Raw genomic sequence first — 110,359 nt, 5'->3', positions numbered from 1 at the left:
CGTTTCCAGTCTGATGCTGGTTTGAAATTCAGCACATTATTTTGATAAATATCCGCAAGGTTTATTGTTTGTTTTGTTTTGTTTTTTGTAGGCACACCATTTACTGCTGTGATCGTTAGACAGATGCTTGCACTAGTTGGACAATGGTGCAGTAACGAAAATGTTTGCAAATGTAAAAGTTTGCAATACTGTCTAAACATTGCTAATGCACATAGCAGGTTATTCATCACCTGCTCTAGTGGGAGAAATAACACATATGGTGCCAGGAGATGACCTTGAAATATGGTACAAACAGGAGTGCTGGCATATATATACCTAGGGGTGAGATAGACAACCGGAAAAGTCAGGAAATAAAAATGCTTGTAAGATATTTTAGAAACTATTGATATTAAAACCAACGAGGCTTTAATAAATTGAAGCACTTGCAGAACATTTGAATAATTTTAAATCTAAAATATCCAAAAAATCTACTTTGTATGACTTTGAGAAGAATATAAATGTGCATAAATGTTGGTGCCACCCCAGGTAATCCAGACACCTGCCATGGAGATTTAGCACATTACGGTCTATGCCTTCTGTTTGCTTCCCAACACATAACAACAGCTTTGCCTTGGGGGCTCTCATCAGCCTTTTTGATGGAAAATACAGATTGTAATACTGCAGACTACTGATAAGGACAGGATAAGAGATTGAGTTTTCAATTCTGGATGGAAAGGTGCGTGTCACCAACAAAGCTCAGCCTAGGCAGGTAGGCATCCACCCACAGCAGCTTAACTGTCTGGAATCCCCTGTTGACACACTGGTCTGGCAAGGCTTAACTGGTGACTCAATATAGCAAGTAAAAAACAGGAACATGTCCAGCAGGCTTTACCCACCATGCCCTCCACATTACGCTCACACACATCATACAGTGCATATACAAGTGTGAGTGCTAACGCCCACATACACTGAAGTGGAAATTCGCCAAACTAAAAGAAAAATCAGTCTGAAACAGAAAAACAGGAAACAGGGGTTTTACAAAAAAAGGAATAATAGAGAAGGAGACAATGATAAAGAGAAGAGTAGGAGACAGAGAGAGACAACATGTTATTAATATTGAAAAAAATTGTATAGCATACCCTTTAAATTGATCCATCCATCCATCCGCTTCCGCTTCTCCTTTTCAGGGTCGCGGGGGGTGCTGGAGCCTATCCCAGCTGTCATAGGGCGAGAGGCGGGGTACACCCTGGACAGGTCGCCAGTCCCTCGCAGGGCCAACACACAGGGACAGACAACCATTCGCACTCACATTCACTCGCACATTCACACCTAGTGGCAATTTGGATTATCCAATTAACCTATCCCCACAAGCTACATGTCTTTGGACGGTGGGAGGAAGCCGGAGTACCCGGAGGGAACCCACACAAACACGGGGAGAACATGCAAACTCCACACAGAAAGACCTGATGGTGGAATTGAACTCAGGACCTTCTTGCTGTGCGGCAACAGTGCTAACCACCGTGCCACCGTGCTGCCCTTTAAATTGATGGTTCACCAAAATGTAATATATATGGCAGTGTAGTTCTATAAACACGAACAATAAGCACATATCCCACTGTGGCTCTCGCTGATCCTGCCAGCAGTTAAGAAAACTGAGTCTGCCCGAGTCAATGCATAAATGGATCATTCCTATGTTAAAACACTGAAGGGGATGTCGTGAGGCTTCAATTCGTAAGCAAGCTCTCACGGTACTTTACCATGGGACTGCAGAGGTTTGGCACATCAAGCTCCAAAAAGGTGGACCTTCATCTGAAACTGCTGTGGGTCCTGCAATGAGCTTCACATCTGTTTCACCAGATAACATGCAGGCAAACAGTTTTGTACACATATATAATAAATCAAAACAGTATTGTGCTGTAAGAATGCAACAACAGCTACATTCATCCATTGACAGAATATCATTATTTATGTTAGTTTTTGCCTCACGCAGGCGCTTCCCCCTTCTATTCAAGGAACAGGACTGGGTAACAGTGAAATACAGATGTCATACATATTCTGGGCATGACCATGGCTCTACTATCTTGGACTGCTTGAGCAAGACTAGACAGTGGATCCATGGATGTGATGCTGAAAATCATGTTTGCTACTGGATTGGAGCTAAAGATAGTTTAAGAAGGTTGTTGTGGAGACAGATACTGCTGGTTCCTCACATTGAGGTCAGCAGAATGCCTGTTACCCTCCTATATTACTTCTTGATTGTGGATCGATAATCTGAATAAAAAACCTGTTATTGTTCTCTGCCTTTCATATTTGAAAGGACAGACAGACTTGAGATTCTGAATATGAAGTGAGCATAGTCTCGCTTTTACCCCTCTGAGGTCTAAGCTATAATCAGTTATGACCCTAACTATAACCCCAACTCTATGCTATCTTAATTTGTTCTTTTAGTTTTTTAAAAAGGTTTTCTCAAATCTTGGCATTCATGGAAAAAAAATCTAACTGACAGGCATTAAAATCTATGTTGATTCTGTCCAATAAAGTATTTTTTGTTTGTCTCCAAAATCTAGGGTGGAGTAGATGACAATTTATGCTTCAAAAGATTAAGTAGCTCGCAAAGGTCTTGTTTCACTGCTACATTGACAAAATTGCCATCTGCACCTGCTATTTTTTTTTTTTACAATTAATTTTAATAATGTCCTATGTCACAACCTCACAGGAATTGATATGCAGTCCCCAGTTTGAACATAAGCATCAGTCATATTGTTCCTTTTTTTTTTCTTAAGTATGTCTGAGAGTTACAAAAAATTGCTCTCAGAATTGTCTAACGTTAGCTGATTTGTGGTTCTATGTGCCAGGGTTTATAAATAAATCTCTTCTCCTATTTTTGTGAGACTCCTCTGCTTGTAACAAAGATTCCTTGAGCAAGAAACCTGCATAATTTCTCCTCTTTGATTGTCTGAAAGGCATGCTATTTCTGCTCTCAGTCTTTACTGTATGGAGGTAAAATTTCAGATCCTTCTATTTGCGAGTGATTGTCACAACATTGGACCATCACATCAAATCCCCCCGCAGTTATCAACGACATCAATCAGGAGCCTGGTGAGACTGATGAGGGCAATCTCGTACTGTAGCAATGGTAGACTTGTGATGGTCTCTTCACCTAATGGTTCCTATTTTAAGTGATGGTGTTGCTCCATAAGGATGCTAAATGCAGTGTAAGAGCTACAGAAAGACTCCAACACAAGATACTGCCATACTTTTTAGGATACATTATTAAAACAATATGCCTTTTCCCTTGCACAGACATTTAATACAAAATCAGATGAAATACTGCCTTAGTTGCACAGTTTAAACACGTCATCCTGTATAAATAACTTTCTCACTCATTATTCCTCCCTTGAAGATCTGTCCCTTTTGCTGACCATTAATTATCACCGAACACCTCTAGTGGGATCCCTTTTATTTGGATTACATTGTTCCTAAGGAAACACAGGCTTTTTGGGCTGTTCCTTAAATAAATACTATCTTCACTTTTGAATAATTTGGTAAACATAAATGTAGCGTTGTAGTAATGATCTGAACATTAAGCTATGTTCAAAGGAATGTTTGTCTGCAAACAGCAAAAAGAGAAGCAGCACGACTCAAAGGAAACATACTAGTTGCTACTTTCATTTACTAAACATCCTATGAGTATTTTATAAAATCAGATTTCAGTTTTTCTATGAGAAGATCACAGAGATGTTTATCCAATCCCCACAGAACTGATAATTCATTCGGGGAAAACAAGATGCAACTTTTGGTGCTGTGCTTTGAACTGTATTTCAAGAATCTGTCTTCATACACATGGATTCTTGTCTTGCTGACTCCACTGGGACTTAACATTTACAATATTTTATACCACACCTATGGACAGAGCTGCTTTCTTGTACAGAAGAGAAAAAACAAGTCTTGCCTTGTTTGCCCGAGTTATACATGGACACACTGTGGGGAATATTTTAGAGCCATGGCTAACCATCCAAGACGGGACCAAACGCTGATACACTGATAGAACACAATTTGGAAATTAGAACAACTATATTGGTAAACTAATCTCGATAAGACCATTTGTGGTCAAATCAAATAATATTGCTGTGATTTTCAATGTGGTGGCACTTAGATGATTCCTATAACATGAGAACAGATCAGAAAATATATCAGCCATCGCTGCCTGCCAAGGTGATGTACGGGCAACAAAAAACACAATCAAGCTGATTGAACCAAACTTTATTTGTGCTCTAAAATTCAAAGATCTTCTGCTTTCTCCATATTAGATTTTGTTTGCATTAAGAAAACACTAATGTTTCAAACCATTCCACTTGACTTTCAGGACACAAGTCAAGCAATATAACTCAGTTTGCACACCCAGACTTTATAGCACTTAACCTACATTGTTAGATCCTGAACCTTTCAAATTTATGATAAGAAAAAAAATGAGACAGCATATTTCATTTAGTCTCTAAATGTCACTTTTATTTGTCATACAAAAAAGTTTCCTCTCGCATCCATTTGTTCCTAAACATTGTGCTATGTTTATGTCATAGGAGGGATGAAAGATGGTTGGAAGCAGATTTCAGGATCATTCGTTCAAGTCATTTGGTAACCTAACCTTGAGCAGACTTTTGTGTAGTCTAATTTGAGTAAAATGATGAAACAATGTTGTTTTTGGATACCTTTATTATAATGTTTCAGGTACAGGTCGTATTTAAAATTTGGATGCTGACATGAACGCTACTTTAAGATCATCAGCTGCTATCTATGGCAGCACAATTAAAAATATGTATCGCTGTGATAGCGCTAACAATGGACTGGCATCTTCAGCATCTTTCTTAATCCAGGACTAATATCTAAAAGCAAGTGGAACAGTGGGCTTAAATCAAGCCCAAACAGTAACACAGTCATGACTTCAAACTTCACTCATACAACAGTTTCCAGGCAAAAACATCCACCATTTTGTTCAGGGCTCTCACTTTAGTGATGTATATGATATACTTCTATTTTGGCATCTTATAACTTGGTGTCTTACATGATTTATATAGCAAATTTATATTATCACCATCTAAAGAAAAACAAATAAAACATGCATTTATTTTTTTCAGCACTGCAGAAATAATGTCACAAAGTCTGAATCTGAGCATGCTTGCTCTTTAAAATATATTGCTATGACAGCAACGGCTAGAGTGTAACTAGTACAATATTTAATGTGGCTGGAAATCCAGGTAGCCATCTCCAGTCAGCACACTAGACTGCGGTTCCTTATGGGATCAAATCATTTTGGTCATTTAGCATCCATCATATTCCATGTAGTCTAACTCTTGTCCATATAGTTACAAGAATAATCAACATTTCTTTCATGTTCTTTTCAGGATTCTTCATGACGAATGTTTGGGTGGTTTATCTGTTTGTTTAAATTAATGGTTTGATTACATGCTCAACTGACGGTTTGCTTCTCCTCCCCCTCCTCATTATTGTTATTGATGATAATATTATTGTTATTAAAATTTTATTAATTCAAATTCTTATTAACATTATAAACATTATAACCTTAGAACTAATAATAATTATTATTATTACTTTTTTTTTTTTAACCTGAAGCATATAGAACTAATGCAGGCTGGAGACACATGGCAATATCGTGTTCTAAACAGTGTTCAGGTCATTAGTCAAAAAAGTAATTACAGTACATTACTTAATTATTCACTGCAGAAAGTAATTTGTATAAAAGTTACAAACGTGCACATGTGGAAATGGAAGCTACAATGCCATACAATCCTGACTGCTCATCACTGCTTTTTGTTACCTGTGGAAGATCAGGCTCTGGCTGCTGTGTTGGGGGTTGGCATGCAATCATTCTGGGCTCTTGGCTGGGTTTATGTGAGCGTGCAGTCTGTGCAGATGTTTACAAAGAGACTGTGGTGGTATTTTGAATGCAGTTGTTTCTGCTCTTGGCACAATTGCACTTCACCCTTATTTTCACAATTTTCTTATTCTAGAAAAATAGATATTTTAACGATAAAAAATAACAAATAAGAATATAAATATAAAAATAAATGCAAAGTCCAGATGATTGTAGTGCAAGTGCAGAGAATGAAAAAGACACATTTGATTTTATTTTTTTTTTGTCTGTCTGGCATGCAAATAACTGATGAACCTTTGTAACAATGTAACAACATAATTGCAGCTGTAATGTGATTACTGAGTTTAATACAGTAATGTGTTCCATTACTGAAAAACCTAATGTGATAACAGTAATGACTTATTTTGGAATGCATCACATCCAACAATGGTAACAAACAATAAAAAAGACATCACACTGTAGACCTGCCATATTGCTTAAACATGTAATATATTATTGGATTTGGAAATATGTGAAGATTTAAGTGTGCATTTCGGGGAACATTTTGCCGTCCACATTGTGCTATATTCCCCGTCTTCCTGTCTATTTTCTGTACACTGTTCAAAATTAAGGTGAAGGTGAAGGTTCATACCCTACCAATGAGTCAATCAAGATCAGTCATGCCACCACTACAATTAGATTAACACCCTGTTTAGCAGCTGTGTAAAGTATTGTAACGTTCACAAGAACCAGACGTTTGGATCTCAGTTTGTCCGTTTATTCGGTAACACAGGCAAACGGGCCGTTAACTCCGGGGAGAGTGCCCTCGTACCGCACCTCACTTCAGCCCCGCACAGTCACGCAACAACAAGGACCCCCCTCCCCTTCCTGCACACATTAACTCCCTTTTTCCTGCAGCACAACCAAACATGTATCTTAAAGAAATAACAACAGTGTGCAGAGATAACCAACATGTCACTGTAAAATAACATTTAACCATCGTTACACTGCCCCCCCAGCAATAAGTTCCTCGTCCCCGAGGGAACAACACAGTCTCTGAGGCGGGGTGGTAACCTGCGTTCCCTCCTTGACCTCCTGAGCCCCTGGGGTGTACACGGAGTTTCGGGGCTTTGAGGTGAAGGGTCTAAGGGAGGGGAACGCAGCTCTGGCCGGGGGTCCCTCTGTGCAGGGTCATGGGAGCTCTGTACACGTCCCTCAGGGAAGGAGGGGAGGGACTGCCCTCTATAGGGGGCCATCCGGTCTCTGTGCAGCGCCACTTTCCTCCCTCTAGGAGGCAACTGCACCCTGTAAACAACTTCCCCCACTCGCTCCAGGACGCTGCAGGGCCCCACCCAGCTGCAATCCAGTTTAGGACACCGTCCTTTCTTTCTCTTTGGGCTGTAGACCCACACCAGCTCCCCAGCACGGAAGTGCCTCCCCTTAGTGGTGATGTCATAATTCCTCTTTTGGCGCAGGCCTGCCTTCGCCAGCTGCTCCCGGGCGTAGGAATGTGCAGAATCCAGCCGGTCCTGCAGCTTCCTTGCGTAGTCCCGGCCTGGTGGTGCCTCTGGCGCGTCCGGGGGCTTCCCAAAAGCCAACTCTGCAGGAGTTCTCAGCTGTCTCCCTAACATGAGCAGGGCAGGCGTACATTGGGTGGAGTCTTGCACTGCCGACCTGTAGGCCATGAGGATAAGGGGAAGATGGTAGTCCCAGTCCCGTTGGTGTTCTGAGGTAAGGATGGCTAGCTGCTGGGCCAGCGTCCTGTTAAACCTTTCCACCAGTCCATCGCTTTGGGGGTGAAGTGGGGTGGTGCGGGTCTTCTTAATCCCAAGGCGTTCACACATGGCAGCAAATACCTTGGACTCAAAGTTACGCCCCTGGTCACTGTGGAGGGTCTCTGCTGTTCCAAAGCGGCTGAACATCCCCTCCACTAATACATCAGCGACAGTCTCAGCCTCCTGATCTGGGATGGCATATGCTTCCGGCCACTTGGTAAAATAGTCCATGGCCACAAGGACAAAGCGGTTTCCTCTGTCTGTACGAGGAAATGGGCCCATGATGTCCACAGCTACTCGCTCCATTGGAGCTCCTGCTGGTTGCTGCTGAAGCTGAGCCCGGGACTGGTCCTGTGGCCCTTTGTGCGAGGAACATGCATCACAGCTGCGGCAAAAGTCCTCCACATCCCTCCGCTGCTGACCCCAGTAGTAGCCCTGGCGGAGGCGGCGGAGGGTCTTGGAGATCCCAAAGTGGCCGGAGCCAGTGCTCCCATGGCAGGCTTCCAGCACAGCTGACCTCAGCGACCTTGGCACCACAACCTGCCACCTCTCCTCCCCTGTGGCAGGATCCTTCCAGGCACGCTCCAACACCCCCTCCTTCAGCCTGAGAGCTGCAAACTTGGCCCACAGCCCCCTGGTACAGACGGAAAACCCAGTGACCTCATCCCAAAGGGGTTGCTCCTCCCTCTCCAGCCACTGCAGGACTGGCAGCAGGTCAGTGTCTTGTTCCTGCCGTGCCCTCCACTACGCTGCATCCACCACCAGAAGAGCCCTACAGGCGAGCTGTGTTGCTCCGTCTATTGTTGTGAGTTCCCGCTCTATCTCCTCTCGCTTCTCACAGTAACGGCAGCCAGCTGCAGCACATGGGCGGCGAGAGAGGGCGTCTGCGTTAGAATGGTGCATCCCTGCTCTGTGCTCCACAGTGAAATTGAAGGCTTGGAGCTCCTCCAGCCAGCGAGCCACCTGTCCTTCTGGCTCCCTGAAAGACATCAGCCACTGGAGGGCGGCATGATCGGTTCTGATAACAAATGATGTGCCACACAGGTAGTACTTAAAGTGTCTCACCCCTGCCACCACGGCCAGCAGCTCTCGTCGTGTGACACAGTAGCGCCGCTCACTGTTCAGGACCCGGCTGAAGTACGCCACCACCTTCTCACCTTCCTGCCCAACCTGCGACAACACAGCTCCCAGCCCCACATTACTTGCGTCAGTGTCCAGGACAAAAGGCAGGGTGGGGTCAGGGGGGGCGAGGACTGGGGACTCTGTCAGCGATCTGCGGAGGGTGTTGAATGCCTGCTGACAGTCCTGGGTCCAGATGAAGTCACGGTCCTTCTGCAGCAGGCGGAAGAGTGGTGCGGCTATAGAGGAAAAGCCCTTCACAAACCTCCTGTAATAAGACGCCAGTCCTAGGAAGCTTTTGAGCTGTTTCTGGTCTGCTGGTGTGGGCCACTCAGTAATGGTGTGAATTTTTTCCTCCAAAGTGCTGATGCCCTCATGAACCAGCTTGTGGCCCAGAAACTCTACCTCTCTCCTCATGAAGTGGCACTTGTCGGGGTGCAGCTTCAGGCCTGCAGCCGACACCCTCCCCAACACTTGTCTCAGGGCATCCAGGGCAGCATCAAAGGAGCTCCCGTGTACTAGAAGATCATCCAGGTAGACCAGACACCGTTGCCGTGGGACGCCAGCCAGCACACTGTCCATAAGCCTCTCGAAGGTAGCAGGAGCGTTGCAAAGACCAAAGCTCAGGACTTTGAACTGCCATAGTCCCCTGTTAGTGCAGAAGGCTGTCTTCGGTCTGAATTCAGGGGACAGTGGCACCTGCCAGTAGCCACTCCGCAGGTCCAGGGTGGAGAACCAGGAGGATCCGGCTACTAAATCGAGAGACTCATCAATCCTGGGAAGGGGGTAAGAGTCCTTTTTTGTCACTTTGTTGAGTGGTCTGTAGTCCACACAGAAACGCATCCTTGGGCTTTTTTTCTTAGGCACCATCACCACAGCGGAGGCCCACGGGCTATCAGATGGCTCTATGATGCCCGCCTTCATCATTTCACACAACTCTCTGTCAGCAGCCTCCTGATGAGCCAGGGGCAGGCGGCGGGGGCGCACTTTAATAGGCTGGGCATCCCCGGTCTCAATGACGTGCTCTACCAAATGTGTCAAGCCAACATCACTTTCTTTCAGGGCAAAAATGTCACTAAACTCTCTTAGTACCTGCCATAGACTCTCTTGCTGCTGTGGAGTCAGCCCCTCACAGTTCTTTGACCAGATGCTCCTCACTCCTCTTCTCCCGCTTGCTGTTCTGCTGGCGGGTCTGCAGGGGTCTCCGAGGTGGAGGTGGACGCCACGGCAGATGCTGGGCAGACCGGGGGAGGAATAAGCTGCACCTTCTTCCCATCAGGGAGTACGAGGAAGCCTTTGCCTAAGTCCAGTACACCACCAATGGCTCGCAAAAAATCGAGCCCAAGGATGCAGGCGTCCTGCACGTCAGCCACCCAGGCAGCATAAGGCACACCGAGGTCCCCCACCTTAAACTGGAACACTCCCCTCCCTCTAATTGGGGCCAGATCACCGGTCACAGTCTTAAGTCGCACATTAGTTGGTTGCACAGCAGCTCCGGCTGGGACAACATCGGGTCGGACCAGTGTTGCATTGGACCCCGTGTCCAGAAGGGCCGTACAGGACACCCCCGCAATCATCACTAGAACATGGCAAAAGTCGCCAACCTGGGTCCAGCCCACAGCGATGACCGCACCGGGCGGAAATGGCGGTGGTGTGGGGATGTTGTTCTCCCTGGCCCGTGTACTCCCACCTACACGGGCCCGTGGGTGTTTCCCTGAACCGCTGCAAGCTTGGGGCACTGCCTGATGAGGTGTCCGACTTGTCCACATCCCCAGCAGCTCTGTGGTCGGCGGCGTGGGCCAGCCCGAGGGGAAGGTGACTGCAGAGAAGCCGTCTGAACGAAACTGCACAGGCCCGCTGGCATCTCCATCTGCTCCACAGGTGCTGACATAGCCCTCACCACATGTGTGTCATCAGCGCCCCCAGAGGATCCTGCAAGCATCTCCCTCTCCAAGGCTAGCTCCAGGGATGCACTGAGTGTGGCCGGTCGAGCAAGCTGAGTTTGCATACGGAGCTCTTTAGGGCTCAGGGCCTGCAGGAACTGGTCCCGAGCTAACTCCGCCTGCACTGTTGGTGGCATGCTGTCATACGCCCTCCGGCAAAGACACTCAACTTCATGGGCCAAAATGCGAAGGGGCTCTCCTGGCAATCTGCGTCTGTTGTGGAACTCCGACCTCAGCAGCACCGGTTGGTTATACTGCCCGAAGCGTCTCTGAAGTGCCCCAACCAGAGCATTATAATCTCCCCTTTGCTCCTCGGTCAGCAGCAGCAGGCATGCAGCTGCATCCTCACACAGGCACAAAGCCAATTGAAGAGCTTTATGTTCCTCAGACCAGCCAGCTGCAACAGCTAACAGCTCAAACTGTGCAATAAACACTTCCCATGGCGTCTTGCCGCTGAACTTAGGCGTTTTTATATTCGCTGCAGCTTGCTGGGCGCCGTCATGTTTGTTTACATCACGTGACGGCGCGCCAAGCGAGGTCGACTCCTTCCCGCCGGAATCGCGGCCGCTGTGCGAAAAGTTCCCGAGCCTAGTCAAACCTGGAGAAAATCCAGCTTCAGCAGACAGCCGCAGCGCCGTTTCCCTCACTCTATGGGCAGGCGAGCGCGGACGAACCTCCCTCTCCTCCGTCTCCTTCTTAATCTTGCCCGGCAACATCTTCGTGTCTCGTGACGGTCAGCGTCGCCAGCAACAGGGAGTTGGACGTTTTTTTTTTTGGTTTTTTTTTGGGGTTTTTTCTTCACTTCTGACACCAGTTCACAAGAACCAGACGTTTGGATCTCAGTTTGTCCGTTTATTCGGTAACACAGGCAAACGGGCCGTTAACTCCGGGGAGAGTGCCCTCGTACCGCACCTCACTTCAGCCCCGCACAGTCACGCAACAACAAGGACCCCCCTCCCCTTCCTGCTAACATTAACTCCCTTTTTCCTGCAGCACAACCAAACATGTATCTTAAAGAAATAACAACAGTGTGCAGAGATAACCAACATGTCACTGTAAAATAACATTTAACCATCGTTACAGTATACAGGTCTGTAAAATACAAACGTGTCAGTGTTAGGGTTGTGATAGATGAAAGATAATCACAAACGTTCATGGATGAGGAAGCATAGGATCCATGACTGACTATTTCATTTCCTATTACGAAGGTCTTGGTGTGGTATTATTTAGAGTATGTGATTCCTGGTTAAAACCAGTCCTTCTGAGACCACAGGTGCAGATTAATTTGGAGGCAGCCATATCTCCGGTGTGTTGCTGGGAGGACAGAGTGTAGTCTATGGTGTATGAAAGCTGTGGCTTGTATAATGAAAATCAGGCATGTGATTAAGCTCTCTGCTGTTAGGAAATAACACACGTAACACATTTTACAAAATCATATTTTTATTCCTTTTTTCAGTCATAATCTGAGTTTGAGGCTCTGAAAGGAAAACATGTCACTATCTATGTTGCTTTACGCAAGAGATTTTGTCACAGAAGCTCTAAATAAGGTGTGAGTCACAATGTTGCTATTGTAGAAGGAAACTAGTTGAGAACAGCTGTTGTGTGTCTCAGAGCAGAGGCTTCTTTATTAGATGCAGTGCAAGATGTGTAGATCTTCAGCATTTTGACAATTTTTAATTTTTTAAAAGAAAGAAAGAAACCAAAGAAAACTATTAGCTTCTGCTCTTAAAGCTTTTCTCTGGATGTTTAATTAACAGTGAAAAAAATGCTCTCTGTTATTAAATGAATCGAGCCCAAACAGTAACCCAGTAAGATGCCTGACTTCAAACTTCACTCATACAACAGTTTCCAAGCAAAAACATCCAACATCTTATTCAGGGCTCTCACTATAGTGATATATATGATATACTTCTATTTTGGCATCTTATATCTTGGTGTCTTACATGATTTATAAATCAAATTTATTCTTCATCTAAAGAAAAGCAAAGCAAACATGCATTTATTTTTTTCTGCACTGCAGAAATAATGAGATGGAAATCTGAATCTGAGCGCGCTCTCTTTTTAGTTTAGACACTATACGTACATCATCACTCAGTGGCTGATGTCTGCACAGATGGCTTTAGAAGCAGATGCTATCAGTCAGGATTCAGCTCCATTTGGGTCTAATCACTGATGCTCTATGTGGCCTGTGTACTTGTGTACATGTGTAATTGTATCCACACACACGTGCGTGAGTGAGACAGTGCATGATAGTTTTCTATTAAGACAACTAAGAACTACACTGGCAATGTGAGTCATGTGCATTGCATATACATATTTGTGTGTATATGTGTGTGTGTGTGTTGTTTTGAGGATTAGCTGGTTCTAAAAGTAGCCATCCCAAAGCCGATAGCTAAACAGATGAAAATACTTTTTACCCCATTACCCATTAACTTGTAAATCTTCTGTCCATCCCATCTGTGTGACCTGTGACCTTTTAAGTGAGTGGGATGTAGTGTGCCCAGTCACTCATCTTGCTGCTTAGCCGTGGCACTAATCACAAAATTAACTGCAGCTAGACTTCACTGTCAAAGTATCTCATTGACTAAAGCACCTTGGTGGTCAGATGGGTACAGCTTGTTCCACATAACCCCAGTGTTCACTCTTAGAGTCTGAATTGGGAACTGTGTCTCATAGCGTGCGTCATCTCTGGATAGAGCTTTTGTATCCAGGCTTTGAAGAATTTGAAGACTTTCAAACAAACTTTTGTAAGGACATCAACATCACTGAGTAAAGCAGAAAGGATTCACAGTGGTAATTGTGTGATGCACTGAAGGTCTCAACTTCCGGATGTATCTGTGTTTAGCTGAAATGCATACAGTATTACTAGTCCAGTCTTGCACTTTGTTTGTTGGCTCCTTTCTTTTGCATCTCCTTCATATCACAGTAGCTTTGACATATAAAGATATCCTTTCAGTACGATGTTGGTATGGTCCACAGCCTCTTATCCTATTTTGATGAACAAGAAGTGGCAAAAATGAGAAAGAATCATAAATGGAAATGAAGTGTTTGTTTGACCCATCTTCAAGGTGCATCTCTAAGAACCTCTTATTGCACATTAGAGCTTTAGACAAGCTCTTTGAAGTGCTACCATGGTGATGATGATGGGGATGAGAAATGGTTTCCAGACTGTGCTCTCTCTGCTCTGTGTGTGTGTGTGTGTGTGTGTGTGTGTGTGTGTGTGTGTGTGTGTGTGTGTGTGTAGGTGTGTGTGTGTGCGTGTGTGTGTGTGTGTGTGTGTGTAGGTGTGTGTGTGTGCGTGTGTGTGTGTGTGTGTGAGTGCAGGTGTGTATGACATGTTCAGATACCTTAAACCCACACTGTTATTAAACAGTCACCAGGGGACAACAACTGTGGTTACAAAAAGACATTTAATTTTATCCAAGTCTGTACAATCTGACCCTTCTGCCCACTTGATCTTTGGCTTCACTAAAGACTTTTTGGGTGAGTTTATGGTCGTAATTGTTAGTTTCACACATCACTGAATGCAAGTTGTCTTTATTTTGTAAATTATGATCCCATTACAGTAGCAGGATTAACTTTTAGGTGGGGCTACCATATAAACATCCTCACAGTCTGTTTCAAACCTCTAAGAAGGTGACATATGGACTATGTCTATATTTTTCATATAGTTTAATGGTAGTTTTAGCCTCTTCATTTGACTTCATACAGCTGTGTTGAGTCTTGCAAAGCTGCTTCTTTTCTTACCTGCTTTATTTTGTGTGGCTTTGCCAAAAATACAAAACTATGCAATGACATAACTGTGTTTTATTCAATTTAAATCTTATTTTGCCAGAAGCCAACAAGGCTGAAAAATGAACACAAACACGCAGTTCTTCAAATTTTAGACAGGCTTTGAAATAGGTTAATTCCCTTAAACTGCCTTACCCTTATATCAGAAATAAACATGTCTACAGTCCAGACAAGAAAAACGGAAAAGATTGAGTTTTAACATATGTCACTGCTCAGTTATATAAAAACTGGAAATTTGTCTTTTTTTTTAAAAAAAAAAAAATGTTTTAATGAAATCAGAGCACTTTAGGATGAATTAGGTGTCACATTAGTGCCAAATTAAATGTAAAAAATCATGAAATTGATTCATCAAAAACTTACATCAAACTCCTCTATACTTATATTAATATACTATATTTATAGAGGATTATTTTCCTATTAATCCCGTTGTAATTAAATTGGCTATAAATCCCTTAGAGAGCATTATACTAAAATGAAACCTGGCAAGAAATCTAAAATGAAACAAACATTTATTGGCAGACTTTTTTTAAATTCACAAATATTACATGTTCAAGCTATAAATAAGGACCTCAAATGAAACTGGAAGTTGCTCAATTATAACTTCTCTGGTTTCAACCAAACCCTAATTTGATTTTAAAAAAAAAAAAAGAAGAAGAAGAAAAAGGGTTCAAATCAGCACTTTTATCTAGATTTAACTTCTAGCTTAAATCTGTTGAGTTGAGAGGACATTCACACATGAACATGGAAAATAAACTCATCAGAACTATTCATATGAGCATCCTCCTTGAGGTCCATGTGCGGTAAGCTTGCAGTCGTGGTTAAATAGCTTTATTTTGTACAAGGGAAGCTAAATAAATAAATGAATAAATAAATAAATAAATCTTAAATCAAAAAACTTATTGATCTCTCTATATTGCTATTACTGCTATGGTTTTTGTACCAGCTTTACTTCACTTTGTAATATGAAAGAGTAGAGTGGGGTGTGTGTATACAGCAGGTACGTAATGAAAGATCCATCCATCCATCAACTAACAGAGAAGGGTGCTTTCTGGTGAAAGTGCCTCAGCTTGGAAATCTTTTAGACTACGTGATTAATGCTCTGTAATCTGTCATCTTTTTCATCTGATTTAATAAAAAACAAGTCCTGACACCCCCCCACCCCCCCCACCCCCCCATCCCCCAAAAAAAGCACAAGTCTACTGATTTTGAAAGCTCTGGACTGTGCATTTGACTTTTATTCCAATTTTATAAATATGTCGTCCCCCCCCCCCCCCCCCCCCCCCCTCCCTTCTTATTTGTCCTGAGACTACACCAAATCGCTGCTTGTAATTTCTGCACAGCCGTTCCACTGGGGATTAAAGATGTTGGGTTAAGATTGCATAATACTGTGGGATGTTGCTGTGGCTTCACACAGACATGTCTATATCTTCTTCAGTATATTACCTCTTGAAAGTCAGGGGCCATAGAAAACTGTAAAACAGAGTCCATGATGGCTATGCTTCAAAATGTCCATACTGTAACTGTCCTTTCACATTATTGTGGAGCCCTGTGAGAATCAGTGGACTGGTTTCTCAAGATGTCAATAAGTCAGGGTGCCAGCAGCTCACTGGGTTGAATAGATAACCCCTATACCATAAGGCTAATGCAGGGCTGGGTTCCACCCCAGGCTATTTGCTGAATGTCTTTCCCGTGCTCTCCTGTCTGTGCTCATGTGGCCTGTTTTAACAGCAGAAAAGATGCTGGCAATCCATTAGACTAACTCTATCATGCTAATACTCTTAGCTGTTAGTTTTGTGGTGAACAGAATCAACTTTTTGGGATTTCCTTACCTGGATGATTGAGCACGCATCAAGACTTTGTGAGTAATGCCTCAGTCACACAGGCAAAAAAAAAATATACACCCTGCATGCACAGTTAGCAAGCGGTTGCAGGCTACTTTTCACAGTGTAACTACCACTGTGCTAGTTTTAGCAGATATTTGCAGACATGTCAGTGTATTCCATGCTAACTACTGGTGACTGTGGCAATCAAGTTGTCAGCATAGCAACTGCAAGGAGGTGTTTCACTGCAACACGCTATAGGTAGTTGCAACCAATGTCATGCATGGAACTTGCAGCCATTCCCCAAATGGTCACAGAATACACATTTTCACTGGTGACCAGTCCAGGGGTCCCTGACCAGGGGAACTAAAAGCCAAACAGGCCTTGAGTTGGAAGCACCTCAAGAGAAACAGGGGAGATTTTTTTTTATACTGTGACTGACACTTAACAAAATGTTACTCACGGATAAGCAGTATTTATAACACAGGGCCAGTCTGCTTTGCTAATTAATTAGGGTTCACTTAATAGTTTAACTATTTACTCAACCCTCAAAACAGTGAATTGTTGCAGATCAGTGGAGCAGCATAAAGAGCTTCACTTTTCCATATGTCAGCACGGATATGAATGAGCTGCTACAATTTCCTCTCAGGCAGATCATCTCTCTTAAATCCTCGTATTCCTAATGTTGCTTCCCTTCCCATCCCCTCTTTTTTAATACCTGAATTTAGACAGTACACAAACTGTGTTTTAAAAATAAGTAAAAGGAAAAAAAAAACACAGCAGGATGTGCCCAGACTTGGCTTAAAACTGTTACGAGCGACGATTACATAAGCGCTTTATAAGCTTTAATATTGTGAATCACGCACACACAAGGTCTGCATTTAACAGAGGGCTCTCACACCTGCATAAAGGATACATACAGTGATGTTAAATCAAAACTAGAGCTGGTCGGCTCTTGTTAATCCTCATTTGTGCACAAAAGTGATTATGACCCATAGTGTACGTATGTTTCGTGACAGTGCCCTCTTGTGGCTATTGTACCTTTGGCAGGAATAGAGGACGTGAAATCTTACTAATCACTAATTAGAGGTGAAAAATATTTGCTGCTACTTTTTTGGAGTGCTAATTCCTGAAACACGGCCATGTGGAGTTTTCAGAGGGTTGATAGACTGGATGAGCCATTCTGATTGGTTATACGTTTTTGGAGAACTTTACATTTCCTCTAACAGCAGCATTGTGCTGACCTCTGTTGGTGAATATATCACAACACACAGGTATCACAATTCTTTCAAGGTCTCACACACTAAAACTAGAAATGTTCTCTGAGGATTTAAAAATCAGATATCCATTAAACTTTACATTTATCACTAAATCCAGCAACCAACCTCTATTTTAAAACCACGTGGCCTCTTAATACCACACAGACACACAGAGGCTGTGGTTTGAATGACAGGTGGAATATTGGATGCAGACTATTGGCGGGTTAGTTGAGGATTAGTCCGCTGAGCACTTCATCCCCCCCAACAAGCTGAAATAGAAATGAGGGCTTTAATCCAAAATGGAAGGGCCTGTGGCACAGAGCAGAAGGTAAACAAGAATATGCCATTTGTTATTGTTCTTTAGCTTTATAATCCTCCATTACCATAGCACCGAGTTCTGAGACTGTCTGTAGGCAATATATCTCAATGGCTCTCAGTGACCCTCAATAATTCAGTTCACATAATGTGATATAGTTCATGGACCACAAGAAATATTAATCCAAACACCTTTGAGTTCCCTTACAGAGTATAGCACATTATCATTCAAATTCAGGGGAGCTGTAATATCTGATGCTCAGTAAGCAGCTGAATAAATGCATGTGCTGCGACATTAATTATTAATGGTGAGTGTGTATGCAACTGATCTTACTGGCCTCACTGGTTCTTGGTCAGCAGTTTCATAATGTGTAATAGGAAAAAGGATCCACTCCTCTGCCATAACTTTCACCTTCGATGCACAGAATTTAAATGATGTGCTGTATTTCTAATCAGATAAATACACAAACCCACCTCTCTGCTGAAGTGATAATATGTACAGTTCATCTCTGATGTGACTAAATCTCCATAAAGCATTCATTCATGATCCCTGTGGTTATCCTTCTATTTTTTTTCTATTTTTCTATTCTTGGGTTTAATATATGACCACATAAGCTACATTTAATGTACTTTCACTGCCATCTCAAGGTTATAAATGGAACTGCATGTTTAAGCAATACTGTGGCACAGGAATGTGTAGCAACTGCTAAAAATAACCAAAAATTATGTTTATAAAAAATTATGACTAATAAAACAAAATTGTGCAAAACATTTAACTTATTTTCATTATTTTAGATTTTATATGAGTTTTACTTTGGCCTTATGTGCTAAACAATTATGGTAGAGAATCATAACATTTTCCTGGCATAATCAATTTTTTTTCTAATGATTTTTGTTCTGTTTTCGTACAATACTGGATTTGATTTTATTTCATTTATGATATAAATGTGTTTTTTCTTTTATGAGACTCAAAACAAAAAGCTTAATACATTTCTTAGACCACTTGTCATAAAATGAAAACAGAAATATTTTACAAATCTGTCAAAAAGTTCTTTAAAACAAAACATTTGATTGTTGTTTATTAGTAAAATAACACACTATAGTCACACTTTATGTCCCAATATATGTTTTGTTATATTTTTGTAATTTTTCTGCTTTTATGTGAAACTGTAAATGTGAAAATTCATGGGTAACAAAAATAGTTATATTTTACCCTTTAAAATCTAACTTTAATGAAAGATCTTATGCATTTTGGTGGATTACCATTACAGAAACATAAAAACAATTTGGAAAATTACTGATGCTATTCACTGAGGGCAGCTGTAGCATTAACTTAAGCAGTGTACATATCCTTTGCTGCACACATGAGCAGAGTGCTGCCAAGGTAGCTGCTGTCAGCACTGTTACTTTCCAGCGAAGTTCTGTTATTGCAGCCAGTGTTGTCAGCTTAAAGGTTGTGGAAACTGCCTGTTCGGAAATAACTTTAGATGTTAACTCGTGTTTTTTGCTTCTCCTACTGTCCTTGTTTTTTTAAACATGTCTTTATGTCTTTATGAAATCCTGAATATGAGTTTTGTATGGTCAGTGCGTCGTGTTCACCACTACTTTTGTACATTGATTGGAAGCAAGTCACATCATGCAAAAGCACCACAGAGGAACAGATTATATGTCTGTATTTATTTTCATCAGAACACAATTTTAATCATTGTAGCAGTAGTTTTCATACTTTTCGAAAAGATCATGACTTGTGAGACTGTTTTATAAATCATTTCATCAAAGTTGTTTGTAGAAAAATTAAAGAAGTTACTTGAACTAAAGCATCTATAATATTACAATATACTGGTAGTATAATAGTAATAATAATAATCATAATCGCAATGATATTTCTATATGCCTTTGAACCTTTATCATCTCTATAATCATAAATCATTCACTTATGCACACACAAAGCCACAACCTTTCACAATAAGGTTGCAAAGCTGAGGACAAGTCTATTGGTTAAACCTCACCACACTCTCTTTTAACATCAATGATCTGAGACGCTTAAATAAAAAAAGGATCAGAAGTAGAAGAAGGAGAAGAAGAAGAAGAAAGTAACAGCATGACATCAACTCAAAGTACACAAGGAGAGACATACATTGTTCAGCATACTAGGGAACATATTTACAACCAAAAAAAGGAATGGGCTTCTGCATAGATCCACAGGATAGAGAACAGAACTATTGTGAAAACAGAGAGAGGCTGAGAAAGAGTGAAAGAGGACAATATTTGTGTACATATTATTTAGTGGCAGGTGCACAGGGTGGTAAGGGCAAGAGGCATAAATACTCTATATGTGCAGGGGTAAAACACAAAATTCGATTTTGTACGTCAGTGTGTAATGGAACGTGACAGACCGTAACCTATGATCGCTACAGACCATTGTCTGGGATCTAGTCTGAATCTATAAGACCCTACACAATTTCTTCTCATTACAATGCAGTAAAAAATTTGACAAACCAATACATACAAAAAAATTTAATTATCACAGAGTAACTGTTGCGTGCAAGCCTGCATTACCAACAAAAGTCAAATCAGAGATTTACATCAGTCAAATCTAATTCTTTTTCTGTTTGTTTTTGGAAGTAATCTTGCACACAGAAATGTCCATACCTGGTGCAAACATGTGTGAAGGCGTGTGATGGATAACACATATGCACAGCATTCGCACCCATGCAACCACAGTCAGGATGCTCTGCTGCGTGTAAAGCAAACATGTTCTCTGCGTGACTTCTGAAAGCAGGTTTATCGAATAGGCGTCTCCGCCGGTTGGCTTTTGGTGGCTGCTGGATCGCAGCATGACCGCCGGCCATTAACGGCAGGATGAAATCACAATCTGCTGAACATATTACACTTCAAGGTGGACTCATCTCTTACGTGTGCTTGTGACAAGGCTCGCATGACACTTGCAGGGCAATCTATGTATTGCTAGCATTTCTTGCAGACCCTGTATCCTTTCTTATGTCCATTATGTGTCATTATGAAAAGCACTATGTCATGCTGTATTTTAAATTTTATTTATTTATGCTTGGGCACCATTAACCGCTGCCTGGCCTTGTCTGCACATCCTGTACTGCATTTCATGTTATGGAAATTTGGGGGAAATATTTCCTTAAGACGAGAAAGAAAAAATGCAAATAATACTCTGAGTCTGTTTTGGGGCAATGACACAGTTATTACACACTCTACTGTGCAATCACTGTGCTGATTTCACACTAAAATGCATGCTTCAGGACTGCAGCTAATATCAGATAGGTAATGTCGCAAGACCCTGTGTGGTGAAAGACAGCTGTGGTTTGCCACATCTGTCCCACTGCCACGAGGTCATTTAAACACAAATGAGCTCTCCAAAGAGACTCAGAGACATTAGCCTACATCTATGTATAAGAACAAAAGAAGAGCACACAGCAGCAGCACACATGGAGCTCTGCCTTCCTGGTTTCCGTGTATCTGTCAGACCTTTTGTGGTAGGTCTTTAGCAGAAGTGTCAGTGGAAACGAATAAATCTATTGCCATCTAGTGGTGGCCAATGGTATAGCAGCATTGTTCTGAAACCGGAAGCAGTCATTTATGATGGGCATGGGTGTGCCGTGCCACATGACCATGAAACAGTTATGTATGCATTTCATGCAAGCAGCAATGGTAATGAGACTGGGGCAGGGTCTAAACAGTAAGTGCCAAAATAAGCCAATATACTTATTATATAGAAATTGTGTGAATAATGATGAATTTTAAATCCTCATATAAGGTTAATAATAAAGGTGTTGACATCAGATATCAGACTGGACATCTCATATAAGTAATAAACATATTCGAGAGTGGGGGGAAAAATTCATCCAGAAAAAGCTGTTTATCTGCTCATATTTACCAGGTACCTGATCTCACAGCCTTGTTCATCAAAGAGACAAAAAATAAAACCAGAAACAAAAGAAGAAGTCAGCCCTTAAGGTCAAACCATTCCTCTCTTTTCACACACAGGTCAACATTTATAAATCAAAGTGTCAGCAGACCTACATGATCACAGATAATGTGAATGGTGCAAACACAAACAATGGCATGCTCCTCTCTCTGTGTTTGTTTCTGTTTCTGCTTTCCAGTAACAGCCGTTCCAGTAACAGCCAGTACCTTTGTACTGAAACCGCATGAGTTCAAAATAATAACAATAACAGTAATAATAAATGAGCCAGGTTTTTACCTTTTGTCTACTAACAATTTGGATGCAACCTTTTTGAATGTGCTTGATGTCTGTTTTGATGGCGTTTGATCTGTATATCTTAATAAGCCCTTTACTTAATGAGACAGGAGTTTGACATGTCAGGAGAGAAAGTACAAGACAGTGGGCATGCTACAGGAGCCGATTTGGGATAAGACGTGGTGCATTCAGGGAGTGGGGCTGAAGACAATCAACAAAAGAGGCTTTCATAACCTTGCAGCGCCTCCACATGCAGTTCATGTAATACACATTTGGATTCAACAGAAACGTCAGAACTGCGCTGTGGTAATCAGATGGGGAATGTCAGTCTGTGTGTCGTATGGGACCAGCTCAGCACAAGGGGCTGGGGAGCAGGAATACAATGTAAGAAACCGGAGTAGCTGCAGGTAGTGAGCTACCGTGCCTAATGAGATGTTGACATTTTATCCTTTTTATAATTGCATGGGAATTATAGTTTACAAATTACTAAAGGTCATTAAAGGTAACATCCAGTCACTGTGTTTCCTTTGAATAAAAAGCCTGAGGTTAGGTTTTGGTTCAGGGGCAAACAGCAAATTGAGTTTTTGTTTTCAAGTAGTATTCATAGCATAGAGTGATTTATTAGTCATATTTCTGTCACATTTTTATTATGAACCCACGTCAAGGTGAAGAAGCCGATCCAAGGCTTAAGGGGAAAGGAGCGGCCTTCAAAATAAATGCTGTTTGTATGCTGCAGACACTATTTGACTGGATGGCACCTTAAAAAAGAGCAAGTCTTTTTATGTCTGGTTTAACAGTGCTAAATATACTGATCTAATGTTTTTTTTATCCCAGCATCAGTCAGCTTTGCTCAGCCATGTTGCTGACAAGAGGAGTATGTTTAGAATAAGAAATAATATCCTTGATTAAGACAAGCATAGGCTTAATTTCATTTTGTGAGATAAAATTGCCCGATCTCTGAATCTTACAGTTTTGTGTACACTAACAAAGGTGATCATTTTTCCAGGTATAATAATTTATCATGTTTACATCCACTATAAAAAGCTGACAAAAATGAACTTTTCACTCGCCACCCTGCTTTACTAGAATCACTGTTGTCATTTTCACACATTAACTCCAGACAATGTTACGACAGGTTAAGAACTATTTAATGAGAACATCTGCATTCTGCATGCAGCCCCGTAACCGGATGTCCAGAGAAGTTCATCGCTGCAGTGAAAGTGTGACAACAGCTCATGTTTACTTAATATTTTCCCTGCATTAAAAACATGATGATTTTAAATCCAGTGATCCAAAATCCTGGAAGTAACCCCTAAAAAACTTTTAACCTTTTAAAATTGTAATCATTTGTAAATTTTGTCCACATGGCTCAGCCCTGTCACAATAGGAACCTAAAGCTTTCATCTGGCTCACCACAAATTGGATTTCATTTTTGTAGTTTTGACAGTCGGTTCTATTCGTCAAGATGACAATTAGTAGTAATGATGCTACAACATTTGCTGAGGTAACAAAGACAACGGAGAGCAGATAAGCACATTTTCTAATCCATTTCTTTGGCACCTGAAGTCTTCATGACAGTTATCTAAATGCAAAGAACCGTGCATATGCATATGGCCTAAATTTTACATTTTATATTTGATCAAACCTATTAGACTGAATAGTTAAAAATAAGGAATTATGGTCAAAGGTAGTAAAAAGACCCACGTTGTATTAAAAAGAGTTCATCTGAGATTTAAAGCATTGGAAAAACAGAACGTCTGTCCTGTCCTGGTTTCTAATGCCAGGTTTTGCTATTTTGGATTTAAAAGCAACATTAATGGGTCAATGTTATCTCACAAAAGAAATTAAGGGGAAAATGTAAACCTGCGTTAAACACTGTATTTATTATGGACATCAGAACCACATTCAAAAAAGTCAGTGGTGTTTAATGAGATTGTGGCCATCAAAACACCATGGCAGAGCTAAGTGACATCTGAGGGGGCCTCCATAAAAATCATCTGCTGTACCAGCCTGTTAGGTAGACTTTTGTGTCCGCAACACACACTCCTTCTCTTACACACACATGCTCACACGCACACAAGTAAATCTAGAAAACGCACACACAGACAAACTTGCAAGATATTCCTCTTTTTCTTTACACGTTGTCTGTCTTATTTCGAGGCAGACACATTTCCTTCCTCTATGAGAGACTCAGAAACAAAGGATGAACATTAAAAAGTGAATATGATTGTGTTATTCCATAGTTAGCCAGTGCAACAGAAACCAATAATTGGAACACAGTGTAAAAAAGCGTAGTGAGAGAAACTCAGCCACGAGGAAGCTGACCTTCCCTCTCAACAAAGGCTGTGGCATTGTCCCCTTTCCCTACAGAAGGGACTGTTTGAACCCCGCGGTATGTCTGTTTGTTTAGTTATTCATTTGTCTTGATTGATTCCTGTGTCTTTTAATATCAAAGCGTCCCACATTTTCCATTTGCCAAAAAGCGTTGCAGGATGTCCACAGGCGTACAGCTCTAGCCGCTCGCACAGCTGTGGCTGTATTTTTCCACATCGGTTGCCATGGTGAGGGAATCCCCCACCCCAACAACCTCACCTTCTCCTGGCAGCTCTATCACTCCTCGTTGGCAGGGCTCTCCTCCAGAGGCGTGATGGTGGGGAGGCCCAGTCCTGTTGCATTGTGGGATGCTGTGAGGCTGGCAACAGTGTGTAGGAGGACAAGGACCAGCAGGCAGAGTTTGAGCCGGCTGTTACACAGTCTGCAGGCTGCTGAGGAGCTGAGGGAGGTACGGTGCTGGCATGGTGGGTGAGTTCTTTTCAGGGTCCCCCGGGAACGGTCGTCTGCTTTCAAGTACCACCGTACGTCACAGCACTCTGCATCTGGGTCCACACCTGATGGATAGTCTTCCAGCAGCCCTGGAGGTTGTTTTTGGGGTGGGAGGGGTGTAAAGAAAAAAAAAGTGAGAAATGCACTTTTCTGTGTAGCATTTTTAATAAATTCATACTTGTTTTTGCTTTTTTTTCTAAAGCAAAAGAAAGAAAAAATGTTTGCTGCTTCCTGTCTGCAACCTACCTGCAAGAAGAGGAACAATGTAGTTACTGCCTGTCTCTGACAAAGCCCCCATTTTTGGATTACAGTTGACACACATATGGATATACAATGCAAAGACACAGCAGATGAAACTGAAAGAGCTCCAGAAGGTATAACCCTCTCCTATAATCAGTCACTCCCGCTGTACAGAGCACATATTTTATTTGCTGCCTCTGGTAAGAAAAAAAGTCCATAAACTCTTCTGGATCCATAAATACTCATTACTGCAAAAAATGTAGTTATTAGCCAGCATCCAAAAATATTTACTGAATGTGTATTATTAACTTCTAATTTATTAAGCCACAGCAAAAATAAATAGATAAATAGATAAATAATACAGTTCCCAGCTGTTTGAGGAGCATACTATTTTCTTTTTAACAGATATGTAAAGTATATTTAAAAAAATTTCTCCAAATAAATTGTTTTTGAAGGGGACGAGAAAAAATAGAGCGAGAGAAAATTTACATGTTACTGATGTTGGGCTTTTTATAAGACACATTGACGATGAAAAGAAAAGAATACTGGTTTGAATTTACTGTGAAAAAAACGGCCATATTGATTGTTCTTTATAATCATATATGTCTCAGTAAAAACTGGCACAAACTGGCAACTGATTCATTACAGCTTATTTGCCTCTGTTGTAAAGTAACCTCATGCTCAACATGACCACCAGAGGGCAGCATCAACATATAATGCCAGTGGGGACTCAACCCACATAGAGTTGTGTTCAAAGAAAAGTGCATCATGCTTTAATCCTCTGAACTTTTGGCATCTTGGGGCATCTGTCACTCGTGACAGAGAAGAATCAGAGACTACTGGTTGATTATCTTCAGTATTTGTTCCTGTCAATACCTCAACATTATGCTGCAGTCATGGGAACCAGAGGTGATTTGACTAAAAATTAGGTTCTGCTTGGTTAATTTTTGATTGGGTTTTCTAGTTAAACTGAAGCAACTCGAGGGCTTCTGGTTACGTTTCAGTCATTAGTTTTATGTAAGGCAGCTAGATCCCTGTTAGCTCTTAGATAGCTTGACCTTAAATATCCATGTAGATCTTCAGTTTGTATTTGCATTAACATAATATACACAAGTTAGTGAAATAAAAGGTTCTGATTTAAAATTCTTACAAAATGCACTTTTGTTGAACAGCAGTATGTGGGGAAAAAGTGCTATTTTGACATGGTTAGCTATTATATTATGATTTAGAGCAGTGCATTAATAGAAAGTGCATTCGGTATTGACACACACTAGTGATAAACGTGTTTTCCCCCCCACTAGAATCTTCTCAGGAACTCGGTCTTTCTAACAGAATAAACAGGCTCTCAGTTTCTGGTGAGACAGTTCCTGTGCCTACTCAGGAGGTAGCAGTTTCTGAAGGATGAGAGACTGTCGGTGATTGGTCAACTAAGCACTCTCATTCATCTGCTGTTTTTTTTAAACCCTGCTGCTGCAAACACCGATCAGGACCAGTAAACAGAATCTGGCATTTTTTCCAGTGGACGACATTTTGAAACATCAGCGTGCTTTGCTTTAAAATCCCAAAGACATGGAAATGCAAATCACTTTTACCCCTTTGGATGGCTCCGGTACATTCACGTCTCACAAATGAAAGCACCTTATACTTTCACTGAGACGCATTTAAAGCGCCTTGTATTGTGCAGGACAGACGGAGCATATGGACCTATTGTCTCAGTGCTGTAATGTGCCGCTGCCTTCTGGAGCTATGAGTAATTGGCAGCAATTTGTTGTTATGGTGTATCTCCCTGTCAGTCTGATGATCAGTCAGAACATCCTGTAAGTGTAAATTCATACGTGTTTTCTGCCTGTTCTTCTGTGGCTGTGTGCCTGAAGGATTACTGAGTGAAACGCTAACCACATGTGCTTACTCATTGTAATCAAGCTGATAGCGTGGCCTGCGGTAAATGAAGTAGGTGGGAGGTTAGAGGAAATTGATGTGTGGCTTTGAATCCCAGAATAGCAATACCTTAGCCCAAAATTTCACTGAGCACCTTAAAGCTTAAGCCGACAGGATAAAATTACAAACACGACAATATATCAAATGCACAATGATTATTTTGTACCTGTGCATATAAAACTGGGGCTGCCTCCGTGAATGAGATCATCATTGTCGGGCAGGACGAAGGGGCACCGCTGTTGCACCTCCAGGCAGTACTGACCACAGGGGATTCGATTGCTGCAGTGCATCTGGGTGGTCTGGAAGTACTGAGAACACAGCCAAGGCTTATAAACCATCTAGGTGGAAGACAGAGAGGTGAGAGGATATTGATGAGTTAGTAAGGCTTTTGCTGGATGACACACACACGCACACACACACACACACACACACACACACACACACACACACACACACACACACACGCACACACGCTCACACGCTTGCATTGATGTGAATCATCATGACCTCCACATCTACTGATCCACACGGGAATGAGCAGATATCCTGGCGATCCTGATATCCACTGTTTGTGCTGAATTTAGTTGTTGCTGGGCAGTCATCACTTTGTCAGTCAATACTGAGATTTGTCCAGTTATGTTGAAATTGAGTATTGCTCTGCACTGAAACTGCACCTTTAACTGCTCTTATGCGAGCGGTCTTTAAGTAGAGCACCACAGGACAGCAGACAGATGAATACCTTTTAAAATATTTGAGCTCCATTAAAAACAAAAAAGATAACATGCATGCTTAAATTCAAATATTGTGCCAACTGTAGGACCATCACCAGCAAGCTTTAACACAAAATAGCATGGCTATTACCACTACCTGTACAATATTTGGATTGGTTACACCATGTGTCTGTTTATAGCACTGACTATATAAAAGCCTTTTTTTACAGTTCAAGAAATTCAAGTGTGCTAAATGTGAACCGTACTGAAAAAGAATGTAATAATATAACATTTTTTTAAAAGATAAATTTGCTTTGTTACACCTAACGCTGGATGAAAATGGTGGGTCTGCTTTGCATTTACCTGTTGCTATGGCGAACTGTAATGATGGAGCTCCTTTGATAATAACGTTTTTCATTCGCCTTGCACGCACTTAACCCAGAGAGAGTATAATCAGGGTTGATTTAACTGACTCTGATCAGTCGTTCTGCAGCTAAAAACTGGTATTATTTGTAAACACGGTTGATAGAAATCGGTTCGCAAAAACACTCCTGTTTTCGAGCCACAGTGTAAAGTAGTCATCTTCTCGGGTTAGCTCAAATACATGGAATCTGGTCAAAGCCTTATATTATATGATGCTTTTGCATTGGCATTGGTAAAAATGTTCTCGCCCATTTTCTCTGCTCAACAAGTGCACAAGTGGGGAAAAATGATTTGCCTAGCACATTATTTTATCTTTTTTTTCATGTGATAAGTCGGTCGCCTCATTGTGTGGTATTATCACCTGCAGCAATTAGATGGTATTTCCTGCAGCACCACTCCAGGTACTATGAGGCAAGCTAGCACCTGCTGTGCACTAATCATCACACCTAAAAGCAGTGCACCAAAGCACAGATCATATCACTTGTCCATGCAGACAGAATATTTACATGTTGCCAGTATGTATGTGTGTGTGTGTGCCTGTATGTATAGGTGTAGGTATACACCTGTTTGTGATATATCCAGATTAACAGTAAAGAGTGTGTTGTGAATAACAAGAAAATATACCTAATATGACTAATATCTGCTTTACAAAAGTGATATATATTAGCTAATATACTGTTAATTAGATATACAGATGAACACTAGCCAATTAAAATGTCCTTTTCAGTCCAATCAGGAACAATACTGCTGGCTGAAAAACATTTGCCGTTTTGTTCCACTACATTGTATTTTTTTACAGAAAGACCTGGTTTCCCAGCTGAATAACAGTATTGTAGATCAAGCATGCCCAGCCCCAGTGGGAATGGCACTCCCTGACACCAGCATCCTCCCTCAGCAGGACAGTGCACCATGACACACTCAGAATGATTCGAAGAAAGATTCACAAAGACCCAGAGCCTGATGTGCACAGGACCAAAAGGATCTGCTGCTAACATCCTGTGTCCAGACAGCAAAGGACATCCTCAGAGTGTCCAGTGTTCGTGCCCTGACAGGCCATGCTGTTGGCTTCAATTAAGGGGCTGCCTGAGGTAACTGCTAAACCTGAATAATATTTTACAAATTTGGTGTGAATATTAATATCAATTCAAGATAAATAAATAAAAAACAACAAAAGGAAAAACATGCGCCAACATTGCCCTTGTTTAAATAAAGCTAGCAAATATTTCATACTTGGGGTGGGGGGATTAGCATCAGTCTGAATGTCGCATTTGTTGTGAGAAGAGATTATTTTGTTTGCTGCTCAAATATTCTTTTAAGTTAAAACATACAATCCGCAATATAATGATGTTGAATCAGAAATAACATGATTTAAAAAGCCCGGATGGTTCCACCATTTGCAATGCATATTTCAGACTGAGATGTAAGTATTGGTGAATATGTTCACATTCATAGACACTATGCAGTAATACTTATATTTACAGCATGAGTTTTTTCATTGATACCACACACACTATTTAAACACACACACACACACTGTCCTTCTCTGTCACCTGGTAGAGCAGCAAAAATATGGGCACGTGACCTTCAGTCCTATCTTGCACACATTAAGCTAATATTTCTAATATAATAACACATTTTATGCAAATTTATGTGCATTTAAATGAATGTGCATATTTTTTTGTACAGTTTAGATTTGCTTACACACTAAAGTCATGAAGGTCTATCTTCAGAGAAAAGAAGACCAAAGAGTCCAGTGACAGATGGTACAGCCCCCGGAGAGACCTGATGTCAACATCATCAAGCCAGTCGTGGATGGCATTAGAAGACACAAACAGTTGAGACAGCCTAAATTGAAAGAACAACCTTAGAAGAACCTCTAGTTGTTCATCCTGTAGCTGCCAGTGTGGAGAGATAAAGATAAACTGGATGCCAGGTTGCCTCTCATTCAGCGATGTATCACATTACATTAACAATGTAAGAGGCAATGAATGATAAGCAGTGTCTCTTTTGGTATTCATGATACATTTTCCCTACTCAGTAGAATCTGAAAAAACAATGTTAAAGTCAAGGTCTGTCTGGTCATTTGCACTGCATCCCAAACATGAAGCGAAATCAAAAACTAAAGAATGTATAGCACCAGCGAAGGAGCGGCACCATCTGAAGTGCCTTCAGAAGAAAAGTATAGTAAGTATAGTATAAAGTATAGTATAGCTTATTTGTAAGACAAAGGACAGCAGAATAGGTTAGATCTAGGTGATACCAACACATACATGGAGACCTCTAAACACATCAGTCAGCAGAACAGCTGCCAGAAACGCAGGAGATGTGGCAAATGTGGCACGCTTTGGCCCTTTGCCACACAGTCATGTCCATTTGCACTCAGTCCCAGTTAGAGCAGCCTACTGCTGTTGCTGCATGTGAGAGCTCTACTCCCTCAACTATGAGTCTGCAGTGGAGCTGTGACTGGTAATTTATCATGTCAAATCGCAGAGTGGAAGGAAGACATGTGCAAGTGAAAGCGATAAGGAGAGCAGTGTCTTAATACAGACGGTGGTAGGATGGACTCTTTCTGTCCTTTATATAACTTTTGTGTTCTCTCAGTCCCCTTGGGGAGCGAATAAAATACAGCCTTCTCTTCAATCACAGGCTGTTAGTTAGAGGTCAGCCAGCTGGCTCTCAATTTTTTTTCCATCACTTTGCACATGCTTTACATCTCTTATTCAAGACTGTTTTAATGGTTTTCACTGCGTCATCTCCCTTTGAGCAAGTGTCACATACAGTCTCACAACACACACGTCATGGTATACGTTTACAAAAAACATAGCTGGACTATTGCAATTTATGAATATCAGGTTGTTCTAAAAGGTTCTCTGAAAAGCCTTCAGTTGATCCTCAATGCTGCAGAAAGAGGACTGACAGGGACTAAAATGAGAGGACATATTTCCCACATGAACTTCTCCTTATTGGTTTCCTGTTAAATCTAAAATCAAATTTAAAGTTCTTCTCTTCGCATACAAGGGCTCGAATAATCAAGATAATCTGATCTTAAAGACCTCATAGCACCGTATCACCCCAATACAGCACTTCGCTCTGAGACTGCAGGCTTACTTGTGGTTCCAAGGATATTTTAAACGAATAAAGTCAAAATCAAGTAGATGAAGAAATAGAAGAAGAAGCAAGGGAAAAGAAATACACTCAGTATCCACAATTTTTAATAACAATGGTAAGTAATCACGCTCTACTTTTTCAAAACAAACTAAATCCAGCTAGTGAATTATAATGCTGCTGGCCTAATGGCAACAGCACTCCACCTCCTCGAGGCAGAAAGTATCATAAAATGAAACAAAATAAGACAAAATATGACTCTGAATATTTCTTTGTAATTAAAAAAATAAACATTAAAGGGACTGGAGTTACAAACGATAGTATGAGAACTGAGGCGTCACAGCAAAAGTTAGCTGTGTTTCTTTCCTTACTATTGCAACAACACAGCATCAGCAGGGTAAAACTAACCTGTCTCACTAAACCCAGCTCATGTTCCCTATTAGTGGGTGAACAATCCAACGCTTGGTGAATTCTGCTTCTAGTCAAAGCAGGCTGAAGATTGGCTTCTAGAATTTGAAAAAGAAACTATAGTAGATTCAGTGATTTTGCCGATCCCTCCCCTCCACTGTTTTACTTGCCTGTTGGTGATCTGCAGAGTTGAGACTCAGCTGTCTCCTGAATTGAATTATTTCATTACGATTAGTCTAATAAGGTTGTAATTGATGGAAGGCCTTATAGCCTGCCCCGTGGTATTGGTTTTAAGTGGCCCCAGATGGCCCTGCCTTGTCAGTGCCTTGTCTTTAATGTTTTATCTGGACTTGTGGTTGCAGCTGAACTGCTGACAGGGAGACTCAGGGAGCTTGTAGCAACAAACCAAATTGCTGCAACACATTCCTCTTTAAGCAGCAGTGCAATGCAGCAGACACGCACACAAACATATTTGGGGTCTCATGAGCAGCTTTGTCACTCAACTACCAGCTTTTCACTGGTTCATTCCATTTAGGCTCTCTCATTTTATCCTCTCTTCTGCTTCATTTACTTTAAATGATCCTAATCTTCAATAATAGAACAGTTGGGGACAGTATAATAGCTTATAATTGGATTATTTTCATGTTTGATCAAACTGGGAGCACAGGAGTACAGTAAATAGCACAAAGCTATGATGAAGATCAAGTGAAGGCTCATTGTTATAGAAACAATCTTTTTCTCTTTCTTTTGCACTGGCTTTAATTGATTGTCATCCAGATTTTGTCTCCAGCTTTCTGTACAAAGAGTGCAGATAAAACACAAATGCACCATATTCCCTTTGGATATGTTAGAAAAACTAGAGCTCAAGTTTAAATGGAATAAAACGATATACCGCATACAGACCACACAAAAAAAATCCCATATCCTGTAAATTCAAGCACATTTTCTACTTTAGTATGCTTTCCACATTGTTGTATGAAATGAGCAGTCCATTCAAGAAGTGACACTGAGGCAGTCAGAGCCATAAAGGGTCAAATAGAGGATATTCTTTAGCAGAAGCAGCAGCAATGCCTCATGGGACTCCCATGATAACATGGAGCTGAAGGGTAAAACAGCAAAGGTTATGCCAAATATAATCTGTTAAACAACATGTAACACAGTGTAAAGCAAACCAATGGTCTCTGCAAAGAAAGAAAGCGCATCTATGATCAGTCTAATATGACTGCATTCCTATTATGCTACAGTATGTGCGTTTCCTTGTATGTGCACTGATTTAATTCATGCATGCATACTGACTAGCCTGCGGCGTCTCTACCTGGCAAGCATAGAAACTATGTCAGTTGCAGCTATGTAGAGAAAATATAACGTAACTAATGATCTGAATGACAAGACATTAAATAAACAGACACGGTTAGCAAAGGCGTTAGAGGAGCCAACAAGAATGTGACACAAAAGCACAAACAAGGCAGGCAGCAGACTGAAGCCCCATCACAATCAGTTGATTAAAACCCAGTAGAAAGCACTCACACAACTCAAAGAGAGTAGCCTATTCAATTCATGCTACATTTGAATGGCTGTGCGGACACTTAAGGGCTGGTTTCTTAACGACCTGCTTGTTGTTTTCGGCGGGCGCACTACGGTACAAGCACATTTTCACATCCACACACAAAATTCACCACCTCATATCTTTTAAATATGGGCTGCTCGTTTAGAAGACTGCAGTGGTAACATAATTACCACACAGCAAGGGTGTACAGTATTACATTAAGGGAGGTTTGGTTTTTAAAAGGAAGAATAAAGACACTCAAACAAAGAGAAAGAGAGGGCAGCTGAGGTAAAAAAAAAAAAAAAAAAAAAGGAAAAGGAAACTACAGACGGTACAAAGTTCACCAGGCTGTTATGCTGAGGAAATTTGATAAGCCATATTTCAATGCAAGCGTAATGCTCAGTGAAAAGGGAAAACTACAACACACATTATGAGCGCTGAATCATAAAACAGCAGCACTACAGGGTTGTATGAAAAATGAATGAATGAAAGGTACGGTCATGGCAGTGTCTGAATTAATAATGACAGAATTTATTCCATGCAGAAGGTGTCACTGACTTCAAGAGTGTGTCAGGTGCTGCTCTGCACCTTCCGAGCGTCCCAGTTGATCCCGTTCAGGTAGTTTATCGGGGCGTCGCCGCGTCTGGACAACTTGATAAATTTATCACCAAGCTTCCAGCGCACACATCGTAAATAAGAACAGTGCTAGAAATTGTGATAATTTTTTGAGCAAAGAGTCTTTCGTTGTAAGTGTGTTAAGGTGATAACTGCATTAGGTTTGCTAGTCTCCCTCTCTGTCTGCTGTAGATGTGCTTGCTGTGACCCAATGGGAAGTGGAAAGAAAAGCAATCAGAGTAATTTATGTCTCAGCCTATTTAACTAGGTTCACTATCAAGCTATTTTTTCTTTCTTCTTTTCATCTGGAACCTTTCCGCTCACAGGTTTGAGTTAACGTTTTAGGGTTTTTTTGCATTGTTTGCACGTACACATTTCTGACTACTCTGCATCCAAACATCATTAAGACTGAACTCTATTGGGTTACAAAGAAAGGACAGCAGTGAGTGAATGCAGTATAATGTAAGTAGTGAAGATTTTGAAGGAATTTAATTGGAGTCTGAATGTTCTCCCTGTGCCTACATAGGTTATCTGCCAGTGCTTTGGCTTGATCCCATGCTCCAAACACATTAATGTACGTGTGAATATGAGTATGCCTACCTACCTCGCCTTTTACCCTAAGACAGGTGAGATATGTCTCTAGCATCCTGCACTGGAAAAAGGTGAATAAATGGATGGATGGTGGTAGTGTGCTAGCAGGGTACTCTTTCAACCCAGTCATCAATAGATGGAAGGCAGTTCACCCATCAGAAATCACCTGTCAGTCACAGAGCTAACACAAAGACTCAAGTTTACCTGCGCCATTTTAAAATAATCAGTTAACAAATTAATGTAACATGTATGTCTTTGGACTGTGAGACAAAACCAGAGCACCCTTAGAGAATTGAATCAGGCACAGGGAAAACACCTATTGGACAAAAGAAGGAATGTCAGTGGATCACCAATCGTGAGACATATATAGGCAGTGTTCCTGTGTACTGTACACAATTTCACTGGAATTCATCCAGTAACTGCTCAGGTATTTCAGACAGGACAAAAGCTTTCATATATTGTACCTACTATGAGCAGACAGCAGTGGTCTTAGAAACAGATGGTAAGAGCAAGAATCTATGAAAATAAAATAAGGTGAGACAGTGATGGAGGGGAGTAGGCTATGAGAAATTGTGGATGTGACGAGATAAAGATGGATGGAAATTTGAGAAGACATTTTTCACAGGGAGGACATCCATATGCAAAAAGCATTTGCCCAAAAACTCATTTTGTTGATTAATCAAGGTTATCTGGGTGTAATTCATCGGCACTGTCATGCTGACACTTACACTGATAATTAACTTGACAGAGATAATTATCAGCAAGATGGGCCTACTGCGAGTGAAAGTGATGAATCAACACCCACTGCAGTTATGCAGCCTGCTGTTGGCTCTAGCAGACCATGCTTACATGCTTGTGTATGTACCTGTAACTCAGTTATGAAGTCTCTCTGTCCCTATGGTGTCCCATTACTGTATCAGCACCCATGCAGAGTTCTTAAATAATCCCAGTAAACAATATCAGAACAGCAAGGTGTCACAGCAAAAACTTTTTTTTCTGTTGCAACACCGCAGTCTCTCCTGCTGATATCCATGCAACCTCTTACCATATCCTATTTAACTCTACCCCTCTTGCTTCCCCCTGCAGTGTGTACTGCAGCAGCCAGAGGAAAAATGGCCTGGAAGAGGTGGCTGGTGCGAGGCTGCCAACAGAGACATAGCCGATATATGCACACTCACCTTTAGACACACGCTGTATAACCAGCTTTGCCATGCTATTTCTCTGCCTTGCTCTTATCAGACACACAGTCAGGTAGAAGGGTTGAAAAAGTATGAATGAGAGAACAGTTTTAGAGAACGACATTGAGAAATGGCGGTGTCATATAATAAACTACAGTTGTCAGCAGCTTGCTATGAGAGCGCTGCCCACCTACAGGTGCTACTGACCCTACCAGACCATGTCAGGCTTTTGGAGAGGGTTGGCTAAAAATGAAGCCAAGGTTAAGCTTCTACTCTTACAGCTAAAGCTCTGTTGATTTAAATGAACAGAAATCAGACAGACACACACAGTGTATATGCAAGTATCCTACTTGACACATAAAAGCACACTTGTGTTTTCCTGTGCATACCTGAACACAAAGCCACAGGTTTAGCAACTAAATGAGAGGTATTGCAAGTCGCATTTGCATAAAAACAAATCTATTTCATCCATGTTCATCTGTCACAGACTTAAGAGATAAAGTCATAAAGATAGGAGAGAGTAATCTTCAGAAGTGGTACTGAATCTTATCTGTGCATTTGGTTGGGGGAGGGGGAATCAAGGCTTTCTTCAAAGCAACCAAGGAGAAAAAAATACAGAGTTTAATTAAATGCAACTATAAAGGTAGGGGTTGACTGAAGAAGAATAAGGTAAAGGAAAATGTTGAGACATCCGCACAAGTTATCAGAAACGCTGGCTATTACTCTGCAGAAATGTAAATGAAGAGGCCACATGACACAACAACTCTAAGCAGAGAGTTGGAGGGGATAAAACCCCCACCATATCTAAAAATGAAGATATCCTGCTCCTTCTGTTAAATATGCCCTTTATAGCAGGCAGTTCCCATCAGACCTACAGAGCTTTAGAGAAAGAAAGACGCCGCCTGCTCAGCACATCTGTGAATGCAGAAAAAAAGCTTGTGCCCATTTCTAGTGCTACTGAGCCACTGAGAGCCAGTGAAAACAACTCTTAGTGGTTCAAACCCAATTTTGGAAATGACCAAATTATACTTTTTTTCTCACATTTGTAAATCACAAATTAGCCGCTCGCATTATGGTTGCAGGCTTTTTAGACCTGGGTGTAATAATGGCCCTGAAGCCTAAAGAGGAAAGATCCACCTGCGGCGCATCATTCACACTAGAGCAGGGCGGTATGACCAAAAATTTGAAAATTTGCGATAACGATATAACTGACGATATAATTGACACTAGACAAAACACTTTACAACTCCACAACATTTATTAGTGCAAAAAAAACCAAACCATATCTTCACTTAAACAAGCAGCTGTTTTTTTTTATGTGCATTAAAGTTATATAAATTTAACAGTGCAAATATAAATTCCTTGCTGGCAGTTTAACCAAAAGACATTTCCAGTGGACATTGGCCGACATATCCTCAGCATAACCATGTATAATATTCACAAAACTTAAAAAGAGGTTATACACACACAACATGGTAATATTATGTTGAAGCACAGTACGTATCAGTCCGCGAGGCTCCTGCCTAATATAGCCGTAATGCTCCGACAATCCATCAAGCGGTGTGGGTTCGTAGCTTAGCAAAGTTGTACTAGAACATTTGACAGATTTTCGAGCGCCGTGTACCACATAAAATCGTTTCGAGGTCAGTAAAACGAAGTTATACAGATAAAGACTTGACAGCTTTGCTTTTTACTTTGCAAACTCAATAATCAGCAATGACATTTTATAGTTATTTGCACAGCAAAGCACTTGTTTAATGTAGTTTGTTCACATTCTCATAAGGAGGTACTAATTGAAAAGTGGCACAGATAGGGAGTAGTTAGCACTGGGACCTCAGCTTGGATCTCCAGGTCAGCTGCAACCTTTTTATATGGGGTTTGCAGCTTCTCCATGTGCCACTGTGGGTTTTCTGTGGGTCGTCTGGGTTCTGTCCAGAGATATCCATGCTATGTTAACTGGTTTACCCTGAATTGGCAATAGTTCTGGAATTAAGGCAGATAAGGTGCTTAAGTATAAATATACATGAGTAGGTGAAAGCAGTTCATAGTGCAAACATCTTTAATTAGTCAGAATGATTAGATTGATGAAGACAATTTTGAAGTGAAGGGCTTATATGCATACACAGACACATACACAAGCACACACATGTACAGCGTCTCTTGGTACACAGCAGATAATCAGAACCATTCACTGTTTAATTAGCAGCTGACCAGCTAACACAGTCGAGAAGCTGTTATTATTGGACATCTTGTCTGGGCTGGTCCAGTCATAACCTGCTGTGAAACCAAGACTTGCTGTTAAAGTACATCACACAAACACAAACACGCCATGTGCTGAGGCCAGCCGCACTGACAGCAGGTTTGCCCCTTAACTTTGCTAACCCTTGTGTTGTCCTCGGGATTCCCATACACTTGTTTGCCATACACCTAGGGGTCATTTTTGACCCGAGGACAACAAATTCAAGGCTGTTGACACAAAACAAAGAGTTTAGGTAATTGTCCAGGATAAAATCCAACCCTTTTAGCATATTTTCAGTTCTGTTAGTATAAAGCTTAGAGTGTTTTTGATAATGTCACTGAGGTAAGTCAGTAGAGGTTGCAGCATTGTATAGACCTCAGTCTGCAAATGCCACTTTTGGCATTAGATATGATCAAGCTTTAATCAAGCAAAAATAAAAAAAAAACAATCTTAAACCCCCACTATAAGACAAAAACAATATATATATGTTTCTTGTTGATTTGTTACATAATTTTAAGATGTATTTGCAAACACAGAGTAGAGGAAGTAAACATTTACAAATTCAGGTACACCTTTTTACACTCAGAGGTGAAAAGAATGATAGATTAAACAAGGTTTTTATTTTTAAAAAAAAGCCAGCAAATTAAAGGGTGAATTAAATAAAATGCTATCATATTGAACATTGAATGAAATTAAAATGCAATTAAACTAAATACTGATGTGATAGAACCACTTATCCAAATTATGTAATTTCACAGTGTTAAAATGAACTAATTAGCAAATCATTGCATGATTAGATTTGATGAGCCTGACATTTATTTATTTACAAAAAGTCTAAAAAGACAAAAAAAAAGTTGATTTAGTGAAATTTTACTGATTTTTAAAACTCACTGCTGCATTTCATTTTATAAATCTTATTTAAATATCAGCTCAGTTTTGTGGGCATCTTACCGCTTTTCACTGTTCACATGCAGTGAGAAGAAAATCAGGCAATGGAAAATGTGATGGAAGTGTTATCATGCACACACAGGTTCACATCTAAAATATGGCAGTGATGGAAAGTCCAGGGAAAACTAGCATCTTTAGCAGCATGACAAACCGTATGGACAAATCAGTGAGGCGGACTAATTCTTTAAACGTTTGTGCTTTTGGCAGGGCTCAAAGCTAAAGTGAAATATGATGTAAGTGCTGGTGACTTTCACTAGCCTCGCAGGATTAATTTAATCATAACATCTGATACTGATCCAAATATCTGATTATATACTTGATAGTACAGACACATTCGGACCAAACCTTGGCTACTTTGAGCTCTTATAGCTCAGATACATGTGGCCTGATTGTAACTATGCATCTGCATCTGCTTCATATAAAAAGGACACGTGGGTGGATGAGTTATGGCAAATGTAAATGTAGGCAAAACATTCATTACAGGAGTTAGGCCCATAGGTTTAAAAATGGACCCATTTTTATTAAACACTCCAGATGTGGTTGGGGTGTAGACTTACTTCCATCTTTAATTTAAGGGATTTAACAAAAATTATTGCATCAACCGTTAAGAAGTTACAGCCATTTATACATAGCACCCCATTTTCAGTGGGACAAAAGTAATTGGATAGTTGGCTGACAAGTAGTTCCTTGGTGAGATCGCAGGTGAAGTGAGACCTGTTGTCTCATTATTTCATAAAAAATCAAACAGATATAAAATCTGGAGTCGATTCCATGAGTTTGCTTGGCATTTTGTTTTTTTTCCCCACTCTCAGTATGAGTTGCAGAGATGTTGATGCAAATGAAAGATGCAAGAGGCAACTCAAACAAACCTACCGAAGAGATATCAAAAACTTTAGGGTTGACCAGATCAACAGTCTGGAATGCCCAGGCCAACTCAGCAACACCAAAACGCCTTTCAGTGTCAATCGTCATTCAACTGGATATTTTATTCTCAGTGCAAAACAGCATGCTCTTGCAAACCACGGTGAATTAGCAGTGACATATCAATACATGGATTTGTCACTCTCCAAATAGTTATGGATCTAACTGCAAATGGTAATTAGCATATAAAGCCCATGTCCTTGTAACAAGAGGCCTTTTTTGTTTTTGTTTTTTTATACTGTCATTTCAAAATCTAGGCAAAACCCTGATACTCAACCTCTGGACACTAACAAGGTTAATTACTTGTGTATCCACATTCATTGATAGTTACATGCATGAACACAGTATTGAAACAGCCAACTGTAATTTATAAAATGAAACCTAAACAAAGTGGAGGCAGGGAAATTGGGTAACTGTGTGTACTTGTGTTTTTAATACATTGCATACCCGACTCTGCAGGCTTGTAGTTTCAGAGTAACATACATGTGCACAACTAATCCCCTGTTAACAAACCCTACTGTATTTGTGCAGGTTTATGAATGAACACACAGTTACACAAACATACATGTGTGGAGCAGATTTTTGCACCTTTTTTTTGCCGTCTTGGGATTTGCGTCTAGTGGTGGAGAGTCTTAACGGAGCAAAGGTTCAACAGTGGCTGTTTGTACTTTAGTTATTCATGAACTTGATCTGCAACACCCTTATTCCTTTTGCAAACCATTCTCATCTGTAGTGCGCCATCTGCTAAAACATCACTGAGTTTTTTTCTCTTTCACACATTATCCTCATCCGCAGCCTCCACACATGTATTGGCTCGCACATACAGTAGGCAGCTCTCTGTCTATAACATTCGTACCCATCTTCCTCTCCATCACTGCTCTCCATCGTTTTATGTTCTTTCAGATGGCATTGTTTTATCACACATATGGACAGAAAATTGGGCCAGGATTTGGACAGCATTTGAAAAGCGGACCAAAATTAGAAAAGGAAAGGCAGAATCCGATGGGGTCGCATCGTCTGGGCCAAGCCTTAGACGTAGCTGCTTTGCTTCTCCCAATTAGACTAAAAAGTACGGGGAGAAAGTCAGTCTGATATACTCAACCAGGCCACATTCCACCCCTGTGCTTCTATCTGTCAGCGAAAGAAAGGAAGTGGGAGAGCAAGAGAGAAATGGGGAGATGCAAACATTAGAAGAGGAGGAAGGAGAGAGTGAAGATAAATTGGTCAGCCCTCCCCCCACCTCCCTCCTTCTCTCTGCCTCTCTCTCAGGACTACTGTGTGCGAGACTGCAGATAGATTCTGATGTTCTCATTTATGTCTTAATGATTGGGTTAGTATGCAGCTTGTGCTCTGCAATGCTGTGCTTAGACAGAAAGCAAGATCACAGAGGCACACAAGCATACATGGGTACTCATGCACACATACACGCCAGATGAAAGGATTAACGCTGAAATTTAATGCATGCATTGGCAAATGTGCACATGTATGTTTCGGTGAAAGAGTGGAGATGACGGTGCATACCTCAGAACACCTCAGCATACATTATCATAATAAATTTTAAGCGATGCATCAGTTAAAATCTCCCAAGATGATTCTAAACTGTAGCATAACTGAGGGAATGTAGAGGGGTGTTACACCGTGTGTGTAGCAGGGATTCAGGGCATGAATTAAAAACAGACAGAGACTGTATTCTTGTAATGACATGTCATATCATCAAGGGTGGTTAATGCTTGAAATTCCAAAATGAGTATCCTTTTAGCAAACAGCCGTATCATTTGAATATTTCATTGAGGCCAATTACTAGCTTGTTTACTTATTAATCAGATTGCTGCTGCCAGAATGAGCTCCAGCCCTGTATCAAGGAGAGAATGAGAGTTTGTGCAAAGCAGAGGAGAGCAGAACAGAGCAGCCCCCACATTGCTTTTAGGTCTACTGCAGGGGAAAGCACTGAGTTTACACTGAATTCTAATGATAGCTTAGAGAATATAATCATGAAAGAGTTAAGCATTCAAGGTCCTGGAAGCGCCCAAATGCGTATTTCTGTGAGCAGCTGAAATAAGATAAAACACACTTTATTTATTCCTGGTTTGACACAAAATTACAAAAAATTAAACAGATATTTTTGCTTAAACCCACAAATGTTGATTGTCCAGTTGTAGTTTAATCTTCATAAACTGTTTAGCAGCTTTTTTGAGCTCCAACTATGTCAGAGAGGTGAGTGTGGATTTTTTTTTCATCAGTATAACTTTTCCTTTTTTTAAAGATCGGTTTTATGCTGTTTTTATCCTGATTTGATACAGATGCTCACTACTGCATTAATCCTTTAAGACCTACCATAGAACCAAGTCCGCCAGAGCATATATTATATTTTTACATGTTGTAGTGCCATTTTTGGGAGCATTTCAAGTTGCTATACATCAATACAACTGTTATAGCCCATATTTTAATAATATGTATGCATTAAGTCCATAGTAACTACATTAATTGCAAAAAAGTGCAATAAACTACAAAAAAATTGAAAATCGTTTTTGTTTTTTTTACATATATTTCTACTTGGAGAAATTTAAGAGGCTTATCCCTGAAAACTTTAAATACAAAAACGTTGCAAAAAAATAGTTTACAACAACAGTAAATTTATTTTGAGTGTCTTTATAGTTTTATTTTTGAAATACAGCAATTTTTATATACTGCAGGAAAAACGAAAAACAATTCTATGATGTAAATTTGCAAAGAAAACAGCATGTGCATCAAAATAAACTATTTCCAGCAGTGCAATTCGAGTTCTAAGCATCCCAGAAACTATTCAGAAAAGTACAGAGTCAAACATGACTTATAAAAACACCAGTATAGGCTTTTAAGGCTTACAAGTAAAAAACTATGTTTTCCGCGAAAATGACGTCACTTCCTTTTTCGGACAGAAAATGGCGGACATGCGATCGTTCGCGCTGACGTCTTTTTTAATGTGGGAAGTGTTACAAACAGCTGATTGGATTGGCAAAGCGTGTTTCTGGAATATTATGTTTTTGTTCCTGCAAGCACTTTTTATGCAATTTTTGCAAACCTATATGTGGAAGGAAACCGTGATCTAGGACAAGCTGATGGCATAAGATGTAAGTACAACTCCTCCAGTTTCATATGCAAAAAAAAATTATTGCGCTAGCTTATGCGGTTCCGGTTCTACAGGGATCTAAAAATAGTTACGCAAAAGGGAGCGTGCCCGCTCCGACTGGCTTTAAAGGGTTAAAAACCCAAATGAGAGAACATCTTTCAAACAATGGAGGTTGAATCCTTCCTCAGAGCTACCAGACTTGTAGGATCACTGCCAAAGCACACTGAATATGTTCTGGTGGCTCAAGGCAGTTGTAAATGTGGAACATATGCTCAGTGACAGGTCCATTAATCTATACTATATATCCCATAACAACAGGCTGTCTGTGAACATAGTCGGGTCCCGTTCTCTTCTGGCTTATTACAACTCAAGGGCCCACTTAAATATCTTCCCAGTCATCTTATAGCGGCCTCTTCTTTGGTATTGCATCTACTAAACCAAACATGTATCTCACACTTACATTTGGTGCTTACGGGAGCAAAACAGAGACAATCGAGTGGCAGAAGAAGACACACTAAGCTGTTTTCTTTTCGAGCCATCCTTATTCACAACCAATATTTGTCTGAATTTGAACATGGCTCTAATTCCATTGGGCTGTGATGACAAAATGGACCATCTAATAGCTTCATTGGCTAGACGAGAGCTCACCTCGGGGCCCAGTTCACCACTGCTTACGAAAGTTGATATATGAGAGGATGAGAAGAGAGCAGAAGGGAGGAGAGCACCTCAGGGGCAGCAGCAGTTTCCTATTATGGCAACACTGCAGTACCTGCAATACCCACGAACACTACCTAGAGTGTGCAAAGCAGGTGCATGAGAATAACAGATTGTCCATCAATAGGTTGGGTGGAGCATGTTTGTAGTGCTATATGCTTATGTGCATCTGCACAGGCTCTTTGTAATCCAGAGATTTTCCTCTCCGTTGAGTCCATTGTGAGAAAGAGTGAACACAGGAACTTCTCGTGAACTCGGCTCCACTCCCAAACATATTATCCATCTAACAAATGCTAATACTACACTTCAGCCTCATCAAGTATATGTGTCCTCTCTTCAGTGCTAATCACTGTCACCCACTCATAGCGGTCCTGCTTAATGAAGAACATTTTCACCAACTGTCTGTTATGATGAAAGTACAACACAGCAATAATAGATAACCCATATCACACTTCAATAATTGATAGACTATATCTCATTGCAGTTCAGGGCCCGCTCAGCGCTCAGGGCCCTCTCACATAAATCTTCTACAAAAATGGGTTAGTGCCAGGCTGTAGTAGGATTATAGTTCCAGTCATTTGACCAAACTCAGTTCAGACTTCACTTTGCCTTGGAGGATGAGTCTTGTGATATTCTATTATTGTTCCTGAAATATGGTGAAAAGACCAAAATCTTTCCTTACTTTTCTGTGGCATTTATCTCTTCTGAAGATGACCACGGGTGTCCTCACTCCCAAGTTGTAAAACAGGAGGAACATGGTAATTAAAGGGATACTCCTTTTTTGTTTCATTTTTAAGTAGGGTAATCCAATAGAGTCATAGGAGTACCTCAAAAAAAGAAAATGTCAAAAAGTAAAGTAAAAGTGAATGTCTGCCATCCCACCTGTCTCCTAACACCATTTTTCTTCTCCTCCTCAGGCAAAATAATATCTGGGAGCAGTATGAAAGGACAATGTCACCAATTTTCATCACAGGGTGTCAAAAACTGTGTTTCTGACAAATACCACTGCTCAAAATTATGCACAAGGTGTCACATGGCATCTGCGGCAGGAAGCGATGGCCACAGAAATATTGGCAAACCGGAATTAATGAGTCTGTTTTAGAGAGCTAAAAGTCCACATTGAGTTTGTCACTATAGTGACTGTCTCAATGGGTAACTTTGTATTTAGCACTTTGTTTTCATTTACTGCGTTTTTACTTTTGGCTTGAACTCACTGGTTACATTTAGACACCAAAAAGTGCCAGGCAGAGTTTAGGTAAATACTGAGCTTTGGTTCACAACACTGACCCTGCACATGAAGAGGTGAAAAATAATGCATACCCATATTCGTGCAACACACTGCACAGAGAAGCTTTAAAAAACTGCTATAATTTGTGGTAATGACAAAAATCTAAAAAGTCATTCTGGAAGTGAGAGTGTGTTAATAAATAGTAAATAGCTTATAGTTTGTCACAATTTTGAGTTGTGGGTTTGAGGCAAACAAGTTAACATCCTCTGCCACAGTTGCTGCCTTTAAGAATTACACGAAATCTGATCAGTTACTTAGACTGTAAGGGTTTGATTAGTTATTAAGACCTTTAATAATCCTTGTAGGAACTGTGGTAGGCACGATGCTATGCTACCTGTAAGGCTAATGTTCTGACTCCAGACAATCGATTAAAAATTAGCCATCTGGGCCTGATACTGTCAAAGGTGCTGTGGCGGCAGACCTTATTTTTTAACAGACCCAAATGCAGACACGCAAGTCAGGGACAGGGTTTAAACAAAAGGCGAGCCGTTTATTAGGCGGGAGAAAATAACTAAGACAAGTAGGAAAACGCCAAGGCAAAACATAACTAGAGATACACTGGGAAAAACTAAATGCTGAACTCAAGGAACATAGAACATCGAAAGATTTCCAGAACGTTGAGACCAGGAAACATGGAAGCTAGGGAACTTGACATGAATACAACAGACGACTCGACAACGAATGATAGAAAACTCACACACTATATACACAGAGAGGAGACGAGGGGAGTGGCAACACCCGGGGAGGAAATGAACGCAACGGCACAGGGGAAGCAAAACTTAACGCACAGAACATGGACACGAGACTATCAAAATAAAACAGGAAACACTGTGGTACATGAACTTGACACAGGAGGAAAGGCAGACAAGAGAATGGGTGAGGGAACATAAGAGAGCATGCATGAACACGGAAGACAGACTCAGAAAATGACACAGAGATAAGTAAACAAAGGCTAAGAGTAATATTAACTAAACATGAAAACCAAGGACTAAACTAAATGACATTTTTCAAAGAAATCAGGAAAACCTCACAAACTCACAATTCTGGGCCAAATTGCGCAGAAGCAAGCCAAATACGCTGTAATGTACATTCAGCAAATTGCAATTAGATGTCTGAGTGTGTGTGTACTGATGACTTTTCTGGGTTTGTTACTCTGACCATGTGTCATCTCCTTCTTGTTTCCCTGTGTTTCCTTTTCTCGCTCACTCCCATAAGCTGCCACTTCATTCTGTTCTACAAATAAAAGTAGGCATAAGTATGACAAATTCTGTGGGGCTGAGGAGCATTTGAGTATAGAGATATGGCTTGCTTAGTCACGACGTGTTTTATGAAACTCAAAATATGGGGGAAGGTTCTTCATTGTCACAATCCCCAGTGCTATTTTATTTCATCATGTAAATGAGTCTGTGAGAGTTACCACTGGGAGTTTATGAAAGAGTGAGATATGTTTATAAATACCATACATACACCTATTCTGTGCCCCACACTGGGTTTAGAAGCTGTACGCAATGAGAGAGTTGCCATGACATTATGAATGAACAATGCAGCAGTGTTTAAAAATGCTGCACATATTGCTATTACCACTAAAACAATGCTGACCTTATTGAGGTCATTCTCTTGCACATGTAATGATTCCACCACATCTTGCCCTTAAGATATTACTAGCAATAGCCAATAATAGGTAATACACTGGGGCTCCTAATGTTGCTGTGCGCACAATCCACTTCCCTCTGTTCTTAGTATCTCTGCACATGTTTAGATGCTCGCGTTTCCAAAATTTGCATTTAAATTGAAAACAGACTAAGTAATTCCTTATTTCCCTGAGTAATCACAGTCCCAGTGACCCGCCCACTCCACAGTGTCCTCCCACACACACATCTACAAGAACAGAACAATCTTTTCCTGAATACCACTGTTCGCTTGACACCTCCTCTTCCTCCCCCACATGCAATTCACAAAAGGGTGCACATACGTGTGCACATGCAAGAACACAAACAGACTGGACACACTGGTTCACAAAAGCAAAGCCATGTCAGGGGAGGATCTGTGCTGTTCTTAGAGGGAACGCAAGGACTCCTGGAGTACTGTATGGTCTTTTCTTTCCTGGTCATGGCATTGTTATGTGGGCAGAGTGTCTGAGCACTATCTTTGTCCCTGAATTTCATCAGCCAGGGAAATTATGTGAAAGCATCATTAACTGAGATATTAAATGATTTTGATATGTTACCTGGTAAACTGATACATAGGAACACTCAAAGCAATGTGCCTTTTGAGTCAGGCATTAAATATGGTGCACTTTAGATAGGAGGTCACCTGTCACCTGAGTTTCAATCAATCTTCATGCAATTTAAACTTGTAACGATATATTTCACATGTAGTCACTTTAAGGAAAGGAGAAGGAGAAAATACAAATGAATGGACAAATAACTTAGTCATTAAAGAGAAGTAAAGCTATTATTTGTGGTGAAGTGTGAAGGATGAGTTCAGCAGTCTCACAGCCTGAGGAAATAAACTGCTCTGAAGTCTGGTGGTGCAGCAGCAGATACTTCTGTATCACATGCCAGATGGCAGCAGGGTGAACATGCTGTGGCTGTGGTGGAGTATTTTTCTTTAGTATCCTTTGGAAAGACGAATATCCCTGATGCTGGGTATAAATGGGTGGTGGTGATGTTGACGTCAATTTCAGTCACCAACTGCATAGCTTTTCAGTTTATATGAGGCACATACGATACCCAGGATGTTTTCTTTAGTCCCTTTTGTTCATAGTGTCTTGGAGCAACTGTTACCACCATAATTTCCTCTGGTAATGATAAAGTATTCAGATTCTATAAAATTATCTTGAGTTTCCTTAAAAAGTACAATAATTTCTGAGTTGCCTTGAGCTAAGTTGAAATGTGCGCTTGCCGCAAAGGTTTTCTGTGATATTTATTCCAGACACCCTAATCTTCTTTACCTTCTAAACTCTAAAATCAGCTCCTCATTTGTTTATGCTGGGCCGTTCCCTGAGCACCACACTGGTGATTTCCTCCTGACATTAACACTCACCATTATTTGTAATCCTGCAGATAATGGTGATGTAGTCACAAAGTTCACAACAGAGGTCTAACCATGTCTGGGAACAGAATCATGGGTGTACCACGTGTAATGGGGGGGATTAGCACACAGGAGCAGTAGAGGAGGAGGTGTGACTGCCAACCTGAACTGTCTGAGCTTTGCTTGGTTGATAGCCTAATATGAAGCTGCAGAGTGTTGTACTCCCATCCAAAGTTCACCATCAAGTTTCATAGATTTGTACTGAACGCTGAGCTTGAAGCTCTCACATGGATAAAACACACTTTATTATATGGATCTGTGACTGAAGGGTCAGTTTTGAGTGGAGTGGGCTTGTGACATGATTCTTTTAATGCTCACCGGGACAACAAAAATATGAAGAACATGTTTGAAAGCATGCATATTGGCTGCCTCAGGTGTCGCATGGCCTTAAATCTTCAACAGTTTACAAGGAGTTACATAACATATAAATAAACCATCTCCATGCCTGCTGGTCTTTACCAGTGCTAGCTTAGTGGTATGGCAGGTTGTGTCATCTGTATGTGATTCACTATCACTGTCCGACCTGCAGGCCTAGTGATCAGCATACTGGAGAATAAACACCAACAGGCTGTGCTCCCCTTTTGTTTAATGGCACAACCATGCTGCATCTTATCCTCTGACTTACCATCATATTATACAGCATATGTGCGAGAGATGCCTGAGATATCTGAGATCCCTTCAGACTCAATGTATTTCCACCAGTCTGACAAAACACATACTGAACAGATGTATATGATTTAAGTAGGATGCGAAAGCCGGCAGTAACTTAAAACAAAACAAAAAAACAACAACACTGAATTATTTTTTATCCATAATTGAGCTTCTTTTTTTACAGCACCCAGTGCTGACTCTATAATAATAGAGAAAACAAACATGTCTCTTGAGGATCCCCTCTACTTCACTACATTAGTCAGGTGGATATTATGACATTTTTTTTCTGCCAGCTTACAAACATGTCTTAATGTCTCCATCATCTAAATAAGGTCCCCTGACTCCCTCCTCAGCTAAATGTCATCAGCATGCGATTGCAAGTAACCGCAAACCGCCCATAAGTGGCTTCTGCCTCTAAACTTTGAAGGAAAAGGTTTCCAACCTTAATATTCTTAGTAAAGATGAGCGCCCCAGCCTGTATCACTTATTAATATAGCAGCTAAGAGGTCAACTCTCTGAGGTATTGGTCAATGCTGAATCGCTTAATGTGCTTTAGTATGCCTGTGGTTGTTCATGTCTGTATATGAATATCTGTGGGCTGTATGTTTATGCTTACTGGTTCAAATAGAAATATATATATATATAATAGAAATATATTACAGAAATAGAAAGATTTAAGTTGATGTCTGATACAAACAATGACCAGTCTAATACAATGCCATAGTGTAACTTCACCACAGTACTGCAAAGTAACAAGTTTACCATGTACTGAACTGTCTAGTACAGTATTTTCATGCCACATTTAAAAAGAACAAAATTATTATACCTGACTTTGTTTTGCAATGTGGATTCAAAGGGGGGAAATGCATCAAAGAAATGATGTACACTGAAGGTGTAAGCAAGACCGTGGGATGTCATTTTCTTATTACGGACCAACTATACCCATGCTGTCAAGCGCGCATATATGCTGGAAGTAATACCAGGCTGCGTACATGAAAAAATATTTCACTCAACACTCTAATCTCTCTGTGTCAGATTTAATTACTCATTTATTAAAGGTGCTGGAACTCTGTTCGTGATTGTTAGAGCCCACTTAAACCACTGTCTATATGTATGCGCACGCAGACACACACATACAGGGCCGATACTGATTCATCAGTACCAGTGAACATTTAGAAAGTAAAGATGAGACAACCTTCAGCCCTGTTATGAGCATTGATTTTGTATTGATTTTGTAGAGTGTGTACACCAAAGGGCACTTTGCAAATTCCCTATTGACAAAACCCCTGTATGTACAACACCATAAATGTACATAAAGGGATATCTAATCTAAATCAGCAAATGTGGGTGAAGCTATTTTTGGCTGCTTCCTCACTGCCACAGCAGTCATTTGCCAAGTTAACTACTACACCTTTGGAGGCACAATTAAAATCACAGAATGTCGGTATCCTGTGTCACTCAAGCTGCATTAATTTGCTACCAAAAAGGTTATTTGGGGTTTAATCTCCACACTTAAATCTTGTTTAAAGCACTGCAATAATGAGGGTTGATATAGGAAGTCTGTTACTTCCTTAACCCCATCACATCACTGATAGCATGTCCTAACTTTCTCTTTGGTGCTATCAGTTATTCTTATAAATACTGGTTGTATTAACCACTACTACACTAAAGATAACAACTTTTGAGAAGTAGAGAGCGGTGTGATGTGGATGAGAAGAGACTAAAGGACCAGCACGGTGGAGGTAAATAAACCCACGGGTGTGTTTAGCTGACAAAGAGACCAGCTGCTGCGAAGACGTCTTTTCGCCAAAAAAACCCCACCTCAGGTGAAATTTGACCAGTCATTTTCTCAGTGTAAGCTGCAGCTGGAGCTGTTTTAGAAATGTTGCCAGCAGGTTATCGCTCCCTTGGCACAAATAAACAAACCAACATCACAGGCCAGCATGATACGCGTAAGCTACATTGCTTCCAGCTCCTGAAGGTGTGCAAATGTGTGTTTGTGTATTAGCAAACTAGGTCTGTTTGGATGCTTTGAATCCCAGTTTCTTGATCCATCTTGTAAAATTCTTCGCCAATTTATTGTGATATTTATTTTATATATTTACCTAGAGTTCCTAGAGTTTACTTCTAGGAACAAAATAGTTAAAAAACAGTTTGAAATTATCACTGTGTTATGAAAGAAAATTTATTTTTTATGTTTACTTGTGTGAATTTTCAAACAGCACTTATAGCCCTGAAAAAAAAAAGAAAGAAAAAGGAAAAACAGGCAGCAGTTGCTCATCTGCTGCCTGTTTGTCTCGGAGCTGAGATGAAAACAAGCAAACAAATACAGATCATAGTTCCTGGAACAATATTTGTACAAGTTTGTTTTTTCCGTTATTTTGTGACTTTCTCTGTCCCAGTTCTCTCGTGTCATTGTTGGTCAAAGCTACTATGACTAACTACAGTCTCACTTTGGGTTTACCTTGGTTGGTAAAACATTTGCTTACCACAGCAGCTCCTCAGCTGATGTCCAGAATCCAAAATATCTCAAATAAAAGGTCAAATTTAGCTTGAACCTGGTAAAGTTTCTTCAAATACCCACTTCTTCTTCTCAAAATAATACAAAAAGGTGTTTCTCTTCATTTGTGCTTAATGGAAGACCGCATTGCCACACTTTGTAGCACAGTAATCCTGTGTATGTTGGTCATGTAAAACATCAGATTCCTCTAAATAAAAAGATTCTTCATGACTGTAAGATGTTTGTTGTTTTATGGCATTTTCATCAGGTGAATAAATAAAGAAACAAAATCCCGGGACAGATTGTCTTTGTAGGCATGTATCTCAAGAGTAAGAAGTTTTTCCTTTTTTCCAGAACATTACTGACAACCGTGAAGACACAAAGAAGGTGTTTGTTTGTTTTTTCCTGCTTAACAAAATTACTTACACAGAACAGTGTTTATGACAGCCACACTATGGCAGGTTTTGTCTAAGCCAGCGGTCCTCAACCCCCGGGCCTTGGACCGGTACCGGTCCGTGAGTCGTTTGGTACCGGGCCGCGAGAGTTGAGGTTCAGGTGTGAAATGTATAGTTTTCAGGGTTTTTATCGGTTTTCAGCGTTATTTTGTTATTGTTTTTATCGTTTACTCGGTTTTCCTTGGTCTTTTCACGTGTGTTATGAATAAATGTTCTTTTTTTCGGTACTGGTTCTAGTTTTATTTTGTTGTATTTATCCGTGACACCTTAAAGGCCGGTCCATGAAAATATTGTCGGGCATAAACCGGTCCGTGGCGCAAAAAAGGTTGGGGACCGCTGGTCTAAGCCACATTTTGCTTAGCTATGCTAAAAATTGATATGCAAGCAAAAGAGAAATGTTTGGTATTTGGCAGGTATACCCAAGCTAACAATGTGGCTCTAGGAATGGTGACTAAAATATCTAATTTGACACATTTCCATAAAAGTCACTTAAAACTTAAAAGTTGTCCTTGCAATAGCACAATCATCAGATCAAAGTTCCAGTTCTAATGCATATAATCATTTGAAAAAAGAAAGTTTTCACAAGACTGTTTGGTCATGTGAAAAACTAGGTACAACCCATAATTGAATATCTGGTAGAACCAACTTTAGTGGCACTAACTTGAGTGATAATTTTCCCGGTGTACTTCAGACCCAGCAACACACTCAGACAAAAACTGGTTCACCCGAAAGACAAAACGCCAAAACACAGACTTAACAATGTGGTGTATGCCGTACAGTGCAGCGAGAAATGCCCAGACCTCTACATTGGAGAGACCAAACAGCCACTTCACAAGCGCATGGCACAACACAGAAGAGCCACCTCCACAGGACAAGATTCAGCTGTCCATCTGCATCTTAAGGATAAAGGACACTCTTTCAAGGATGCCAATGTTCACATTTTGGACAGAGAGGACAGATGGTTTGAAAGAGGAGTGAAAGAAGCCATCTATGTCCACTGTGAGCGACCATCTTTGAACAGAGGCGGTGGTTTACGACACCAACTCTCTGCCATCTATAATCCAGTTTTGAGATCCCTTCCCAGACGCCTTAACGCCCACTCACACCCTGGGCCATCTGACCTCAGGAATTCGCATGATAAGGTGGGGCCAGGTTTCACAATGAACTCACCTGAAACTCTGGCTGATTGGGACTCACACCCAGTTCCACACCTTGGCTCAGGTGATTAGAGGATCATCAGGGGGTCCTTTTGTCCCTCTGTCGGGGGACACTCCCACCAGGTTTATATCTGGGACTCTCCACCATTTGACCTTAGAACTGAAGAAGCCTCTCGGATGAGAGGTGAAACGTCTTCAAGTAACTTAAAGAAGTCCAGACGCTTTTCTTTGCAAGCTCCTTTGACTACGATGACCTGGATGACTGAGAACCTTCACAGACATTTCCACTTTCGTCTCATCTTTTCCTAAGGATGTCGTTCCAGACGTCTTGTGGTTTGCTCTGATGAAGCTTTCCAAGCCTAATCCATCCTGCCATATTTTTTGGAGAATAAAAGGCTTTCTCCTTGCACCCCTAACAAACAAGCCACACTTTTTCAGTATTTTTCTAATTTTACTGTCATGAACTTTTAACATTTATCTTTCTAACATGCTAGGCCTTGAGGTTTTTTGTTTTTTTGTTGTTATTTTTTGAGCATTGCACAGTTTGACCTTGGGGTGAATTGTTGCACCTGAATGCTTCATGTCCTCTCAATTCCTATGGAAACAGTAAGGGTGCACTCAGTTTTTCACACATATTTCTTGTCTTGTCAAACTTTCTTTTTTCACATGACTACACATGACATTTGCAACGGTGCCAGCAAATTTTGGGGTTAACGACTAGTTATTACCCTGCCACATGCTAAGACAGTGACACTTGTAAATTGCTCTTAACCAACTTAAAAGTACTGCGTCATGGGCAAATTAGCATGATGGACACAGAACCCAGCTGGGTAGGTAGTAAGGATGTAAACCAGGGGTGTCAAAAATTGGGGTCCAAAGCTTATTAAACAGTTTTGATAAGTCTGTGGAGGGCACAAAATTTAGGCTTTTAACTGTATTTTCACAATTCCTTTTCCTAATGTTAAAGATTTCCTCCATGGCCATGACCATGACCAAAGTAATTAAAAAATAAATAAACAATTAAATTACCTATAATAGAAAAATTGTAAAAATAAAAACACCCAAAGGAGCATTTCATTATCATACAGAAAAACTAAGATGCATCGTTAAAATTGCATGTATTTTCCTTATACTAAATATCTCAGGTAGTACATGTATAGTTAAACTTCTTTACACCACCAAAAAAAAAGGCGCTTCACTGGTCCGACCCCTTAAGATCACAGCGAGCTATATGTGGCCCAAAGTGTAAAATGAGTTTCACATCCCTGCTGTATACTTAGTTTAAAAAGTGATACCAAACATTGGCACTACTGTTGTCGAAAGAGAGATTGGCATCATGATTAGCTGACATACTGACAAATCAGTTATAATAATATTCACAAAAATAAGGGTATTGAAACAATGAATCTTTCAAATATTGCATCTGCTCAGTAATCACTTTGTGTGCTTCCCTGTGTGCTTGGGCTTGTTTTATGCATTGCCTTGCTGTGTACCAAAGCGGAGTATGAGTGGGGATAATAACTCTGATGCCCTGAAGAGTGAGAGAGAGACAGAGAGACATACAGAGGCTGAGAGAGAGGAAGAGAGAGAGGGATTGAGGGTTAGCTCTCACAGAATGCACAATGGAGCAAGCAATGAGACAGGAATGTCAATATACCCTGTAAGCACTGCCTGGAATACCTAAACGTGCTGCCACTGTAGAGACACAGTAGGACAGCCTCTGCCTTGAGGTAGTGTGTTTGTGTTGGAGGGTGTGTTGCAGTAGTGTGTTTTCTCTCTGTATATGTCAAGAGCTACTAGAAGCAATTCCTGGACTCTCAGAAGTCACCTGTACGTGCACAAAGATGGAGGAACATCCAGGACTCTCAGAGAAGCTCGCAAGGTCAACTATCAATTTTGTCATCATCAAGTTGTAACAGATTCAAACTGCAGGACAAACTGTATTAAAGAAGTGCTGAACAAAAAGAGTTTATGCTGATAAACACACACACACTCAAATCGAAACACGCATGTGCAGCGCTTGTGTAATAACTGAGTGAGGGAGACAGATGGTGACTCATACCCCACTTTAGATTGCCAGCACTACATTTCCCATGAGGCCACTCGTAACGCCTGCTGTCAGAGGCAATGTTCTTCCTGTTTTTCTGTGATTGGAGTGCAGCCTCATGGGGAAAGGTCAGATGTCAGAGCTAAAGAGGGTGACCAGAAGCAATACGTCACAGAAGAAGATTACAAATAGCATCAGCTTCCTGTGTTCTCTGGGGTCCAGATGATGTTTCAGACTTAATAATCTGCTTTATTTTTACTGTCGGCATTTCTAAGAATGATTTTCATTAACTTCTAAAGAAAGATTGCTGCATTTGATGTGTTTAACTGTTAATTTGATCTGCTTTAGATACACTTTTTGTTAAGAAATCAGACATTTATAACTACTTAGCAATTGTATTCTTTTCATAAATACATACATAAATAGGATAAGCCTTAGATCTTAATTAGAATATTTGTCCAGAAAAGCAAAGGTCATGGGTCATGGGTAAATCATTTTAAGATACCCTTCAACAAAGCTGTCAAAGGATAGCTCAGAATCACGTCCTTATTCGTGATGAATTTGTCCCCGTTGAGTTCTTGAAGTCTTAGTTATCTGTTTTGAGTTTGATCCTTTGCATTATTACCAAAGTCTTTGGTTCCTATGTTTTCTGTATTTTAGCAATGACCTTTTTGTTTGTTTTTTTCATCCATATTATTATTACTTTCCCCACTGTTCCTGTCTGTGTTCCCCTGTCCCTGACTTCTTGCTGGTTTTTCCCATTTTACTTTGAAGGTTAATTTTCTGCTGTCTCCTGTGTCAGTTTGGCTTCCTGTCTGTTCTCCCTTGATTCCCTGATTTTTTTTTTCACCTGTAAATTGCTTTCACCTGCATCTTGTTCCTCATCTGTTTATCTTCCCCAATAAGTTCTCAGTATATTTATAGTCCTGCCTCCCTTTGTGACTTTGTCAGACTGTCTGCTCTTCTGCCTCTGGTTTCCCTCTTTTGTTAGTTTTGGCATTTGTGGATTATTGTTATGTTGTTGCTTTTGTAATAAAGCTTGCCTTAATTTGGATCTACTTGTGAACTGAAATCGTAACAATATTTTAATGTTGATCACCAGATAATGATGTTTACCACTGCAAAATGAACTGCTGGGTATATTTTGTTCTGTACTTCCTGTCACATTGACAGTTAAAGACATGCAGCGAAGTCTGCAAGCTGGTTTCAGGCAGACGTGAGCTGGGCACATGCCTCTCTCTCCTTATGTCATATACCAAACACACCCTTCCAATTTGGCAGTCTAATTATGCTGCAGAATCTCCCATCTCTCCTTGTCAGTGCTGCCGCTGCCCTGCATTTCTGCTTTATGTTTTAACTCCTACACCACCTCAGTGTCACGCACCAGTTTTTATATGTAACATATTTGGGGAGCGATTAGACTGGAACTATTTTGCTGCTTTAAAAAAAACTCCAATTTGGATTTTGTGACTGAAATCAATCGTGCAAAACAAAGAAAAACAGCAACAGTGACAAACTTCTGACTTTTATTCTTAAACTGTTTCCAATTATTAAACCTGGAAAAGAACATCTCAATACTCTGTTACCTAATTAAACCAGGAAAACAGACTGTAACATATTACCTACAAACAAGTGGGTTATCATGCTGCCTAAAAACATTAAATAACGTCTAAATCAAAGACAGCGTATTAGCATTATTTCTCTGATGTCAGTCTTCTTTGGAAATGTAACATCTTTAAGCTGCTCTTATGATTAACTGCAGCATTTCTTTGAAAACAATAAAGTCAGCTACAAATGTGAAGTTTCTGTCTTTTTTGTGCTGTAATGTTGTCTTCAAGTGTCTTTTCATATCATTTGCCTATTGTCTTTCACGCCACAGCACACTGTACTGTGCTGTAGAACAGTTTCCTCAAAGTGTTATGTTATCACTCTGCACTTCTGCCTGTTATGAAAGAGAATCCAGCAAACAACATCATCCAGTGGCTTTTTGTTTTTGTTGTTGTTGCCAGCGTTACAATCGTAAAAGTGAGGCATCCATTTCAAACCATTTATATTCTCATGTTTTAGCCAATGGAATCATACTGACATGTTGGCCATGGAGAGGCTGAAGGCAGACTGAAAGGCCTTTCTAACCACTTTGTAAAGCTCAAAGCGAAAGCCCTGAGGGTATAGCTTAGAGCTTAGACAGACAGATCTTCACCTTCAGAACTAAGAGCTGACAGCTGCTGGTCAGATACTGTGAGCACTGAAGACAGACATCATGTCTACCTCTATTAAAGAAAGCAAGCCAGCTCGAGACAGGAGAAAAAGCTTCTACAATAACCAACAGAGTCAGAGCCGTGCAGCTAGAGCTCATCCAAATTCGTGTGTGTTTAAAATTCACTGTCGATTTAGTCTCATATTTCATATTTGGCCCATTTCCAGTCGATTGAGCTGAAATGTCCGAGGGGAGACCAAACAGGAAGCAGTCATACATCACCCGGCATGAATAGAGTGGTTCCTATGGCAACCGCAGACCCATTTGCACCAACAGTGCTTGTTAAGTCTGAGTGTAACCACATTCTCCATGGTTACGTGCTAAATTTCTAAATATAGATGTGGATATAGCAAAAGAGATATTTTTGGTTTCATTATGATGCTCTGTGAACTTTCATCCATTGATCTCAAGACTTCCAGCTTTTCACACGCTTTAACACAGCACATCTATTTTCTCTTGCAGTGAGAAACAAATTCAAAATTAACAATAACGAAAAGGCAGCACGTTGCTCAGACCAGTGTGAGACGAAAGAAATCAAATATGTAGAATACGTTATATATCTTTTAAGACGTGTAGAGCTATAAAAACTCCCTCCCAGTTGTTTTCTTGCACTGCGCAAACTCAGCATGTGCTCTGGTGTATGGCACACCGCTTTATTTTTTTTTTCTTTCATACTTGGGATACCGACTTATACCGACTTCCCGCACATTGTGAGCACAGAATGCAGTGATTTCATCTGCCAAGCAAAATACAAACCATTTCAATCACCAAAAAGTGAATATGTGCGCAAATACTCTGTGGCAGTCATACAACCGGAGCTTCCTGCAATCTGAGTAAAGTTTGGAAAAGATCAGTGAAAGAGAGGTTTCGCTTGGCTCAGTTCTAAAAACAAACAACTATATTATGACAGATTTTCTAACAGATTCACAAAATGTATTCTTTCTTTGTGCAGTCAACCATGTGCCACAGTGAGACCACGGTTTGCAAGCTTTCTTTACTGAAATGGGGAGACGTTGTCAGGTGATTACTGGGTAAGCACTGCTCACTGCCATTGCAATATATATGTATATATCTATATCTATCTACACACATTAGATATAGATAGATAGATAAGAAGACAAATTTGAAATATAAAAATGGTAAATGGCCTGTATTTGTATAGCGCTTTTCTAGTCCCTAAGGACCCCAAAGCGCTTTATACAACCAGTCATCCACCCATTCACACACACATTCACACACTGGTGATGGCAAGCTACATTGTTGCCACAGCCACCCTGGGGCGCACTGACAGAGGCTGCCGGACACTGGCGCCACCGGGCCCTCTGACCATCATCAGTAGGCAACGGGTGAAGTGACCAAACTCCCAACTCTGACCGAACTCCCAACTCTTGAGCCACGATCGCCCGCATTGCCTGAAATGTCTCCAAGGAAAGGGTGTATAGGTGCAAATATCAGCTGCTGGCTGGACCCAAATAACCAGAGTATTGGGTAATCAAACCCTGACCATTATTCTTACTACCAAACCCCTCCACTACATGCAGAATATGGGGAACATACATTATACTATATTGCTATGTTGCTATTGTATGACACATTATATTATGACGCACTACTTTCATATGACATCCCATTCAATACTTTGCATTCAGCGCTCAAATGAACTCTCAAATGTAAACATATATATATATATATATGTATGATTGTGTGATTTGTATGAACTATTTGTATATAACATATAGATTTTGGCAGTCACAGTGCTATAGGCAATGTTAATACAAGCTTTCATCAAGATTGCTTCTCTCGTTTGCTTTTGTTATTATAGTATGAGGAGCGTGCTATCTAATGTCCCTTTTTACACTATTCTACTGGTCGAATGACTGTTAGGCTTCAAGGAGGGTACAAAAACAGAATTAGAGAAGAAGACCACTTGCCTGGATAAACGTGAAATTTCTATTTTGTTCAGGCTACATCCTCTAAGAGCTGTAGCTGTTGGGTTTATCCCCTTGTGCATACGGCATGTTCTGTTATCAGAGGTCCCCCTTGGGAGAGCTACATCGTACATTTCACTGTGCGCACAGACACATCTCTCTCCAGCTGTGAAGGAATGTGCCAATCCAAAGTTGTTGGAGGGAGGTTAAAAAAAAGGAATCTACACAAACTGCAGTCGTCCATGATTTTGATGGTTTTTAAACACTTTGCTCTGGTTTTCACAGACATAGTAAAATCTGACTATATTAAACATTATGAAGGAGGTAGTACATTGTATGGTCAATACAATGGTAATAGCCAGGAGCCTCCTGCTGTGGTCTCACAAACACAGCCTCTCCATCAGAGCGGGGTACATCCCAGGAGCACAGAACCTTGCAGCGGAATTGATGTCTCACGGGGGTCCAAGTCAGTGGAAGCTGAGTCCCATGCTCTTGCAGATGTTGACGGACAAATTTAAAAGGGCAGCGGCGGATCTGTTCACCTCACTAGAGATAAGGAATGTTTTCCATGAGCACATGACACAAATCTCCACAGGGATTGGAGCAGAGTGAAATCTAGGATGATGTGAGCAATCAGTTTATCAGACACCAGTGTTGGTCAAGTTACTTGAAAAAAGTAATCAGTAACTAATTACTGATTACTTCCCCAAAAAAGTAATCTCGTTACTTTACTGATTACTTATTTTCAAAAGTAATTAATTACTTAGTTACTTAGTTACTTTTTAAAAACACAATTTACAACCTGAATAGGTGATAAAGCGATAGATCTTTCAGCCTAATTCTACTTTTTCTGCATAATCCATCATACAAAATGTAATCAAATGGAAAAGTCTCTTTTTAAAACTTGTTTTGTTAGTTTTAATATTTTAACTTTATGCATCAAGCAAAAATTAAATTATATGCACCATTCTCTGACTTGAATAAATTAGTTTAACATTTAAACCTATTTTCTGCACATTCCAGCACATAAAATATTTTTTGTGTGTGTTAACACTCACTTTTTCAAATAGATGCAAGTAAAACACAGCAGAAAATAAATAAAGTCACAGACTAGCAGTCCTGTTGCTCTATTTTCACCTGTAAAGCAGGAGTAGGGTAGGCGGAGGTTTACCCTGGTGCAGGTGTGCCGCAGCGGTCAGTGGAAGAATCCGCGAGTTTCTCTGTGAATTTACCATTACGTCATAGTGCACTCGGTGCTTGCTTGGAAGTTTAGGGGGTTTTTTTCGCTGTAAAAATAAGTTTTCTTCCCACGCACAGCTGACGCTAATGTTTTTGTCACTTTTTATGGATTCAAACTCAAAATAAGGTCAATACTTCCACGCTTTAAACGCTGCATGCTCATACTCTCTCCCGCACTCGATATATTATCCATTGTTGATCTGCGCACAGCTGTTGCCACGAACGTCGCACTCGCTTACGTCACTGTCATGAGACATTCTCACAAAAAAATCACGGTTTTAGTAACGCAGTAACGCAGCGTTACAAGTAACGTGTTATTGCCCATCTCTGTCAGACACTATTGTTATTTTGAAACACAAGAATACACAGAGAGGTAAACGCATACAAACACACAAGCACACCCTGCTGTACAACTGATCTTGTACAGCTCAAATAGTCTAAAGTGGGTCTGATGAAGGCTCTGTGTGTATTTCTGTTGTGAGTGAACCAAATAAATAAGTAAAATGCATTTTTGTCCTCATAGGTTAACTGAACTGAACTAAATTCCCATTTTTATACCCCAACTTGGGCTGACACACTGGTCTTCTCTGAGAAGTCCCAAATTAATCAAGGATAACATTAGACCAGTAATTTTTGTGTTTAGGAATGAAAGTAAATAATAAATTTGGCATTTTAATGAAAAAACAATAACGTATTTATTATTATTATTATTATTATTATTATTATTATTATTATTATTATTTTGTGAAATAGTACATTTGAAACAGTACGTAGAATTTGGCATTTAAAAATGTTATTTTGATTAAAGAGCGTATACATTCTGGTAGAATAACCATTACAGAAACATAAAAAAAATATTTTGGTAATTATCAATGCTGTTAATTTAGAGCAGCTTACATTGGGTGGAGGTCTGTGCATGATAAAACTTTATAGTTTATTCATTTGATGAAATGTTATACATTTTATTGCTACTTAAGGCTTTCTATAGCAAACTTAGCAACTCAAACATTTTTACAGTTATTATATTGTGCACGTCTGTTAATGAGCCTGATTCCCTTGCAGGTCAGAATTAAAAAGATAATGCCAATAATGTTAATATCCTGCCACACTAATGAAAAGTAATGGGGATTTGTTTGTTAGGGACAAGCTTACTTTTACATGTAGCATGACGGATGACTAATACTGAGAGAAGACACATGGTAGTGGAAAATAAGGAAAAACAAATAAAAGAAAAAAGTTACTGGAATCAAACTTAAACTGAGCAATTCAGCGATTTCACCACAGAAACATTTTTGCATGTTATGTGAAAAGCTTTTCTAAAACACTGACAAGCCTGTGGTTACAGTATTTAACGTTTCATCTTATACTTGAGGACACAACTCCTCAGAAGTACTCTGAAAATACTTATTAACATAATTAGAAAAGGGATCATTTGTAGTGAATGAACCCCTCAGCTGGAGCCTTGTGGCGTTTTGGTTTTACTCTCTCTGCGCTCTCCTCTCAGCTACAGTAACCAAACAGCAGAGTCAACAACTGCATGGCAAACATGAAGCAGCATGTTACTGTACCTAGTGTTAATTAAGAGTTAGCAAAAAACAGAAACAGCTATGTCATTGTTGTGCTCATCACATATACGGTCAGGTACATAAGCGTTTGGTGATGCAGTTCCTGTCATTTCAACCACAGTTGATTTTAAATATGCTAGATGGGATTCTAGAGCAGACTTATAGCTTTAATTTAGGAGATAAGAAAAATGATTTTGTTACTGTTTAAGACTTAAAGCCATTTTTGCACATAAAGATCCTGATTTCCAGAGGCTCAAAACCAGATGAGTCTCTGAAAATAGCATCATGTCCAGGTGAGGCCTGTTCCCTTGTTATTCCATTAGAAAGTAAACAGATAAAAGATCTGTACTCAGGCAAAAGTTCCGGAAGTTGTTTGATTATCTAAATACCTATGGACCTGACCGTACCTAAAGTCGTTAAGCCTTTATCACTATTCTCATCTCCTCGTCCTCTCTGACACACACAGGTCTGCGGTGAGTTCTGCTGGGAACCTTTCACTTGTTGCCGTTTCTGCGAGTCTTTTGCTCCCCAGGTTTTTGCCTGTTTTGTCAGTCATTTACTTCCTCCACTGCTAAAAGCCGCACACAGTTGCAGACCGAGGGAGGAAAAGGCTCGGCGACAGTACGAGCAGGACTGTCAAATTAAGGCGAGCTATTTCCTGCAGTGTTTATGTAAAACAAGGGCTGAATCGAACTTTAAATTAAATCAAAAGAAAATGTAGCATTTCAATTAGAGGGATGGAATAATTCCTCGTGTCTGTTGGGAGTGAGCAATTAAAAACAAGAAAAGTTGCACTGACGCCCAATGAAAGCTCATCATCTCCAACCAAAAGCAGATTTTGTTTTCACCCTAACTGCCTCGTTCATTTGCTTTAGAAATTCAATTTGTTGAATAGAAAAAAGAAAAAAAAACACATGCAGATAAACTACACACGGACAAACACAAATTCACCCAAGTGCACACAGGTGCTCTAACCGGTAAATGATTGAATTTACAGCAGCCTAAGCCTGGTGAGCGGAGCTGAGAGAGCATCCATGGCGTGTGTTTAGCGGTCCCCCAGGACTATTAAATCAGCCTAGAGTGGATCAGGAAGTCATTGCCATAGAGATGGGGTCTGATTTATCGAGGTCCCGCTAAATGCTGTAAACAAATCATGACCAATCATGACACACAGATACACATCTGGGTCTTTTTGCTCTTTCTCCACTTGGCCATTTAAATCCGGGGGTTGACGATGAAGCTGGGTTCTGTTCTGTTCAAAGCTCTTGAGCAGCAGTCAGTACCCTGTCACGCTTCAGCAGCTGAGGGGAGTGACGTCTACTTACTTCCAGAAGCAGGCCAAGACCTTCTGTTACAGAGCAGGCTGAACAACATTGTATATTTCCTGGTATCACTGGTGCTAAGAGGGGCTAGGACATGTCAGTAATTTCAGCAGTTTAAAGAAGAAGGTCCACCAGTTTGATCTTTTGATCGTCTTAATGATCCAGAAAAAAGCTTATATTACTCAATGCATATTACAAAAAATCTATTATAATCTACTCGGGTTTCTTAAGATTAAAGAAGCCCTGCATGGAGGTCTGTGTCAATATACAGGTCATATTCCAATTTTAGATGTCTTGCTTCCATCAAGACTGTGTGCTTAGCACTGGGGTTGTTTTATAATTAAATTCTTAGTAGTGTTTTCTCTGAGGTTATGCAACATTTCTTTTTCCACTACTGTAAGCAGCATAACAGATTAATTTGCTGATGTTAAAAGGCATCTCAAAGTGACCAAAAAACAGTACCACAAATAATTTGACTGTTATTATCTCTTTGTTTTGTTTTAGTTACCAACAGCATGTTTTTTTCTGGAATGGCCATCCCTTATGCTTTATGCCCTTACCACAGTGAAACTTCAGGAACTTTAACAACGAAGCATTATCTGCAGGTCTATCAAACTGATGCCAGCTTTAGTATATCACACTCAAAAAAATGAAATTGGGTGGTTGTTACATGCATAAGATCCAAACTTGTAATTTGAACTAAATAATTTCATGTTTCTATGGTGAATGTAATTAAATCATGTAGCATCTGCATGAAATTCAGCAACTTAATTTGTTCTTGTTTGAAATGACATCATACAATCTAGTAAGAGTGGTTAGTTGCCTGGATCCAGCCACTCTTACTAGATTGTATGATGTCTAATGTGGTACAAACATGTTGATTGAACAAAAGTCAAATTAATTGAATGTTAATGTTAATATTATGTTAAACCTACACACATATATCGTGTTGACACAACACAATCAAGATGGATTAATATAACATGATTTGTTTAGATGGAATATAAGTGGCAAGATAAAATTACGTTCATCCAATGAATTATTTTTTTGAGTGTACATCAGGTTTTCCAGGGAAAGACAATAACACTGATAATGTAGAGGTCTCAAAAACGAATGTATCTAATATGATATGCTGTCAATAGAGATACATGGATCATAGAAAATGCAGTCTATATCCATTTTTGCTTTGGACTATGTCAGAAGAATGTGGACAGTTGTGCTGTCTCTCAAAGGCAGCAAACAACATGAGATCTGTTTCAGATCACTCTAACTGCTTGAAATACAAGTGCTGCCTGGTTAGAGCATGCAGCAGTACAGAGGACATCCATTTGCTTGCTCTGAATTCACCAGATCTATTTACAACTGGGTTAAAAGGGGCATTACATGATCTGCCTAATATGGAACTGGGAAGGTTAAAGACTATTCAATTCGACAATTGTGTTCTTACATTGCTTACAACTATGCAGCGAATATTTGAAAATGGCTTATTTGTCACTGAGATTGGTGTTATCTGTGATCGTTCATTAAAATCTATTTACAAAGCAAAGCAGCTGTCAAGTACATGTATTTTAACAGCGCCTCACTTCTAAATATTGGAATAAGCAACAGGTCACACTCCTCCGTCTATACTTGACTACTTTTTTTAACAACATGAACTTGTTGAGCTGCCCTGTTTCAGACTGTCCTATTAAACCTCCCTTTCCCATTTTCCAGTAGAGCAGTATGTTTTAGAATTGTTGCTAAAGGGAGGACCATCATCCTTCATCTGTGAGCCCACACTTGAGCACACGTGAATCAACCCTGCAGTGTTTACAGAGAGGGAGAGAGATTGAGGGACAGAGGGAGGGAGGTGGGAGGACTCTAGAGTACCGAATCTATAGGACAGGAGGAGATGTTAAGTTGGAGGTGAGAAATAACTGGTGCAATGCAGGTGAGTGTAGAAGCGGTTTAACGGGAGGTAGTGTGGGGGTGGGGGGGAGGTGTGTGCAAGAGGAGCAAAAGTCGGGCCTCTGCAGTGGTTTGCTGTGGGAGAACATCAATCCAGAGCCCACTTAGCTGCCATCTCTGCCTTCGGACTCCAATGGGAGCTCATATCGAGAGAAGAGGAAGGACATGATCTGGCCCTGCAGCCCTGTATACCACAAACGGTACTATGCAGCGGCATAATTCATTCTCATTATTGACCCCATGTGTGCATTGCAGTAAATACAATTATCTTGTGTTCACTCCCTTAATCACCCTTCAGGTTTATGCAAGCCATATCCAATCTACTATGCTGTGACAAGGGTAAAAAAAAAAAAAAGGAAGGAAGGAAGAAAAAACGTGACTATGCCCAGTATTTCTCTCAAAATGTTGGCACAGGATTTTTTATACTTATCCTTTTGACACATCACTTTCTTCTTTATTTTGTTTAATTGCGTTTAACCGTTTCTGCTGTAATGACACTCTGAGTCCTGCCCTCCCCCGGAGATCAAGCTTTAGCGGTCATAATCGCATTACAGCTGGCACAGCCTCTCTACACTAAAGCAACAATGCTGAAATCTGTCAAAAAGGAGAAGTCCATTCTAGCCGTCTAGCCCAGATCGTGTAAAACTGGATTTATTTGAGCGCAACTCACATTACCCCCGTACGCCCCAAAATGGCCCAATATGCATTTATCTCTTGCTTGTGTATATTCTTGTCCCATTCCCTCTGTGATGTTTAGTTTGCCGCCCATTAGTGTTGACAGACAGTGGATGCTCCATGCTGTGGAGATGCAGAGAGCGTAGGAGTTGATGGCCAGGATTATGCCAAACAGCGCAGTAGATGCCTGATTTCTCACATTTAACCATTATTGGGAATGAATCTCAAAGAATTCTGTGTGCAGCAAAATGTGTTTCCTTTTCATATTATCGCTTTAATTTGTGATTTAAAACACTAACAGAGATAACAGTAACAAACAGATTTATCTATATTTATCTGCAAAATGAAATTATTGGAAAGCCACCGATATAAGACGTGAAAGTTCTGTTTAATATGCATTTACTATTTTTGTCTTTTTTTGGATGCAACCTTGTTCAGTCTCGTTTAGCTTTTTGGTCTTTTTTTTTTTTTTTACAGTTGGTAACTTTCGGAACAATACAAAGCAAAACATCTGTGCATCCATGCCTTTCTTAGTTTCGCCTCATACACCTACAGTATAGAGCTTCTCTCTATTTCTCCTTAGCTCCCACACTGCAGATTAACTTAGCCATCCTCTCTGTTTTGCCTCCTTTGTGTTTTTGCCCTCTCCTCTCCCCTTGCTTTTAATTTATTTTTGACCGTCTTAAACAACACTCAAAATTGATTATATGCTTAAATGCTTTGATTAATCTGCTGATGAATCATATATTCTATAGGCTACTGAACTGTAAATAGCTAACCTGCAGTGAGGTTTTAGTTTCTCTTTAATAGCTTCATGTTGTTTTTCTGACCTAACAGATGCATCTTTATTCTCACACACACATTATTTTGGGTGTTTTCTTATATGAGTCACTATTTTATTTTATTATCTTTAGAACTTTTAAATAATGTTGTGTCCTCCTCTTTTATCATGTTTTTACAAACCATTGCTTAGCTTAGCTTTAAGATGTAATATGCTATATTTGCTTCCTGTATCAGCAGTACTGAAAGAAATCAGCTTGTCCAATTTGTTGCAAAAACAAGGTCAGTTTTCCTTCTCCTAACTAAATTATCAGTAATCAATAGTGATTATGGGGTGGAGCTGCATCGGCCTATAGCTGCCTTGCATCTGCCAGGAGTCAATAATCACTAGAGTGGAGAGTTTGAGCCACAGCCTTTTCTCAGCCAAATAATCCTACTGCCAGGTCATCACTGTGTAGTCCAACAGCAGAAATCATCCCATTTACACCAGTGCACACAAGTATGAACGCACACGCATACACGGTAAGATTGTGTTATGCAAATATCTTATGTTAGCCATATACTGGGGCACGTTTACATTTAAATATATATATGTAAGTATCACATATTGATTATATTCTGTTGTAGCAGTGCAGGCCAAAGTTCTTTCAAGTCAGATGTGCGATGTCTTGTGACTTCAAGACCAAGAGGACATAATGTCATTCTTCAGCTCATCACTCTATGCTTTCTAGAGAAATGTGTATTCACAGACTCCCAGATTTTAATCGCATACTGTGGATCACATGATACACCTGAGAGCAAAGGTATGATCTATTAATAAAGTATAAACGTGATCTTCCACTTAAGGTTATTTTCTGATACCCTTGAGGGTCCCTTTATGCCATGAAGACAATTAGAAGTCCTGAGTCATTGCTGGCTAGAACCAGGAGTGTAGGAGTGAAAGCTGCTAAAAACAGTAACAACAACACCCTGATGTGAGAGTGAAAGCTACTGTAGAATGTTAATATTTTTTTTTATGTGAAACACATTGTGCTCAGCGAAACACTGCAGGTAGAAAACGAGAACTTGCCTGCCTAGATCTGGGTGGAAATGTATTTCAAGTGCAAACCGGGCTAAAGTTTATGCAGTTGCAGCCATTTAAAACGCTGAAAGTATGATGCATATGAAAGTGTTGCCTGGGATACTGTAACAGTATGGTGACTGGGTTGCTTAATGTACTAAAACGTCTCACAGAAACCACGCAATGAATTTTCTTTGAGCGCAGCCACTGTATGCACTTGAGGCTCACATCAGAACAACACAGAAGCTTAGAGAATAACTCAGTCTGCCACCCAGCCACACCAAATGTTTTAAAGTCATCGCTGAATTTAGTTAAACAATGAAATATTAAAATCTGATTTATTATTTTAACAGCGATGATTTAAAAATTGACTTGCACATTAGCTAAGTGAGGAAAACACAGCTTTGTAATGACACTATTTCATGCAGATGAAAAACGGGAATGAAAAACTGGTAATAGTGTTCAATCACGAAAGAGAAGTTAAACATCACTATAAGAAAAACAGACACTTATTTCCTGAACAAAACAGAAGTCAGATAAGTATCAAACAAGCAGGGTTTATTCTTTAGTACTATAACTATATTCTAGCCCACATAAGCCCATGTCTTGAAGTGCTGACAACCTTCAGCTTCTTCCTGTGGGTAGAGGAAACAGGAAGCTGGTCGCTTGTTAGCCTGCAGAATATGCTGTTTGTCGCCTTAGATGCTCTTTAAAACATTTCTGCCTTGAAGAGCTATTGCTTTGTTACGGGAAGAAAAGGATGTCAATCATTGAACTATTGGCAAAGTAAAAAGACTGAAGCCGTTAGCTGTCTGTCAAGTTTAATCTCAGAATTCGGAATTTAATCTCAGAATTCTGGAAAAGAAGAAAAAAAAAAAAGACGTGCCCACTTTTTTTTCCCCCAGTGGCCCTAATCCTCTTCTGCGGGATTTACATGTACATTTGGTAGTAATGTCTGTTTAAACGCTTTCCCGTGATTATGTTGGCTTGTAATGAAATATCTCACTCTGCTGGTACTGCAGTTTGCTGCAACTTCTACATACGAGTCCATTTCAGGTTTTGCATGTTTTGCCTAAAACATGGGTTGCCCAGTCTAGACTTACATGGTGAAGAAGATAAAGACATCCTCAAAAACATCAAAAAAAAAACCTTTGAATGGAAGATGGCAACCTGTGCAACTGCTACAATGATTCGGCATTAACTTGACCATAACAGAGTCTTAAATTTTTTAAATGGTTATTTTTTATTGCTTTTTAAAATCCATCCATCCATCCATTCGCTTCCACTTATCCTTTCCAGGGTCGCAGGGGGCGCTAGAGCCTATCCCAGCTGTCATAGGGCGAGAGGCGGGGTACACCCTGGACAGGTCGCCAGTCTGTCGCAGGGCGCTTTTTAAAATTTGTTTTCTAATGTGGTTTTGCATTGCCTCGTTTACCTCTTTTAATTTTCTAATATATCTTTATTATGATGATTAATCATGGTTTTTATTGTACCACTCTTTGTAACAATGTCTGTTAAAACCACTTTATAAATACACTTTACTTACTTTCTAACTACTTATTACACAGTTTGTAAAAGACAATGTACTATTGTGCTTTTCAGTCTTCAGACTTCATTAGGACATTTTAGCAAAATTAGCCAATTTTAGCAATTTAGCAAAGCACCTAAAAGACCAGCATACACGTCTATTAAAAAATGCAAGTTAAATAAGTTTCAATTTATATTACCAACATTCATCCTTCTGTAATTCCATAGACTGCAATGTTAGAACTTAGCTAATGTTAAATGCTTAAGCTATTGTAACGTAACTAACACTATTACTCGCATAAACATTGGTAGACAACCAAACGTTTCAGGCAATGGCCTATCAGTAAAATAAGGTTAACAGTTTCTGTCTGCACTGTTGTTGTTTTTATTTACAGAAATTGTGTTTTGAAACATTTTTTTAAAAACAACTTTATGTTTAAGTACGTATACATGTTTTTATATAACAGTGTAATTCTATTAAATCTTTGTATTGTAAGATCCCTGATGCTGCCCTCTGTTATTTTCTCTATTCTTGCACTTAGAAGAGAAGAGTATGAGATTCAGTTTCCAGTTTCCCATCTAGGTTGACAGGCTCAATAAATTCCAAAAGCTCATCAGTCTCTCTCACATCCGCTAACATGGAACATGGAAAACTTTGGTCAATAACTTTCAAGATGTTTTTACAGAGTGGACTTGCAAGTGAAGACAAACATTTGTGTGTACAGTGTCCACACAGCCAGGACTTCCTATTTAAAGCAAAGTATTTCGAAACTGCACATGTACCCTCTGTTGTGATATCTATGAGTCATTGAGAGATTGAGATCTCTGTATCTTTTTTTGGATGCAGAGTGACATTATCACATCATAAAACACCTGTTAGAAAGACAAATGCTCACCTCTGTTTAAGATCTATTCCTGAAATAGCAATGAGACTTAATTAAGAACAAGTAAATGTTAAACATTTAAAAAAAAGCTTTTTTTTTATTGTCTTTTTTAGCATCTACGTCTCCTCCACATGTTTCTCCCTGTCTGTCTGTCTCACACAATTTCACCGTCTTCTCTCTTTCAGTGCTCTTCCCCAGAGGCCTGAGGTAACTTGTGGCATTTCTATGGTTTCTCTCAGAGGAAGCCAACGCCTCCCACTGCTTTCCTCTGTGCTGCCCTTCTGTCCTTGATTACCCGTACCACATGTCCTCACTTTCTCCCTGCTTGGTTCTCTAGGCTGTGTGTTTGCTTTACCAGGCAATGTATTTCTTTTCTTTTTTTTCTTCATTTCAGATGCTTTGTAGCAAGGAATGGATCACTTCCAGTGGCACACTGCACTTCTAGCACAATGTACAATTGTGCTTCAACCACATTCTCAAAACAGGTAATCATTCTCTCATGTGACTTGGAGTATCACCAGAGGTTTCAATAGGACCTTGTCTGTGACAAACTACATAATACTATAAAACAGTATCCTGAAGTTACTACAATTTGAAGGAAGTGCTTTTTTCTATAGTTATATCCTAAGTTAAAATTGAATTTTATGCAAATATATTCAGGTTTTAATGGGTAATGTATTGCTGTAAGCTACTGTCCAGTGTTCCTGAGTGACTCTTTCACTCAGGGTGCTCTGGCAAGGTCGCGAGTTAAAAATAAATAAATAAATCATACATCCTCAACAAATCCATCCATTTCCTAAACTGCTTATTCAGAACTTGACAGGTAACCAGTCTATGACAGGCCTAGTACAGAGGTCTAGATAACCATCAATTATTCTCAAACAGGGATGCCAGGTGGCAACTGTTGCCTTATCTTTTGCCCAGTGTCAACGGGGATGCTGTCTAGCACTTACACAACCCTAAGCTGGATAATCAGTTAAGAAGACGGATGGATGGATAGATGGATAGCATACCTCATTGTATGCATGCAAACTCTGCAAATTCTGGTACTAGTACAGGGCATTTGGCAATAACACAGAAAGTAGCATAATTTTGGTGTTAAGCAGACAGCAGTAATGTGAGTCGCCAGTGTGAAATCAGTGCATCTCTAATTAAAAAGTGACATAATCTCCTCCTTAAGATGCAGTTAATATTGATGCTCTACATTTACTGTGGTTTTGAATCTCCTGCACAGCAAATTCCCAATTTTCTTAAATGAAAATTTGTGTTGATTAGGATTGGGACAACACTTCTTCTAAAAGACCTGAAATGACAGCATGGCTTTTTGCATGCTTTCTGACAGTCCATAAAAATACATGCACCACATTTCACACGCTTTCCAACGTAAGCCATTTGTAGAACAAAGATACTAATAGCGTACCATGAATTACAAGCAATACTTTAGGCTTTTGTTCATTTTGTTTGTCTGACTGCAAAAATTTTGCTCTAGTCTCAGTACTGTATTTGTTGTGAAGCAGAGGCTATCGGAAATAGGCTGGTACAGTAAGTGATGACTATGCCAGCCACAATGACACCCAGGAGCCTAGAGCTACAGCACACGCTCAGAACATAGCACAGTCTCTAATTAACTAATGAAATATTAACCACCTCTTCATTTTCCTTCTATTCTGTCTGCCTCCTTCCACACATTTCTCTGTGTTTCTTATTACCCATCCTCTTTACCCACATTTTTCATAACTGTCTCATATCCGTTCATGCCGTATAGATGAAGTCATACCACTTGCAAAACGAGGAAAAGATCAAAGATAATGGTGTATTCCCTGCTCTCATTTTCCATGATATTGACTTAACATCCCAATGTCATTATTTAGAAGGAATAAATCATGACATTTACAAATGCGAGGCAGAAGCAAGAAGAAAACAGATGGAAAATGAAAAACGAATTGACATAGACTGTTGTTTATTGATAACACTGTTTGACTATCCCATGTTAGGCTCATGGATGTGATCCAAACATGGAGCGTCTGTATGTATTTCTCACAGTTAAACCCCATGAGGCACTTTTTAACAAAGATGGAAAACAAATACACACCAAGAAAAACGTAAAGGTGCCACAATACAGAGACCTTTCCCAGTGCACTAAGAATCCCACACATACACAACACACACTACACGACAGCTTCTAGGTCTGTGTGCTGCTGTGATATTGGCAACTCGGCTCGGTATCTATCAATAAAGCTCTGGAACAGGCCAGAGGGCCAAGATCCCATGCTGGTCTCCCAGGTGCCCGATCTATATTAAGGTGGGTTTCCAGACCAGCTAAGCCAGCAGGGGGTGCACAGCGAGTGGAGATAAGGCAGCCTGAACAGTAGTTGGCTACCTCCTGCCATGACTCTCTCAAAGGAAAGCACTTATTAGCCACACAGACACAAAAGAGCAAGTGGGTTAACAGATACAGTCTAAAAATGTCACTTCTTGTGACAGTGGTTTGGCAAGCATGCAGATCCTTTGAGTTGTGTAAGTGGCGAGGTGGAGATCAAACTTGTTCAAGCACATCATAGCCTCCTAACACCCTGTCACCAGTTCTTTGATTGTCTATTTCAGTGCACTTGCCACTGTTCCATTTCAGAAAGATGCTCCGACCCATCTGGTCATAAAAATTTGGACCTCATCAGATTCACTTAGGTCTTTACACCTGCCCATTTCTCCCACGTCTAACATGCTTACAACAAGACTGTTTACTTGCCATCCAATATATCCTTGATGTTGCCATCCACCATTATTGAATTATTTGTTATTTTGAGTTCTTACCCATGTACCCATGTTTTTTTTTCCTTGAGATGAGCTCATGCCTATATTTAAGTAATGCTATTTTAACCTTTATTATCCTGTATCACCTTGCATTTAAAGGTCTCCCTCTCTCTCCCCATTGCACCTTTTTCTGGAAAAATCACTATCAGCGGCAGAGTACTGTCCAGGGACTTTTCACTTTTAACATCATCAGGATTTGATTAAATGCAGATTAATTCCTGCTGGTAAACAAGCAGCATCAGAGGAGCTCGAGATCATATGTATGTTATATATTCTATTTCCTAATATTCTGCTTTCCTTTATCGTTTCTTTATATTTGTCCTTATCATGCATGCTCCTAATCACATGTATACTAGTGGCATTCCTTCAGGACAAGCAAGGCAAGCAGTGCTTGCCTCTGCAGCTGGCTCTGCCTTCAGAGTCTGATATCACACATCTGCACTTTGGGTGGAAACACAGCTAGCATTGGCAAGTACATTAGCTTCAGTGATTTATTATCATAACCACCATACTAACCACCGTGGCTAATGTGTAACATAGAGAAGATGGAGAGTGAAAAAGTTTTTAACTCATTTAATACATTAGAAGGAAAGGTCTGATGATAAAGGATGATGATAGATGAGGGGGGACACAATTCTTACTGTGTCCGGTCTAATGAAACAGGCAAGTTGACCAAGTGCAGGCTCAGCCAGCACGTTCGTGACTGAAAACGCTGGCTGAGCCTCAATGTAATGAATTCAACCAGCCAATTTGACGACACTGCAACTACATTTTTCAATAATATTTTTTATTTTAGATACTGACAGTTAACCGTGACGCATACTGTTCGAGCCTTTTAATTCAACTGATGTTTTGGTTATTGTAATTTACTTTTAAAAAAAATCAAAATATAGACCTGTATTTCTGAACACATTAACAGCATTAACAGTTATTTTATTCAGAGATATGTGGTCCTCAAAGGACACTCACTATAATTTACAGAATATGTTGCTAGACATGAAAAAGAATATCATATTAAAGTATTTAAATAGCTCATTTTAAATACTTTATTTATAAAATAAAGTATTTAAAAGGAGCTCAATCTTAAACATATGCAGCACTAGTATTAATTTGTTCAACGGTGATGGGAGAGTAATTATTTTCACTTTTGATATTTTATTCCATTTTTTGGTAATACATGTACAGTAATTAGGTGTTTTCACAGTGGGGGTTTTTGTGCTTCCACAGGATACTGCTCTGTACTTCCAGAAAGGCCAACGCAATGCAATTCCTGTTATATGTGGGACAACCACTTCATATCAGGTAGCAAAGCTTGTGCTTCCTTTTCATTAAATACTGAGAGCACTATATCTTAGTTGGATTTGGTTTATGAATGAGAAACAGTTTGATTAAATAAAAATACAAATATTGACATTACCTATTGTCAAACAACATGACATTTACTGATAGCTATCTTTGTGGAACAAAAACTGGAAAGGCACTAACAATCCCAGATCTACCCGTTGTACTTGTGAACCATAAAGCAGACTCTAAATGTTCTCACTAATTTAGTATTAAGGAAAAACCAAAAAATAAATAAATAAATAAAAATCCCTCAGTAAATGTTTGCTTAAAAGCAGAATTTAACCATTATTGTGATTTGCCTAAAACACAAAATGCGTCCCGTGTCTATAATTCCTTTGGGAGCTGCAGAATTGGTTTTGTTCAATTTTTAAGTGCTAATAAGTACATTAACTCACACAGTACATGCATGCAATTTACTATAATTCTATATAAAAGATGTCTGTAAATACTCAGGAAAGCAGGCACTTAATTGCACACCCAAACATCTGGTGTCTTCAAGGTAAAATTAATTAGCAGTGGTCATGGTTCTTACTGAATCAATCACTTCAAACAGTGAAAGAGTGAAAGCACCAACATGTAGTGTTTCCTCTACTTATCCTCAAATGATTCATCCTCCTCATTATAATTTCGCTCTTTATCCTCAGAAAACCGTGCATGTTTTTTTTTTTTTACACATCGTCACTGGGTGATGCTATAAACAACTGAGCAGGCCGGTGAGCAGCACAATACAAAGGCTCTCTGCCACCTCTCAGGACACCGGGTTTATATTAGGTGAAACCCCCCCCCTGCTGAATATTCAGTGATACTCCCATGCCACTGTGAGGGATTATACTTGAAATGAGAAAGCTGTAAGGAAGAAAAGGACCATATGCCACTGTAGTGCTGGAACATACTGTTTGTGAACAAACATAACCGGTAATTTTCATGTAGATATACTGGTTATAGTGCTGTTTACCCTTTTATTTCAATATTAACCAAGTCTTAAATAGAAAAAAAAGTATAAAAAAGTTTTCACTTTAACGTGAAATTTTCTACTGTTAGGGTGTCGCGGAGGGCATCTTATAATATCTAGCACTTAGTCATTTAAAATTAAAAGGAGGCAATTGTCCCATTTAAAAAAAACAACCAGTAGTTTAAGCAATCCATTTATGTACAAGTGTGAGAAGTTGTGTTTTATTAAGTTCAGTAAATGTCCCAGAACAAATATGTTTACATTCATGTGCGAAAGCTCTCCGGCGGCCATGGTAATTATGACACAAGCAAAGAGGAAAGTAAGGTGATGACAAAGTGAATCATTGCACTTGGGATACGGGTGCTGCTTCCACTTTCAGACAATCAGCATACTCTCTTTGACCACGACTTCCATAACCCCTACCATGTTTTTATCATTGTAACCATAGCTACAAAGGTCCTCTGAAACAAGGTACTAATTTTATCCCAAAGCCAGATCCTTCACAAAACCACATCAGGCTGTTTTGTATCTAAACCTGAACAATGAGCAGTATAATTATGTTTAAATGTATATGTGTGAGTTTATATTCTCTCATATGAGCTATAATTAATCAGTAACCAAAAAATTAGCCTAATTAAGATTACATTAGTCAATCTTTAGCCACAAGATGCCTCATTATCATGGTGGCCATTGAAGGCACTTAGTCCTGTGAGAGATTATACAAAAGCCTGGTAATAAATCCAGAGGGATTTCAAATTTGATTCAAATACATGCCTACACTTCAAGTCAAATTTGCATGAAATAGCTTTTTAACAGGCCAGTCACCAATGTTCAGCAAGGTCCGTGGAGAAATAGTCAAACCTTTTACTCTCTCTCTCTCACCCTTTCTCTCTCTCTCTCTATCTAGCTCTACCATGCACACCTGGAAAGTACAAAATCTAGCTTTCATCACGAGAGGTTGATAACATCAGGCTTCACAGAGGCCACACTGACACGGGACAAAACATATACAGGTGCACAGCTGACACAGGTTCCCTCTCTGTCTGCCTTGGAAACTTGCAAAGCAACAAACATAAGAACACAATGCACAAAACCCACACACGGGCACCTACAGGGCAAACCTCGGACAGGTAGCAGCAGGTGTGATATGCACAGCTGTCGTAATCCTGTGGAACAGTAGTATGTACACTCTAAGGTAAGTATGGGGTCATAATGTAAACTAAATTAAAGACACATTCAAAAACCTGACAATGTTTCATACTGAAAATTATTCGTGCTATATGCAAAACTGAGTTGAGTTAAAGTCATTTAGTTGACTTTAGAAATTCAACTTCATACTCATAGAAATCTCAACTATAACAGTGCTCTTAGATTTACACTTGAACTCGGCCTTAAGGCCTTAACTCGTATGATTTGGTGGACTCAGTGTTGTGTGGACACACAAAGCCAATGTAGTGAATAATGTATGGCAGCTGCAAAGTTCAACAAAACCTTGCACACGTATCACAAACTGAAGTGTTCCTGCATAACCTAGACAAAAGGCAGTTATGTCCTGTTAGAGTAAGATTTTATCAAAGGATTTACAAAGACAGGCGTTTAGGTCCCAAATAGAGCAACTGTTTCTGCAATTTCGTTTTCAGTAGCTGTTGGTTAGGTGCAAACTAACTGCTTGGCTGGGATTAAAAAGCTCATCGTTTGGACTGCAGACCAGCAGAAGCTAAAATACACCCATCTACACAAAGCTTCTTCCTCTTCATTACCACATCACTATCACAAAAGCAACCACAACAGCAGAAAACATATGGTTACCAACTCATGTGGCCTATTTTAAACTTTCAGGAATTCTAATGGAATTACTTGCAAATTGAAAACTGACACTAAAGGGATACCCAGTGTGTTAAATTGTGATGCCATGGGATTCTGGCTATGTGCAGTATGTCACGTTCTGGGAATGAGACTGCCTGGTAGCAGCAGGTGGAAGATACAGTTATTATTGTAGCTTAACTTTTGAGTAAAATAGACCAAATATAATATTTTCAATTTAGGAAAAAACAATATAGACGTTGAACCAAAGTCATACAGAAGGTTTTTAAACTGAGAGTTTTAGCTTGGATGGTTCCCTTTTGGACTTACTGTACAGACTTGCCAGGTGTGCTCACTGCTAAGGCTCCTCAGTATTCTTCATGTACCACAGTCAAACAGTTGTCCTCCAGCCTTTTAGCTTATTCATCCACGGAAATTATTCCAGATTCCTGCTGTCTGCAGACTTTAAAGAGAATAGCTGCAGAGGTTTAGTTAAGTAACACATTTTTAGGGTCCTTTAAAGTTTAAATCCAAATACACTACACGGAACATTAAATATATAGAATTAGTCTGATATGTGATGTACTTAGTCTTTACAACATTCTACCTTCTATCCAGAAGGTAGACGTGAGTTACGCAAACCTGTTAAAAGACTATTTATGCTATTTGCACACTCACAAAGGGCACATTATGTGTTAATGAAAGCTGTGCCTGTCTTATTTTGGGGGTCACTGGTTCTTAAGGTTTTACTGGCTGAATGTCAATTTAGAAAGCCAGAAGAAAATGCACTTTTGCTGTTCACAATGTTGTTTTATGATGGTAATCTTTTTACTAGTTTATACATTTTCTTTTCCAGTTAGTGATGTTTTAGTTGCTTCGTGCCTCCTTCAGTTTGATTCTGTGGTGCTTTGCAAACAGTATGAAATGAGCTTCGGATGAATCCTTGGGAATCCTAGCTTTAGATTCATCGAAATTCACAGCAACAGGTTCACCCACTTTGACTTCAACAACACACACTGAATAATGCACAGTGTGCGTTAGTCAAAGTCTGCAGATAGTGTCAAGCAGCAGATTACTGCGTGGATCATCATTGCAGCTCTGTCTCACAGAAATGATCTTTCCACAAATAACAAATTTTGTCACAGGTAATACATTTTAAAGGTAACAATAGAGAACTGTTCAAACTGCAGACAAATTGTTGGAGGTTGACTCACTGTCAGCTCCTGTCTGCAATTTTTGCAACCCCAGTGGTTAATTTGTATCACAGATACATAACTAGGTTAGTTATACTCCCTGTAAACAGTGCACTATAATTAACCCTAAGTCGACACTATATAACATAATCAGGATATAAGGCATACTGTATGTATTAAACTGTGTCCACAATGAAGTCATATAGCAATTTCTGAGTTTAAAAAACTAGTTTAAAAAAAGAGAACAAAGAACATCTTTCAAGTTTATAAAGGGAAGCAGCTAAATAATAACAACATTTGCAAGATCACAATAAGAAGAGTAGGGATGGGAATCAAGAACCAGTTCCCAGTTGTTCAGGTCCTGCCTAATGATATACATCATACATTTGTATATTTAATTCCCTAACTCAATGAGAATAGATTAGAGAATCGATAAGGAACTAAATCAATACGTGATATTGATAATGGAATCGGTATTGCTAAAGTCTTATCAATTCCCATCCCTAAACAAGAGGTTCCATCTTGTCAGGCTTCAAGGTATGTGCCGGTAGCCCAACCTTTTCATTTTGGATCAATTAGCAGTTAGACTGGCCACCAATGCAACTATTGGTGTATTTTACAATAGATGGTTTATCTAATGGCCTGCCAAGTATTTTGTGAATGTACCTGCCCGCTTGCAAACTGTTTCCGAGGATGACTTAACAGATGGTACAGTTTAACAATCATCCGGACATCTGGGAAATAAAGTTTCCTTAAATTGATTTGAGCTTGAAAAGCTCAGAAAGTTGTTGTTGAGTGTTTATCTAATTCCTGTATCTGCAGTAAGAGATTCACACTCACGTCCCCTCTCTCTGTGGATATTACAGAAAAGTCAAAGGAGTTTGCAAAGAAAAGCGTCTGGACTTCTTTAAGTTACTTGAAGACGTTTCACCTCTCATCCGAGAGGCTTCTTCAGTTCTAAGGTCAAATGGTGGAGAGTCCCAGATATAAACCTGGTGGGAGTGTCCCCCCACAGAGGGACAAAAGGACCCCCTGATGATCCTCTAATCGCCTGAGCCAAGGAGTGGAACAGGGTGTGGGTCCCAATCAGCCAGAGTTTCGGGTGAGTTCATTGTGAAACCTGGCCCCACCTTATCATGCGAATTCCTGAGGTCAGATGGCCCAGGGTGTGAGTGGGCGTTAAGGCGTCTGGGAAGGGATCTCAAAACTGGATTATAGATGGCAGAGAGTTGGTGTCGTAAACCACCGCCTCTGTTCAAAGATGGTCGCTCACAGTGGACATAGATGGCTTCTTTCACTCCTCTTTCAAACCATCTGTCCTCTCTGTCCAAAATGTGAACATTGGCATCCTCGAAAGAGTGTCCTTTATCTTTAAGATGCAGATGGACAGCTGAATCTTGTCCTGTGGAGGTGGCTCTTCTGTGTTGTGCCATGCGCTTGTGAAGTGGCTGTTTGGTCTCTCCAATGTAGAGGTCTGGGCATTCCTCGCTGCACTGTACGGCATACACCACATTGTTAAGTCTGTGTTTTGGCGTTTTGTCTTTCGGGTGAACCAGTTTTTGTCTGAGTGTGTTGCTGGGTCTCCACCATTTGACCTTAGAACTGAAGAAGCTTCTCGGATGAGAGGTGAAACGTCTTCAAGTAACTTAAAGAAGTCCAGACGCTTTTCTTTGCAAGCTCCTTTGACTACGATGACCTGGATGACTGAGAACCTTCACAGACATATTACAGAAAACAATGTAGAACACAAATTGTTGTCGACCAACGTCGGATATTTCGCTGATGCTGTACAGGTGAACGGATCTAAACATTTATAGAAGTCTTAAGGAAAATGCAGCACTGTATTAGGTTTTATAAACAATACATTTATTTATATCTAACCATTGTCTTTTTTAATCTTAGTCAAATAGCCTTGATTGCTAACCTAAATCTAACCATATTTGGGAGCCTGCCTGCACACCTTGGTCTGAAATGTAAGAGTGCTTTGCAGACCCACAGTCTACCCTGAAAAATATTACACTGGCTGCACAACATACTGTATATGGGATGATATTTTGTACAATTCTACACAAACACAGAGCATACGTTCATTCTAAATTTTCAGCAAAGCTTGACTTTTATATATTTCAAATAAGATTCCACTTCGACTGGAAAATCATGGGGTGTCTTGTCGATGAAATCAATTTTACCACTCCTGACATGGCCCACAGCCTTTTCAGAAATCCACTGGGGGAGAATGGATGGAGTTTCGACACTGGAATCAGATAGAAAGGAAAGCCACATTCACTGCAGTTACAGCAAAAAGGCATTACCAGTCATGTAGTTTCAATACCCTTCAGCTAGGATGATCACTGGTTTATTCCAGGTGCCTCTGTTGGGCAGATAATGAAAAACTCAGACCTGGTGTAAGCTGGAAATTAGGATGGTTGTTTTCTTCCTGAACTTACACTGAAAGAGACTTACTTGATCAAATATTTTCTTAAGATGTTAATCTGACACAACAGGAGAAATAATGCTTGTTACTAGTGACTTAGATCATGTCCATTTCCCACTTTACCCACTGGATTTATCCATCAACGACAGGAAATTTAGAAGCTAGTTCTCTCTCTGCTTGTCTGCTTGTAATAATAAAGTGGTGGGGAAATAAGAATAAAATGTTTTACTTCTTGAAAGATCAGATTTGCTAAAGCACAGAAAGACCATTTACAATTTTACTACATTTTCTGCATGAAATATTGATGAAGCTGATATCAGCCATAGTGAACGTTCAACCAAATGCTCTTGTATTGTGGGATTAAGTGTTCCCGTCTTGACTGCATTAACGTTTATTAATTAAGCAAACGTTTTTCGGGGGTCCATTTATAGACCCACTGTGACTGGATTCGCTTAAAAATTGCTGGTTAAAAATTCAAAAAGCCATAGAAAAAGCAGGGATTTAATGAACTCGATGTATTTTATCGAAGGCATTTTTCTTTGTATGGTAATATCACGACACGATTCTTGTATAAAACATCATCTTTGAGGAACACATTAAGTACGCCTTCATTAAATATGTTATCGTAGAAATCCCAAAGTTTCTGTTTTTTATAAATAAGGTCATTAAAGCTCAATTGTGCAGTAAATGTGCCGAGGCAAATTTACCAAGTTTCGTTAAATTTTATTGTAATGTACAGGAAATGGCGTTGTCAGTAAATGTGAGTGTGTGCACGCTTAACTTAAATGGTAAAGCTTAACTGTAATACACTTCTGTGACAAGAGCACCGCTCAGCAAGCGGGAACAGTAATATAAACACTGCGGCTGCCGTCATATTAGCTCTGCATGACTGAGTAAACCTGTCAGCTCCCTCATTTACAACTACAACAGGAGAACATTATTTCATATCATTAAGCTTTTTATAACTACCTGCTACTCGACAAGATCTGTCTGTTTCACAGAATGGCCAACGTGTCTTTTATATAGCCATAAATTCTTCACTCCTTTTCCATAATTATTGATTGGTTTCAATATCATCCTTTGATCTCAGCTAAAACTCTCTGAAACTCTAAAACTTAAACTTGAAACTTATACCAAGTCAAGCTCGTTTTATAATGAAACAAATGTTAAGCTGCGAGTTTTTAACTTTGCACTTTGCAGCAGCAGTGCTACCACTGCAGCTAGCATGCTGCATAATATAAATGAGAGACCCCATTTCCTCCAGAAAAGAAAAAACTACTTCAGCAGCTAAGTCCCACTGCAGGCGCCGAACGTTCGCTCCCTGAGCCACAGTGTTTGTCTCAGCCCCTGACCCTCAAAATGTATTCTCTCTATCTGTTTCTGTCGCTCACTCGCTGTTGTTCCCGCTGCAGAAAAACTGCAGACCTGCGTCACCAAGGACACAAGAGACAAGTCTGATGGATCTGTTATCATTCTCTCCACTCCTTTCCAAGCTTTCAGGTTTTCTGCCTTTTTTCACCAAATCTGCCCTTTTCAAGAAAAAAAGCAGAGAAAACTGTCCTCAGCCACAAGATACAGTGTGATTTAAGTTAGTTATTAATACAGTTGTTAATGGCAAAATGGCAATACCTGATTTGCATGGTAATGTTGGTTACTAGTACAGTAGCATATAAGGGTGATTTGAAGAGCACAATATCCTCCATAGGATTTCCTTTCTGCACACAGAAATTGTTTCTATATTAAAAAAACCCTTTTGCTTGCTTTAAATTAAAGTACTGAAACTGGCTATGATTCAGCCAGTTTCGAAGCTTTGCTTTGAATTAATAGAAATCAATCAAGTTAAATGATTAAAACAATCAATGTTCCTCTAAGAAATTCAAATATTATTGTGGTTATTACATTTCATTCTTTTTTGTCATTTTTACATGTTCAACTCTTTTTTTGGAAGAGAGCTGACTGATGTTGAGAAAGAATGAGTTTGATCAGCTGATAGTAGCTGGATGTCAGCGACTGAATTGTTAAGAGCTTCACTATTAACTCAATGATAGATGCTGCTATTCTTTTGAATAAATAAAAAGAAATTAAAAAGCCCCCAAAAAGTTGCACAATATAAATTACCTGAGTGGCACACACAAAGTCTGTGTGTTAGTAACATTGCTAATGCTGTGTCCAACTACTTTGGACCTAAAAACATTTACTGCAGCACATTCATGGACAGATCCTGGTCAGTTATCTGTGTGCGGCCTATTTAGTGAGTCACAAATATAAAATAGCCATTTGGATTAAAAGTTATATACTTTTACTGCGTTTTATGTGCGCTGCTGCCATATTGGACTGTTAATTCGGGATGCTGGAAGGCAGTGTAATTATTTACATCTGCTTATAAACAGAAAAGCTTAAATTTACATCACTGCATCTAATGTATGCATTACTTGCAATAATAACGTTGCTCACAAAATGCTGCATACTGCTGATGCATGCTGACTGGCTGGCCGAAGATAACTTCGACAGATGTTAGGAGTGAAACAAAAAGTAAACTTACATGTGAGTAAAATGAGCATCTGTGACTGTGGCTGCTATCAGGTGGATGCTGCTAGAAATTTCCTGCAGCTGTTCCTTTGCTCTTCTATCCGAAACAAATGGACGTTACATTTTTGGGTCACAGCTCTGTAGGGCCACATTCATTCTGGACTGTCTTGTGAGCACTCCATAAGAAATCAGACATTCAGAGAGTGTGAGCACTCTTCTTTCTTCTCTGGCATTATCCTTTCCTACAGAACAACTTGTAGTGTAGCTCGCTTCTGTCAGTATGCTAGATGAAGTGAGGATGCTAAGTGTTAGGGGATGATTAGCTGGGATGTGTGAAATCAGAAAGAACCGGCCTGAGTGCAGACACCCATATCCCCCCCTGACCCACTTCTTTCACTTTTGGTTATGTGGCTTAATGTGTTTGCTGCGACAAATAACACAAACTTGGCGCAGAGTGCTTATTTAAACAGCATGCAGAGGAGGGTTAAGGAATGAGTATAGAAATAGCAATGCTAATGTCCGGGTGATGAGAAGAAATTTACGCAGCACTTCAAACCGTGTGTGATTACAACAGCAGCCCCACAACTTGCTGTGTCTTCTGGCCACTTTAATGTGATGTCCACTCAGTAAAATTATCTAAACATCTCATAGTCTTTTCCAACCCATTTCCTGTTACCATAGCAACCTCTCTCTCTCTCTTCCTTCTCCCGTACTATTCCTTCTTTCCACCTCCTTGTTATCATCCATCCAGCCTTACTTCAGCATGAGCCACATTATATATGGCTATAAAGAGAACTTAGTTGATTTATTGAGAATTCAGTGCAGCAAGATGTGCTTCCTCTCACTTGGTGAAAGTTTTTAATAGTCCATTCTGTTTAACAAAGTACTCGTGCTCTGTTTTATCTAATTTTGCCTCCGTGATGAGATCAACAGCACATTGACAATGACTAAGAAAAGAAAATGAGAGAATGGTTGCGAGAAATCATTCAAACTGTTAAGCTTTTACACTCTCTCTCCCTCTCTCTCTCTCACACGCAAAGACATACACACACACACACACACACCGTGGATGTGTCGTTGGTGTCTTCACAGTGACACTGGTGCTGAGTTACAGTGCTAATGAGAACTTTAATGTCACCCACACACAGAATCCTAGCAGACAGATTAGAGCCGTGATTTTTACCGAGCTCCCAGAACACACAGAAACACAACACACATAGAGACATGCACACGGCACACAACGCACGTGCCCCAGTCACATGTCAACAAACAAACATAAATGGGGTTTAAGTTTCACGAGTACAAGCCTCATCTAGCCTCTCCACCTGCATGATTGAAAACATGTGGCTCAAGCAGCTAGCGCTAGCATTCACTGATAGCTTTCCAAATCCAAATATGGTCACGTCACCTTTTAAAAAAATCAAAACGGCGATGGCCAAAATGCTAATCCCAGTGCTTCAGGAAGATGGGGGAGTGGAAGTCACATGGGCTACATCAATCTTAGATATGCAGTCAGTACATATTCAGATTCAGCAACTGTTGTTTAAAACATTACTTCGAAGCTTTGCTGCTTAACATGCCAGTTTTAATCCGTGGGGGGGGGGGGGGGGGGGGGGGGGGGGGGGGAGAGAACAGAGCACTGCACAGGTGAAGAGGTTTCATAAAGAGATATAGAAGCGTGTAATTATGGCGGAGGGAATCCCTGCTGCTGACAAACAGCAGCTCAGTGCTGTTTGTCAGGTCTGTCACAACAACAACTTCTATACAGCACTATCTTTGTGTGTCGGAAAAGAAAATGATGTTTCTTTTGTCACGAGGTTGACACACTAAATAGCACTATTTTACAGCCTTTTTTTAAACAAAAGGAATATGAAGACTATTATTAATAGCGTTTGATCTATGTTTTTGGTTGGAGAGTATAGATCACTGGATTCCTAAAAGAAAAATACAGAAGTGGCTGAGTTGATACAGCATGCGGGACAGGGAAATGATGGTATGGTGAGCTAGAAGAGGTGAACATTGGCCTGATGAAGACAAAGAAAGAAAGAAAGATTATTCCATCACAAATAGTTCTGCCGTCCTGCGTGAATCATTTGAAGCTCATCATCCCTTCCTAATCAGTCACCATCATTTAGAGTTGTGCTGCTAATATCTGCACTTTTGACTGAAAGCATCACACTTAGAGGTGATGAGGGGAGGGTGTAAAGTCAAGGCCATTACCCTTTTGTCTACCGGCTCTCCACTAGTTTGACTCTGTTTCTTGTACATAATATTGAAGCATTCCACCAAATTAACAATCATATCAGATGTTTATTCCGTCCTGTAGAAACAGCCAGTGTTTCTGAAGCATGCACCAACACATAAACACCACCCGTGTAATATAGGGTAGGTCCACCAACGAAAAAGCATGTTGCAAGAGGAAGCTTCTTCAGCCTTTGGAGTGTGCCATTGTCAAGGTGGGCTGTAACAATCATAAAAATACATATAAATATACACTCACCAAACACTTTATTAGCAATACCTGTTCAACTCCTTTTTTACACAGTTATCTAATCAGCCAATCACAGGGACTTAATGCATTTAGGCACATAGACAGGCTCAAGAGAACCTGCTGAAGTTCAAACTAAGCATCACAAAAGAGAAGAAAGGTGATTTAATTGAATTTAAATGTGGCATAGTTGTTGGTGCCAGACAGGCTCATCTGAGTATTTCAGAAACTGCTGGGGTTTTCCCGCACAAGCATCTCTAGGGTTTACAGAGAATGGTCCAAAAAAGAGAAAATATCCAGTGAGCGGCAGTTCTCTGGGTAAAAATGCCTCGTGGATGCCAGATGTCAGAGGAGAATTCCCAGACTACTTTGAGCTGATAAAAAAGCAACAGTAACTTGTTACAGTGGAATACAAAAGAAGATCTCTGAATGCACAAGACATCAATCCTTGAAGCACATGGGATACATCAGCAGAGGAACTGAGGATACAGCTCACCAAAATTGTACAAGATGGTTTGATGAGACTCCTTCATTCATCTCTGCTGCGACATGCAGATGCAAGCTTTAGAATTTGGCATAAACAAAATGAAAACATGGATCCATCCTGCCTGCTGGATGTGTAATGCAGTGGGGGATATTTACCTGGCACACTCTGGGTCTCTCAGTACCAACTGAGTGTCGTTTAAATAACACAGCCCACCTGAGTTTTGTTGCCAACCATGTCCATCCATTTATCAGATCAAGGTCACAAAAGCGCAAATGAGCGCAAACTGGTTTGTTTACATATGTCAAGAACATGTCAGTGAGTTCACTATTTGTTTATTGATTTACACAAAGTACAGCTATTTTATCTGTGGTCCATATTAGACTAACCTCTAAAAAACAGACGACGATGACACTGCCCAAAGTCACTTGCCGAGTGATCGTGACTAAACCCAAAACTTACAAGTTTATTACTAAAAGTCTGTGCCATAGACTTCACAAAAGCTCTGTGCACAAATAACAAAAGACATGCCTTTAATTTATGATCAACAGTAAGCCAAAATTATTATTTATGCATCTCACACACCATTGCATCAGCTCTGCACGAGTTGCAGTTTTTTGTGTTTGTGTATGTTGTGTATGCAATTGGTTGCAGTAGTAGGGAACCACCGAACCACAATCATTCCAGTTCTTAGACACCTTCTACCTTCTAGGGCACAGCCACCCCAGAAAACTGCATTTTAATGAGATGATCAGTTTAACGTCATGGCTGATCCTCGTATAGGAGAGGCTATTTTAGATGGTAAAGGCACATACACACATTTCTTTCAGCCAGAAGTCTCATCTGAGACTATTTTTAACTTTTGGTTCAATCGTTGTTTATTAGGTGCAAAATCCACCTTGTGAGAGTTAATAAAAGATCACAGCTTGCATTAAAAAAGACAATAAATGGTTTGCAAAGTTCCGCTTTCTAGATCACCAGGGTGCCATCTTCTGCCCCATTTAAAGGTAAAAACACCAACTTCCACTTTCACATATTCACATGGCTGCTAGAGATTGCTTGACTTTATACTGTAGCTTTAGGCTATAAAGGCTAACAGCTTTGCACTAATGACCCATGAGGTTGTTTTCTGTGGGAGAACAGTGTTGTCTCAAACATCATCTGTATTATTCTGTTGACAGTCTGGTTCCCCCCACCCACCTCTTATTTACTTTCCACCTCATCTCTTCTTTTTTTTTTTCCAACGACTCCACCTCCCAATCTATCCCACCCCGAACCATACCCCTACCTTAAAATTGAAAATCAATAAGTCAGTTTATGAAAGTCGCCCTCATTCTCACTGACACTTTTTCGCTCACTCACAGTCACAGACACATACACATGTAGTCTCATAAAATTTGTCTTACAAACTGAACCCCAAAAAGTTCAAAAATAAACAAGTCGTTAAAGCCTGAAATGAAGAAATTCAGAAAATCTAAAAAGAAAATGTTTTATGTTTTTATATGTTTTTTGTCCATATCAAAAAAAAACTTGAAAGACGATAATGTGGTTTAATCTGCTGTTTTGCAGAGTATACTATATGTCTGGTCCAAGTCACAGAAACACCAGTGTGCCACAAAATCTTTCCATTCCCATCTTTCAAACACCCGACATTAATTTTGTTGTATTTTTAACCAACTAGAATTATAATGAACCCTTTCATATAGTAGTTATATGAAATATAGCAGGATTTCTTTCTGCTATGCAACTGGATTTTATGCTCTCCGAAGAGCATGACCTGGCAACAGTGGAAGCTACCATACGAGCGCTAAAAGGGGGAATGTGAAGGGGGTACTGCTGTAAATCCTGCCATAAAGAGAAAGGATGGAAGACAGCTTTATCCAGCTAAGAGCCTGCATAGGAGGATTAGGGCTACATGGAGCAAGATACGGAGAGAAGGGGGTGGGGGGTGAAAAATGTGAGCATTTGTGTGACGGGTAACCACCTTGATAAAAATGGAAAGAGGAATGGAATAAATATATAAAGGAAATGTAGTGGGGGGAGGGGGGTTGACAGTGTGGAGAACAAAATGTCAGTGTAGAGGTCGGACTGTATAAGATTACAGTGGAACTTCGATATCTTCACCAAAACACATGCATGCCCTCCAGGTTAGAATAAAGCTAACACAGACAAAAAGTGCCAGTCTGGTCACTATAAATAGCTTAATTTTAAGGAAACCTCATCCCTACCAGCTAAATCCTCAACTGCAGTCTCAGCTGTGCTCTGTCAGATTCAGGACATGAGGCTATGTGCAAAAAAGACGAGACTTTGGTTTATGGAACATGAATTTCGACTCATCAAGCTCACCAAAAATGTGCATTTCTGATGTGTCTTCATATGTATGCTTCAATTTCCTTAATAGCTTAAGACCAGACATGAATAGTCAAAGAAAAAAAAGCATCAACTCGATATGTAATGTTTAATTCTTTTATTGCATTGTCTGTGATTTTTGTTGCGGAAAAGAAAATGCTCTGCGGTATAAAGGAAGATTAAAGATAATGATTCCTGTTTCCAAAGCAGAGATCTCCCCAGTGATTTTTTTACTCTGCTTTAGCATCTAAGCACAGTGAAAGAGCTTAGGTTTCTCTAAATTTAGCCTTGTATTTCTGCACTTCTCTGAGCATCACAACTGTCATTTGAACATCGATAACATTTAAATTCTAGTTCAAAGCTCATTATTGATATCACATAAACCAAGATTCTGCATAGCAGTCAGAGGAAAAAAATCAGTAGTAAGAATAAACCTGACATTTTCTAGGAGTTACTGCTTTTGAAGGACAGGAAAGAGAAAACAAAACCTCTTTTGTTTCTTATAATCAATGTTTGTCTTGAAAATCAAACTTATTTTTTCCACTTTAGTAGTCCTGATTTGCAGTTGTGAATGGAGTTTATTTCACCTGTCATAGGGCAAGAAGAAGAAGAAGACTACATGCTGGTCACATAATGAATGAATCAATGGCCGACCATTCACACCTACAGTCAATTTACCCACTAACCACAACGCCATCCTTGTCTTCGAGTGTTTTCTGAATTCCTAGAAAGGTTTTAGCTACTTAATGAGCCAAAGGAATACCTGAAAATATGCTTCTTCCTAACTTTGTGTGTTTTAGTTTGGATGCACTAGCATGCTTTACATGGGAAATGTTTAGCCAGTCAGCTGCCTGCATGTATAACCTTGGTCTGCAACACAAATACGAAAAGTGAGGTACAGAAGTGTTGAACTTCCTCCTACAAGCCTTTGAAAAGTCAGTGATGAATAAATAATTTACAGAGTCACTGAAGAGCTGTCAGTGCCACTGCAAAAAATACAATACAACAAAAAAAACATCATGGTCTAAAACATGCAGCCAAAGTAGGAAAAAAGAGAAGCTGAAGAAAAATAAAGCATAACAGCGACGGTAGAGTAAAAAGGTGAAGAGGGGGTGACACGGTTGCAGTCGAGAAATGGCGTGTGTGGGTTGGGGACAAATGCATAAACGGATGTTAGGTAAAGACGGGGAACTTCCGTCGGCGTTCACCCCCCGACCCCCACTCCCATAACTGCTCCACCATCTACTTCATTCACATACACATACAGCAGGTTAAAAAAGCATTTCGAAAATGTTCTGATACCCCTCATCATCAGGTCAAGCTCCACTCCATCCCTCTTCTGTCTTGCTTTGTTCCTTTTCCATGTTCTGCCTGTAACCATCAATAACTCCTCTCTCCCCGCACTTCCATGCTCCATCCAAAACCACTCTGTCAAACCAGAGGAAGAGTAGGGAGGAGGAGATCAGTTTCAGCCCACTTACTGAATCCTCAATCGGACCACCAAACTTAGGTCTGACATACTTGCGTTCAAGCTTTTGTCACGCAACATAAAAGGCTCCTCGGTGGCGAGGTGGTTGCTAGGTGCCACTGGAGTAATGATGTGAATAATCAGCCTCTTAGGCTTCACAATGAGGGCTGTTCAGAGGACAACACGAACTCATTTGCATCAGTTTTAATGGAGGCGTTTAGTGTAATATGGTCTAAATGCTGTTTTGGAGGCTTTTCAAACCCACCTGGAAAACATTTAGATCAAAGCGTCCTTTTCTTTATTCCACAAGCAATAACAGCTGCATCAGTGACCCCCTACCTGCTGTTAATGTCTAGAAACATTTTACTTTGACTACAAGTTATTTGATCATTGGCTACTCTTTAGATAATAGATTTTTTTTAATCAAGGGAAAAAAATCCTATATTTAAGCTGTGACATTTTGGATATTTTTTGTTAGTTTTTTGGAATTTGAAGAATAAAACCAGCTGTGTAGATATTTCAAACAAGTAAAATGGCGAAACAATCAGCTGACAGGATATGATAAAGAATAGGAATAAGTTGCAAACTAGGAAAATTAAAGTGTTTCGCTTTTCAAGTTTTCCATCAATAGAAAATATGTTAAAGCAAAGTTGCAAAGTTAAAAACAACAAAAATAATCTAAATTTGAGGAAATATGAATAATTAAGATGAGAAAACTCAAAACTTTAGCTAATTACAATATTTCTGTGAGTTTAACAATAAAATTCTAGCTGTAATGGCATGTATTACTAGCTTTAAAAAAATCCTACTGAGTAAAGTTGAACACTAACCTGCAAAACTGGCTTTGTGTTTCCTCCCAGTTGCAAATCAGGGATATTTCACTTCTTAGGCAAACGTGTTAATCACTGCGCTATAGAAATGCATTTTGTTTCAGCTAACTTACAGCTGTGTCCTCTTCATTTTTTATTCAGCATTCCTTATATCTATATACAGCTACATAAACATCCTTGAAAGGTTAACATATTTCCATACTGTAGGCGTTAGCACGTTTCCCTAACACATGAATTAAAGATCCACAGTTAGTACCTATGAAGAAACACAACCACACGTGCTACGTGACCACACGTAAAACGTGCTCTAGAGTAATTACCTTAACATTTTCAGTAATAGAGCAATATAACATGTTATTCTATGTTGTATGTATGTAAGCATGTTGTCATTAATGTTACAAAGGTTCTTCTGTTTGCACGACAGGCAAACACTTGTGTTACAATCAGTTCATGTTTCTGTGCAGGGAGGAGGACAGTGGTGAGGCAGTCTATAACTTTTGAGGCGTGGCGATATGGACATTAGGTTTCTTTTCATTGCACAAAAGGGCAATGACAAAGCGCAACTTGCATTCACAAAAGAAATAACTGCATTTTACTGCCATCACAACACATTGGCTCTTTGCAAGCATTTAAACAGAGTGCTAAGAGAAAGCTTCCTGTACAAGTTTCTACAGCAGAAATAGTATGGCGATCATGTTGACATCATATCATGGTGTAGTGTGAAAGTAAGAATGTGTTTAATATATTACTTTATTATGCATTACTTTCTTCTGCGGTGCTGCATTACTTTTACGAAATGTAATGAGTAACGTGTAATAAAGTGGTGCTTGGTAACTTGTATAAAAAGGCAGGTAGAGACAATTACACCCCCAATTTAAAACATCTCATTTGTGCTGCATGTCTGCACTCTACATAGACATCTTCACCTTTCTGCACTCTTTCCTGAAATGCCTACGATAATTTTATTTCCACATTTAAATAAACATGTAGCACTTTACTAAGAATTGCTCACTATTACTTGACAATGACAAGTGGTGGAGGAATTTTCAAACCATTCCCTTGGGAAAAGAAGCAATAAAACACTATGAAAAACCTCACTACAAACAAAACTGTATTACTAGATCAAAAGTAAAAATATTTATTCTGCAGAAAAATGTTCTCCATCAACATTAAATTGATAAATATTACTGCTGTATATATTCAAATTTAAGCTCATTTTAAATAAACCATATGTGCATAATGGCTGTCCTGTGAGGACCACATATCCAATAAAAATAATTCTTCATGGGTTCAGAAACACCTGTATCTCAATTTCTTTTAATTTATATTAAAATAATTATTAATAATTAAAACTATTAATGTGAAATGAAGGTGGAGTGTTGGCAGAATAGCTGGTTAAACTTATTACATTCATTCAACCAAGTCATTTCTCATAGATGCTAATCTGAAAGTGCTGGCTGAGCTTGCACCTGGTCAACTTTTCAGTTTTATTAGATCGCACACAGTAAGAGCTCCATCATCAGAGCTTTCCTCACTAATGTACTAAAGGAGTTATTAAAACAATTTTTTACATTCCATCGTCTCTACATCACACATATTGGCCAAGTTGGTTAGCAAGCAGAAACTCATCCGTTACATTGATGAATCACTGAAGCTGCTTTACTTGGAATGCCAGCTAGTTTCCACGGAGCCCGAAACAACCTGGTCTCCCATCAGCTTAACCTGAATGACCAGACGTTTATCCACAATAAAAACCACTAGGAAAACACTGCTGGACGCTCATCTCACCCAGCTTAAGTAATTGTTTGCAGGACACAAACAAGCCCATGAAATAGAGACAACTACAGTTTCCTATGACTACAAAAAGCAGAGCTTTTAGCAACAATAGCCAACTGCAAAATGGCCACCAGATGGCAGTAATGCAAATGACTGGATGCAAACAGGCCAGGAGCTTTTTAACAATGCTGTTTGACAGGAAAGGAGAGTGATTGCTTCACTTTGGCCCATTTTAATTTATGTCTATTTTTAGCTTTATTTGCTTTGCTTGTTCTCACAAAAAGTGTTGGAGTAACGACCCCAACACTGGTCACAAGCTCGTGTACTCTCACTGCTGGTCCGAGATGAATGGGAGGGTTGCTTTAGGAATGTAGTCTAGTTTAAAACTCTGTGCCAAACCAAAAAATCTTATTGTTACTGTCAAAACAATAATGTAAACAGATGGACAAGAAAATACAATTTGCCAGAATTCTTGTAAAGTCAACAATCAAGTCATAAATGATGAAAATTTCCTGCTGATTTGATAGTTTGAGTTTTCCCAACTTTTTATTTTCTAGTGTGGAGTAATCCCGTAACACAACACAGCTGGTTCCCACACGCTGTTTCCGCATGTGACTACTAAAACAAGCGAATGATCATCAAGCTGCAGCTTCCTACTCATCAGACAGTCCTGAGGTCAGTATCGATCTTCAGCCGAACTCTTCAAAGTAAGGAAAGTTCATTTCAAATTTCACCTCTAAAGCTATTTTCATTCAGTGACTCTGAAAACAATTACTGCACAGCATCCCACTGTGCCACTACGCCCTAATGCAAACACACTCCACAATTGCATACGCACTCATTCAGTGAGAGAAATGCTGGTCTGATTAAAATGGAAAGGATTATGGGGGACTAGGTGCTCAAATCAATTGTTTGTACAAAAACCCAGGGAAAATACAGTATGTCAGGGGATGTCAGGGATGTCTGACACAATCCCATCAAGCTGCACACATCATTGGTGTTTCCTCTAATCTAACCGTTCATTTGTCATTCTGTCTCCATGTCCAACCCTCTTACATTTGCTTCTGTCACCTGCTGGCTGTGAGCCTCTCTCCCATGCATGTTTTGTCGGTTGTGCTACATTATATGCGTGCTCGTCCTGTGTGCGCACACTACAGTGCAATTTTATACACATTAGACTGCGTGTACATGTATCTATCCTCCTTCACTGTTTCTGCTATGCTGTCTCTGAATCAGGACATGCTGTGAGCTACTGATGATGGTGATGAGTCAGTAATGTGAGAATGTCACCAGAGTCTGGGAACTGTGACTGCTTTCTGTCTCTCTGTTCAGACTGTAGATTTCTCAGCTCACTTGACTATTGCTGTCATGAGTTTATTTTTTCTTCCTCTCCTCTCTTATCTTGGACCCCACTTGTCCAATACAGATGTAGTTTCATTGCACTTCAGGCAGCTCAGATAGGCAACAAATGAAGAAGTCCATAACACCCTTTTAATGTATCTCAATTCAAGTAATCTGAGTGGAAACTGGAATCTCTACCTGCTCTGGGTTCTGTTTTGAGGCTTTGGCCTATTGTCTCAGGTCAGATCAGGTAAATAATATGAAGAGCCTCAACCGTTTGTTTAGCTAGTAGGAAGTATTTGCTCCTCCGATGAGAGTGGATAGGAACAGAGAGTTGAGTGCTTCAGAAGGAGAACTGTCTGTTTTCCACTTCTGGCGTCTGTAGCTGTAAACCCACCATTAACCATTAACCACTAGGCTGGCTGTAGCATTCAGTCAAAATTCAGTCATTTGACAATATAAGAACAGAACGATGTACAAATAGAACAAAAAATGTCAGTCCCATTTCTAACCTCTGATAAAACAGGCAGCTCTTACGTCTGCTTAAACTGACTACTTTTCATTTTCAAGAATCTCAATGATGCAATGAAGCAGACAGACCCCTTCGCTTGTGCACACACAGTCCCACTGCTTGTGGAAACGTTACACACACAAGCACTGCTCTAATTTGCATGTTGAACTCAACATTAGCAATTATGGACAAATTCTCAAATTCTTTGTATTATATTTTTGGTGTCAGGTATTACGTGCTTAAAACATCAGGAGGACATAATCCTCAATCCTAACTCCTTGCTACAGCTACACCTTCCTCTTCACTTACCCACCTTTTATTTCTGCAGGCTTACTTCCAATATAGAGATGTAACACCAGCCCCAAGTCTTTCCAAGCTACATGCAATTTAAAGTAAGTCCTGCTTACGTCTACAGGCTGATATAATGTATCTAAAGGTGAACACCACAACAATACTAAGCTATGTACTTGAGAATGCTTAAAACATTAGCAGTTTAGAAAGGTGAGAAAGGACTTTGCTTAAAGTTGTGCAAACACACTGATGACCCACATTCAAGAACTTGCAAGAAAAAAGTTTTGCTCCTCATTGCGGGTACCCTGTTGCATATAATACACTCCATGCTCTTATTTCATTACGCTGCTTTGGCTGCTGTATAGTAAGAAAATGTGTCAGTCAGTCACCATCAATAAGCTAAACTTGCATGAGTTCAGCAGGTTCAAACCCCAGCTATTCCAATCCACATGCTGAAGTATCCTTGGATCCTTGAGCCTTACGTTGCCCCTAATGTATCCATGTGTACATAAATGTTAGACAAGGTGCTTAAGTGTAGGAAAAAAGCACTTTTAAGAATGTGTGTATGAATGAGTAGAAAAGCCTTATTTGAGTACCAGTCAGTTTACAGCAATACTACTTATCTGTCAATAATTAAAATAAGATCATAACAGTAATTTAGGTCCAATCCTTACATGTAAATGGCTGATAGTCTAAGGAGAATGTAAGCTATTTGAATGCAGGACTTTAAAAGTATGGCTAACGTATGCAGACCAAATACAGATTGTTGAGTGGCTGCACTTATAAGGCATCCTGTATAGGATTAGGGATTACGCTTCCTGTGTGACCTTATATGTGAAAATCACTATCCTGCTTTCTTTTTGTTGCTTTCACTGTGACAGTAACCATAACGGTCAATTTCAGTGTCATTTCAGCTGAGGGAATAGACCTTAGCTACTTCCATGTTCCGCTTACTGATGCACTTTGGGAGGACAAACGCTTTCGAGTGTTTTGGAAAGACAACCCCATTAACACTTTTTCTGGCATCTTGTTAGAATGATTTCGTGATCACCTCTTCCAGTTATATGTAGATAATCTGATACATGTCAGTAGTTTGAAAAAACGCCCATACATGTATATCTACCAACCTTCAAATTGTTATGTTTGGGTTTATCTTTTGGGTATAACCTAAAGGAAGCTAAAGATAGGATAAAGATAGGTGGTTGAGGTTGTTTTTTTTCCTCATAGGTTATGTGGTACCTCAGAAAATAAGGGTAAACTAGCATGCTATCCATGCATGGACAGAAAGTTGGATCATTAAAGATGAATTCTTGTCTGGAGAGAGAATGAGCCTGTGACTGCAACCTGGGGGAGGTGTCAAAAAACTGCAGTCAGCGTGGATACTGTCCAGCTGTAGGGAATCACATACACATGTATCAGACTGAATAAAACAGTATTTATCTGCCTATTATACCATATTCAGCTGACACCAAAAATGTGATTTTCCTCGATCCTAAATAAAGCAGCATTGTGATAATTATGTGTATATCATTTTTAGCCTTCCACGGTCCTTCGCTAAATTATTTAGTCCACCTTTCTACCTTAATTCTATTCATAATTCATGTGTTTTTGTATGTAAAGAATAATTTATGTCCTGTTCTATTATGTATTACACCACGGCAGCTTATTGATATAACTCTAAAATCATGTCAGAGTAGAACAGACTACCACTCCCTGCTTTACAATTAACTGCAACAGAGCAACATTAATACAGTTATAATTGAATATATTCTATTTTTTTCAGTTAGATAAGCCTGTTTCACTTTCTATCACACAAACAAATCTGGGTTTATAAACCATTGTCAAGCTTACGCACAGGGGCTGAGTTAACATGTACTGTACATCCCAGGACAAAGAAGAACGTCACTGACTGGTCACAGTTGCACTTGAGCATAGTGAGATCCCTTCCCTGTCTACAATGTTGTCCATGTGGTATATTTTTTAAGACTATCTGATGGGACTGTAACATTTCAACCCAAAAACCAAGATCTCTCCCTTTGGTGTGACAGAAACTTTGGTCTACGAGACCAGATTTTAGTCTCTTAAGTGAAAGTCCCGTGACTAACACAGCTAACACCACTGCTGTTCATTGAATCTGGAAATACTACAAAACCTATTTCACAAATTGCAATCAGACTGTGTTGCACACATTTTTAACAGAAATCAATAGAACAAATTCAGTGACAGTTTGGCAAACTGCCGAGTATGTTTCCGTCTCAGAGGGTTTGCGTTTTAAAATCAAGCTTGTAACATTGATTTTAGTTCATCCATTTGTCATCTTCCTTCGTAAAACGTACACAGACAAATCCTGGACACAAGTACAAAGTCTTCCCATAAACATACAGATCTTTTCTGTTATACTGATGATTTGGGTAGATATGGGATGTTGGACACCTCAAAAGTATTGTTATCATGAACAAATAAGTTTTTGATGTTTGCAGACTTTATATCTCCAATGTTTAATGCATTTCATGCAGTTATCAATTTATTTCCACTCTCTCTTGTCCTTTTTCTCTTTTCACTTTGTCACAGAAAATCAAACATAACACATCACCCACTCGCCAACTCATTCAACCAAGCATACCAGTGACAGAGCGGAGAGGAGAGACAGATAGCCAAGTGTGCATTTGTAAAAGTCCTGATTAGTTTATGACATGCATATCACTGAATTGAGGACAGTAAAAGAATGAATTTGCAACTGTTATCTCATTATTTGTCAAGTTAGGCTATCGCCTAAAGCAGTTGGCTGAACACGTGTGGTTTGCGCACAACAGTTTGCACACAACAGGCACAAAAGACCATGAGACACATCTGCACGTGCATGCATACAGCCCTACACTTGACTTTTTGAAACAGGGGATGAATAATTAGAAAATCTCTGCCAGAGCAGTGGTCCAGGGAAGGAAATAAAGAAAATATATGAAAAAAAAAGTTGTGGATGTGTTGATTGGAGCTGAGGGTCCAGGCAGTGAAGGAGGGAACTGTATGGTCTCATTGTGTTGTGTAGACAGGGAATTGAGGATGATGAGGAGGCGTTTCCATGGGAGTGCTGCTGTGTTCTTCTTGAACAGACACATTCCCTTATCTCCTGCCTGGGGAGAAACAAACACTGGCAGCTCATATGAAGGGGAGTTTCCCTGCATCTGTTTGAGATGCAGAAAAGCAACAGAGCCCTGATTAAATTTGAGAGACAAAAGTAGAGGACATCCACTAGGCCCATGCTGTCTGTGTTGATAGCAGAACCATCTGTACGTTATGTGCCTTGACAAAGCCTTCGTTCATTTAATTTATATAAAAAGCTGTTAATTTCATCAAACAACAGCTTATCTCATAGCATACATCTCTATTAAAATAAAAGGTGCTAACAGAAGCACATGCTGAATCGGTTTGCCTTTTTAAAGCTCCACTACCAGTGACCGCCCAGAGATCCCCGACTCAGTGTATGAATGGGATCGGCAACATGGTAAACGTTTGAAACCTATCACCCTAATGGCAGACTGCACTCATTTGGCTTTAAATCAGGGCTGTGGAACATAGATGAAATAATCAAATTAAGGACAACTTGCAGTTTTTAAATGAACAAACACTTGGGCATAAAATATGGTCGGAAATGATCACAGTACAAAACCTCTGATGTGTGATGGTGAGAGTAAAAGACTAGAAACATGCAGGTTAGCTTAGCATGTGCTCTGTGATACAGCACACGCTGGTGCTTTATTCAGCAGTCTTTGATGGGGATTTCTACTACTCTTTGTCTCTGGATCAACAGAGGAAAGAGAACTGAAAGGTGATTATTTACAGAGTTCCACTATGGATACCGCTAAAATCAAACAATATTCACCTTTAAAGTTTTTATATATAAATATATGTATCCGCTCTGTCACACTGAGGAGAAATATCAGGACAAAGGTATATTGCATGCACACAGAGATCTCTTGTAATAGACTCCATATAGTTCGGCTGAAGCTTTCTTTGGCAGAGGTAATGTTTTCATTGCCATTTGTTGGTTTGTTTGTCTGTGTGAAAGCAGGATTAGGCAAACACTGCCCGGCTGCTTGACATGAAACTTGGCAGAGAGGTGGAGCACGTGAAAAGAAAGGACCTATTAAATTTTTGTGTGGCTCTGGATCACCTTCTTTAAATTCCGAGTTTGTTTTGATTTTTTCAAAATAGTGGGGTGCGTTTTGGTTGGGTATGATTATCATTACACAGACTACTGTAAAATGTTACAAAAATGTTGTCTAATGACCCATGCTGATTACTTGGTTCTCAGTAGGATCAGTTCCAGTTCTTGGATATAAGAGCTGGCACGATTCCACTTTTTTATGTCCGATACCGATATCATAAATTTGGATATCTACCGATACCGATGTGAATCCAATATAGTGTATTTTTTAATCAATAAAACTGTTTTTTTTATATATCTTGCTGCATTTTGTATAAATTCATACTCAAGTTTAAAGAAAAAAACACTAAAGCTATTCTGTTATACCTGTATGCAAAAAAAACACTGTCCCCAAAAATATTTCATAGTTCAGCAATACTGATCAATCTAATAAACTTAAACCTACTCCATCCTCCCCATTCTCGTATTTTAAAGAGTACTTAGCAGAAATATTAAGCAACCTAACTAATAGGGTTGCAAACTCCCAGCACAAAAAAATAGGGAACCACCCCCCACCCTCCGCCTCGTGATGCTTAATCGACGTAATCAACTTGAATTTAATGCACATGTTAAAAAAAATGCACAGAAATCAATTATTTTTCCACAATAATTAGATAGATTCAACATCTTTCTTCAACAGAACTGCAGACTGCACAGATGGTACCTTCCCAAAGGAAAAAGTAGTATAGCTTACTAGGGTATATTAGACTTAATAGTTACTATATACAGTAATGGACTTCTATACATTTTACATCAGATTAAAACTTATGGGTGTAAGATTCAGATAATTATTTATTAAAAGCTAGACATTTTAAATGAGAATAAGAAAGAAAAGTATGTCTTTGTGCCCCCTTTTCCCTGTTAATGCCCTATTGGCCCCCCTGGCTAAACTTTGCTAGACCCGCCCCTGCACAGTTACCAGCCGTCAGCTACGTAGAAAAGGATCCTGGTCTAGAAAGTAATATTAAATAAATTTTAACAACAGCTTATTAAGCATAAACGTGCTGCTGTTGTTCATCCGCTGGTTTCCTCTTTCTGGTGCAAAGTGGGCCAAAAACAAACAAGAGAGACTGACTCGCGACAGAAAAGCCGATCAGCCAATCATTGATCAGTGCAACAGGAGACGGAGGGAGAGAGAAGAGGCACTCACTCCATATATTGGCTGTTAAGCTTAACATGGGAATGCTTTACAAACATTCAGAGATGAACTTAAACACTTGCTTTACTTCTCTGTGGGATAACTTTGTCGGAGATGAAATGCTGATTTGGTAGCGAGGCTACAAATACTCAACCAGAACGCCGACAGGTCTCGCACGCCACAGCCGCTCTATCACGTGACGCATACTGCTCCGACGTGCTAAGGTTATGAGCTGAGTTACGCCATGTCGCAAGTTTTGTGAGGCACTTTCGTGATATTTAATGGATCGATTTCATTTTTTATTTCTCTCCGATATCCGATCCAGTAATTTAGGTCGATACAGACTGCTTAATATCGGATCGGTCCATCTCTATTGGATATACCAAATAAAATCCCAAACCATTATTAATACCTGTTATTGCAGCTTTTGTTTAGATGACACTACTAACCAAAATATGGGAAAGTCTGATGTTCTCTGAAAAATATCCCATATCCACAGTTCTATCACAAATGGGCTTTTCCCACCCATAAGTAAGCTCAAACTATGCAGAAATTCCCGTTTTTAATGGAATTTGTTGTGTTATTGCCTCCCTAAGGAGAGAAATAAACTTTAAAATTCAAATATCGGATGTCTTAACAAGAAAACTGGTAAAAACATTAATGCTTCCGTCAGAAAAAAAACTGTATTCGTGCTGATGGTGATTCTCTGACTTTGTGGATACAGTTTTATTGTCTCATTACTTCACTTTACCTAAGACATTATGACCACATGCTTGATAAACTAACAACACCGGTTTCCACAAGCCGTGGCTGTTTTGTGTGTTTAGTGCCTCTGTGGAAGCACATAAACCTAAACAACTAAATGAAATGAGGGATCAGCTGAAGAGTCTTGTTGAAACAGAAAGCAATAGATTAGAAAAGGTGATTGAGTAAGCAAAGGACCAGACAGGCATGGAGGAGGAGCATACACAGTGATCTATGTGGACAGGCCTGTAATTGAAGGGAGGAAAGGACCTTAGCCTAGATAAGTATCTACCACTCGAGCAGCTCAACACCCACGTTTCCAGAAAGGCAGAGGGAAAGCGAGAACAAGGCCCCCAGATGGACGACAAAAGTCTACGAGGATGAGAGAGAGAGGGGTGGAGGTAACGTAGAGACAGATGCTGGACATGTATGTGTGATGTTGGTTCCTCAGAGCTCTGACACAGATGGGAGGAAGACAAAGAGAGAGAGAGGATGTGAAAGTAAGACAGAGACAGTGACAGATATAGGGAGAAAGGAGATCAACATGTTGAGACAGAGCCCTGGAGACACAGCCACCAGAGAAGCAGAGAATTATGGGAGTGCAAATTAAATTACACCGGAAGGGACAGTCAGGTCTGGACCTGCAGGAAACACTGCTCATGGGGCTCTTTCTGTGTGTGTGTGTGTGTGTTGGAGGGGGGGGGGGGGGGGGGGGGGGGGGTGTGCACCGATGTTTATGTAAACAAATAGAGTTTGGCTGTTTATGAATGTTTCATGTTCTTTTGTCTCTTTAGAAAAACAAATCTTATTCTCAGCGTCTCGGTGACGCAACCTGATTAAAGCTTATGTACGTGCGCATGTGCACATGTACGATTGTTAAGTAACCAGATACATTCAACATCAAAAGGTTTGAAAAACATAAAGGGGTTAAGGAATAAAAGCAACACAAGAATAGGCAGCGGGTGGGCAAAGGACACACACACAACACATACACAAATATACATTAAACATTTATGTACACAGTGAAATAGCTGTGCTGCCTCCTCAATTATGTTGTATGTCATACATGAAATCCCGATTTGTCACTTTAAATGCAGGTTATGCTCATTTTTGTCTGTGCAGACAGATACTGTAGCAAAAAAATAATAATAATTTCATGCTACATGCTCAGATGAAGATCATACATAGACAGCCCACACACAAGTATTGAGTTTTTGAGTGAATGTATTGCAGTGCTTGATTTTTTCCATTGCAAGTGCCTTAAACTGCTTTCTTGTGTTGTGGTGTCATTGGGGGTTTTTTTCGTGCATATTCATTTGGAAGTTCAGCTTTCTGAAGAAGCTGAAAGAAGCTTTTTGCTGAACCTGAGCAGAGGGGATAGCCCTGTACACTCCATGAATTCATCCTGCTACTTCTCTCATCAATAAACTCTAGTGCCCTAGCCATACTGTAAATGTCCATGCCATAACATTGCCTCCACCATGTTTGACAGATGATGTGGAATGATTCGGCTTATTTCTCGCCTTCTCCATACTCTTATTTTCCCATCCTTCTGGTGCAAGTTCGCCTCGGTTTCATCTATCCAAAGAATTTGCTTCAGACCTTTGCAGCCACTTTTTTGTTTTCTGTGAAAATCTAATTTGCCACTCCTGCTCTCAAGTGTAACCAGTGGAATGTGGGGCCTCCCTGCTGCTGCGGAGTCGGGGCGGTCTGCTTCTCTCCACCCCAGGAAAAAGGGTAACACAACCTGGGTCTGGGTGCAGTTTCCCCCTCCAGGGGCAAGGGTACCTAGACCTGGGGTATAAAGTACGCTTGGGGAGTGTGATTGTGTGTACTGTGTCTATTTATGTCTGTCTCCACATTGGGTGAGTGCTGAGTAATTGCATATGAGAGCATGAGGGTGGGAATGGATGTTTGTATCTGTGTGTGCCTGTTTGTCTGTGTCTATATGTCAGGTTGGGTATCAGACCCCACCTCTCTGGGGACATCTCAGGCCCTCCATGGTATGGAGGCCTATCTCCCCCCGCCACTCTCCCCCCTGCCAGTGGCAGACGCCCTCAGACATCGGTGCATTGATGGTTCTTTGTGTCCGGGGATGGGTGTCCAGGTACCCACCGGCTCACTCCTGGTGGCTGCTTGTCGGGGTCTGGAGCCTGGGGCTCGCTTGGGCTCCTTCGGGTGGGTGCCCTCGGCCTCTCGGCCTGGGGCTCAGTCACTGTGGCTGCCGGCGGAGCTCACGGGCACGTCACTGCAACCCCCCCACCCCCACCCCCCCCCACCCCCCGGCTTCTTCCGCAGCTGCTGAGCGACCCCTCATCTGGGGCTCACCTCAGCTCTTTCCGGGATAGTGGCACAGCTGCCCCTCCGTTGGTCTTCCTTGGTCTCCTTTGCTCTTGGGGCCTCTGGATGTCTGGAGTTTTGATCTCCTTCATGCCTGCTTCATGCCCTGGAGGACGGGGCTGTGGCTCCCCCACACCTTCTAGCAGATCATTACATGAAGGAACCTTTTAAAAACAAGTTCACAGGTGTACACACGGGTGTTCACACAAACAAGCGACACCCTTTTTGGCTGCTACCTCAAAGCACACTGTGCGCTGTCGATCTTACGTGCTGCACAATAATATTTAATATTTAGTATTTACTGTTATATTCACATAGATCATCGCGATGATGTTGTTTATTATATTGCTCTCTTTTTCTTTGCTTGTTTTCTCTTTTTTCTTTCTCAACAGGTGATCCAGGTGATTGATATATGTACTTTTTGTCTGTTTGTTTTGTTGGTTTTTGGTTTTTGCCCTTTATCACCGTCCCTCTTCCCCGCTCTTTTACTTTCCTTCGTTCTTTCTCCCTTTTCCTTTCCCCAGTCAAGTCCTTCCTTTTCAAGTCTGTCCCGTGTTCAGCAAATGAAAATAAAATAAACAATAAAAGCAAAGGTGAATCAAATAGACCAATACGGCAAGGCTGGGATGGTCCATTTGGTAAAGTAAATCCATTGGGCATCTTTCTTTGCCTTTAGACAACAATTCTGATGGCAAAAGAACCAAACGGGACAAGGAAAAAAAGTGTAAAGTGTAACCAGTGGTTTGCATTTTGTTGTAGACTCTCCATTCATGAAGACATCCTTTGATTGATTGTCTCTTGATGATATGTCTTCCCCCTTGAGAATCTTCTTCACTTGAATAGATGTGAAGCTGTTTTTTTCTGTTTTGTTAACCATTGAAAAAATTCTGTCATCATGCACTTTAATCAATCTGGCCATTCCTAATGATGGCCCTCTTTAGTTCCACTGACACCTCTTTGGGTCTCATATTTAAAATTATAGTGAAAAGATTTAAAATACAAAATCGACTTCAGTCATAAAATAGCAATTGAGCAGGTTGCCTCAACTCACCGTGAAACTGCTTATCAGTTAATTATCCAATTACTTTTGAGCACACAAAATTGGGGAACTAGTTATACAAATGTCTTTAATTCTTAAACCATTTACAGCAAAAGCCCCTTGAATTAAAGCTGAAAGTCTGCATTCAATCACATATTGACTGTTTTATTTCAAATCAAATGTGGTGGTGTACAAAACTACAAGTAAACTACAAAAAAATGATGTCTTTGTCCAAACAATAATGGAGCTAACTATCATTTTTCTGCTTTGATACGTTTCATTTCATGTTGCCAGTCTTTCACTTCAGTTTGAGTATTTGAAAAGAAAAGAAAAGAAAAGAAAAGAAAAGAAAAGTATATGTTAGCACTTTCTAAGACTGACATATAATCCTCAGAAATTACTTCTCAAAGTTGGAACATAATATATCCACCGCAGCTGCTGATGAGGATTCAGCCATCATGGATTTTATTGTTTATATCTGTGCTACAGTCCCATGTCATCAGATTTGGGAGAAAAAAAGCAGCCTCAGACGTCGCTCAGGTTTAAATAACATTAAAGCAGGATAATGATGACTTTCACCTGGGGCTGCTAATTTAGCAAATTAGTTGGGTTTTATAGAGACGTTAACGATGCAGACTCGGAGTGTTACCTTAGTCAAAGACAACATCTCATACTGACATTGTAATGCCAATCTGCTATCTATTAATATCTCCAGGGCCATTTTTTCCTTTTAAAAAGGTATTTTTTTAAACAAGATGTTACATAGGTTTTAATTTTTATGAACAAATGTTAATAACTATTGTCTCCTTAATTAGTAAATACACAATTGTTGCACTAAGGAGTATTTATAAGATTTACCAGACAAAGTATTACCAACCTTGTCTTTTTAATAGAAGATATTTATAACTTAGATTAATAAGAGGGGCATTTCTAAATGTCAGCACATGAAAAATACTTTTTGCCTCTGTATTCTTTTTTATTTTTAGCAAGGACACTGGAGGACTGACCCTGCACCAGTCTGTTCTGACTCACAGATACTAAACTAACACAAATACCTCTAAATTCTTTTTCAAATATCTCTCTTAGCTTCACCATATAAAGTTGAGTTATACTCTAATGTTGACCTTGTGAAATATAATACATGTTTTTTTCTGTTGCTACACATGTACGTACTGCAGCTAAATTGATGACAGGCCACTGTTAAGGTTCCTCATGATTAGCCGGCTAGTTATGAACGTATATGTATATTGATATTGTTCCGGTTATGATATTTCTCCATCTTCAAGCCAGTTATCTTTCTGTTACCTCCTGCAAATTTACCTTTCAACCTTACATCACTGATTCTATGATATCGCCATTCTTTCATCTACTTAACTTGCACAGCACTGACAACGCACACATCAAGCACTTACAAACACTATGTGTTAAAATGTCAATTCACTAAGTGTTAAGTCTTTGCAGGATTGGGAGACCCAGGTAGACAGAAATAAGACAGATAAGTGTGAATAGTAATAATTATTGTTTCAAGCTGCCTAAAGTCTTTTTATTGTCCAGCAGAGTGATTCTTCAAGGAACTGTAGCTTGTGATGCAGGCCTGGGGTACTGTGCTTTCACAAAGGTCACTGAAGCAGATTAGCAATTCAAATTGGGATAAAGGGGCTAAAAGGCTGCTGTAGCCCTGCCTGAGTCTTATTACATTAGCAAAGAGTAGGAGTGCAAAGGCACACTCCTGATTAGATGACATAGTAAGGAAGAAGCTTGAAGATATCAGAACAAGTACATAGTATCATGCACTTACTGTACATACTGTACCCATGCATCCACACACTCTTTGACAAACATTACTCACAATATGCTATTTACATACTACAGAGTACAATTTTATTGTGGTGGTTTATCACTGGTATAGTTCCACTAACTATTCCTGTTTACACGCATGGATTATAAGCACAGCCAGCATTCTGGCCATCTGCCCTCGTACAACATCCATCTTGCACAAATGAGCTTGGGTTGCAGAAGAATTGTGACAGCAGTTTGAATGCAAGATTTCCTGCTTTTCAAGGTTGATTTCCCCACCTTTGTTATAGTTCTGTTGTAGTGATTGTGCAGCCTGCCTGGCATTAGACACATTTGACGATGACTGCTGTTACAATTTTTCAAAACTTCAGTTTTCAGCATGAGAAAATTGCTCAGACTGTGCTGCATGAAACACACACAGAAATACACACAGAAACAAGTTACAAATACAGTGCCTGTAGGCTAATGGTGCATGCACTGTACCCTCTACCAGATACAGTACACGCAAGGCTAACATCATAAATCCCTTCTGTCCTTGTCAAGCCTTCCTCTCACATCTTCAGTGTCATTTACCATATTCTATACTTTCAACACTGCTGGTTCTCAATCCAGCTCATGGAAGACCCAACAGTAAATAATTAATATTTCTCAGGGGTGTTAGACGAACATGAAGGTGTTCAGTTTAGGATTGACTTGATAGAGACCGGATATATCCTATCCCAAGAGTCCAAGAAATTAGGTTGGCAATGGTCTATGTGACATTACAGTAAACTACATAGTCAAAATAAATACAATCGCTGAAGAAAATGGATACATCCTGTGAAAGGGCTTTGCTTTGTTTCAGCACCATGGACAGTGAACACAGCCTCATGCACAGCTGATGCAGAGACAATCCTCTGCAACAGTCCAGTGCACAACAAATGAAACAGGTTGAAGTGTAATTTAACCGATGTGTCCTCAGCTCGTTTTTCATTGTTCAACACGGCTGCCTTGGATACCAAAGCTAACACAAGGCAAAGTGTCTGTGTGTACAGACGATTATACAGACCTCAATATACTCTGCTGTTTACTTGCACAACCCGGATGCAAGTCAGCCTGAGATACGTGCTCTGGGGCTGCTGTGCTATTGGGACAACAAGTAAACTGGGGACAATGCAAAGCCTGGATTAGGTACAGAAATCACTGGAGTGCTATTAACAATATTGAAACGAGCACCACTCAGAGGCCCTCCCTTCTATTCACAGAGCTGTGTTACAAGTGTGAACCTTTGTCCAAATGTCAAATCGTCACTGCCCCAGCCTTAGGAAGCCTTTAACAGGGCAGGAGTGGTAGAGAAGGAGAAACTAGGAGGATTGATGGAGAATGATTGACTGCAGCAGTGTCTGTGGAGCTGTGCTCTAGTCCCCCCCCCCATGCTGTTTCATGATGAACAGCTGACAGGCCAAGACATGCTGTGGAGACACTGGTAACCTAACGGTAATATGACCTCTGAAAAATAAATACCAATATACTGACAGATATGCTCAACGGTTGCCATGACTACTGTGAACCCGCCCCCTTAAATTCACCGTGTGTGTGTGTGTGTGTGTGTGTGTGTGTGTGTGTGTGTGTGTGTGTGTGTGTGATAGCCGGGCCTCATCAGTCCTACCTTGCACTCCTCCATGCACGTCCTAACCGAGTATGCATCTGTCTCGTATTTCTGAACCAGCAGTTCAAACTCGTGGTATCTGTCCTCCGCCTCCTGGTCAAGACGCTGATAAGCCTGGACACACTCACGGCATCCCAGCACATCCACCCCAGTGGCCATATCCAGGGTGCAGTTCATATCGTCCAGACTCGTAAACCCGTAAAACAAATCCAAAAGTGAGTAGGAATTACAAAAAGAAAGGTACAAATCGCTCAGATTCACGTACGCCAACTGTGTCCCGTTTTCCCCTCTACCAGAGAGGCCCCGGCACACGGTCTCCGCGTCCGTGAAAGTAAAGCAGTCTTTGGACAGGCTGTCGGGGTGACAGGTGTCCATTCGCCACAGAGGTTTGGTAGAATTCCCTAGAAAAATAACATCTTGCTCTCTGGCGAGACGCTGGGGGTCAGGTGATGTTTGGATGTGGTGTCGGTAGTTTGGGTACTCGCCCATGTCTGTAATTGCAAGCCCCTCGACCGACCGCTTGTCTCGGGTTCGCGTCAGTTTTGCCTCGGCACAGAACCACAAGTGATCAGAGAGGAGGACGGTGATGAAGAGCAGAGAGGCCAGCGACAGTCGCCATCTCTGGGCCCTCTCCGACTCGGTAAATGGCTTCTCGTTCTCTCGGGGTGCAAACCAGTATTTTAAGCCTTCGTCATGCTGCCGACGCATCCAAGCACCCCTGGTCATATTTTAGGAAAGTGCTGCCCTGGCCGACTCCACCGCGGGGGCTGCTCTGCCACAATACTCATTGACTTGTTGGGGGATGGACTCCGGTTGGTTCTCCTCTGTATATCGGTGGGGTGCCGTGCCTCCGCCGGTCCAGGGCGCTCCACTGTCGCGCCCGCAGCACTCGGAGCTATTCCGATCCAATTAGCGAGCCCGCACAGATTAAGCCTCGCGCTGCCGCATCCCGGTTCTCCATGGCTCTCCGGGGGGAAACGGCGTCCTCTTTGACCGCATGCCCCCCTCTCCCTACTGTCTCTCCCCGGGTTTGTTCTTTCGGCGGGGGTACAGGGAGACCAGCTGTTGCGAGCCTCTTGGTGCTGATGCTGCGCGTCTGCCGCCGTTCGCTTTGCAGATTCACTTAAAGGAGAGCAACGAGCCCGTTTGATGCAGGCAGGCTAGTTTCTCTGTCCCGTACCTGGGCGAAAAACCTAGAATCCTTTCTCCTGTTGGCCATTGTCATCTTGGACCGCGGTTAAGTTGCCGCCATGTTCGTCTTGAAACACTTTTTCGGAGAGCTGGGTCTGTTTGCGTCATCTCCATCGTTGCGATAGCTCCATCGTTGCGCAGTGGCGGAGCAGCTTATTACCTATATGCGCACCACATACGCTCGCTCGCGCGCTCACACGCACACACCCAAGCGCGCGGAGGGTGAGGGAGAGACCACAGGCACAGAAGGGTAGTTGGTGTTGTTTTGGCTATCTGTTCAGGTCTTCGTGAGTAACAGTCGCCAAATATTGTCCCGGCGGGGAGCAAAAACAAAGAGTCGTGGCGACATCTTTCTTTTGGTGCAGGATAGACGCGTTTCTTTCACATTGAGAAGCTTGCATTTAAGCGGTCGCGTTCACTGTTTGCATATAATCATTAAGATTCATTTATCCCGTCCGTTTCGCAGGCCAGGTAAGTTGTGCTGTAAGCCGAACCACAAGCTGAAAATAAAAAGGGTCAAAGTAAAGAAAAGCTTTGAGCAGATTTCAGAAAATTAGTCATGCTTGACTCGCTGAGGTAGAAAGCAGCTGAACAAGCAGCAGGTCTGTGCTTGCAGGATTTACAATACTGTTTGTTCCCTTCTATCGGGTCCCGTCCTGCGTTGTGTTTGACCGGTGGGTTTCCAACAAGCACATGGCTTGCAGTGCAGCTTTACATGCAATGGCCCTGCGTGTGTGACAGACAGGAAAAGCGAGAGGGATGGAGAGATAGATGGTAGTTGCTCTTTAGGGCGCGGAAAGTAAATTACAGTATTTATCCTTATCCTTAAAGCTACTAATCATTGTCAGCGTGTATGGCTTGGAGTGCTACCAAAGAGACAAGAGTGTGTTGCTAAATGTTAATGGGCTGCATATAGTGGAGAAGACAAGATATGATTACCTGATTAATTTGTGCTCGGAGGCCAGGCGGGAGGCAGCTTATTGTACAATTTGTTGTTGAAGGGGAGAAAGTTCTTTCAGTCCAATTAGTTTTAGTGCAGCGAGCCTCCCTTTGCCAGAAAATATGAAAAAAAAAAAGTGAAAATGTGAAATAATTCTGGGAATTAAATTAGAATTTTCCTTATTGTTGGAAAACTTCCAGCAACCTTAATTCAGCCTCACAGACTACAGCTCACCACTACCACTGTCCTCTCTGTAGGAACCATTAAATAGGCTCATTAAAACTGCTACCAACACAATGAAAACAACACAATTATTCCTCTGTGGTGTATGTGTGCGTGTGGTGGTTTAAGCTTATAAAAAATCACTTAAACTTATTACATAACAAAACTGTGTCTGACAAGGATCAATGCAGTAGTAAAAGCTGCTTCTGTCATGTTGTCAGTAACACAATTATTTGATTTATTACCAAAATGTCACACACTGAGTTTCAATTTGCTTTATGTTTCTGAACCCTTGTTTGTGTGAGTCACATTAAGATGTAATGCCAGCTAAAGTTCAATTTTCTGGGCCCAGAGTTTGGTTGACTCATTAGCTAGAAATTTAAACCACACATAGTGATTTGTGTGTTCATCACTCCCTGCACTCACGTATTACTGCATGGGCCTGTGATGTCCATTGTGGGGGATAGATGTCCTAATTTGGCTGGGATTGTCTCTACCCTTGCA

General features: G+C 40.3%; 1 protein-coding gene across 1 annotated transcript; it reads right to left on the bottom strand.

Annotated features, from left to right (window-relative positions):
• Nucleotides 1-19,550: 19,550 nt before the first annotated feature.
• Nucleotides 19,551-108,848, bottom strand: nalf1b (NALCN channel auxiliary factor 1b). The gene is made up of 3 exons (XM_006788335.2): nt 107,503-108,848; nt 27,273-27,444; nt 19,551-25,017 (listed from the first exon to the last, which is right to left on the bottom strand). The coding sequence occupies exons 1-3, from the start codon at nt 108,226-108,228 to the stop codon at nt 24,716-24,718; spliced, it is 1,200 nt and encodes a 399-aa protein (XP_006788398.1). The 5' UTR covers nt 108,229-108,848; the 3' UTR covers nt 19,551-24,715.
• Nucleotides 108,849-110,359: the final 1,511 nt, after the last annotated feature.

The sequence above is a fragment of the Neolamprologus brichardi genome, chromosome 16 (assembly GCF_056152115.1).
Source record: "Neolamprologus brichardi isolate AB-2024 chromosome 16, ASM5615211v1, whole genome shotgun sequence".
Lineage (NCBI taxonomy): Eukaryota > Metazoa > Chordata > Actinopteri > Cichliformes > Cichlidae > Neolamprologus > Neolamprologus brichardi.
This window is presented reverse-complemented; position numbering and strand designations above follow the sequence as displayed.

Excerpts from the sequence above, each read along its gene's own strand:
- nalf1b (XM_006788335.2), bottom strand. The coding sequence starts at position 108,228 with ATGACCAGGGGTGCTTGGATGCGTCGGCAGCATGACGAAGGCTTAAAA. Across the intron at positions 27,445-107,502 it reads CGTGCATGGAGGAGTGCAAG|ATGGTTTATAAGCCTTGGCT; the intron begins GTAGGACTGATG and ends TCTTCCACCTAG. Across the intron at positions 25,018-27,272 it reads CCCCAGTTTTATATGCACAG|GGCTGCTGGAAGACTATCCA; the intron begins GTACAAAATAAT and ends AACAACCTCCAG.